The 115706-nt window shown below is 43.1% G+C and overlaps 2 protein-coding genes across 3 annotated transcripts in view; both read right to left on the reverse strand.

Annotated features, from left to right (window-relative positions):
- The window catches only part of VAPA (VAMP associated protein A), a 32715-nt gene extending 31950 nt beyond the window's left edge, over positions 1–765 (reverse strand). For both annotated transcript variants that reach the window (XM_082479198.1, XM_082479199.1), the window contains exon 1: positions 474–765. In XM_082479198.1, coding sequence (XP_082335324.1) covers positions 474–549 — 76 coding nt within the window. In that variant the 5' untranslated portion in view covers positions 550–765. The remainder of the gene's footprint in view (positions 1–473) is intronic.
- An 18408-nt stretch (positions 766–19173) lies between these two features.
- RAB31 (RAB31, member RAS oncogene family) lies at positions 19174–88183 on the reverse strand. Its single transcript, XM_082479529.1, has 7 exons — positions 88128–88183; positions 59845–59924; positions 56413–56494; positions 40396–40467; positions 38414–38520; positions 31789–31898; positions 19174–20442 (listed from the first exon to the last, which is right to left on the reverse strand). The coding sequence occupies exons 1-7, from the start codon at positions 88164–88166 to the stop codon at positions 20345–20347; spliced, it is 588 nt and encodes a 195-aa protein (XP_082335655.1). The 5' UTR covers positions 88167–88183; the 3' UTR covers positions 19174–20344.
- Between the last annotated feature and the right edge of the window lie 27523 nt (positions 88184–115706).

Below are 115706 nucleotides of genomic sequence, written 5' to 3' on the forward strand. Positions count from 1 at the left end.
GGGGGGGGGGGGGCGGGGGGGACGGACACAGGCGGGGACAGGGTCGGACTGGCGCACCGGTAGAGGCCGGAGGAGGGCGGCGGGCCGGGGGGGTGGGCGGCCCCCCCCCCCCCCAAGCGCCGCGCCCGGTAGAGCGGGCGGGCACCCGCCGGAGCCGCGGACACGCTCTCGAGTCCCCACGGGATCCCAAGATGGCGGCGGCCGAGCCCGTTCACCGGCTCGGCGGCGCCCCCCCAACCCCCACCCCACCACCCCCCGTGACGGACCCGGGCGGGCAGCAGGGCACGGCACCGCCGCCCGGGGAAGGAGGACGCTGGGGGGGGGGGGGGGGGGGGGGGGGGGGGGGAGGGGGGTTGGGTGTAGACGGGGACGACGAGGCGCTTGTAGGCGGCCCAGCACCGAGGCGAAACGGGACACCCCGCCGGGCTGGGCCGTTCCGCTGCCCCCCTCCCCCGCGCCGGGCTCCCCCTCACCTTTGAATTTGAGGTCGGTGGGCGGATCGAGTACCAGGATCTGCTCGTGCTTTGCCAGAGCCCCGGCGGCCGCCATCTCGCTCGCTCGCTCCGGCGGGAGGAGGAGTGAGGAGAGGAGGGAGGAGAAGGAGGAGGAGGGAGAAGGGAGAAGGAGGGGCGGGAGGGGGAGGCCGGGCGGCGGCAGCGGTGCTGCTCCCTCGCGACGAGCGGGCAGGCGGTGGCTGCGCGCGCTGCCAGCGGGCCGCGGGCGCTGCTGCTGCGCGCGCTGCCGCCCCCAGCCCCGTTCACCGCCCTCCCGGCGCGACTGGCTCAACGGCCGTCCGGCAACCCCGCCCCTCCGCGGGCACCAGGGCGGCGGCGGAGGCGGTGGCGGCTCCCTGTGCGCATGCGCCCGCCCGCGGCCCTCGCCCGCCCTCCCGCGCCGGCGGTTTGGAGCAGGACCCCGCGGCCCGGCCCGGTCCTCACAACTGTCCCCGGCTTGGGGCCGCCGGGGTGGGGAGAAGCGGCAGGCCCCCCCCCGCCGACACACACCGTTCGGGCAGAGGCGGCGCCGCGGATCGGCGGAAGGGGAAGGGCGCCCCTGGCTCGGGGCTTTAGGCCGCTGAGGGAACTACCGTTCTCGGCGTGCCGCGCGGCGGGCGGGCGGGCGCGCGCGGGGCGTGCTGGGAGTTGTAGTCTGCGAGTGGACGCTGAGGCGGGCGGCCTGCCCTGGGGGCTCAGGGGGCTGTGGGGAAAGCGCGGCCCTCACGGTGGTTTGGGCGGCCCTTCTTTCGAAGCTGGGTGGTGGGTCTGAGGGGCAATTGGGAAATGGAGGGGGGCAAGTTGGGCAAATAGTCTCAAACTCCCCGTAGCCGCTGTGGCAGCTCTGGCTTGGGTCTGGGCTTAAGGTGTTGGAACCAGCTCCTGACTGCTATCGGGTACCCGTGTCGGGGCAGCTGTGGCCCGGCCTAAAGGCAACTCTGCCACCCTGCCAGGCGGCGACCGGGCACCGAGGTGTATGGGCCTGGCTCTCAAACAGGCCTGGGAAATGACCAAAAATTCTCCTCAAGTAGGAGAGTTGTCCTTAGGTGAAGGCTTAGGAACATTACCGCAGAGTCAACGTTGAGAGAGATTGAACTCTTGCAAAGCCTCAGTGAGAAATAAGAGCCATTGTTTATCAGTAGGCAGGAACACAGGGTATTTGCCGTCCTTCTCGCTTGCACTTTGTATTAGACACTCTTTTCACGGTAGGTCTTTCCATGAATACCATTCTTTTAAAGCAGATACATCTTTGGATATTTGAATACACCAGTGACAACCAAACACAAAAAAAACAGATAGACACCCAAATCCATCTGAACTTTGTTGATTCCTGTGTTCTAAATCTACTTCTGAGGAATCTGGCTGTAAGATATGTAAGTTTGTATTCATGTGAGGTTGGAGTACAGGTGATGGAAATGAAGTCAGAAGGATTAACGCATTTACTTTTCCTCTCTTTTCCTCTCTTGCAATCTTAAGCATGCTAAGAACATACATAGGGAAATACTAACCCATTTGAAAAATATATCCTGATAATAAATACATTGAAATGACTTAAATGCTTTACCTTCAAAATCAGCTCATGATAGTGAGACTTGTGAATCACATGATTTCTTTGGTGAATACCTGTACCTCAGCCCCAACCACAAAGGAAGGATTTTGAGGCCACTTGGCAGGGGAGACCCTCTGAGTAATTTAGGTTCAGGCTCTGCCTTGGCTCCAGCAGAGCCTTCACCCTCCATTTCAATTGCCTGCCTCTCCTCCAGGACTGCCGCCGTCATGCCTGCCTACTTTAGCACTTTTCTCCATGCCTCTCTTGCCGACAGCAAATACCCATGTGGCTTCTAATATCACCAATAACTGAAGAAGAAATAAGTGAGAAGTGCTGTAGGAAAGTACTTCAGAGCAGTTTTGCCTGATTGGAATTGGCTTCAGTAGGTAGAGTTGTGTGGCATATATGTGAAAATGTTGCTAGAGGTCTGCAACTATACTGGCTTCGGTTTTCCTGCTACAGACTTATTTTATGATGCTCATAAAACATCATCTTCAATTACCTCCTCAATTTACAGTGGAATATTTAAAGTGACTGTCTGGTGGTCTGCTGGGCTTTGTTAGCAAAACCAGCATTCCGTTCTGTTTATGCATTCTTCTCGTTGGGATCTGGAAGATAAACTGCAAGACAGAGGGTTTTTTCTTCTGTTAACATGGACACTAAGCCTATTCCCTACACTCTTTCTCTATTTCTGTTCACGAATCCACCAAAGATTAAGCCACAGTGTACGCTTCTCAGAAATGATAATTCAGCTCCAGAGTTACCTGGTCTTTATGTACCAGAAGAACTTCTGGGTCTCAGCTCGCTAAGAATCAAGACATGGGGAACTACCGCAAAATACTAAATGCCACAAAAGGTTCTGTCTTTTATCCTTTTAATGGGGATAAAAAATAACAGTAAAGAGTACAAATTCAAAAGAAGCTTCCTCTATGCAGATTTAGAAGACAGAAGTACCTCTGTTTTCTAATCCTTTTGTACATTTCTTGTATAAGAAAATTCGAGGCAAATCAGAACTTAAGATCCTTCCTTGATATGACAACAGGTCTTATTCCTATGCACAGTTTTTGGTGCAAATACCTTGTTAGACATCGTTATAGATATGCCACATATATAGATATACCTGACATCACGGAATGTGCATGGGTTGGGGGAGGACTGGGTTAATCCTTATCACCAGCATGTGGAGAAGCAATGAATGCAGACAGGGCACAGCCTCAAGCGCTGCTGTGGCTCACAGAGGGAGCATCGCAGCATCACTGAGGCTGGAGGGGAACCCAGGAGGGCCCTAGTTCGATATCCAACTGAAAGCAGGGTCAAAGCTGAATTCAGGCCAGGTCACTCGGGCCTTTGTCCTGTGGGGTCATTGAAACCTCCGAGGACAGAGATTTCACAGCCTCCCCAGGGCAGCCCAGCTCAGTGCTTGCCTGTCCAACTTCAATCTGCTTGTTTTGTGTTATAGTAATGGCAAAGTTAGTACATAAACATTGAGTGGGTAGATTAATGATAATTATGTATGAACATGTTTTTTAATGTAGTCTTTGTTGTTGCTTGAACACATGGAGAATCTTAATAATGTATTAATCTGTTTTGTTGCGTTTAGTATAATTCCTGACCTAATGCTTTTATTTCATCCAGACTGATGTCATTTTTTATATTAAACAATACCTGTGCTGTTGATCAGCAATATCTGGCAACCTTCTCCAACATCTGATTCATTTCATTTTAACACCTCGTAGCACAGTTCAGGAATGAAATCTTTGAACTCTTGCAGTCAATAGAAATCCTCTCACTGCTTTTGGTGAGATTGTGATGTAGTTCCAGAAGTGTCTTCAGTATATTCATCACTGCTTGCAAAAGGATAATATTTGCTTAATCTGAGGTCAACATTTGTCCTGCGTGTTTGTAGACCTTAATGTTTTTCACACTGTTAGTTCAATATCTTTATTATAATACCTCAGTTTGGAGATGGACTGACATTTTTCAAAACTGTTTGCTATTAAATATTAAGTAAGCTCTCTCTATACCTGAGAAGGAGCAGAGTAGATTGAGTTTCATAATAGTGTTTTCCGGTGTTTAGTATGCAGGTAGTTTATTCCGTCCCACCAATTCTGAACTTGAAAATGTCTTGCAATAAAACAATATCATGACCTTCTTTGCCTTTTCTTGGTGTTATTAAGACTGTCAGAAAAGCAACTAAGTGCCGCATTACTTGTCATGTTAATGGGAAAATTCTAGATCTCACTCAGTGAGGTATCATCTCATGCATCCTGCACTACTAAGTCAGTGAATATTGCAAAATGCAAAGGTATAAAGGTAAAAGTATGTTTTAATTTCTCTTTAAGTAAATACCTGACCTTTTGGTGCTGCTGTTTATCTTCTGAAATACAAAACTGTCCATACGGCAGGCTCTAGTCATCATTTACTTGACTGCTAATGAGTTCCATATATAATTTTAGACCCACTTGTTATATTGTAAATCAAAGGTAAAATTGCAGTCCACACTATTATTGAAGATTTATGGCATTATTCAAATGTTCCCACAGACTGGAAAAGTAGATCTTAGTTGATTATCTTCAAGTTTGTTCAACTACAGTGTATTTCTTTACCTAGTGACATTATTATAAAACATACAATGCATGTTGAATATTCAAGTAGAGAGAAGCCAGTAACGCATAATGGCATTCTCATAAATAGCTATAGTGTAAGATTTTGCATACTTTTTGTATTTTGGACCCAGATCTGCTCTGCTGAACAAAAAAATGCCTTAGACTATTAAATTATATAGGAACAAGACAAAACTTGTATCTTGTCTTTGTGGTTTAAAGCAGCATTTAAGGAACAGAATGATTTCTGAGATAATTTCAAATGTGCTAAAAGCCATTAGTCCTTTGATAAAGGACAAAGTTATTAAGTAAATGGATTTTTGAATACTGTTTTCAATATTTGGTTCTTACAATTCATATACATTCATGAGGGATGTAATGAGACAATTCAATATACAAAATATGGAATGTGTATGTTGGTTGTTGTTTGCTGGTGTTGCATTTCTAAAAATGCACAAACACTTTGCTAAAAAGTAGCCAAAAATAAAATGTGCATAGGTAAGTAAACAAACATAAGTATGTAGTTGAAACTCACCTCCAGAAGAGAAAAACTGTCTTAAATAACAGTCTTAACCCAAGAAATAATTCTGCAGAAACAGCAGGATGGTGCCCTGTGGTCATTGCATCTCTTTTCCAATCTGATATTCTTGCAAACAGCATCACGATCTTTCTCAATCTCAGCTTGGAGAACTCATCTGACAACTGGGATTCAAATTTCACCTTTTGTTTGCTCTGTTAATACGCATAGCAGCTCTGCAATGCTAATTCTGCCCTCAGCATCTCCCGAGCAGAGGGAAAATTATATTTTCTCATTATGCCTCTGTTCAGTTCTAATGGGTCACAAGGTAAATAGTAGCAAATAATGTCGTATCGATGTGTGAAAGACAAGCATTGTAGTGGGACTGTGCATGACACATGAAGTGCTTTCCCTCAACTAAGCACTGATAAGATGTGCACTGAAGTGCTGTGTCCAGTTTTGGGCACTGTGCTTCTGGAAAGATGTGGGATAGTTGAAGGGAATCCAGAAGACAGGACCTGTAATGACTAAGGTACAGCAAACAGATTGAAGCATGAGAACACATTGAAAGACTGAGGTTGTTTAGCCTAAGGAAGACAAGATTGACTCACGCATTTGGTAATAGTCTTCAAATACATGAAAAGCTATTGCAAAGAGAAAGAAAATAGTCTGCTCTCGCTTAATTTGAATAGGACGGGAAGTAATGGGCATAGATCAGAGCAAGAACTGATTTAGAGCAGATATAAAGAACTTTTTAGGAGTAAGGGTAATTAACAAAAAAGATTGCCTGGAAGTGTAATCCATGGAGTCCCAGTCACTGACCCTTAAGAACAGGTTAGACATCTGTTGGGAGATATAAATTTAGCTGATCCTGCCTTGAGATGTGACCTCTGAAGTCCTTTCCAGCCCTATGAGTCTTTCATTGTGTAAATTCCAGCGTGCTCAAAGATTAAACTGATCATCCGCAGTGGAAATGTCCATTCCCTAAGGTCTGAGCTACAGTTCGTTAAAATCAGGGGAAATTTTTCCAGTGACTTTAGTAATCATTGGATCAGGCCCTAATTGAGTGTGTAATTTGGAGCTGCGTATGGAATTTGATCTACAACTCTGTTAATGGTATTTGCAAATGAGAAGAATCCAACTCCTTTTCCCAGGGTACGTTAGTTTGCAATGGTTAGAAGAGAAAGTAAACACATGCTGAAGAAGCAGTGCTAGATTTTTCTTAGAAAATTGAGTAGAATTGAAGACAGAGACAAGAACAAGATCTCTTGGGAAAAATTAGCAACTTTTCTCAAGGAAGAACATTTTAGACAGCTATTTTTTACATCAATAAAGCAGGGCCAGACAGAAAGAGACAGCAAAACTATGTTAACACCACTTTAAAAATAAATAGGTATCGTGAACGTGAGAATGAAATGTTTGTCTCTGCTGAAAGATCAAATTAGCTGAGAGAGCCTGAAAATGGGCAGAGCAAAAGAAGGGGAGACATGGAGAAATTCAGCCTGTCAGTGGATTCAATCGGTTGCATAGTGACTGACAAGGAAAGATCCATTCCCCTGTAGTCTGTTACCAAATAACATAAAGATTTTCCTCCACTCTGAATGATCAATTAAATCACAAGCACTTCTGCCAGCTAAAGCTCTGCCTCTGCAGTTGCACATGTCTATGCAATCCGGAGGAATACTAATAGGCATAGAGTTAAGAGTTTGCAGATTTGCAAAATCACAGCTCTTGTGGGCATCCGCAGCTGCTCTGCTTTCGTGGGTTGTGTGTATCTCCTGGAAATTCTTTCTGTTACCCTTGTGTTGTGGCAGGAAACAGGCAAGCGCTCAAAATTCTCCTCTAACAGATGCAGGAAGCTAAGGTTACAAATACCTGGCTAATACACACGTGAAAGATCTTTGCTTTTGATCAATTCATTATCCCTAGGAGTAAAGACACAAGGTTTCTGGAATCATCTCCTCACTCCAGTTTGTTTGTCGCAGACGTGTTCTGTGTCTGCACACAAGCTTGAACACTCTACCTGAGAGATCATTTATGAAATATTTATTTACTTTGCATTCGGGGAAGAAAAAAAAGAAGAAAAGACTGCATAATATTATTGATGGAATGTTTGACTGCCAACACTGAATTATTTATAGCTTAATTGTACAAATTATACTCATGAGGACCTGTTAGATTGCAATGTGCAATGGATACACTGCACAAAACCAGCAACATGGCTTTCAGGCTTCGTTCTGGTGCTTCAGTGGGTCACCTTAAAACAGGTATCAATACTTTGCAGAGGCAAAGCTGGAATACCTGACAGCGTTTTTGAAGTTGCAAGGAGTAAAAAGGCCTGCAGAAAGCCCCACGTAGCAAAAGATCCTCTATCCTGGATTACCCCATGTGGGACTTTTTGACTCACAACCCATGCCTGCCCATCAACCAGCAATCCGTCATGCTGTGCACTGTTCTCTGTCGCTCCCGTGCCCTGTGAGCAGCCCAGTCAGTCCCTTCTGCCCTTCAGCAGGTCCCACCTACGCTATGGGCACTGTGACCCCAGCATAGGTCTCCAGCTGCAACCATGAATATTCACCATTTTCCTGCCCCAACACCAAGCACTAACAAGGAAGGTTTGGAGAGGGTACCCACTCACCTGCTACTTTGGTCCTGTGCCCACCATACCTGTTGCAGGTAACTACATAAATCGATGTTTCACTGTTTAAATTCATAAAGTTAAATGCTTTTAAATATTTTGTGAGCACGCCTTTTAATACAGACTTTAACTGCGCAATCACTATTTTAATTCCACAGGTTTCCTGGCTTCAATTCTGCTTTTCAGAGGGAAACACACTACAGTGCGTTGAGACACTTCTGCTCCTACTCCATCACCCCAAAACTACTTCTCTCCTATTTTGCTGGTTTTTTTTTTTCCCTTCCCTCTCTCCTAATCCACATTGCTCCTGCCCCTTTCTTCTTGCTGGCTAGCAGACAGACAGGACAGCAAGCTTCCCATCCTTTCACCTTCAAATGAGGCAGGTGTTTCTTCTCCTCTTTTGTCCCTAGTATCAAAAAAAAAAAGCAATTTAATAGAAATTAATAGCAATTTAATAGAAAAACAGGGTCTGCCGCTGCAAACCTGGAATGTGATTTTTTCCTGTGTCTGGAATGTCCTTGCATTTTTTCCTTTCCCGAGTAAAGCAAATAATAGAAATGAGGAAAATGGGAATCTACAGTGGATCAGAGAGTAGTTTCTGTTTGTCCATCACCCTCCCTCTCTGGCCGAGCACCAGAGGCTTAGGGGAGTCCCACCGTAGACAGACAGTGGATGGTATCTCTCTTCCACATTGAGACTCATCCTACTTTTAAATACTGGCTTAAGGCTCACGATCTGAAGCACCATGTTAAATACCCTTATGTTGTTTTGTTCTCTTTCCTCATTCTTTTCCAGCAATTTTGGTGTCATTTGCAAAGTTATCAGAAAAGAGTTTATGTTTTCTTCCAGATCACTGATAAAGACATTGAACTGCTTGAACTGCGTTAGCTCCTTTTAAGCCATTAAATAACCCATTAGAAGAGAGTAGAAACATGCTGATGTAGCTGCTAATTGGTTCACAGAGCATTTCATACAGGTAAATGGATCTTGTACAGTACTGGGCTTTTTTACCAGATTGTCATGCAGGGCTACACCAAATGACTTAAAGTAATCCATGTGTATTAAGTCAATACATCTACCTTAAGCAACTGCATTTTAATCTCATCTTGTTGCTTGAATGCACCTATTTTCCATTAAAATATATTGATTAGCATTACATAAGCTACTACTTATGATTTAATTTCTATTTGTTTCCCATATCTGTCTTCATTAGTATTTTGCCCAAGGTCTATGTAATGTTTGTAATTATCCGAACCCGTCACATTTCTTCTTTACAGTGTGCCACGTTCACTTTTTACCAGTGGTCTGAAATTTCCCCTGTGCACCAATATTTGTTCAGAATGAATATGAATGGCTCCAAGAGTATCTCCACCAATTTTTGTCATACTCTTGGGAGTATTCAACCCTGAAGATTTAAATGTGTTTTGCTTTCACTGATGAATATCCTCTCACACATACAGTGAACGGGAAAGAATTTCATATCAATTTATTATTACAACAGAAAAAAAACACCAGCTTTTCAAAGTAGCTTAGTAAAAACTGTGCTTTCTTATCCAGAAACTAGTCCCCAGGTGAATTCAGTTTCACTCACATCAAAGGCAAAAAAGAAATTGTTTCTTTTTGCTCTTGTTAGCTATTCAGAGACAATACAATTGTGACAGAAACAGCTGAGCTGGATTTTGGCTTATGCATCAGTAACAAAACTTTTAACCAAGTTAAAATATTGGATGTTCAATCTTAGGACTGGCTAAGCCAAAAAGATAATTCTTTAGGCAATTTTCACATTCTAAGTTGAGTTTCCAAGTCTGGCACATAATCTGCAGCAAATTTGGGGAAGCTTGATCTGGAGAGCTTTGACAGACAGCAAAGCAAGGAACTGCATCATTACATTTTTACTCTGTCACATTTTAAATCTGTGAATTAAGCTCTTCCTTAAAAACTGCCATGCATTTAGGAAAGCTTGTGTATTCCAGTGACATGACGTGTGATATTTCTTCACATTTTTTTTTCCTTGATATTTATTGAAAAGTGAAATGAGCTTTTAAATCTGATGTTTGTTTCTTAGTGAGTGAACTGGATACAGGTTTCTGACTGACTCATTTGGGCCACTAACTCGATTTTAACAAGTTTCAGTAACAACTCATTATAAAAGGCTGGACAGGATGTGAGGGCTTCTGGACACAGTATGAGTGACCCAACTTCAGATTGTTTCAGCCTGGATAACATGGATGGATTCATTCTTAAATGCAAGCAGAAGCAATTCGCTTAATAGGATGACTGTAGCAATGTCTATCAATTATCTGACTCCTTTTCTAGAAACTAGAACAGCAGAGTTTGCCCAAGATGAGCTTAAACAGACTTTTGCACATTTTTCAGTTTCTACTGTCCTGGGTGCCTTCATGTGAGTTGAGTAGCGAATAAAATGCAACACTTTCTTTCATTGTGTCATCAGCAGATATTGGATGACATCATAAAGAAATGAAATATTTGCAGTTGCCTCACAGGAAGACTTAGAAATGCACAAACCCACCCATGAAACATACTCGTGTATGAGGCAATACGTAGGCCAATTCTGATGGAAGTGATGGAGTTGCCATGAAGGCCCGACGGAGTGCTAGTCCAACGTACACTGAGGCAACCTCAGGCCTCAAGGTCTCAAAGGCCTGACTCAAAATTGCCCTTATTCAGTGCCTTCATAGAAGGGTGGCACAGAAGGATCCGATCTCATCTGGCCTCTATCCAGAGAGGATGGATACATAAATTGGAGGCATTTACCCTGGTGGGAGAAGGCAATTTACAATTTAAAATTTACACTCTGTCATAATCAGTCAAAGTCTCACTCTCTGTAGACCAGCTCTGAGTACGAAAGATGTAGGTAAATGACAACTGTGACATTACAGGAATGGTTCTGCTTAAAATTGCAGATGACTGCAAAATTTGATAGTGAATTTTTCCATCACCCCATCACACACTTTTTAGGACATGGTTGTGTATAAAATCAGATAGGCCACGTAGCTTGAAACACAGCTTGCTTCCATTTCCAGCATGACCTGAAGATACCAAAAGAAAATCACAAGTTCCCAAACTCTAATTTCCTGCCTGTGGCTGCCTGGCTTAAAAGATACATTGGAATTATCTCACATCCAGGATTTAGTTATGCTTCCTGCTGAGTGGAAGGAAAATTTCCAGTGCTGGTTGAAAATGGCAGGGAGCACATCTTTCCCGAAACGTCTTGAGGAACAGGGACCTCTCATGGGAATTCTGGCACCTTTTCACCAAAAAAAACCCTAGCTTTCTTCAAAAGCAGAGCTGTCAGAAGGCAGCCTCAATAACTCCAGGCTCTCCTGCACTACCAGAGACATGGGCTGAGTCATCTTGCCAAATAGCTAAGTAACCACTTTCCCAGCTCTTTGAAACCCGTAGCTCCCAGACATCCTCACCTCGCTGTCGCTGATGTGATGCGAAACAGGCTTCTCAGACAGAGGCTTTCCTTCTAATCTGGTAGTTGCTTCAGGCCCTGTAATTTTTTAAACCGTGTCTATCACACAAGGAAGGGTGCAATTTTCCTGCCGTGGCATCATCTTTCACTGGTGTGTGATTTGCAGAGAGATGAGGTGAGGCGCCTGAAAGACATGCCCGCTGACAGTGATGACTTGATGACTCAAATCTTGTGGATTTTCTAAGGCACCAATTTCCTCCTGGGAAAAATAAAATAAAAATCCCTCCATTTTATCTTTCAGTGATGGATGTTGTGTTATTGTAAAGCCTTTATACTCCCAGCAGCAGGTACTTAAGTACACACTACACTCTGCGGTTAAATCAGTCAATGCAAATCTACTTGGATACATCTATCACCACCTCATCCTTTCTTCCTTAGCCTTCTCTGGAATAATTTGCCCTTTTCATGGAAAACTACCCATCATTCCAAGACATCATTCAGCCAGAAGCAAGCTTCATGAAAAGCTAAACCATGCAGGCAGGGTGGCTATGCAAGTGCACTGGAATGTATTAGCCAAAGCCCTTTGTCTGAGGCTCCAACTCAGTAACCGGTGTGTCACAGACTACGTGAATGGGTATCATCTTTTATTCAGTGGACTTTGTACTATGTAAATTGAGGCATACCCACAGGTAAAGATATGGTATCATTTTTTACAGGTGGAGTCTAGGCACCTGATGCACTCTTAATCTTGTATTTGTTTATGCTCATTTATTAGCTAGGGTTCTCAAGTAACAATGGTGTTAACGTGGCTGTGCCATGAAATCCATGTATATGCACTTTGACCATTTATAATGTGATATCCTTTTTACCCCAAATCCAAATTTTCTATTTCAGACATTGCTTTTGTTCCTTCTCTGTCACCTCGATGGGGCTGTCACCCACCACAAAGAGTATCTTCCAGGGTAGGACATCATCAGAATTTTGTAATCAATGTGACATTCTGGCCTTGTTCTCATTTCAAGAAACCTATTTCCCCTCCAGAAATTTCACCTCCTAAAAACATTAAAAAGAAAACAGACTGTGGTGAAAAACTTCCAAAAAAAAAAAAAAAGTGTTTCCAAGTGTTTCCTTTTCTGGTATCTGTCACGCGGAAACAAGTTTATCTGTTGAGACCCCTTTCCTAGATCATTCTGAGGTCATCTTTCCAGCATATCTCAAAAGCCTCCTTTGTATTCAAAACTGCCAAGAAACTGAGTCACCTCCATTAGAAACGTCAGCTGCTAATCAGACTTCTGTCCCTCCTTACTGAGACTATGGGGAGAACCATTCCGGTGTTAAAGGCTGTGCTGTAGGAGGAGAGCTGGTTAGGTGCCAGCAGGCGGTTCAGGTTGCCACCTTGAAAGCAAATTTTCCCTGAGAACCAAGAATGACCTACAGAGCGTGGTGAAACTCAGAGGACAAATGGTATGTCTAAAAGGAATGGTGCCAGGAAAGCTATTTCATTCTCATTTGGGTTCCTGACTGTCTCAGGGAACAGCACAGAAAACTTAAGTCTTTATTTTGAACGTCCTTCTTTTTGAGGGCTCTTAATAGATTACTAATACCCATTTTATGCTTTTTTGTTAAATATTTACTGTGCAAAATTGTCCCGTGTGATGAGTGATGAACAGAGACAGGAACTCGGATATTTGGTAGTGGTTCTAGGCTTGCTGACGACTTAATTTTGATTTTTTGCAGAGCTAGAATATTGGAAAGGGATTTTGAAATGCACTGTGTCATCCAGGTTGCATCCATTGCTCTTTCTTGCTAAACCTCTGTGAAAACTCCAGACACATATTTGTCAGCAAAGCAGCCAGATTCTTTGAAGATGACAGGAAGCAGGGATTTCTTTTATAAGGTGCTTAACCTACATTTCAACCCTATTAAACAAGTGAGGAGAAACTGTTACTATTCTCTCACTCATTTTTTATTTATTTTAAGTTCGTAACAGCAGTGCTATCGCTTGCCCCCCAAGTCATGTTATATTGACAAAGAGGAAGGAACGTGATGTTCATTTTCCTCAAGGGCATCTCAGACATGTAAGCTGACTTCCTTATTGATTGGTACTTGTCAATAAGTAATCAGCAGCCTACGGATTGTCTCTCTCTCAGTCCGTAACAGATCATTTCCCCAGACTAATCTACTTGCTGTAGGGGAACAGGGATGTAGTTGCTAGGTATTTATTTTCTTTTTTAAACATGTCTTTAACTGTGGTGGAGGGAGCAGGAATGACAGTGACTAGGTAAAATAAATGTGAATTAAATGGACTTCAGGGGAAATAATTTTTTGTTTTCTAAAATTCTCAGAGTGTGGCAATCGGAAGGGTTAAGTGTTTCATCATAAATAAGGTGTGTCTCAAAGAACTTTTGACAGATGATGGGAAAGATAAAGCTCAGGTTCTCAGGAAGGTTTTGTGAAAACAAGGTCAGTGCTTTTCAAAGAAAGCTTTTTTTAAAAAAAATACTTCAAGGAGTCTCAGGGATAAAAATGATTTCTGGCTGGAGTAATTTAACAGCCAGAAAAAAATAAATCCTTCCCAAGCTCACAAATGTTTAATACCTAACCAGAAGCCTCAAAATTCTCTTCCACCCTAGTGCTAGACTTTTCTGCACTGAATAATGACATCTTATTAAAAACTTGTTAATTGGTGCGACACTAAATGCAAGTTAGTACAGGTCTCTTACGCTTCAAGTTCTGCCAGTGTACTATCTTCAGTTTTCACAACTGTGTTACAAAACCATTTCAGTAACACTTCTGCACTGTATCTACTGAAAACAGAGTGATTATGAATGCTAGTATCATGAGCCTGTCCTCATATTCCTACAAAATACACAGCAGTGATAACTGATAATGCAAACTAATCTGCATCAGGACCCACTTGGTAGTATCACATATACAGACATTTTGCTAAAAGGACTCTTCTTAATCAAGAGAACGCCACCTGAAATAGATTTTTCAGACACCAAAAAGGCTGATTACGCTACATTATGCTATTATTTACTGCTTCTCATCTTAACCTGCTAAATGTGGTCAACCATTGATTTTACAGTTTCGAGTGAAGAGTCTTACTTTTGGACAGTGAGAGAGCATTTATAACAAGCACTGAATTTACCCTTTTCAGCTGTTATAAAATAGATGTAATCAAAAACAGATCTTATTAATGGTCAAGAACCCCATTACACGTGAATGCATCCATCGTTGACGCCGAGTCCTTAGGGAGTAACCTCTACCAATTAACAGAGGCATTTGTACAAATGCTTCTAGCCAGTCCATCTTCCCATGAGTGTTTTGACACTTTTAAGAAAATTACTCTGTAGCCTTGCGTAAAACAAAATTGAGGAGAAAAAAAAAAAAAGGAAAAAAAAAATCCTGCAGCTTACTGTTTTCCTTTCAGGGAAGGGAGGCATTTCAGAAAGCTGGTAGTAGGCTAAACGCTTTTACAGATTGGGTGAGGGGGTGGAGGTATGAAGTGGATACACAGACTATTTCATCAGCTTTTGCTGTCCTGATTTCAGAACAGTGCTCAGGAGATCACAGCAGGGTGTCCTATGATGCTCTTTGCAGAAAGACTGAAGCCGCCATCGTGAAGATTTTGAAGGCTGAAATGTCAAATACTTTTCCTTAAGTACCCTGAGACACGACCTTCACTCTTCAGAAGGAAAGCAGAGGAGGTTTATCTTCCAGCCAATTGTGCAGCTCCCCTCTCTTTGCTCAATTCAACTCTAAACTAACCTAAAGCACTACAAGAACATGCTTCCAAGCCATGTAAAACATCCCACTGACAATGCAAGGACTGATCCATCCAGGGGCACAACTCTTCCTGCACTGAAAGGAAACACAGAGCTCACTTCTCATTTTCCAACACACTGATAATACTTAAGAGAGGCTTTCCTTGCATAAAGTACGACACCTTTTACAGTTTATGGTTATGTAGCTGGGTACATAACCATATGTACCTGGGTTCATTTTTATTTACTCATAGCTAGAGATCAGATACGTAATTTTTCAATGTGATTACAAAAGCTTTAAAGCAGGGAACAGATCCTGCCGGGTATCTTTGAGCTGTAACTAAACTCACAACCTATGTAAATCCCCTTGGAAATACCAGTTTCTCCTTACATAGATAAATGGTATTCTGTGCTCTTATTTGAGTTACTGTGCTTCTTGTGTACAGGTGTGCATTCCATTGAATTTATCATGGCAGTTAGAAAAGCCTTACTCCAAACCCCTGTTTTTCCTTAAAAAAAAAACCAACCCAATTCATAGTCCTCATAATTGTGGTAACAACTGTGAGAATATGAACCAGACAGTGCAACAAACCTCTGGTGAGTCTAAAGACCTCTTGAAACAATAGCACTAAGAGGTATGGAATACTGCATACTTCTTAAGGGAGTGTTAATTCTTAACTCCTAAAGACAAGTTTGAGGGACATAAAGTAAGGAAAAAAAAAACAAACCTGCACCACCAAAATAAAAACATACAAAAAAGAAAGTGTCTTATGAGCCACAGTCACGGTAGTTATTCAAAGCAAGTGGTACCTGTAAGCTCACTTTTTACTGACAGCTGCAATTCTGAATTTCCAAGCTGATACTGCCCACTCAGGTACCTCTCTTCTTATGGATAAATCAACTAACTTCGCAAAGGGATTTTCAGATAATCGTTTTCTGGTTTTTAAAAGTTCATCTGCACTGCAGGATCCCCCAGGAAGGCATTCAGTTTCTGCTCAAAGACCAGCCACACACATTTCAAGCAGCACTTAAATCCCAGGTAAGCAATCCACAGACTGCAGACAGCCCTTTTTCAAGAGTAAATGATGTGAAAAATGGGACCTATTTTGTTCTGCTTTATTGAAACCAGACATCTCCAAATCAGAGGTATTTAAAACATTTATTAGCATTAATAGTTGTAGGTTAAATAAAACACAAAACCTACATTTTAGGGGAAAATATTATTAGGTATGATACAATTAATATGTAAAACAGAAGGTAAAGTATTAACAGATTGCAGCATCCCATATATGAAGCGAGTGGGTCCAGCCCAGTCAAAGCCCTTATATAAACAAAACAGAGGAAGAGTACTTAGCAGGCGATTTTAAACTTACAATTTAACACTGACTCTGGTTTAAATAATTAAGGGTAGGATAGTAAAATATATCATCATTGTACTGAAAAGGTCCGATTATAGTCAGAGTGCTCACATGTATAATCTAGTCACGTTTATTACCACGTGCCATGAAGGATTAGTGAAGACAAGGGATGATCGGTAACTTTTCTAGGTATTGATACAGACCCATGTTACACGGTAGCACTTCAGATAGACCTGCTGTACCATGAACAAAAATTATAATTTTTTTTCTTTTCTTTCTTTTTTTTTCTTTGGAGTCTAACTTGAATACTTCTGAGTCCCAATTCTTAGATAATAATGACCTTTTTTATATTTCTAAGTCTGCAAGACAAACTTGCTGTAATATGCCACTTTCATGCATAAGAATGGCAAGTCAACAACTGTACCTATGTGTATCTCCATCTTCTTGCTACCTTTGATTTGTAACTTTTACATTCTACGTTAAAGGTGAAATGACCATTAACAAAAAAAATGTACTTACAGAATACAATGTGCAGTATATGAGAACCAGACATAGTGAAAAAAACACTACACGTCAGCATAACAATATAAAACTGTACTTATATACACACACATATGCGGAGCATATATGAAAACTAGTTCCTTCATAATCTTGTTTTTAAACTAGTTCATGACAAGCCAGAAAAGCAAGTCACCCGCAACTGGACAGAGTCTTGAGTCATGGTGGAAACAAGCTCCACCAAACATCCTTGGCGCTGCAGCCTGTGCTTCGGTCCGGCTGCCAGCTCTCTTGAGAAAACCAATCTTGGACAAATCCAGCACCAGCTGGCCAACCTGGAACTGCAGCTTTATTATTATTATTTATTATTATTATTATGGCAGATCAGCTACAGAGTCAGGTGCTCCTGCACAGTAATTTAGCTTTTCACCAGCCATTAACTACCAAGAGGAATTCCGGTTGCTGCTGAAACTTTTGACTCCAAGTTTGGGGGGGGGGGGTTTATGTCATTTTTCTGGCTGTTTATGAAGGGTCATGGTACTTTCCAAGCAACGCAGGCAACAAAAGGAAGCAGAAATAATGAATTTTACATTTGAAAAATCACAATTTTTAGAATAAACCATTCCCCCATTTGAAGAGGCGGGTTAAAGCTGCCCTTTAGCTTTGACAAACAGCAGAGAGGCAACATCATTGTCGAAGGCGAGCCCTGGCTTCAAAAAAAAACCACGAGCTGCTCTGCACAGCACAGTGGCCTTTTATTTTTTTTCATCTGTGACTTCAGGGTTCCCTACTGAAGCTCACCATAACCCAAATCTCAAGAACTTATACAATCAGAATCCTTACTCATTTAAATCTTTTTCTTGACTAAAAGCAGAATAAGGTGATTTAGATTTGGCACACCAAATGCAAAAATATCTTTGAGCCTACTTAGCTAGTATTTGAATTTTAAAACCTACCAGACACCCATTGTAACAACTCCCAATTTTAAACTATTTTAACGTGTAACTCATAAATCTGTTCTAATTCACATACAGCTCAATGGCAGCTGTGAGACCTGGTTGTTCAAGACAATAACTATTCGATACAGATCAGCATCAATTGCCAGTTCTAGCATAAATCAGAGTATACAAGGTACTCGCAGAATTGTCTTACAAAACTCTCTGACATCTCAAGTAGGGTTTGATGAGTTTTCAGATGTCACATGAAAAAAAAAAAAGAAATATGCCACAAAGATTTATGAAAGCTTTAAAATCAGTTATGCCTAACTACTGTATGTTGAACTAAAATTTATGACACCTTTAAAAACGTGGGTTCAATCTCACCTTGTTTTCTTGGCAACAGGTCTAGCCTTTCCCTGGGTTTTATTTAGGAAGAACCAGATCTCTTGCAGCATTGGGTCATAGATCTCCTAAATTAATGAATCTATGATGTTGATAAGTTTGCTGTTTCTTTCGTGCTGAAGGCCAGGTTAACCTCCCCCTCCACAGCCAGCTGAAACGGCCAGGAACCCATGGCAGACCTGCTCGTACTAGGATGGGATGAAACGTTCCCGAAAGGAGCCTGTCTCCATCCTCAATTAGCAACAATAATGATTGCTGAATTTTTGCTTAAATAACCCCAGATTATTTGTAAAATAAGTTGCTGTGATGAAGCAGCAACATGGATCATATATCGGCACAGGTGACAACTGGAAGTTTATCCAAAATATCCTTTTTCATGGTAGCTGTCTTGAGTCTGTGTATTATCCAAGGGCATATTTTCAAGTACGAGTGCTTCCAAAGGAGTCCAAAATACCTGACAAAGGGTTATATGTGAAAAATCAACACAGTTTAGATTCTTAGATAAAATCCAGCGGGACATTTCCCACCTGTAACTACTCCAAGCCCTCTGAAGACAAAGAAATGTTCCCGTTGATTTCATCTGGCTCTGTTTCAAACCCTAATAATTAGTGCCACTTTATCAAAGCAATCTCACAACCAAGCAATAAGGTCTGGTTTTTATGTATAAACACGGAAACCTAGCTCTAGCCTGCCTTTTCATGATTTATTGTGGAAAGTTGTTTTTCTCTTTTGTTTGCTTTTCATCAGTCCCCCAACAAATCTGCAGCGAGGTTAATTTTTCTCATAAGAGAACAAATTAATGTTGTGGAGTGCAGGCTGGCCTTTGGATTTGAAGCCTACATTCTTAACCTAGTTCCGACTTCCAGTGAAATTGATGAAGAAGATAAATTAGTATTTTATCATCTCAGTCACACACATTCATGAAAGATGAACGTGGAGAATACATAGTTTTACATTATGTCTAGTTCGTAATCACCTATTGGATTTTTTTCTCTACACTGTATTTTGAAGCTTGATGCACTTGAAAGACCCCAGTGGGTCTTTCATACCACATCCCGATGTGGGTGAGGGAACTAATCCACAAATTCATAGAACTGCATTTCTAAAGAAACGCTCTGATTGGTTATATTAGATTCCAACCTTTAATCCCAAATTATATTGCACTCTCTTAAGATGTTTCTGCACAGAAATATCGTTCTTCCAACTTGAAGACTTCTTGGAGTACTGCAGCGAGACCATGAAGGAGTGGGGCAGAGTGGCACTCTTAGAAACAACATGGCATCTTTGAGCAGAGATGACTTTGGTCCAGGGCACAGATTTGGAGGAAACCCAGTAAGTAGTGGAGATTAAGCTGGCATTTGCATTCTTTTTACAATTTCAGTAATTAATGAAGCTTATGCCCTAGAAAGAGAATCGATTCAGGCAAAGCACAGTGGCTGCATCTTCACTTTTTTCCAGAGCAGACTGGAACTGCATGGGGTCCAGCAGCCTACTTCATGACAACTCCTTCTTTCACATACACAGCACCTCCTGACACAGATTTTGACTTCTAGCCTGTAAAAATTGCACTCACTCATCGTTTGGATCCATTTTTTCTCTAGTTAGCAAGTTCAGTCCATTTCTTGCTGATGTTTACTGAAATTATGAGATGAAGCCACAGATCTAGAAAAATACTGAAGCAGAGTCCAGCTAGAAAAACGGCAAAGAAACCGTAAGCCAAAGTTCAGGTTTTATGTTTTTTTTTCAACCTATTATTACAGAGAAAACTCTAAAAACATGTCAAGTCCACTTGCAATGTAAGAAGTTTTTGCAGCAGATCTAAAATTTATATATAAAAGGATCTTTTTATTGAAAAAAAAACCAACAGAAAACCAAAACCAGTCATTGGCTTAAACAGAGAATTGGAGTGCTTTGACATTGTAATTTTGACAGGATATTAGAGAGGATTTTCCAACTAGGTTTTGCAAAATCCCTTTGAAGTAAAGCTTTCTGCTTCTGGTCCTTGCATTATTGCTCATGGGAAGTATTGAAATTACTGCTTTCAAGATAAGGAGGCACGTCACTGACATCATGAAGTCCTTTCTCAGTGAAAAAAGCAAATGGTGCTGTTTTTCAAGTAAATCTAAAAAGATCAAGTCGGGTCAGCAGCACCGCCTACCCGTCTGTGAAGTCTGCTTTCCAAGTTTGATTGCTCCATTGTTACCGTTTTCATGAGGATCTAAGGGTGGAATTTGCCGACCTGCAACACAGGAGGAGACAGTGAATTCAATTTTCCTGAGGTAGTAACAGCACATGCAGGTAACAGTTAGGACGATTTAGCTTGCATAAGAATGACATCCGTGAAACTTTACCAGAAAACAACCGTCTCCTGCGTACCTTGATTCTTTTTCCTTGCATCCTGCTTATGAAAGAAGATGTTCACATTTTAAAAAGTATATGAAATATGGCTATTGAGAAGGCATGAAGTACAATGAAATTATGTTATCCACATATGTAAAAAATAGTTATCTCACTGAGCACCTTACAACTAAGAAAGAGAAAAATCTCATCTTTCTCCTCATTCCACTTAAATGTGAGTAGTACTGGTTTAACAAGATCTTGCCTATCCTAAATCTGCATGGCATTTAGTCCTTGTACACTAGAGTTTTACAAAGCACTGTAACTAAACACATGCTGCCTATACTTGAAAAAGAAAAAAAAAATAAATCTGTTCTTTTCATTGAATCCCTCCCTCCTCTAAGGGCTACCCATGTCTTTCTAGTTGACAGCTTTGATTACTTAACACACCACCCCTCCCCCAAAAAAAAACTCTCCTGACTTTTTAATCATCTTACGGGGCGATTATTTTAAGTGTTTGGAAGAATTACAGCCATCACAAGCGAGCTAGAGATCTCTCCCAGGGGCAGAAGGCACTGCTCCAACTCCCGCCCCCGTGTGCCCTTTCAGTACTGCTGCATCTTTTGTCTAACTGGCTTCCTACTCATGGACAACATACAACGTGCTTAATAATTAGAATTATAAATGGAAAAACAAGATCCTCCCAGGTCCAATCTATCCTCTGTCTCTGGTGTGGGCCTGTTTTTTCCATTAAACCCATTGAGTGATCTCTCCATCAGTATCTTAGAGAGCTTACAGTCGTGGCAACATACTTTCTCATTACCTTGTGGATTTGCTGGAATTTTTTTTCAGAGATTGAGTCTACTTTCTATGAATTACTCCTGGTTTTACTATTACCCATGTCAAATAACAAGAGTTAAAATATTTAACATTGGTTTGTTTTATGCCACTTTCAGAGAGCATAAAGCTCCTGCGAACAGCTCATCATAATCCAGGTGGATTTTACAGTTTAGGTTTCCCCATCCTTTGCTGCATTTATTCACAGCTCTCTCTTGCCAAATGTTCTATGAATTATGTACCTATGTTGAAGCCTGAGTCCTACAAATTACCTGGGGAGTAGTTGTGGGAGGACGAGCTAAAAGCATTCAGGTAAAATCTAATCCCAATGAAATCAAAGAGCAAAATTTCATCTGTAAAATTTGTCCCTAAATTACCTTTGGTCAAGCCCATCAAAATTTCACCTCTCTTATTCAGTCAGTTCTGAACAGGTATGTTATACAACAAAAGTGTGACTTCTGAAGCAGATAATCTTGGGTGTTTGCACAGCAGAACGAGAGGGGAAAAATTCCTCACATGACTAAAGATACTGTATTTGGTCTAACAGAGTAAGAAATGGTTATCTTGAGGGCTGAAGCACTGACATTACAATGTTGCACTCTACTTAGGTCACTAAAATATCAACTTCACACCCCGCTTACATTACTTTTGGACTCATGTTTTTAAGTGCCCTTCCAAAGTAAAATGAAAAGCAGAATGGGTGGTTACAGACACAGTTGTTAAAGGCATTAGTTCTGTTGGCTTTGTTTGGAGATAAAGAGAATCCGCTAATTCTTAAAACTTTAGAGAATATTAAGAACATAGTATCTGTGAGCGGCTTTCCAAGAAGGTAACGCTGTCATTGTAGAAACCTGGAGAGAACTTCTGCATTAGGTACCTGCTATTCCCAAAGTGTTTTCAACTCAGTCCCAGCTAAAATAAAACTCTCGCCAATCCCACTCAAGAGCACAATGTAGCTAAAAAAGTTGGAATCTACAGACACAGTTTCCATAACATACTATTAAGCAAATACTCTCTAAACATTTGGTTCTTCTAACAGCAAGTTTGGAAGAGGAGAACTTTAACATGCAAACTAGCTTAACTTTCATTTTAGAAGACCACATTAAACAACTATGTTACCTCTATTTGTTTTTCATTCAACATTTCATAGTTCTTATGAGTTTCAAATCTTTTCTACAGTACTCGATGTGCATGCAAAGAAGCAGGCAAGCTTATCTTTGGAGGAAAGCCATTGCAGGCTTCAAGGTCAGCGAGCACTTCGTTCCATTCTGACCAGGACACAATATATGCCGTTAAGAATCACCTTGATTTATTTCATTTCTCAAAATGATAAAAACCACACAGATAAAAACTACAAATAATAAAGAGGAAAAAACCCTCTAGACACAATATTTGCTAGTTAGTTATTCTGGCCTTTGAACTTAAGTACTCTTTGTCATTAACTAGCCATGTTTTCTGCTGTTTGGACACACACACACACCCACCCACACCCACACCCACCCCCACCCCAAAATTCAATACAAGGAAATAAAGCTTTGAACAATCCAAAAGGTTTTCAAGTTTGAGACTTTTTTTTTTTTAGTAGGTGAGTTCTCTTTCAATTATTATTTCTCCTATTAACAGATATATTAAACCATCAAGTTAAATCATTTTAGTTTTAGTAACAAGACTTATCCCTGCCCAAGCAGCTTTTACCATCTGATGCACATTTGACAGGAGTAAACTCTCTTGGAGCATAAAACTCAGTCTGACACCCGAGAACCCGCTCCACAGCAAATGATACAGTGGATTTTCACCAAGGGTAGGGGGAAGTGGATAAAAATAATCAGTCAGGAATCTGTTTGAGCGATTGTCTTTCCCTGGGCCTCCTTGACAGCTACTCTCACAGCAGACACTGTAACAGAGAAAGGTTTAAGCAGCAGTAGAACACTAAGGATGAGCAGTGAAATGCTGAGCCTGCATCTACGCTTCCTGCTTCTAAACCAGCTCAATCGCTACGGCTGCCTAAAAGCACCGTGATCATCTCATCTCGCCATTCATCTCTTGATAAATATGGCATCAATATTGCTGACACCAACTCAATCTAGCTGCCACGGAGTCAGGATCAACAGAGGTCATAAACTGAATTAATTTTAGAAAGTATATAATCATTTAAAAAGTGTATCTCACTGGTATACAGTCTCTGCTCTGGAGCACTAAAAATCCCCCTGTACTAGATAACTTACAGCGTTGATACTTTATGATATTTCTTTCATGCAGTTGATGTCAGAAAGGAGCAGTAGTGCCCTGACATCCAGCCCAGCAATTCTCCGGCTGAAGAAATAAATAGATTAAGACAATTCCTCTTCAAATGGATGACTGATCTGTTAAGATAGAGGCAGCTCAAAAGGTCCACGAGGGACTGGAATCTTCTGTTGCTTAACTTAAAGCCAACAAACTAGACCACAAATAAGAGTCTCTTCTCCATTCTGCAGAGCAGCACACAACTACCCAACTTCCCAAAGACCACCAACAGCATATCTTAGGATTCCAGATGAAACCGTCAATCACACAGAGAAAAACAGACGCACATATATTTATCTAAGAACTCTGCAGCTGAACTGGTGAAATGAGGAACTTCGGGACGTGCTATTACTAGGATAGTATAAAAGTTCCATATGGTCCCCATTGCTGGTATTTCTAGGGAGTGAGGCCCGCTGACTGCAATTTAAAAATTCGATTTTGCACTTGTATTAATTAAATATCTGATTATATATTTTGGTTTAATTCCACTAATGTTTAGACCATGTTTCACAGATTTTGTGCAACAAAACTGTTTATAAACATGCACCTCTACACGTTTCTGCGGAGGTCTTGGTGTCCTCCATGATCTCTTCCTAGTAAACACACCATGGTGTGTAAAATAAGTGTCACAAGAAACCGCTGAAATGTAGGGCTACAGAAATTGTCATGTTTCTGAGGTGAACCATCCAGGTTATCAGGTGGGAAGCACTAAGTCAATTGCATGTCCTCCTTTCTGGCATGTTTGAGTTGGGCTGAGGCAGTCCAGGATGAAGGTCAGAGTCTTCTCCAATGCCTGGTAGAGCTCCAACTCCTCCTATTGAATCTGAGACTTGTTAATTTAAAGAGATTAATCAGCACTCTGAGAGTTGTGGTTCTGAGAGTGCCAGAGGCAAAGAGATTGGGAAACAGGAGGGTGGGACAAGAGGTAAACAAAATGGGAAGGGAGAAAAATGAAAACTGGAGCAGGGAAGGAAGAGAGACAACAGGGACCGGGCGACAGCTCTGCAAGCAGATCTTGAAGGCAGGCAGATGGGGATTGCTCTGCTGCAGCTGGAAGCACGATGCATCATCACAGTAATAAAACCTGCTCTCTTTGTTCCTCTTTGAATGCGATGCTCCAGTTATAAGCTGTGGCATCCGTTAGCTCAGAAAAAAATCATGCCTGGAGTTGGACTTTTTTTTTTTTTAACATGAAACTAGTTTCATCATTGACCTGTACAAGACTGCCTGAAATGCTGGACACAGCTTTAAAGCTGAGCATAAGGAAAAAAAAACCACAACTGGTTACCATGCTGACACAGGGACAAACACAACAGTGCATTGAACAGATACTCGTTTAGTGTGGAAACAGATGTGATGTAATCACCCTGAGTTGGCACACTGAGATGAAGAAGTCCAAGTCCAAAAGAAGCACGGTCCTACTAGCTAACACAACTACAACAATTCCGCTTAGGGTAAGAAGAAGAAATCACGGTGCTGCACAGTGGCTTTCTGCACATTTCTCCCATCACTTGTCTTCCTGGAAATCATATACAACTTGATTATTTTTTCTTTAGGGGGCTGGAGGAAGGGGAGATTTTCGTTAGTGCAGGATGTGAAATCCACGGCTCACCTGAGAAAAGGCAGACTTATTCAAGTAGCGGTACAACAGGTATACAATGGCCAGAACCTCCTCCTAAAATTGCTAGCTGTATCACAGCAAGGTGAGCCTCTGCAAAGCATTGCTCTCTATAAACCTCATTAATAAAGCACAGCCATCTGTGAAGGCATGGCAGAAAGAAGCAGACACATCTTAGCCAACAGTTTTTGCATCTGCATACAAGACTCTTTCTGCACCTGTAGGACTTAAGACAGTCACATTTCTTATCTCCCCAAATCCTTTTAACCATTGAAATCAGTTTCACTGGCATTTTCCATGTCTCTCACATGGGTCATAAAGCTTGGCCCAATAGTCAGTCAGTCTCTAGTTTCTTTTACTGCCCCATAGTTGCATTGAAGCAGGACTTCCCCAACAGACAGGGATGACTGCTGTTTACTTCATGTTGTAAGCTTTCATGCAAGGTAGCGCATATTTACAGGAAAGGATATTGCATAACCAAACATAGTTAAGTGCAATTATTTTAATACTCCTGATAGCATATCCTAATAGCATATCCATAGCATCTCCATGGAAGAAAATAAAGCTGTTTGTTTTTTTTTTTTTTTTTCTTTTAAAGTAAAAGCATAGAATGCTGACACTGAAGTTCTTGCTAGGGGAAGAAGCAATATGACTAAATTTTGCCCATTTAATTAAAATCTGCAGAACCCTCCCCCAAGATTTAAAGCTTACATGCATCAAAGTAAACAACAGAATTCCTAATGACTTTAATTACTATGAGATCCAATTTTGATTTGAGGTCCTGCTATAATTTACTAGTTTTTGTTGAAGACCTCTGCTATGTTTGGAGAGAAATCCAGGACCTCACAAGTTTAACTTCAAGAGTAGCCCAAAGGCCAGTAAGTTTTGCTTCATTAATTAAAATTTGAAAGCAAGAGGAGAATAAATCCTAGAAATACAGGGAGCATAAACTCTAAAGAATATAATCTCAAATACTTATAAGTTAGGGCAATGTTTTCCCATCCTTTCACAGTAGGTGAACACCCCCTACAAAAATTCAGGTACGAGCCTGGGCTGCCTTAAAAATGGCATGTGTGAATTGCTTTGCAACATAAACGTACTTGCTTTTCTTAAAATGTCTTTCATAGACCTCTTCACAGTAGTTCACAGATATCCTCACATCAGCAGATAACAGGATGAAAAACACCAAACTCATCTGGCACAAAGCACAAAAATTGTCCATCTGTAACTCCACCCATCCAAGTCCATTTGAGTCAGAGCAAACATTGAATTTCTGCTGGAAAAGATCCATCCCCCTACCAGAAACAGACATTTCACACATTCCTCTCTAGTTTGTCCAGTACACAACTGGTTAAACTGTAAACTCTAGAGGTTGGGTTTGGGTTTTTTTTTAATCTCTCAGTATTTCTAGGAAACAAGTATTTGGGTTACATTAAATATTCAATATATGAGCTGCTGGCAAGGCATCAGAAAATCAATAGCTTCATACATTTATAACTGAGCATTTACCACATGAAAGGTTGTATACTGAGACAGAAACTCGCTGCTCTAATTATGAAGCCTCATCTAGGAAGAACATCCTTATCTGGATTTTTAAACATCAGCCTGTCTCTCCTTGTCTTAGTACTAGCATGAGTAAGATGAAGTGTGCTAACATCTCTTTAGACACTTTCTGTAGAGCGATTCTGATAATCTTATTCCTCACTCCCCTCTCACCCTCAACAGAAAATGCTGAAGTGCTTCAATCTTGTCCCCTTTGGTAGCACACCAATCTCCAACATTTGCCATACTTCCAAAAAAAATAATGCGTGCCCATCATTTTTTTGTTTGTTTGTTTAAGCACAAGTTTCTTTCATATTTCACTTAGGTAGGTGTTCTCCAAGCAGCTTACTCATCCCCACCACCTGTTTACCTTTGGACCTACTGATGCAGACTGGTATTAACCTGGGAGGTACAGTCTCGGCTCTGTCATTTGCGGAGGATGGCTTTTATGTAATCTCTTTCATATCTGGGGCACCTTCACACTCAGGAAACAGGCAATACACACGCCGAAGAGAAACAGCTGGGTGTGTGCTACATTTGGATAAGGTAACTACGGCTTACTGGAGTTGTTAAATGAACGGGTGTCTGAAAACTGCATGGGCGTCATTGCTACTAAATGCCAGTACACTTGGGGCGGCTTGTTTAGTCACTGAAAGCCAGCCAGTTTTAATGGGTAAGCTGCCTTCCCAGGCACAAGCAGCGGTCAGCGGACTAAAGCCCCACAACCAAGAAGGGGCAATACTGAACTGGTACGACCTCCTGCACAGGCACCACTTTATACACGTACTTATACATATACTTTATACACATATACTTTATATATATGTATTATACCGCTATCGCAGAATACATTCCTGGCATTTTTGCTGCTGCTGAAGTATAAACCAGCAACAAGGAGACGCTGTGCCTATGTTTCTTCTAAGGCTGAGAATAAAAAATTAATAACATTTGATCCTAGAGATGCTCAGCTATTAGAAAAAAAAAAAAACACAAACTACTGGAAACACATGAAAAACCACTATAATCTTAGCCCCTTTTTATGTCAAAAACCTTTTAAGACAGACATTGGGAAAAATTTAGCCCAAGTGGGAAATATACAATTGTACTAAAAATATTATTTTCTTGTTTACAGAGAAATAAAACAGCCACGTGGTATCTTACAATCACAGCAAGCCTTCAGTCGGGCGCTGCTAAATGTAACCAGGGTAAGTGTAGTGGCTTGCCATCTGAAATCACCGGGGTACAACAGACAGCCAGGAGCTGCATCCCATTAGGCAGCTCAGTGAAAACTCTCCAGCATGGAGAACACCAACTTTGCTGACTCTTGTGCTCAGCCTTATTCGCCTGTGTACACTGACTGCAGAATCCCTCTCCTGCCAGATTTGCCCCATCTTCAAAAAAATCAGAAACTGTTACTGATTCTAGTCGTTCACGCCTTGTATTTTCCTGAGAAGAATTAAGGACAATGGATTTGTCTTGAGACTGTGTTATTAAGACACCCCTCACAGCAGTCAAATCCTCAAATCCTGAGAAAAACATTTTAAAAAAATCTTTTTTAAATAGTGTAATATAACCTTAGAAATGAAGTGATCTGTCTATAATCTCTATAATGTTTCCAAGATTTATCTGGTTGTCAGCAAAACATCCCAGTTCCCCTTTTATTTTCTGCCTTCTTTATATCATTATGTTGAGTAATTTTTTCCCATTATACTATTTCACTCTGTTCACAACGTTTTCCCTGGATGAGAGACAGTTGTTAGGCATCTTATGAAGGAAAAATGATTACGTTAAAATACCCCAGGGAAATGAAAAGCATAAGCACGCAGGAGGTAATTTTTTTTTAGCTGAATTAAAATGCAGTCTACCCTTTCTGTTTGGGGTATCAATTTCAAGAAGGTTTTAATGGAGAAATTCTCCACACACGTTGGAATATATACTTCCAAATCCAGGCTGTAAAATAGGTGTATATACTGTCTACCTTCAAGATCCAAGGCAAACAGAAGTTGCCGTCTCCCTGGTCAGAGCTGCACCATGTCCTTCTACAGCAGCACAAAGCGACAGGCACGAACTCTTGGGCAGCGTGAAAGCAAAACTAAAGCTGCAGCATTACTTCTAGGGCACCACACAAACAAATTAGTCAACAGGGCAGGAGACACGGCCACAGAAGGACTTCATGCACTGAAAAGGCAGAAATGCTGCCGTGCCACTTGGGCATAGACAGACGTTTTTGGAAATTGCACAGACTGAAGTGGTATGAAACGTCAGAAAGTTATCCATGCCCTCTGCCCAGTCACAATCAGACTAATTAATTCTCCTGCTAATTAAGCATTTTTCACTTGGTTTCTACTATACTTTTATAAACACACACTACCAACTCTCTCCTTTCTTTCCGCTCGGTACTTGATAAGGTCACGAGTACATCCACCGAGACCAAATATTTCTATATATAGAAATAATTGCCTGTGGAATTAAGTGCACTTGCCTGGGTATCTAGTTCATACTAAACTTAATTTAGCTGATTTTCCTCGTCTATTATATCCATTATTAGGGACAGTGTACGCTGCCAGCTGCAGCACTGCTTATCAAGGATGGAAACTAATTATCTAATTACGTGGCAAGGATGAGCTCCTCTGCGAGAACATTCACAACCATCAGATGCAGACAATCAAGTAAACTATCACAAATAAGAACCGGTTCCTCCAGACAGCCATGTTACACACTCCTCCTTTTTTAAAGGAGGTAAAAGAAAGGTAGCGTATTCTAGGAATATGGGTTCTCATTAACCATTTCAAATACAACCCATGCAAGCAAAGCAAACACTTGAACAGGTCCCATCTCAGGCAAAGTGTGGTAGATAATATGAGCTGATTATGAACAAATAAAATAAAATAAAATCTTTAGGGAAACAAGTAGAGTTTCTGAACACGCTGTCTTCTAGGCCTCTGCACCCCAAAACAGGATTCAGTGAAAGGAGAAACCACCAGTAGTGGAAAAGGACCAAGTTACGGAGCTCTTAAGAAATTTCAACCCATACAAGCCTGAGGATGCAGAGGGAGCAAGCCAATGTCACTGCAAAGCCGTTCTTTATCATCCCTATCGTTTTTGAAAGGTTATGGAGAATGAGGAAGGGCCCCTATGGCTGAAGAAAGGTGAATGTTATATCTGTCTTCAAAAAGGGCAATAACCAGCCATGGATGTACAGACTGGTTAGCCTCACTCTGCTTCCTGGGAAAACCACAGAGCAAATCCTTTCAGAATCTGCTTCTGAGCACATGAAGGTGAAGGTGACTGGGACAAATCAGCATGGACTTACCAAGGGTAAACCGTGTCCAACCAACCTGGTTGCCCTCAATGATAGTTTGACTGGATTTGTGACTGAGGGAGAGCATTGGATGTTGTCTACCTTGACTTTAGCACAGCTTTCAATACTTTCTCCTACAGCATCCTGGTATATGTTACAGTCTAGATAGGCAGACTGTTAGCTGTGTGAAAAATTGGCTGGATCATCAGACTTAAAGGCCAGTGGTTAACAGTATGTATCTACCTGTAGGCCAATTACAAGTGCAGTACCTTGCTTATTACCTTTCATCAGTGGCCTGAAGGAGGCAAAAACATGCACCTAGTTCAACTCTCAGATGACACCCAACCCAGAGGTGCATTCAATACCCTTGAGGGCAGGGCTGCTGTTCAGAGGGCTTTAGGGTGGGGGGAGGAATGAGCCAACAGGCCTTATACGGTTCAGAAAGGTCAAGTGCCAAGCCCTGGTTGTGGGAAGGAAGAGCCCCTGCCTATGTGACAGGCTACGGACTGGCTGCCCAGGAAGCAGCTCTGCCAAAAAGGACCTGAGGGCAGCAAGCTGGGCATACCCAGCTCATACCAACAAGAGCCAAGTCAGTAGATCAGGTGAAGTTGTTATGCCCTTCTAGATACCGTCTAACACAAGCTGGGTAATGCATCCAGTTTTGGGCCCCGCGACACCAGAAAAATGTTGACAAACTGGTGCAAGTTCAGAGGAGGGCCACCAAGACAGTCAGGGGGCTGGAGCACTTGCCCTGTGAGAGGAGGCTGGGGAAATGGGGCCTGTTCAGCCTGGAGACGAGATGGCTTTGGGGGGCCGCAAAGGCACTTGTCAGTACCTACGGGGAAGGCTGCTAAGATGACAGAGCCGGGTTACTTACTGAGGTGCACCCAGGACAATGAGTGATGGCGACTGTGAATTGAATCAGGAGAGGTTCTGACTTGATATGCTGTGGGGGGATGCTTCGGTGAGGACTATTTAAACACTGGACTCAGCTACCCAGAGAGGTTGTGAAACCTCTGCTCTCGGGTTCAGCCAGACAATGGCCCGAGCAACCTGGTCTGAATTAGCTATCAATTCTGCTTTCAGTGGGAAGTTGCACTGAAGGTCTCCTGAGGTGTCTTCCAGCCTGCAAGGCCCTTCCCACTTGCAGCCAGAGACCAAAACTGGAACTCCTAAAAGGCAAACTGAACAAGACTTTTTTTTTTCTTCTCCTCATGAGGAACGTCAGTCTCATCTTGTTTAAAAGACCTGGAGAGAAAATATTTTTTTTTAAATGGATTCCACTGCAATGACTATTTTTTACTTATCATAGCCCTCCAGGCACATTTCTCAACGTTTAAGTTTTTATCAACATGGTAAGATCAACAGTATTGCTTCTACAGCAGGCTTGGTCTGAAACACATGATGTGAACCAGGTCAGGATTTATATACAGATTTAGAAGAAACAGGCTTACCCCATATCTACTATCTACTATGTTTTGATCTGGTGTATTCAAAGTCATTCTTAGTTTACATCTGCATAAACAGCAGTCATACTACTGGCCCAGTAGGCTTCTTGATGTCCTTGGGAAAAAAATTTTTAGACCCGAAACAGCTATTTTCAGAAGACATCCAAACAATCACAATTAAATAAATAAGTAAATAAATAAAAGGGGTCGTTTACTTACTTATTCCTTGAAAGAGTTCTTCAATGTTTACAGCGTTCTTTGCACTGGTTTCAACAACAATTGCACCTATAGATTCTGCATATTCTTTGGCATCCTTCATAGGAACCTCCCTACAAAAAAACCCCAACTTAATTACAAATAAAAGAAACCAAATTTACAAATAATAATTTAATTTTGGGGGGAAAAAAAGGACCTCAAACGCAGCCTAACCAGAAAAGCATTAGTATGCTTTTCCTCCCTGCAAAAGTAGTACTATCTTTCTTCTTCTTATGGCATTTAGATCATCATTTGCAAAATATCAAAATTTCACCAATGATCAATCTGCAGATTTCTTGGACTTGCTGCTGAATCCATGCCTTGAAAAAAGGAAGATAATTTAAATGACAACCCCATTTGTTTGGTTTTTTTTTTAAACTTGACCCCAATAAGAAAAGCATTCAAACACTAGAGAAAAGACATACAACTCTGCTGATCCAGGCAGCAACCAGCACTGTCCACACCAAGTGTTCAAACAAGATAGAGTACAACTGTTGTGGAAGAAAACGATAAGAGCACCCTATGTCTAAGTGTTTGCAAACGACAAGAAAACAAGAGAGATTCTGAGAGAAATACAGAAGCCACTGACTCCGAGCACATCGGCAAGAGCAACCCAGGAGTGCCAGACTCACTGAGGGAAGACCACCATTCTATGCCATGCTACCAAAGTGACACCATCTTAAAATCAGTGGTAGAACATCCTCATTTGGTAGCCATTATTTCATATGCCAAAAGCTTGTAAATGCCGTTTACAACATGCAAAAGATCTCTGCTTCAGACACAAAGCCTCACGCACGCTGACCTTGTATCTGCCTGAGCCAGGTGGCAGAGCTGAATCTGCCCGTGTCTGCTGCCATCCGTAACCACCGCTATTCCTGATTTTTGAGCAACAGCTCAGAATCAGAGAGTGAACACGCTAACAGGCACCCAAGGTACATCAGATCAGGGGAGCGCATGTTGAAACACCAAGCTGCCAGCCCTATTTTTCTTCCAGTTGTTCAATACACCACCTGGCGTGGTTTGTGTGGCTTTTAGGGCTGTCTGTTGCACATGCAGAATTTGCACCAACTCCTTCACCCCACAGCTCTGATGTACCAATCCAGAGTCTCCTAGTCTAATTTCCTCCTAGTATGAATGCCTTGGACTTTAACAGAAGGTACCTGGGTGGGAGCACAGCAATGCAATTTCACAATTAGTTTATGGAGGTATACATTTTAAAGAAATCAGATCTGCTGCTCGTGGGAACCATGTAGAGAGGCAGAATAATTGCCTGATTTATTACAAATAATTTTAAAAAAATTAGCCTGCAATTCCAGCACCTGGATTCAGAGCTTGTTTCCATTACTTGCTTCTTTGTATCACACGTATTTTACTGCGGAAGACACAGGGAAGGCAGCATTCCCTTACTATTTCTGAAATGGCACCTTGGCCTTCATTATGAAAGGTACCACCATCTGTGGATGGCCCTGGAGATAAGAAAAAAGGAACTTAACTATGTAGCAAAACATTCAAACAACAGTAAAGGAAGAAATTTGAGAGCATAGGTTTATGTAATTTAGGTAAGAAAGCAAACTTCGGGAATCAAGGAAAAGGTAAAACTGCAGCAAGTGACAATATTCCAAGGAAGCGTCACAAAAGTTCTTAGCTTTCTCTGATGACATTTCTAAAGAAAGCCTATAAACGTCCACAGCACGTGGGCAATAAGCATCATGCTATCCAGTGCTGTCAACACCGAGAAGGCTGTATACATCAAGTGGAGTAATTGTAACTTGGATATCAATGTTGCTAAGATGCTACCTTGCCAAAAAGGAAAAAACCAAAAGTTTGAACTCTAAGACGAGACATGCAAGATGGGGCAAAGAGGGAAGAAGGCAAGAACCATCAGTGGAGTGCTGAGAAAGTGTTATTCCGGAACTATGGGGAAAGTTAGAGCAATACCTATTCTGAAAGATCTCAATAATTTAATTTTATCCTTTCCAAATCATTCTATTGATTCAATCTTCCTTGAGATTTTCTGAATAACTACTGAATAAATAAATATTCTGGATGCAGAAGGAAGATCTGAGCATGAAATTCTGCTGAATTCTCTTCATCAAGGATATGGCAATTTCCAGCAAACACAATTTGTTAAGAAGGTGCACCATATTTTTAATGAAGTAAACACTTCTTAATTGCTGTTATAAATACTAACGTCTATAATGCTCACAAAATATTTTGGACTCTTAAAACATTTTAATATTGAAGTCTCAGCTCCCATCTTTGAAAATACTTTTCAATGACCTGTCAGAAGGACAGGATACATATCAGAAGGAAAAGTCTACTACTATTACTTAAAAGTATGCCAAACGCTCAACAGTACTAGAGCTAACAGTACTATAACAAAGACGAGGATTTATACTAAACAAAATTGCTCATCTACCTGTAGAAATTCCTTCAAAGTGGAGAAGAAATTTACTTAAACGGAGTGCCAAAAACTGTGGATAGCCTATTAACAACACTGAGAAAAGCAGCATGAGCCAAGTGTCCCAAATCCATCTTGGCAGCTCAACCCCAAATTTTAGATGCTAAATGAGGTGGGTAACATAGTCAATGATTGTAAGAAATAGAGCCAGTCTTTCCCCAGTGGAAAATAATCAGTTCTTATTGCTTCCATTCATTCTTCCTTACATTATCTCCTCCAGTTGCAGAGATGGTAGAATTAAATCAGCTTGGACCTGGTCAGTCTGTCCTCTTTCGCTTCTATTCATGTTGGTCTTAAAAGCAGCTGTCTCTCTAATACCCAGCAAAGCATCTGCCAGAAGTTCTACAAATCTAAAGAGAGATGCCAAAAATGCATACAAACAGCAGCTTGTTCCTGTGTGCTCATATCATCTTATTTTTAAACTCTCTGTGCCCAAAGGCATACGTGTTTTCTACTCATTGGAAACAATCTGATAAATTGGTGGCACATTTCACCTAAAATCATTTTTGCTGAAGTCAATCTGAACACATAAAGCAGCCAGAGAATACATACAGCTGCATGTATTGCATAAACAATCAGATTGCTGGCAGAACTGTGAAAACTTATCACGTACAATACAGTCGGCTCTCTATTTATCCACCAAAACCTCTTTAACTGGACATCGCAGGATGACTTTAGAAAAAGAAAAGGCTGGGGGATACAGAAAGAATAACAGCATAAAAAAATTCTCAAAACTGTTCATAATTGGGGGGGGATGGAGGAAAAAAAAAAGAATAAGAGACATTAGCTCACTGAGGACAACAAGCACCATGCAAACACCAGAATATTTTGTGCATGGAAGATCTGGACTCGTTGAACTGGAGCAAGAAACAGATGATCAGCAATCAGTAAACAACAGGTAGTGTTTTAGAAGAACGTGGTAGGAAGATCACAATCACTCGTGGTGACAGATGATGCAGAGAAGGCGGAGTTGCTAAATGCATTCTTCGCTTCTGTCTTCACTGTTCGGGCCAGTCCTCGGGAAACCCAGACTTTGCAGGTAACAGAGAAAGTCTGGAGGGAGCAAGACTTTCCTTTGGTTGATGAGGAGCAAGTTAGAGATCAGTTAGATAAACTGGATATCCACAAATCCATGGGGCCTGATGGGATGCACCCTCGAGTGCTGAGGGAGCTGGGGGAAATCATTGCTGGGCCGCTCTCCATCATCTTTGAAAGGTCCTGGAGGACAGGTGAGGTGCCTGAGGACTGGAGGATAGCTAATGTCACTCCAGTCTTCAAAAAGGGCAAGAAGGATGGCCCAGGAAACTACAGGCCGGTCAGCCTCTCCTCCATCCCCGGAAAGATGATGGAACAGCTTGTGCTGGGTATCATCTCAAAGCACCTGGATGAAAAGAAGGTTATCAGAAGTAGTCAACATGGATTCACTAAGGGGAAGTCGTGTCTGACTAATCTGATAGCATTCTATGATGAAGTGACTAGATGGGTGGATGAGGGGAGGGCAGTGGATGTTGTCTACCTTAACTTTGGCAAGGCTTTCGACACTGTCTCCCACATCATCCTCACATGCAAGCTTAGGAAGTGCGGGCTAGATGAATGGACAGTGGGGTGGATTGAGAACTGGCTGACAGATAGAGCTCAGAGGGTCGTGGTTAGTGGTGCAGATTCTAGTTGGAGGTCAGTAACAAGTGGTGTCCCTCAAGGGTCAGTACTGGGTCCAGTCCTGTTCAATATATTCATCGATGATCTGGATGAAGGGATAGAGTGTACCATCAGCAGGTTTGCTGATGACACGAAACTGGGAGGAGTGGCTGACACGCCAGAAGGCTGTGCTGCTTTACAGCGTGACCTGGACAGGCTGGAGAGTTGGGCAGGGAGGAACCTAATGAAATTCAACAAGGGTAAATGTAGGGTACTGCATCTGGGGAGGAACAACCCCACGCATCAGTACAGGTTGGGGGCTGACCTCCTGGAGAGCTGCTCTTTGGAAAGGGACCTGGAAGTCCTGGTGGACAACAGGATGACCATGAGCCAGCAATGTGCCCTGGCGGCCAAGAGGGCCAATGGCATCCTGGGGTGCATCAAAAAGAGTGTGGCCAGCAAGTCGAGGGAGGTCATCCTCCCCCTCTACTCTGCCCTGGTGAGGCCGCATCTGGAGTACTGCGTCCAGTTCTGGGCTCCCCAGTTCAAGAAAGGCAGGGATCTGCTGGAGAGGGTCCAGCAAAGGGCTATGAAGATGATTAGGGGATTAGAACATCTTTCACATGAGGAAAGGCTGAGGAACTTGGGTCTCTTTAGTCTAGAGAAAAGAAGAATGAGGGGGGATCTTATTAATGCTTTCAAATACTTAAAGGGAGGATGCCAGAGGGATGGGAGGAGTCTTTTTTCAGTGGTGCCCATTGATAGGACGAGGGGTAATGGGCACAAGCTTGAACATAGGAAGTTCCATCTTAACATGAGGAGCAACTTCTTCACTTTAAGGGTAGTGGAGCACTGGAACAGGCTGCCCAGAGAGGTTGTGGAGTCTCCCACTCTGGAGACGTTCAAAACCCACCTGGACGCTGTCCTGTGCAACCTGTTGTAGGTGACCCTGCTCTGGCAGGGGGGTTGGACTAGATGATCTCCAGAGGTCCCTTCCAACCCTGACTATTCTGTGAGGAACCCCAGTATTGTCTCAACACTTCCGCAGTGCCTGTTTTCCTTCATCTCTCCAAGTTAACCTGCCTCTGATGCAACAGCATCTAAAAGCTTGCTACCGTGGCAAATGCTACCCAAAGCAGCGGGAGGGCTGGTTATGAATTCATTTGCTATTTGTGTCATTTGTCACAATCTCTAAACTTATTACGCTTGATTTAAGCAGGCTACTGTATTGCTGGGAACGTATAAGTTAAATTTAAGGGGATTCTTGGGTCAACTGAAAACTCCGGTTTGTGCTAACTGGTTTGGGGGTTTATTTTTTATAATTATCCTTTCCTACATTTTGTTTGTTTTGGTTTCTTTTCTACTTCACATTCAGAAAACATTAGTTTCATATTATAGGTCTCAGCTTCACCATGTTGATAAGCATATCACAACATCAAATAGGAGATGCCAATATACTATCTCTGTCTCTGATTCTTAGCCCAACAGAAACCAGAAGTCTTCTAGCATCAGACCTTGTAAAAAAAAAAAAAAAAAACCTAACAAAAACCAAACCAAACCCAACACAATTTGGTTTTGGAAGCACTGCATCACTTAAGTTATACATGTGTTCCTGGGCCCTGGTGAACTTGGGCCAAAGCAATGATTCTGAAACAACAGGGGGATATATTTGAACAACCATGAGAGCCTATGAGGTCCTAGAAGGAAAGCATCAAGTACGGCCATTGAGTCTGTACTCATAGTCAAAGTGAGAAATAAGAAAGAGCTCTGGGCTGACACAGAGGATCACTACTGTATAGCAGAATGTGCTTCCACTTCCAGAAAGGATAAATGTGAATCCAAACTGAAGCTAACAAGCAGAAGAGCGACACTAGCTTCACTCTCATCCCAAATAGCACCATCTCGGCTCTTCTGCAGGAGGGCGAACTCAATCCTTCCCTCTTTTACCCAGGAGGTTCTTGGCTTCACACAGGTGACACAAGTTTTACTTGAGGTTACACTCCTAAAAACAACAAAAATACACTTTCTACATCCAGTATTATGGGACAGTTTCACAGTTGTTGCAAAGCACAAAGTACAAGTTCTCAAAGCTTCTCTTGTCAATAACATTATTCCACCTCAGGCCCACCCTTCCAGCTTTAATTTGCTGGTTTTGCTCATAGCTTAAAACATTCTGTGCCTTTTAACGTGAATAGAAGGAAAAAAAAAAAAAAAAAACTTTCCCATTCCCAATGATTCAGCACCTAAAGGGTGTAGATTGTACAAATACACAGGAAAGGCAGTAAAAGAGAGGTTAAAAAAAAAATACATAATTCAACTTGTGGTGCTGCTGGTGCAGTTGTACATTGGCAGGACCACTGTTGTTAGAAAAGACTCAATACAGCTGACAAAAATTATATACTATTATAACAATAAAAGAAATTGGTTACATGAAGATAGGAAACAATATAGTTACTACAATCAAAGCAACAACAAAAATGGATGTATTACCTGATATCAGAAAGATCACATTTGTTTCCAGCGATTGCCATTACAATGTTTTCAGGACCGTGTTCTTTTAGTTCTTTCACCCATTTCTTCAAAGTATGAAATGAATCCTAAGTCAGAGAAATAACAAATAAGCTAACAGCCTAGTCTCTGTTGAAGTATTTGCTTATTTTTCTGAAGTTAGAGGAACACAGCTTTATCAATGCAATAATAATTTTATAGGTCACGAGACCAGAAGAAAATCGCTGTTATCTATGTAATCCGCTTTTCAAACTTTAGGTCATAAGACTTCCTCAAATAATTCTTGCTTGAACTCGGACACTTCCCCCTTTGCCCCCCCTCAAAGCAGCACTGAATGGGTGTCTTAAATTTTCCACTGATGAAGAAACTACCACAGCTCTTTTAACTTTGGCTAGTAGCTGATTTCCTTCACTTTTTATGTGAGCTTCATTCATCTAATTTCAGCTTCTGCCTGGTGGATTACTATCTCAACCACTATCACATTTACGGTAACATCCAAGAGAGGTTTCAGTGACCCCCTTAGCCCTACTTTCTGAATCTGTGCCTGGTAAACCTTAATTTACTTGTTATGAAACCAAAGAGACAGGTAACAATTCACTTGAATTTTTCCCTCCAAGCACAAAATTCAAACACTTTTTGATGCTACATACCTTTCAATAGTAAATTTTCTATTTCTTTATACTAATGAACAAATAGCATTAAAATAACTTTTGTTCCTAGACATTCTAATTATAATCCATGGTTGAAATTATTACTGAAATTCAGAGTGAGCTCCCAAATACACTATAAATCATTTTTTCCCCTTTAGAAATGCACGTAAGAGTTGTGTCTAAATCAGTGATAGCTCTATCAGTATCACTGAAGGGAGAGCACTATGAGTCATTTGGGAAAAAATACCCATTCTGCTTTAATGGTCAATGCTGAATATTAAGCACTGGAAAGTGAAATACGTATTGACCTTCCTCTTCTATTTTCCCCTCTTTATTCTGTGAGCTGTTCCACATAAACTTGGAAAAAGGCTGGAAAAACAAGATTCTATTCTTACAATGCATTACGAGATCAACTGCAAGACATTTAAATTAAAAACGAGTTATCAATCCAGCAGGATTCACTCTTCCTCATATATTCTTGGTGAATTAGCAAAGGAGAACAGTACTGCTGTGCAACAGTGGCCACAGATCATTACACTAATGCACTGGAGAATCAACCCAGCCCTCCCAACCTAGTAGTAAATAATTCAATTGGCAGGAAAGGAATGAAATGCAAGTGGACTGTCATGACCATCCATCCATTAACACGGCCTCTAACTCAGCTTTATCAGCGGGGGTTTCTTTCAAAGCAGTGGAAGAGGCATTCAGCTACAACCTGCTAGCCGCCTCTGCCTGAGAAACGAGCAAGAGCAGTTCAGGATCTGAAAATACAATTTTCATTCCAAATGAATACTGTTGAGACAAAGGTCAGAGACTTATTATTTCATTACTGGTTTCAAAGTTAAGACGCGAGTCCCGCAACACAAACATGAGATGATATGCTTAGTTAAAAATAATTAGTTTTAAAATCAGAAATATGCAAACAAATGAATTTTTGTTCAGCTGATAAAGCAGCCAGCTGCTTTTTGTAGTAAAACTTCAGTTCCATACAGAGAATATAGGTGGTGGGAGGGGGTACTGCAGGATATCATCCGGTCTACTTAGCCAGAGGAAATCCAAAGAAACTTTGACAAAAGGCAGTCTCCAAACTTTTGTCTAGATGAAGTTTAAACAACACAGAAGCAGGACTTCATATTCATTTTTTAAGGCAGGTGGACACCTCCATCCAATTCTACACCAACTACCAAAGCATATAAACCCCACTGACATGAACAGGGATCAACATATAAATACTTCTGCAGCTGTGGGTTTTAACTCCAACTCTGCCCCAAGCAGAGGAGTTAACACAGGCGAAAAGTGTACAGGTGGTCTTACCTGTTTGGTGATATCATAAACTATCACGGCTGCTGCTGAACCTCGGTAGTACATTGGAGCCAAGGAATGAAACTGTTAAAACATAACCACCCCCCCCAACAAAAAATATAATTAATAAATCAGAATTATCACATGGTTTGTCAGGTCACAAAGACTTGCCATGGCAGGATCACCGACTTTCTTTCACCTCATAGAGAACAGATCTCTTCAGTGGGTGCCCATCTCTAATTTTCCTTAAATGCCAAGGAAGCAGAGCCCCCTTATCTCCTGCTGTTCTTCATCCTGCTGGATTTACACAGCCAGCACTTACTGGTTGAATGCATCTTTTCCATTACAGGGCATAGACTCTGAGGACAAGCTTTGACGTGAAGATCACCTACACGTGGAGGCCTAACCTGACGGCATATAGACCCCTTCCCCTGGCAAACCACATTTTCCTTTGTAGTTGTAACAGTCTGGGTTCAAGTTTTATAAAACATTGCAAATTACTTGGATAAAATTAACTTGTCAGAGAACTCTGAACACCTGACATGTTTACTTATCCTATACTATGACAGATATCTTGAAAAACATGAGTTCTTGAAGTTTAAGGTACTCTTCAGCTTTTTGTTTCAAGGGAAATGTCTTTTGAGAAAAAAAAAAAACAAACAAAAACCAAAACCAAGCAATAAATATGTTTATTATAACAACAGCTTGCCAATGAACAGCATAATTTTCATAATTTACCATGACTAAGCAGCTGATTTAGAATTTCAGCTGATTTAGAAGCTTATAATTACACAGAGAAAGGAAGTCAAAAAGCCTTTCTGCTGATACAACTAAACTTAGTCTTAAGCAAACCAAAAATAATCTGTCTTGGAAAATACATTTAGTCTCATAGTACTCACACAGCCATTTTACAAATGTTTATTTGCAAAGTGATCTACAGAAGCTTCATATAAAGCTGCAGCTGATAACTTTAGTCAACTTGTAAATCAAATGCATTATCAGGGCAGTGTATGAATCTCACTGCCCAGTGAACCTGCATGGATCTACATGTTGCAAACCTCTACAGATTTACTGCAGGCATCTTCTTCTCAAAACTGTACTTACGGACTGAGCACTTAGACCTAGCAGCCTCCACATTTCTGGCTGTTTCACAGGCAACGTATAAAGCGAGTTCTTTGTAATATTGGTTCATTTGCCAGTTTGTAAGCTATTTATCACAGATCACACACTCCCGCTCAAGGTCGACACTTTCTCTTATAACAGTAAGGATGCACAGCAGCAGTGACAGATGGTCAAGTGCTGAAGTGTTTTGGGGAGCGAGGCAGGTGGGATTGCTCATTAATAGGAGAAAACAGCAGGAAAGAGGATGAGAAAAGAATGAAGAAGCATGGTCTGAAGAAACGGGATCAGCCAAGACCCTGAGGGAGTTGGGTAGACACGTGCCTTCCGGGCTTTTAGTGTGTGGCTTTATTACTTGCTTGTCTAATGCAACAAATGCTTTACAGAATTTTTAGGCTTCCAGATCATAGCAGCAATTTGCAGTGGGATGGGATGGGATGGGATGGGATGGGATGGGATGGGATGGGATGGGATGGGATGGGATGGGATGGGATGGGATGGACCACACCAGACCATTTCAGTTGGAAGGGACCTACAATGATCATCTAGTCCAACTGCCTGAGCAATTCAGGGCTGAACAAAAGCTAAAGCATGTTATTAAGGGCATTGTCCAAATGTCTCTTAATCACTGACAGGCCTCAGCATTGACCACCTCTCTAGGAAGCCTGTTCCAGTGTTCAAACACCCCCTCAGTAAAGAAATGCTTCCTAACGTCCAGTCTAAACCTCCTCTGATGGACACAGCTTTGAACCATTCCCACATGTTCTATCACTGGATCCCAGGCAGAAGAGATCAGCACTTCCCTCTCCTCCTCCCCTCCTCAGGAAGGGGAGGGTCGCCCCTCAGCCTCCTTTTCTTCAAACTAGACAAGCTCTAAGTCCTCAGACACTCCTAATGGGACGTTCCTTCCAGCCCTTTCACCAGCTTTGTTGCCCTCCTCTGGATTCATTCAAGGACCTTCACATCCTTCTTAAATTGTGGGGCCCAGAACTGCACACAGTATTCAAGATGAGGCCACACCAACACTGAATACAGCGGGATAATCACCTCTTTTGACCGGCTGGTTATGCTGTGCTTGAAGCACCCCAGGATGTGGTTTGCCCTCCTGGCTGCCAGGGCACACTGCTGCCTCATACTGAGCCTGCTGCCGACCAGCACCCCCAGATCCCTTTCTATAGGGCTGCTCTCCAGCCACTCCTCTCCCAATTTATACTTGCGCCCAGCATTACTCTGTCCTAGGTGCAGAATCCAGCATTTTGACTTGCTAAATTTCATCCCATTAATCATAGCCCAATGCTTTGATCTACCTAGAACCCCCTACAAGGCTTTCTGTCCCTCAAGAGAGTCAACAGCACCTCCCAGTTTGGTCTCATTAGCAAACTTGCTAATGGTGCATCCAACACCTGCAGCCAGATCATTGATAAATGTATTGAACAGAACTGGCCCTTGAATTGAACCCTGAGGAACACCACTGGTGACTGGTCACCAGCAAGATGTAGCCCCATTCACTACAACCCTTTGAGCTCTGCTCTTCAGCTCCTTCTTCACCCAGCGTACCATGAACTCACTCATCCCACAGTTGGACAACTTGTCCAGAAGGATGCTGTGAGGGCTAGTATCAAAAGCCGTAATAAAATCCAGAAAAACTACATTCACCACCTCCCCTTCATCCACTAGGTGGGTGACCTTATCTGTCCTGGTTTGAGGTAAAACAGAATCAATTTTGTTCAGTAACTTCGCTTCTTAGCTGGGCCTTTTCTAGCTACTGGAATTAACAGCATATTGCGCAGACAGCATACGTCTCTTTTTCCCTCCTCTGCCTCTCTCTTTGAAGATGGGTAGAGGGGAGCATCTGTCGGTCCCATCTGGGGTCCCCCAGGTCCACAGTAGCCGACTTGGCCTAAACCATGACATTATCACAGAAGGATATCAAACTAGTTAAACAGGACTTTTCCTTTGTGAAGCCATGTTGATTGTGCCTGATTACTGTATTATTCTTTAAATGCCATTCAACCAGTATACCCAGTATAAACTTCTGCATAATTTTTCCAGGAACTGAGGTGACAGTAACAGGTCTATAGTTCCCTGGGTCTTCCCTCGTGCCCTCTTTGTAGACTGGAATAACATTGGCTAGCTTCCAGTCAGCAGGGATCTCCCCAGACTCCCAAGACCTTCAGTAGATGGTAGAGAGGGGTTCTGCCATAACATCTACTAGCTCCTTTAGAACTCTGGGATGAATCCCATCAGACCTTATGGACTTGTGAACATCCAGCCAATACAGTTGGCCCCTTACAATTTCAGTGTTCACAAATGGAAAGTCACTGTTCCCACACTTGTGGTCCTCTGACTCAGGGGGACCAGACAGCCCAAAGTGTATCAGTATTATTAAAGACTGAGGCAAAAACCACACTGAATTCCTCTGCTTTTTCTTCATCCTCATTAATCAGACGACTGTCTTCAACAACTATCAATCCAATGTTTTCTTTACACCTCCTCTTGCTATTAACATATTTTAAAAAGCCCTTCTTGTTATCTGAAACAACACTGGCCAGTTTCAACTCAAACTGAGCTTTTTGGCTTTTCCTGTCTTCTCCCACCATAAACAAACCACAGCTCTGTACTCTTACTGTGAAGCCTGACCTTGCTTCCAGAGATCATACAGTTCCTTTTTCCTCCTGAGCTCCACAAGCAGTTTGCTGTTCAGCCAAGCTGGTCTTCTGCCCCGCTTTCTTGACTTACAATACAGTGGAAATGCCTGCTCCTGTGCTTCTAAAAGGTGGTTCTTAAAGACTGACCAGCACTCGTGGACTCCTAAGCCCTCAAAGGCAGATTCCCAGGGCACTCTACTAAATAGCTCCCCGAATAGCTTAAGGTTTGCTCTCCTGAAGTCCAGGGTAGCAACTCTGCTGCCCTTTTTTCTCATTACACTCAACCACTTCACGATTACTCTGGGAAAGGCAGCCATCTACCACCTGTCATGGTTTAGGCCAAATCGGCTACTGGGGACCTGGGGGACCCCAGATGGGACCGACAGATGCTCCCCTCTACCCATCTTCAAAGAGAGAGGCAGAGGAGGGAAAAAGAGACTTATGAGTTTAGAAGGAACTAAACTACTTTAATGAAATATTAATAATAAAATAAAAAGAAATAATGAAATATATACAAAACCGTATCAAGCTCCCAAGATGACAATCACGACACCGGCTGGCACTGGGGCAGTCCCAGGCTCGACTCAGTGACAGATGGGAACTGGATTCCGGATCTGGATTCAGGATCGGGATCAAAGGCAGATGAACATAGTCCTCCACAAATGTCAGCCATCGAAGAAAGAGAGAGCTGACCCTTTGATCCCTCAGCTTTTATACTGAGCATGAGGCAGATGGGATGGAACACCCCGTTGGTCAATTTTGGGTCACCCGTCCTGTCTGCTCCTCCCCGCAGGTGGGACCCCACTATGCTTTTCCACTTCCAACCCTCTAATGGGGCAAATGACAAAGTTGGTTGCCTTTGGCTGTTATAGCAATAAGTATAAGCAAGAGCCTCTCTGCACACCATGCCTGGGCATCAGCTGTAAACATCTGTCTTATCACTCTGAGAGAGTGAACATTGTCGGCACAATATGCTGTTAATTTCAGTAGTTAGAAGAGGCCCAGCTAAAAAGCAAAGTTACTGAACAAAATTGGTCCTATTTTACCTCAAACCAGGACACCACCATATCCCCCACGAGTCCTTCTCTATTCACACATAGCAAGGCTAGGAGGGCATCTTCCCTAGTTGGCTCACTAATTACCCGTGACAAGAAGTTATCCCCTACAAACTATGAGAATTTGCGCTGAAGTAGCCTGAAAAATCAGGGACCTTCATTCTGGAGAGTAGAGCTGACCTTTAGCAGTGTATGCAAACTTCTCCCAGTCTGCAAACTCCTGGAAAAAAAACGACATACCCTACACACATGCTGATTTGGTTTTAATCTAGATTACATGGTATTCATGAATTTACAAAGAGCTCTCAGATAACAGTAATCACACTTCACAGGAGCCATGCAGTTAAACTCACATGCTTCAAATTCCTTCAATATTGGCCCAGAAAGCACATTGTGAAACTGTACAACATCTTGGGAATTTCTCTCCCTATTCTTTTGACCAGGTGACAACACTTTCCATAATAGCTGTTTCACTGAAGAATATTACCAGTGTTAAGGCCAAAAAGTAGTAATAATAATAATTAAAACCAATGAACAACCAAAAAAACCCAGAAAAGCAGACCTCTTTCACTGGATCCTGGACAAGTGAAACCAGATGCAAACTGGAACCAGGATGCAAACTATCATTTTTTGGGTAGGATTAATTTTTAGCTGGATTCCCAAACCAGTTATAGTGCATCAGATAAGGCTCAGTGGAAAGGAAGGGGTGGAAAGGATGGCTGAGAAAAAGAAGGAAGGACAGAATCACTAGAAGCCAGATTCATATCAGTTTAGACCACACTCAAATAGCTCTGCACTTGCAGAGCTACTTTGTGCACATCTCTGCTGGTACAGTCTACTGCCACTGGCAGTTTTACTTCCCCTCCCCCCCCCCCCCCCCCTATAATGGAAGCAATAATAATTTTAAATCAGTGCAGCTAATGTGAAGAAACAAAGAAAACTTCTTTTGAAACATTTTTGGAGATTAATTAATCACTTCAACAGTGTGTTGCATTTCAGCAACAGAAATGCCAAATGATGTCAAGCTGTGTTTGACCTGCTCCTTGTGTCCAAGAAACATAAAAAACTGCGACCAGAGGTACAGCATGCAGAAGGAATGCAGTTCCTCTGCTATTTAAGACAAAATAATCTGCTTAAATATTCCAATTCTTCACAGGCTTGGAAAGAGAGAGGGTAAGACCACAGCAAGCTAGGCTTGGAAATGGAACAGCCTTGGAAAGGCACTCAGGTTCAGTAGTTGTTGTTACCACATAAGCATGACCTCCCTACTCTACTCCACTGAATATCTACCTACTTGCTCAGCTGACAGGACAGTTATTTCCTCTTTCATGATTCTATAATAATATTTTACTTGTAAGGCCTTTTAAGAGGAGAAAACATTTCATCCATATTTGGGCACGTAGTTTCAGGATTTGGGTTTTTTTAATATCAAGTGATAGATTTCATCTGGCATGTAAGTTTATATTCTTATTTGTATAAACCTGACACTCGAGATTTCATATTTTACATTGGACACAGTGACCAAAATGGGATTACAATGCATCTTAATGCAATTTCCGATGGTCTGTGAAAGGGAAAAAAAAAAAAGTAGTACTTTGAAATGGTTTAATAACAACTGAAAGTACACTAGTAACAGCTATTATCAGTTATCACAGTACAGATTATCAAATAAAACCAAAATTAAATCCCCTTTGTCATTCTTTTGTACAGTCTAATAAACAAACATGATGATACACTATGTCCCCATCACAAGAAATCACTGTTGTCCACAAGAAAACAGGAAAAGACTCTTTGCAACACTGAATGAATCAAGAGGCATCGAAAAATTGTAACTCTGAGTAACTTTCATGATCTAATAATAGACTCTTAACAAATGTGTTTTATGAGCATGGATTTTCCAATATCAGAAACATACTAGTAAAAATATTATGCAAATAATTATGTTTATTTGATACTCCTTTTTTTCTCTTTTCTTTTTCTTTTTTTTTTTTTTCCCCCCTTTTAAATCTGTGCCTAAAAGCAAATTCCTCTTGAACCTTTTTCAGGCCTAATTACCTGAAAAAAGAGAGTCATGCAAAATTAATTAAAGGGATACAAAATACTAATGTGTGCGTTTTTCACCTGCCAAGGACAAATGTGGCACAGATGCCCAAAACAAACCACACACAAAAACCCAGCTCACAAAATTAAATCTCACAGGACTACCTTCTGCATTATAAATTACACTGTCTATAACCTCAATTTTATAGCTCAGTATTTCCGTACCCAGTAAGTCCCAAGCAAATTAGGAGAAACAGGAGCAGTTCTGAGATCTGGCATGAGAACAGCTCTGCTTCTCGAGAAGGGCCACCTAAAACGCTTGGGCAGCCACCCCCCTGCTCTGCCACACGGACCCCCAGGTCACACCCCCAGCTTGCCAGGGACTCAGCCCCGCCATAACCTGGAGTCAACTGCAGTGCTCTGGCAGATGGCATCCGTACCTGCAGCCAGCAGCAGCTCACATCACCTCAGGCAAACAGGGAAACACAGACCCGAAACAGTCATCTATCAGCTCCAACCATCACAAGTAACCACACTCCTAACCCACTGCAAAAGCTGATCAAAGTCCAACCTAAAAACTTTTGGGTTTTTTTTTCCACGATACTCATATGGGGATCATATTATTTTGATGATTAATAAAATTCTGAATTCCTAATTACTAAATTACTTGTAATTTACTTGTACCTTTACTGTTTGAATTCAAGCATCAATGCTTGAATTTGGCTGCAATATGAATATAGAGCAGTCCTGCAGTCTTAACTTTGCCAGTCTGCTAAACCAGGCTCTTCCAGTCTGAAGATAAGGTAATGGGGAGAAAACTGCCTTTCTCTGTACCTGGTACAGCTTTAGTTCATCTTTCCTGACTGCTGGTGACCAGCTTTGTATGCAGCACTCTGGACATAAAATAGCCTTAACTGCACTTCCCCTAACATATAACACATTTCTCACGGCTGCATCATACACGCGTGATCGTCCTTTCACCAGTACATACATTCACAGGTGGCTTCGCTTCTCTGTTTCCAAAAAAACACCTACAACTTTGCACACATTTTTGTTGGGAGTTAAAAGGTACAGGGACTTGCTACACATACTACTGATTTTCATCCCCACCGTTTCCTTCTTTCATCCTACCATTTTCCACTACGTCCTTCTAGGCACTGGAAAAAACTCCCATCTTTGTACAATGAGTAAATTATCCTTAGCAGCTCACCTACTGTGGAAATTGAGAAGTTCTGTGCGTCTCATTCAATATCCACACAAAGTTTGCCTACTTGCAGATATTGACCCACTTCCACCACTTATTAGCCTGTTCTGCTTTTGTAGGGGTTGATAACAACTTGTGAGGCTGAGATCACTAACCCATGGCAATGCGATACTTAAGTTGTAGGGGAACTTTTTCCAATTCAACAGCTACAGCCAAGCCAAAAGGCTCATTCAAAATATAAGTAAGAAACTTATTTTACCGATGACGTGCCAAATAACAAAGTCAATGACTTGTGTAGCTTCATGCAGACTTTTAAGACTCTCTTCCTTAGAACCACAGAATGGTCAGGGTTGGAAGGGACCTCTGAAGATCATCTAGTCCAACCTCCCTGCCAGAGCAGGGTCACCTACAGCATGTGAGCGCGCCACGCAGCACGCTATATATGTACGCAGTCGTATGAGTACTGGTGCAATGCTAACTGGCTTCAGAGCACCTTCGTACTCGTGCTCCTCTACCAACGCGTCCACTTTGCACTTGTGGTTCATCATCTCTGCTGCTAAGGAAGACGTGAGGCCACATGCGTGTTACGAAATTTCCTCTGAAAGCAGGTCCCCTTTTTCTCTCAGGATCTGACTAGAAACTGCCCAACCTCTGCAGCCGTACAGCCCGGCAGCGCAGAGGACAAATACCAGTCGTAAGCGGTGCAAATGCAAGTTCAGCATAACCAGAGTTGCTCTTGTTGATTCTAGGAGTATTTTGGGATTCTGGAACCCCCAATCTGATTGAAGTCAACAGAAGCTTTGGATTTGCAAAGGGTAGAAAAATGGAACCAACCGGCCATTAAGGAATTTACCACCGATTTGAAAGCTCTCTAACATTTTGCTTTCTGTTTCCTGTGCATCTCATCATGGAGGGGTATATTTGGCCGTAGGTAATGCTTTTCACATTTCCTCTATGCTAACAGTATAGAATGGGGATGAAGAAAAACCCATGGAGAAGCCATATCTCAATACTTAAAGAGAAAAACAAATTCAAGGGAACACAACGTAAATCACACCCGAGCTGTGGTAGTGAAAATCTCTTAACCATGCCTTACATAATGCTGGTTTAAAAGCAAAACAGAGGCCAAATAGATACAGAAATAAAAAAATACCACTCCTGCCTATTTATATGGAGGGCTGACAAATGCTGCTGAAGACAGTCTAGATCCATTCAATCTGCCAGGCACACCAGGGAACACTAATTCATGTCTGCAGCTCTCTGCACCATCCCGTAGCGCTACACCCCAGCTCTGGCTTACTGCCACAGCAGGGCTGGCTCTTCCAAACTCCACAGCCAAGAGGGAAAAAAAAACCCAAAACCAATAACAACAAAAAAAACTCCACAGCCCTTCTACCGGGTTGCTTTTACCATCCTAGACTGCAAAGAATACCACTTGTTCTTGCTGCAAAAGGATTATAATTCTGCTTTACAAGCACGGCTGGGAAAGGGTGAGGATGCACAGAGTAAGCAGAATCAGACGAGCGCTCGGAGAGTGTTACGCACCTTCTCATGTCAAGGGCTGAATTCAGCTAAGATTTTTCCACATGGTGCCTTTTCAAGCACCTGCAGGTGCCTAGCAGCACAAGATTTGCTTCCTGACAGCAGTAATCATTTGGTTAGATGTCATTCCTGTTCTTGAGAGGCTGCTCTCTGATGAGGTATGTTGCATCTGAGTGGTCAAGACCAAACCACTTGGCTCCTCCTGAGGTCAGAGATCCTTACCCTTTCTTGATCTGGGTTCTGTTAACGGTAAAGACAGCCACAGCTTTCGGCTCTCTGCTAGCCGCTTACATGTGTGGTCAGTGATGTGGCTCTGCAACTTCCTTCTCCTTCCTATTACACACACTCACCTTTCTAGACTAGGACCTTCACATCCCTTGCTCAACAGTCCATTCCCAGACCCTCTGCGGGTGATTTTGGGTGTCCTGTTTCTCCCGTCCTTGGCTGTTCCTGCCAACGCCACCCCCACAAACCCCTTCAGTTCTGTCCCCAAACCCACATGAAGCACCTTCCTCCTCACGCATTGGCCCCCGTTCCTACAACCCAAACTGCTGAGGTTATCATGGTGAAGAGCGTGGTAGACCAGTGCCAGAAACATGTTACTACCAGCCTATTTAGGAGAGCTGCCTTAACTGCCTCCATGGATCAGGTAAGTACCCATGGGAGAAGAGCCAGAAGTTGCCACCACTGTCTGTGTGTGTTGCACAGGGTCACTGAAGCAGTTTGTGCACCATGAACAGTACCTATGCCACAGCCTGGCAGCCTCTACTTGCCCAAGTCTGGGCATTTACACGCCCTGTTCCTGTCACCTTCGAGGCAGCAGCTGCCAACAAACAAAAAATCAGTGTGTGGGGAGAAGCAAAGGCAAAACCCAGAAGCGTCAAACAGATTATCGTGACACATAAGCTTCTCGCACAAGAAGCGGCACATGGAAGGATACAAAATTCCTGACATTCTCAGCTGGCAAAGAGCGAATGGAAAAATGTTATGCATGAAAGCCACTATCAGATACCATTTAGCATTTTATAACCTTGAGTAGTTTTCCCTACATGATTGAAGGCTGAGATTGCAGTTCTCAGGATTTGGAAGCCGAATAGATCAGGAAAGATCTGTCTGTCTCCAACCTACACATATTTTTTGCTAGTTAAATTGAAGAAGATATATAAGAATGGCCATTTTTCTCAAATATGTAAGAATTCTTAAAGTAAAGGGGGGAATTTTTCAACATTTTAGGATAGTGTTTTCAAGGTATTTTAAATAAGTGAAAACCAAACTTTTGCAACATCACAGAAGTGAACTGTGCTTAGCCATTCTGAAGTTTACAGTCATTAAAGAAAGGATGTAAAAGACGCTACACCTAAACGGTGGCTCACTGCCAAGCTACACATGCTACGAAAGTTTGCTGAAGCTTAAGAAAACACATATCCATGTGCATCTCTTAAATGATTTACCACACTTTACACCCACTATAAAAATAGTAAAAATAACATATTCGCTTACTAGCTCTAACACCACTTATGCCCTCACAAGCGCACATACTACCAAATCACCTGTTGACCTTTGCAGCATGCGAGCAGTAGCTGACTGCAGGGAGGTCCTTACACCACATAGAAGGAACCACCTCCACATTGACTGAGACGTGGGCTACCATCAGAGACACCGATATCAAACTGTAGAGCAAAATTCAGGCCACGTCTTGACTGCAGAAGTAATTTGAGTCGTTGATAGTTGGTGTTAACTCCTCCCAGGATATTCTGGTTTCAGAGGAAGCTTCCATAAACTCAGGGATTAGGTCGCTAAGCTTAGGGGAAATGTCCCAGTCAAGACTGTGGCAAGGACAAGTCCACCTCTCAAGGAGCTTTTTCACCCCCTATCTTGTGACACTGTCTCTGAATCACCAGGACAACTACTATCACTCAAAAAAGAGGGGGCTATAAAGTGCTGTAGACTGATCTCATCAGTCAGCCTGTTCCTGGAAATAGAGCAGTTACAAAAAAAAAAAAAAAAAAACCAAACCACCAACAAAACAAAACAAAACGAAAAAAAGCCCACAACTCAGGGTAATTCCCATCATGGTTAAAACTGGGCTCAAGTAATTGAGGCTCTTTCTATTAAACAAAATTAAAAATCCCAGAGTTCAACACAGTAAATTTGAAAAGGACAGAGATAAATTTTCCTGCCCTAGAAACATGGCCCTCAGGCTCCCTAACTATTTGCTACAATATTCCTCAGCTGGCAAAATGGAAAGCTGGCAGCCACCCAAGGTATTCAGACAAAGCATTGTAATTAGAAGCCACTTAGGGCACCATGAACCAAAATATATGCTAATAAAAACATCATTAACTAACTCGTGAAGAGACTCTTCTTAGGGGAGGGAATCATTGCTAACAATAACATAATTGTCATGCATTTAAGTCTTGAAGTCCATGGCAACAATTTAAAGCTGATGGGAAAAAAGTGACTTTTGGAAAATAGTGGGGTGGAGGGAAAGTGACTCTGAGAAACAGAATAAAGCGAGCTTGTCTGATAGCACACCGACACAAAGCAACTGGGTCTGCAGGGACCAGTTTTTAGGCACAGAAAAGTAGGGGGATTTTGTTAAGTGTGCTGCCAGTTTAAGGTTCTCCCTACCCAAAAAGGGAAAAGAAAAACCAAGATAAAAGGATTAAGACGTTCTCTCCTTTTATAATCAAGTGCAATGTGAATTTTCCACAGCGAGAGCTGCTGGAGAGCCATGTACCCCTTTCCAGGGTCTCCTCTGGGAAGCACACTGAGCATTTGCTCCCATTAAGGCTATGACAGAAACACTTCTGAACTCCATCTTCTGCTGCATTATTGTCATTCTGCAGAAGTGACATTTACTCATTATTTCCCACAAAATGGCAGTTCTGGTTCTTTCTCTGTGATGCCTACAATTCCAAGTTTCCTGACACAAAAGAAATAAAATATTGTATCTACTATCCATATGAATCAGAAATTACCTGTTCTCCACGACCAACCTCTAACTGTCTGGCCTGTATATTAATGTTCTTCAATAAACTCAGGTGTTCCTACAAGCTTTTAAACCTAACAATGACCGGCACTTCTAAAGGCTTGTAAAGTTACAAGTGGCTATCTGAAAGTTGATTTAACGCCTCAAGGGGGTGCTGAGTGCTTCCAGCTGGCTTCTCCAAGCACCGAGGACACAGCTCCTTTCCAGAAGCAGCCATATGAATTTCCAGCTTCTCCCAGCTGACAGAAGGTGGCCAGGAGGCACAACAGCTCTCACAGAGCACTGCTTAAACAAGGGCTTGTGACTAAGATATGTAAGAGCGGTTTCTATACACTCTCCAAACTGGTAGTTTCCCAATTTGTTGCCCAGAAAAACTCACGGAAAAGGAGGAGAAAACTCATTAAAAAGGAGAAACTCATGAACGAGGAGCACAGAAGTGCTGCTGCTGTTGTTTCAGCCTGCCCCCTCTACCATGGTTAAGGTCTGAGTTTAACTTTCAAGGCATAAGTAACGCATAAGAAGGACATGGACCTGTTGGAGTGGGTCCAGAGGAGGGCCACGAAGATCATCAGAGAATCTCTCCTATGAAGACAGGCTGAGAGAGTTGGGGTTGTTCAGCCTGGAGAAGAGAAGGCTCCAGGCTGACCTTATAGAGGCCTTCCAGTATCTGAAGGGGGCCTACAAGAAGGCTGGAGAGGGACTTTTTACAAGGGCACGTAGCGATAGGACGAGGGATAATAGCTTCAAACTGGAAGAGAGTAGATTTAGATTAGATATTAGGAAGAAATTTTTCACTCTGAGGATGGTGAGGCACTGGAACAGGCTGCCCAGGGAAGTTGTGGAGGCCCCATCCCTGGAAGGGTTCGAGGCCAGGCTGGATGGGGCTTTGAGCAACCCGGTCTAGTGGGAGGTGTTCCTGCCCATGGCAGGGGGGGTGGAACTAGATGATCTTTAAGGTGCCTTCCAACCTAAACCATTCCATGATTCTATGACTCGGTTAAATCTCACCTGGGGCTCTTTTGCTGTGAAGGCTCCACATCAGTACACAGACACAGCAACACCTGGCACAGCTGGGGAAGCACAGAGTGCTCCAAGTCCAGAATAAGCACATGCAAGTCCTATGCTTGGCATCGTGTTTAGGAGAATGAAGCCAAATGAAGCCAATGTTGAAAGAACAGGAAGTCCTAAACACTGCTATCAGCAGTATAGACAATAGGGGCATTGACGAAACTTCCAGACTTTAGGAGTGGAATATAAAGCCTCAACAAAAATTGCAAAGAACAAGGGAAAGACAACAACTTTCAAACCAGAAACACCCACTCGGAAGACATTCATTAGTACACTATGAAAAAAAGCAACAGGCCCAGAGGTTGGGGTAGGCTGGAAGCTTTGGGTCATCACTGTTGTTCAGAGGATAATGAAAAAAAAGTTAACAGGGGGAGGCATTTGTTCTTGAATAGCAGATCAGAAGGAGCAAAACAAGACAAAGTAACCAAAAATCCAAATTAAAGTGAATAATCTATTGAGAAGAATCACGTGTTTACCTGTAAAATGGGGATGTTCTAGGACAGAGAAAGACCTGGAACAGTATGGACCTCACCTTGGGAAACTTGCCTGCCTCGGTAGCTAGCACTCAATACCCATCAACTCAGTTTACTTTGTCACCCCCGTTTCCCAGAGTCCTAGTGAAGGATTGGGAATACATTGTACAAACACAGAAGAAAAAGATGGTCCCTAGCCTAAAGAGGTTATAATTCGTGATTACACATGAAAACCTGTAACATAACTTAACTGTAATAGATTCTGAACAATTTAGCAAGGTTGGCCACTTGCAAGGTTTAGCAAGGGTGGCCACTGCTCCTTATTGTTGGACACAAAAAAAAAACGAAAGCAGATGTTTGAAAAATGACAAGCTTAAAAAAACCTGAGAGGAAACATAAGGGACTAGATAGGAAGGATGGATTTTGTGTCCAAAAGTCAGAGCTCAGTCACAGATTTCCTGCCTCAAATGAGGCATCATTTAGTTCAGTAAATACAACTTTATTAATATTCACCTACTTTAAAAAAAAGCTTTGAGAGTCTTAAGATTGTGGGAAAATAGAATAATACTTATATCTAAATGTCAGGAACTGAGTTTTGTTTGCTGAAGAGGTAAATTAAAAAAAAAAAAGCAAGCAGAGCAGGGCAGCAGAGGAAAGACAGAGAGGATAAGCAAGGAAACTCAAACCACGGGAAAGAAAACTGAACCTTTGCCACCTCTTGCAATAATTAGCCAGTTATCAGCTCCAGACCCTGCAGAAATGGAAGAAAGAAGATTCAAGGGAAGGAATTATGCTGTGCTTCAAATATGTTTTTCAAGACCCGTTTTCCCATCATAAATAACATACTGAATTGCTAAGAGTGAACGGATTTCATCAGGGCCACTTTACAGCATGCTGCGCATTGTAAATAAAAGCACAAGCATTTCCTGCACTTAAGAGCAAAAATCTTCATTGCCTGCCATTCACATACAAGGTATGGAGAACAAAGTGGGATGTATCAGGACTGACATTACAGCCTGTAGAAACAGCTCATTTTACCCCAACCTGACATGAGCACAGCTACATTCTTCTATCAATAGCAACAGTGCAATTTCACAGACAGTTTGAAGACATTTTATAACACGTGCATGGGGTTTTCCATTTCTTTCAAACTTCTCAAGATAAATGTGGCCATATATTAAGAGAACTCTACAGTTCTACAGCCTGTTACTGCATACTACTGCCACTGAGGCTATTAAAAGAAACAAATGACCAATCAGGCTTACATACAGTCAATGTGAACTAATGCCCACAAACTCCACTGTGGCTTTTTTGAAAAGCCAAAGGAAAAGCTACTTAATCTGAGCAATTCACTTCACACACTTGAAAAATCAAGACAAAAACCCTAAGTGGTTCAGGTTGCTGGTGCTAATTTCCAAAATAGTAACAGCAGACACAACCCGTACCCATATTCAATGTCCCAACTCAGGACAACCCCAGAGTCACCGCTTAAGCTCAGACCACCCGCCAGCCTGTGTGCTGGAAGTCAAGTGCCTTCCAACGCCAACGAAAGCTGCAACACGTAAATCCGATGAAACCAGAGGGGAGCTAGAGCTGGAGCTTGCTTGGGCATTGCCTGAGCTGTCTTGAAGAAAGTGGCTGACAATTCACAGCAGGCTTTTTTTTTTTTTAGGTAAGTGGTATGGTCAGCCTGCTTCTGCATTTTCCCCACCTGTGAAATGGGAACCTGTATACTTGGTGACTGCTGACCACCTGCTTCACAGAGCCTTGCAAAGATTCAGTAGGTTAATACTTACAAGATCTTCTGAAGATGAAAGGTTTAGGACAAATATGCCAACACATTAAAAGAGACCGAGATAACACAGACGTACTGCAAAGCAACACTCACCCGTTCCTGACCAGCTGTGTCCCAGATCAGAAATTTATGAAGCTCATTCCCACAAGGTACAGTTTTAGTCATGAAGGATGCTCTAAAAAGAAGGAAGCAGCAGAAATTCATAACGTGACCAACGCTCTGAATACGCAACCTATAGACTTTAGTCAGTTCTGCTGGGTTAGACTGCATATGGGAAAACTCCAAAACCTTGATAAAACGCCTACAGTGAGTGTCTCCCTTTCCTCATATAAAATACATTATACCTATACATGTATTTTAAAAGAAGGGAAAAGCCTCTGAGGTTCAGAGGGCATTTGCACATGGGCCCAGGGACACAAATGCTCCTGCAGCTCACGTGTAGCTTCTGCTGCTGGCTAGCTCTATCTTCTTGGCGATACGGACCTGAGAAAAAGGCATCAGTCAGCATCATACCAGGCAACAAATGTGCAAGTTTTCAGTTAAACCTAGGAGACTGGGTCACCAGGGAACAGAAAAGTCACCTGCTGGAATGCACGTGGTGAACAAATGGAAAAAAGTTCTTCCCCCTTTTTTGTAGGAAATGCGATTGGCCTATCTTTTCACAGTGTGATTTTTCTTCTTTTAGGAAAGAGGGTCACAAATTTATAGGCTATTTCTCTACTACAGCATTTCAATTGAAAGCTGACTAGGAAAGACTGCCAAACTCTGGTAGACTTTTTTTTTTCCCCCTACCCTTTCCGGACACTGCTGAACAATTTCTGTTGTGGTAACTTTTTCTCCCGGCTCACAAAGATGCATTTGATATACAATGCTCTGTCATTACAAAAGCACCAAATGGCATCAAATGACATATGATTGATCAAAACATTTCCTGAGAATGATATACCAGAGATCTCTCCTCTACAGCCATCTGCAGATTGCTTGAATTTAACAATGCTGCATTGCTTATAAAAATATTAAGTAAGGCAAAAAAGCGCAGCATTTTCTTCGGTTGTTTTCAGGGTGTGTGTTTTCAGTTGTCATTCTCCTCCTCAAAGCATTAAGCAACAACTTTACAGCTTCAAAAACAGGAACTTTAGAGCCGCAGCAGCTACTGTAGGTTGCAAGGATGTATATTTAAAACATTTGATTAATTTGGAAGAAAATAAAAATAAAAACCTTATCTATATGGACAAGTAATATCAGCTGTGTGCAAGCTAACCTTCACATTTTAATGCTTAAATAGAACAATATACTGCCTCTGTTACCATAATTATGAAAATTAAAGGATTTTTTTTTCCATTTGAGCAGAAGGCATTTACTTAGCAACAGCAACTACTTGGGGAAAAAGGCTGCTGATGATTCCGAAGTAGAGAACCACTCGAGTTCCCATCAATTCCTTCACTGCAAACAAGTGTCCTGCAGTCAAGTAATGTTATTCATTACATGCTTCCTTTCTCTGTGTCCATTTTTCTCTATTCATTACATTCAGGAGTCCAAAATTGTCCTGGAACTTCGCTGTGCAACTTCCAGCTGAGACTCCTTCATGCATCGGAAGGCACAGCTTTGGAAGATATCATCTAACCCTCTGAACAACACACAGCAATCAATACCAGTCCTTTACAGACAGTTTAAAACAGCTCTAACACACAAGCCAGATCAGCCCTTCCCACCCAAATTACTCTTTTGTGACCATTACATATTCACTTCCTTTCCCATGAGACCAAGAATTTTTAAAATTTTCCAGGTAATCTTGGACTTGGCAGATTTGTGCTTAAGATGTTAAAAGAAAAAAATGTGGAATTAAAATAAACTACAGGATTAATAGGCTTCTGATGGTCGGACACATGGAAGTTTCATAGAATCATAGAATTAGTGAGGTTGGAAGGGACCTTTAAGATCATCAAGTCCAACCATTAACCTACCCTGATAAAAACACCACCACTTCTAAACCATGTCCCTAAGCACCTCATCTACCCTTTTCTTAAACACCTCCAGGGATGGTGAATCCACCACCTCTCTGGGCAGCCTATTCCAATGTTTAATAACCCTTTCAGTGAAAAAATGCTTCCTAACATCCAATCTAAACCTGCCCTGACATAACTTGAACCCGTTTCCTCTTGTCCTATCACTTGTCACCAGGGAGAAGAGGTCAGCTCCCATCTCTCTAAAACCTCCTTTCAGGTAGTTGTAGAGGGTGATAAGGTCTCCCCTCAGCCTCCTCTTCTCCAGGCTAAACAACCCCAGATCCCTCAGTCGTTCCTCATAAGGTTTGTCCTCCAGACCCTTCACCAGCTTTGTAGCCCTTCTCTGGACACGCTCCAACACCTCAATGTCCTTCTTGTAGTGAGGGGCCCAAAACTGAACACAGTACTCGAGGTGAGGCCTCACCAGTGCCGAGTACAGGGGGATGATCACTTCCCTAGTCCGGCTCACCACACTGTTCCTGATGCAGGCCAGGATGGTGTTGGCCTTCTTGGCTGCCTGGGCACACTGCTGGCTCATGCTCAGCCGGCTGTCCACCAACACCCCCAGGTCCTTTTCTGCCAGGCAGCTTTCGAGCCACTCTGCCCCCAGTCTGTAGCGCTGCATGGGGTTGTTGAAGTTTTTAAAGAAGAACAGGTATGAATTAATTATACTTAGTTTAAATCACATTGTCCTTATTTTGAGAAAGGCAGGATAATGTGACATGTCCTAAACATAGAAGAAAGCATGTCCACACCTGGGAGCAGACACTGTCCATGTTCCGGCCCAGCCTGGCAGGACATATAACGCGGGTACGTTAAGGGCTCCCCATGACTCTCCTGCCATTACTCAGCTATGGGGTGCCCTGATCATTGTGCAGATCACAGCCTCTTGGGTTGTGGGGTTCCAGTTCTTTAACCTCCAAGGGTCAGATTTGATACCTCATTGACCAGTGGGAACTAAAGTGATTTTAATCCTAAGGTCCTATGACCAAAACACAATCTAAAGTGGGAAGCTTTTGACAAGACAAAAAGAAAAGGACACCAGCTGAGTAAGAAAGACATCTAAGGATCTCTTGGTGTAAGATGGGTGAAGGAAAAAAAAACAGAACAGCTGGAAGTCATGGCCATGCACAACACAAGTCAATACAGGACGGTTCTGGACAGCCCCAGAAAAGAGGCTATTTCAAGAAACACCATTCATAGGAGGAAGATGGCAGAACTCCGTCAGCCTCTCCATAATCGACTATGCTGCAATATAGTAAGTTTAGGGCCCCTCTGTATTCCCGGAACAGGGAGAGCAGAGTAGACCTGGTTTGGGGCAGCCCCAGACTCTGAACAGGTAACATGAGCTGAAAGCGATTAAAGAAGAGTAAAGAGTTGAGTGAGATCGATGAGCTGGAGGAAAAAAAAAATATATGCAGTATTCAGAGCCTTGACAGTAAGCAAAATAAAGGAGCTCAGCAGAGGGCAGCGAGTTAAAAAAACATAGAAGAAAAAAGATATTATGCATGGTACTTACCCAATAGTAGGACTAATATTGTGATCAAAGTGGTCCTGGACAAATCGACAAACGATGCTCGATTTCCCAACCCCAGTATCCTGAAAATAAAGGAAAGCATGACAGTGAGTTCAAGACACCCCAGATACTTCAATCCTTCACCTGAAGAAATAGCCAAATAACTATTTGTGAAATTAAATCCTCTCTAGTGGCAAGTGGGGCAGGCTAAAACATTTCAAAAGACAAGCGAGCACATGGATTATGCTTTTCAAATGTCAGCATTGTGAACGGAGCTCCCTGGTCCTCTTCCCCATACCCCCTTCTCTCCAAGCCTTGTATTTTTTCAGGTGGATTTTTATATTCCTATTGCAAGGACTGCGGTACCTTAAGCATAGCCATTTACTTATGCAAGAAAATCCTGCGCTTTCAAACACATGGTGCATTAACCCAACGAAGCCAGGGAAACAGTTTTGTTTGGGCCTGTTGCAAGGGCAGCCCAAAACACCCTTCCAAAACAGATTACCGACACCAACTTTTTAGTACATGGACAGCAGTAACTTAGTGGAACTAACCTTTTCATGGCAAGACAAAAAAAGCCTGCTTGGTGGAAACTTTGCAGAGGCTTCAGGTGGTTGTGAAAAGGCAGGAACCCAAAGACTTGGATCCCCAGAGATGTGCTGCTATCCCTCTGCAGGTTGTGTTACTGGACTGCGGTGAAACAGCATTACTTTAAAGGCAACACAACTTGTTCTGTAAACTGCAATGTGGCAGGCTGCTTCCATTTGCAGGAACAGTTTGGTTTTTTTAGCCCCCCCAATCAGTAAGGAAAAATAACAGCAGTACAGCACTGGAATAAAATTCAGAATAACCTTGGTGTGGGGGGAAGCTTGACATTATGCAGAAATACTATTTCAGGCATTTAAGATACGAACAGCTTCCCCAAAACGCAACGTTTTTCGGTTTGTCTCTGTTATTCCACAAAGCCTTGGATGGTAGGTAGAAGAACTTAAATTATACAGAAAATTATCAAGGAAGAGGAATAGAAATATCGCTACGTCTCCCATAGAATTGCAAAGAGCCTCCTTAGAGACAAAAAGGATGCCAGGAAATCGATCCTGACCTTTCCAAGACATTAACAATGACAGTCCAGGGTCCAATCTAACTCATTAAAAAGTCAATGGAAAGTCTTCTATTCATTTCACTGGAAGTGATTGCAGGACTACCAGATTGCACCAGGTAGTTCCATTTGTATCCTCATTTTAAGACACTTGACTATTTTACATAAACTTCTCGAAAAGTGCCAAGACAAGAGAATACAGTTTGTTCAGAGCACTACACATATAACTACACATTAAAGAAAAAAGCCTTTGTCTTTCCTGTAATCAATTTTGCAATATTTTATCTTCTTTTTGAATATGAAGGAAAAAGACTGCCTGTAGTTAAGATTTCCTTTCACTATGTTTAAATGAAGCTGTATCGCCATCGCAAGCAAAGTCTTTATAGACAGCACTTATTAGAAAACCATCGTTTAAACTCTCATACTTAATTCAAAGCTGTCCTTAGTCAGCTTAAAAGCCATAATAAATGCTCATGCTACACAGACGGTTGTTTATCTACTGTGTTCAATCAATAGGAAAAAAAGATCAAAGAGAGGAGCAGTGTTTAAAACCAGCCCATAGCCTTTGATCAATAGCAGCAACACATCCTGTTGCTATTCCCAAATTTTGCCTTCATTATCGATTCCAGCTGACATCTCTGTATAATTACTAGACCAGGATGGCAGAACACATTAAAAAAAAAAAAAAAAGTTCCTCTGCGCTGAAACCGAGAATCTCATTATTATTCCAGATTTTAAATGTTGTGGAGAAACCAGAACTACCACCCCCTGGCCACAGGGTGCGAGGAATTACACTCCCCTCTTGCGGGGACAGAGTTTCTGCCACCGTATTCGAAACTAGACCTTGATTCCCATCACCCAGTGGCGCTTTAGTTGCACCTACTTCCTTCAGCTCCCTTGACAGGACACTCAGAAGGACAACCACAAGTACAGCTTCTCAGCAAGAGGAGCCCAGTCTCTGGCAGGGACATGACATCCACAAGCATGGATTAAAGCTCAGCTCATTCTCCTAGAAGCTCCTACCTCTTCATCTTTCAGTTCTTGGCTCTTACTAATTTTTCACACTACCGTTAAAAGAACTTTAAAAGTTTCTATTGCCCTCACACCTCTTGCAACGAGCATGGCTAAACTTAAATATGTGCCAGGCACACCAAGAGCCCTCAAGAAGCTTAAAGACATTCTTTCACTTTTCTCCTGGGGTTGCTTGGACTACTGAGAGGGCTAAATCTACCCCTGGTGCAACTCCAGTGAAACCAATGGAATTGGACCACATATGAACCCGTCTTTAGGAGGGCAGCTGTTGCAGCCAGTGGCCAGTGCTTTCCAGGATCTGGGCAATTTACTGCACCAAGGGGTTCCGTTGAAACAAGCAGTCTCAGCTTCTGTTCTGTTGCCTAGAGGATACAAACGGACGGCTACCAGAGTATAATTAGATCACAGAGGGGAAGGAAGTAAAAAAGAAAAAGTTTCCTACTTAAGACAGTGATTATCATTCCATCGCAGGATTTTAAACTACTTAGACAGTTTTGAGTCCATGTTACTATACTCGCACCCATCAAACAAAACGCTCACCTGCCTAAAAGCAAAGTGAGTGACGGCTCATGAGCATTATACAACAACTTGAAAACTTAGTAGAAATCTTTTACTGCTAATCAGACCTTATCTTTTACTGACAATAGGGAATTGCCTTTCAGGTCCATCTCACAGAAGTCAAGGAAAGCATGGTTGCTTCAAAGAAGTAGAAAAGGCATTCAGTTCTCAGCAACGCATTGAAATTAAACCTCTTTGCTGAGGCTGTACAACGCTTTCCTGCTGCCATCTGCCTTGTCCTTTGCTATACGGTCTTCCTCTACCTACATCCATTTTTCTAACACCTGATGGGGATGATCATCCTTGTTTTCCTCCTTTTTCTTCAAAGGGTTATAACAGACTTGTCAAGCCACGTGCCTGGGTAACATAAAGGCATGCAGATGACTTATTTTTTCAGTTCTCAAAGTTCTGCTTTTTGCCAGCTTTTTACAGCTGCTAATGTGTTCTTTTTTGTTTTACACCATATTGGAGTACATATAACATCAAACATACACCAAGGAATAACATTTTGGCTTATGCGAAAGGTCACAGCGGTTATTGACCTGAGTGGATTGAACAAGTTTCAGAAACTGAGAATATGTCTTCAGGAGTTATGTTGCACTTTAAGAAACAGATCCTGAAATTCTTCACAAAAACCCTTATCCATAGGAAATCCAAGGGTTTCAGCACTACACTAATTGACTCATCATGATCAAGAGCACACCACTCCATGAAAGGAGTGGCAAGAAAGGAATAAATATAAAATAATTATTCTGAATCAAGATGTTCCTGATGCATTTGATGAGTCACTCATGGGACCAACTGCATGTTTTGCTTTCCTCCTTTCTTCATAAGTCTCATAGCACACTTACAAAATATCAGTTATAAACTGCATTGTACTGAGATAAGCAAATGGGGTGGGGTGGGGAGGAAGGAAAGGAGTAGAAATGTAATACACAGTAAGCGAACCACTATTAGTTCACCAGAAGAAGTAGCTACAACTTCAGAATCTCCCACTGGTCAGCAAAATGGATACAGGAATCTGAAGCCCTATCCGATGTTTCAGATAAATACAAGGAACCAATGCAAGCATGACTAATTCTTGATTTTTACTTTAACCCTGAAACGTTCTCTGTTCTTCTAAAATCCCTTACCCATAGATTTATGATTTTAAGAGCACCAGAATGGAAAGCAGCATGCCACAAAAAAAACAGTGCTTCCACCCACACTCCTGCTCGCAGAGAACCACCCCAATTGGCTCTTTTCGTCTCACATTACTGTAGAGGAGATGAGACTGAATTTCAAGCCAGCAGAATTACAGGATGCTGACAACTGATTTGCAGGCAAACAACAACTGAGCTACTGATTTCTTCTGGCTGATGTGCAGCAGCATAGAGGAAGATTAAAAAAAAAAAAAGCAGAAGTTCAATATGAGCAATATACTGAAAAAGAAAACCATTTTCCCATTATAAACAGGCAGTTGCTATATTCCTCTGTCCATTGTTCCAGATGCAGTTATCCTGGCATAAAAACCTAATGCAGAAAAATTTAGCTCTTTAATTTAAATCTGGATGTCTCATTTATATCTTTGCAGAACCATAGGGCCCAGTCCTCCAGGCACTTTTCCAAATTGAAGGAAACTATACTACCCTGTAAACACATCCCTGATTAGGATGTTAGTCTTTAGCCTTGATATTATAATAGCTTTTATTAGATTCAGATGGGTCAAGCCCTATTGTGCTGAGCAAACAAAACTCTTCATGTAAATTCTTTTTACATCTGAAATGGAATAAATGTTGAATTCACAAAAAAATCCGCACGTATCGTGACTGATGACTAAACAGCAGCCCTATAATTATGCACACTGCTGCAAGAGCTTTTATACTCTTGACTATGCAGAATCTTTCTGTGCTATGTTAACACTTTTTAAATATATGTAAAATTAGATAAACCATGCAAAAATCCTTTTATGACTTTAGGATTTTGGAAACACAAATAAAACAAGAATACTAGACAGCACTTCACATGAGGAAATGACACACTAAGAATGAACATACTGAAGAAACTGCCTTCTGTCCTCCCACTTGCAAAGAAAGAGAAAAAAAAGAACATCTGGCTTGTAACCACCACAGATCTCATGACTAACTTCCCATTTCAGCTTTAAAAGAGAGTTGAGATACCCTGGAGACGGGTGACACAAAAATCTGCATTGAGAAGGAACGGAGAACCGATGTCTACAAAACAGGGATCCAACACAGGGCTCCTTCGGAAGGATGGAAGTTTTCCCATCAGCTTAGACAAAGCCAGGACTCAATCCAGGGTATTTCGATTTGTATAAATTTTTACACATTAAAAATGTCTGTCTCTCCAAAGCATTTCTCACAATAACCAAGATTCATTGAGACACGACCTACAGGCAGAGGTCTCATTAAAACTGACTGGGTTTAACATGCATTAGCCTTACCTATCGGAAGAACAATCATGCTCTACCAACCTGGATGGTACTAATACCAAGTGCTCAAAGAGAGCAGTTAAAGCAGATGTTATTTCAATAGTAATATGAGAAACATTTGGAAGTGACAAGTCTTTATCCTTTCCCATAAGCAAGAAACTGATCCCACGGCTCATGTGGCTTCCACCGAACTCTGCAGGACACCCCTGCACCTCACAGCGGGAACGCATCTGCCCCTCAGAGCCTGTTTGCGCTGGGGCTCCCCAAAAGCTGACCTGCTGACCACCCTAACGGCAAAGGCACCATGAGCATTTGGCAGCTCAGCCCTTCCTCTGAGGATCCCTGATTGAGAGAAAAAAAGCACAACCCATACGGCCAGGGTTGATTTAGCGTAACCCCCAGGCAGCCTCTTGTGGCATCGCTTCTTCATCAGGCATACAGTCGGAATTACAAAGCTGCTCACACCAACGAAAACCCGGGTTCCAGGCAGAAGGCAATACTGGAGCCTATCAGCAAGCTGTTTTGAAGCCTTCTCAAGACAGGTTAGCATCAAGAGGTGCAATAAGTGCACGCGCCAGTAACAACCATGGTCAAATTTGGCTCGCTAATGATCTTCTCAGTGTACCTTCCGCTGAGATAAAGCTGCCTTGTGTCATCTTTCAGACACAGAGAGGGGAGAGAAGAAAAAAAAAAAAAAAAAAAGAAAAAAAAAGCCTCAATAAAACATACAGAACAAGGGTACAGTCAAAAAGCTGTGCCACTCTCCTGGAAGAGGATCTGCTCAGAGAGGAAGCTGGCTGCTCCTGATTATTAAGAGAAGAAACAATTCCTGGCTGCCCATCACATATTCATGCCACCGGACAAACTTCTTGGCTAGTTCATTACTAACTGTAAAATGACACAGGAGCCAGTTTATGCTCAAGATTTCCCAAGCTAAATTCTCCTCTTTGTTACACCGATTTGATTCCTGCCAGCACTACAGCAGAGAGGAAGGAGAGGTCCTTGCCCAGTGCAGAACTTCCAATGTTGGAGTAATTAACATGTACAGATGAAAACATTTGAATCAGTATGAAGTTGCCAAAAAGGAGAAAACTGTCCTTTATCATCAATGCCTTTGATATTTTAAATACCAAAAGAAGGCACTCAAAATCTCTGCAACTGGCCAGGCAAATCTGAGGTAGAAAGACATGGTTTAAACTTTAGGGGAAGAAAAATAATCAATGAGTCTTACAAAAAAATGAAAATGCAGAGAGACCTTTCATTCTAGTATCTCTGTAAAGTGCAGCTGGCTTTGACTTGGCAGTTCAGCTCCTGTGCATTAAAATAGCCATTCTTTCCACTGTCAGAATTGGCCGCACTTTAGTTTCTGATTTACAGTTGAATCCCCCTGGCCCACTCCCATTATCCTCAGCAGGACTTTGATGGAATTTGAAAATTCACAGCAGCATAATCACATCACAGCGCTGCTAGACGGTTTGCATTTTATTACCTATCATCAAACAAGTCGCTAGGCTGGTGCCGTAAAGTATCACTGGGCTTTTGCAGAAACGTATGCTCAGCTCTGGTCAAGCCTGGTATCTAGGAGGAACATCACTCCTCGGGCAAGGTCTGGCATGCAGCTCCGAGATATCCGACCTGCATTTTCAATGCTTTCAGAGATGCCAGTCCTTAAGCCAAAGGTACGTGATGTGGTAAGGCTGAGTACAGGATTACGGCTGTCTTTTAAATTCCAATGGAGGTAAAAAAGAAACGAGCCAAACAACAAAATAAAGCTTTGCAATTTGCAGCCTGCTTTAGTCCTCCGTGCCCGCCATTAACATTTTAATCATTACTCAGATGATCAGATGCAGGCAGCGTTGCAATACTTTCCATGTCTTACTAATCCAGTTACAGCTGCTCTGGAAGGCTGTAGCAGGCGGCTTGAAGAGCATCTGAAACTGGCTTTGGATTTTTATCAACCATATGAACATACAAGGAAGAGTTATGCACAACAGACTCCTGATCACAGTTCCCAAGGGCAATATTTTAATCCAAGAATTACTCTACCCAATAAACTTTTTGCTAGCCTTAAACACGTCCATCGTCCTTCCCTGTATTTGGGTATCACTTACTTGTCTGAAAACACTGCTGTAACGAGAAATACCTTTCAGCAGACCTGGGTTCAGAGACACCCCTGGGACCGAGCTGAACCTGCCAAGAGGCCAAGTGTCAGGCTTGTCCCAGCGAAAATGCAGCCATGCACTGCAGAGCGGTGTCTAGGAAGAAGTGCAAATAGCTTCGTGCTGTATTCAGTTTTTCCATCTGCAAGACATATCAAGTGAGAAAATCCCACCATTCCATAAGTGCACACATGAAAATACAATAGCAGCTCTGGACACACTGGCTCTCAGCTGCTTCACCAACACAAAACTGCCTGAGGCTTCAGCATGAACCAGAGGGATGTGGGCTGAGGTGCTCTGAAGCCTCATTTCTGTGGTCAAAACAATACACGTCTTGTTCAGGACACAAATTATTTTTGTAAATTCCAATTTTCGTTACAGCCCTGTACAATGAGAAGTAGATTATTTATTATGTTTCAGAGCACTGGCACAGGCTGCCCAGGGAGGTCATGGAGTCCCCTTCTCTGGAGGTTTTCAAGCCCCGCCTGGATGCAGTCCTGAGTAATGTGCTCTGGGTAATCCTGCTTTAGCAGGGGAGTTGGACTAGATGATCTCTAGAGGTCTCTTCCAACTCTGAAACTCCGTGATTCTGTGATTTCCCCCACGAGCAACATGATTCTTGGGCAAGATCCTTTTCCTGTTGGTTTGCTGGGATCCCCCTTCCAGCTATGGAACCGGCCCAGGGGCACACCTGCTTCCCAAAAGGGCAGCATGGCTTTTCAACTTCTGGACAGGCCCTCTACCAAACGAGAGGTCTGTTGTTTTTTCCTCCCTACCTCACCACCACCACCTTTAATTGTTTGACCTTCTTCATCACCAAGCCTGGCAACATACTTCTGCAACAAGAGCTCCAAACAACATCAGACACAGTCTCATGCCACCAGTGATGTACAAGGAGTTTCTGCAAAGGCCTGAGGGACGCACAGTTGCAGAGCAAGTTTTTGAAAGGGAAGAACTAGAACCAGATCTTGTCTCCAGTAGTGTCAGTGTGCTAGCACGCACCTTCCTGAGCGAAGGGTACTTGCCGAATGAACAGCAATGCTCCCACTGAATACTGGAAGATCCCAAGCACAAACGCATGGATCTCAATGCAACTGTGTTTTTAGGGGGAGCAGCGTCCCACTTCTTCAGTAGGACCCACCACAATTCTTTTGGTCATCTGTCCACATGAACCCGACAAGAACATCCCTGTCTGTATTTCTGTATTTGTCATACACCCTTCTTTAAACTCATAATATGTGGTAACATTGGTATCTTTTAAGTCAATCAGTATACTACTCCCATAAAGTTAGGATGGTCTGTGTCAGTTCTCCCGCAGTGAAACACCCTACACACCACTTGCTAGTGTAATTTCAGGCCAATGCTGGTGTTGTGGAGCACGAATTAGCTACAAAATAAGGGGGTTTGCTCTGGTGCACATTAGAATTAGATTAACTCTAATTCCCTCTATACGTAGGACATGCACTGCTTGTTCTCAGAGACATTTTTCTACCCCCAACCAGGTCAGTCCTGTTCTGTTGGAATACAATCCTTCCTCCTGGTGCTGCAACCACTGTATTTAGCACGAGTTCTTGGCTCTATCACTCAGCTCACTAGCTGTTAAATGAAAATAATAATTACTTGATTTTACCTTGTAACAGCATTATGGGGATTTAAATCAGTGATGGTTGTAAAGTGTTCAGACAGCACAGTGACAAAGAATCATTTAAGTGCCTTAAAAGATAGTCAAGTTCTGAGTTTATTTGTTTGGTATTTATATGCATTTTCAATACCACCTGTATATTCCTAATAGCCATTTTAAAACAGAAAAATATCTGCTGGCCAAGGCTTAACGCTGTCCGGCCTCTTGTGGCGGGTTGATCCTGGTTGGACACCAGGTGCCCACCAAAGCCGCTCTATCACTCCCCTCCTCAGCTGGACAGGGGAGAGAAAATATAACGAAAGGCTCATGGGTCGAGATAAGGACAGGGAGAGGTCACTCAGCAATTACCATCACGGGCAAAAGAGACTCAACTTGGGAAAATTAATTTAATTTATTACCAATCAAACCAGAGTAGGATAATGAGAAATAAAACCAGATCTTCAAAACACCTTCCCCCACCCCTCCTTTCTTCCCAGGCTCAACTTCTCTCCCGATTTCTCTACCTCGTCCCTCCCAGCGGCACAGGGGGATGGGGAATGGGGGTTGCAGTCAGTTCATCACATTGTCTCTGTTGCTTCTTCCTCCTCAGAGGGAGGACTCCTCACACTCTTCCCCTGCTTCAGTGTGGCTCCCTTCCACAGGGTGCAGTCCTTCAGGAACAGACTGCTCCAGCGTGGGTCCCCCATGCAGTCACAAGTTCTGCCAGCAAACCTGCTCAAGCGTGGGCTCCTCTCTCCATAGGTCACAGGTCCTACCAGGAGCCTGCTTCAGCGTGGGCTTCCCACAGGGTCATAGCCCTTCAGGCATCCACCTGCTCCAGCGTGGGTCCTCCACGGGCTGCAGGTGGATATCTGCTCCACCATGGACTTCCACGGGCTGCAGGGAGACAGCCTGCCTCACCATGGTCTTCACCACAGGCTGTAGGGGGATCTCTGCTCCAGCGCCTGGAACATCTCCTCCCCCTCCTTCTTCTCTGACCTTGGTGTCTGCAGAGCTGTTTCTCTCACATGTTCTCACTCCTCTCTCCGGCTGCTGTTGCACAGGGTTTTGGTTTTCTCCCCTTCTTAAATATGTTATCCCAGAGGCGCTACCACCATTGCTGATGGGGTCGGCCTTGGCCAGCGGCAGGTCCATCTTGCAGCCAGCTGGCATTGGCTCTGTCAGACACAGGGGACGCTTCTAGCAACTTCTCACAGAAGCCACCCTTGTAGCCACCCTGCTACCAAAACCTGGCCACACAAACCCAATAACACCTCTGAATGTATAACGTATCATCTGATTCCTTCTCTTGATTTGTTTTCCTTTAGTCCACATCGGTTAGCAAAACACATACAGCGACTGCCCGTCTTCTTCAGCTCAGAGCTGGATGTGTCTGCAGCCCTTTCCACCTCTCCCATTCCCAACCAGCCGCCGAAGCCAAATGCCTGCTGCCAGGTTTGGGCTCCCTTACCAGAGTAATTATTCAGCATGTGGTTTCCTTTCACACACATCCTCCTGCAGAATTAAGCTTGGGCATGCATAGCTGCTCTGATATCTGCCATACTTGGAGCCAGGGAACACAGTCCTACTTGTCCTGCAGGCTTCTCTGGAGCCAGTAAGTTTCTCCATATTCACTGTCACAGTTCCATTGCTTTCCACCAGATCCCAGCCCACTAATCTTTTAGAGACAAAACCCCCTGATGCCCAAGGTAAAAATACGCATTCTTTAATAGTTTGCTGCATCCGTTCCTCTCTTACAGGGAAAAAAGAATATTTCCAGCCCTCCCCCATCCCCCGACCACAATATTCATTACGGTATCTCCATCTATCTACTTTTGTCAGAGATGTGCCCAGAGACCCAAATCAACGCTGTGGCCTCACCAAACCATAAAGTACAAAAGCAAGCATGGACGGCCAAAACCACTTTATCATCCTATCAAAGCTATGTGCCTGGCCAGAGATGAGACAGACTAAAGAGCAGGTAACGTCTGTTTAGTAGCTTATGCTCACAATAAATTCACTTTCCTAGAGACATTCATTTCTTTGTATATGTAATATTATATGAAACCAAAGTCTCTCCTAGAGTGTATCCAAGATATTGGAGCCCCAGTTAGGACAGCCAGATCTCAAGCTCTTCACGCTGAGTGAGAAGCATGGAGAGTCGCAGCTGCAGCCTGAAGAGCTTTGAGATGAGCAAACTGGCCATACCTTCCCTCCTCTCTCTTCCCCAAACACCTGGTTTTCAAAAGGATTTGCCCAAAGTGCTGTCGTTCCTCTGGCAGGTAGCAGGCACTCCATTAACTTCAGCTAAAGGTTTGACTCCAAGTGTGGAAAGGTTTCTCCAAATGTGGGTACTCAAGAGAAGGAACATTGTCACCTTGAAAGAAAGCAAGACGGTGCTGGAAAGATGACACAGTCAGAAAAGGATCTTTCCTTCGCACATAGTCCAGTGACTGACATGGCATTAAATCGGCAGTAAGGAACAAATCCCTGTTTTACACTGCACTAGCAGTGGGTGGCAGGATCAGCAGCCAGTTAAACTATCTGCTACTCAAGAAATCACGAAGAGGCCCACATGGCTGCTGTACATTTACTCACCCAGTGCTTACAAACCATGCTGCTCTTCCACAACCTGCCAACTCTTTTTTTGTGTGTAAAGTTGGCCTGGGAATTATAAAGCGATCTTTATTTATGAGACAGGGGACTGCGGAGGCAAAAGAACAAAGCTTCCTTCAAAGCCATTCTTTTAAAATAACTCAAATAGAATAAAAATAAATAAGTAAAACCATAAGGCAAAACAGAAATGCGACCGATGTAGAAAACATAGCCTGTGGGTCAGTACTCCAGCTACCTCAGTTCCTTTCTCTGCAATATGACTCAAGAACAGCAACGCTGTAGAATACATTAAAAAATAATAACAACAAATTAACTCTGCAGCCAACCTAGCTGCAGAACGCCCAACTTGGCAAATTTTAAAGCTCATCTACTTTGGTCACACAAAAACCCAAACCCATACTCTAATTCAAACATCTATGCTTAATCACTTCATCTTACTGTACAAAGTGCAAGCTAACCACACTGCCACGCTAGCATGAGCGTGGACGACAAAGATAACAGCCTTCAATCATTACTAATATTATTTAGAAACTGCTTCCCGACATCAAATTTCCAGCTAATTCTGTGTCTTTTCTTACACGTTTCCTTCCCCTCTCCACACAAGTTATCAAACCCAGAGCAGTGGCTGAACTGCTGAGAGAAATGGAGGATTTTAAATTGAAATCAAAGAGCAGAATCTCAATCAATCAGTTTCTTAGGCCCTTGACAGAGTGTGGTAGGGACAGTGGTGGAGGAAGAAGCGCTTTGGCTGGTGAAAAGGAAAACGGGAACTTGGTGTTTATTTGCGTTCCTTCATTTCAAATTGTGGCTTTTGGGGGCATTGGCGATTCGCTTAAGATGCTGAACTCTTCAACAGCCTTTACAGTTTCAAGTAAGAGCATGATCTCTATAAAAAGCAGCTGCAAATAAGATGGTATCAACGTAGCTGACTAATAAGACGAGAGGACGAAAGGAGAAACAAGAGGAGCACCTTTCAAGGGAGCAGTCACACAGGCAAGCCTCCTTTGGAGTAGCAGCACATGCCAAAAAACCAAGAAAAAAAAACAACCCTCCCACTGGGTCGGGGGGACCCAACAGTGGGAAGCCTGAGGATATCCTTAGTGAGACCTGATTGTGCTTTACACTACAGTAAAGCAGCTTTTGAGTACAATGGTGTGGGTCCCAAGCTGTGTAGAAGCAGTCCAGCTTTTTCGGGACCTCAATGTCGAGTAAGGCACTGGTTGATTAAGTCACAGGGAACAACTTTGCTCCAAAAAAACTGACTCAAGACTGAACGCATGGTGAGAAGCAAGACTCCTCGCTACTTGCCAGAGCTGCCCACCAAAGAAAGCTCCATCACAAAACCAAACACTGCAAAACCCTTCTCCAAGGGCTGTGCTGCAATGCAAAGGAGGGCATTTATTTGGGAAATAGCACCACCTGGTGACTCCTGGTACACTAAGGGAGACGGAAACGGTCAACTTGGCCATACGGGGACAGCAGGAAAGGAGAAAGGAGCACTGGCTAAATTGCTCAAGTGAGTTGGGAACCAAGAGCCTGGGTAAGGAGGGAAAGAGGACTGCATGATGGAGTTACAAGAACTAGACAGGTGGGACAGATGAAGATGGAAAGAAGAAGAGTGCCTGAGTACCTTCCCTTGGAAACATGGGCATCTCCCACTGCTGTTACCACCTTAGGAGCCCTGTGTGACAATGAGGGGTGTGAACGTAGCAAAGGCAGCTGCGAAGCAATGTCCATATCCCACACATAAATTAATGTACCGTGAAAGGAAAAAACCACCCAAGCATGCAAAGTATCATCAATGTTGTACGTCTCTAAGGGACTTTTTTTTTGTTGTTCATTTTTAGGAGATGTATAGCTGTGGGACTCTATATAGAGTCACTACTGCCCAAACAAGAATCATGCCACTATTTCCTCTCTACTGATCTTTGAATCATAGGATCCTCTTGACCAAGGCATAACACAGTCCAGCAAGTAAACATACCCTGCCAGATGCCCTGTAAGTTGTAAGAAAGCATATTGTCTTACGCTCCATGGTATGCTCTCCCATCTTTTCAATCCCACCACCCCAATTCACCTTAATAACCTCTCCCTGTTACTGGCTTGCTGATTTCCCAGCTGAGCACCACCATCAATACTGAAGTACCACTTCCATGCTCATCACTTTATTTTTTAGGTGAGGAGGGGAAACGAGAGCCCCAATTTACCATGGGAAAATTCCTACTGTGGTGCCACAGATGGGTGGTGGTCACCACTCATCCCCCACCCAACAAAGTAGGAACCAAGAGCAAACTTAGCAGATCTCTCCAGCATGCGAAACCTCAACAGGGAGGAGCTAAATAAAGCCAAAACAAAGCAAAAAACAAAGAAAAAATGCAAGTCCTGTGTTAATGCCTATGCAATTTTATAGAGAGCAATACCTGATTTCAGCAACTTAAATGGTCAGAGTTTTTTTTCTGCACAAACTTGGGAGACCTTTTAACATCTGCATGCTGCCATCCTTTTCCTACCCACTCTATCTCAAAATACAGTCACAAAAATCCACCCGAGATACTATTCTTCACACAGATAAATTCCTATTTAAAATACAGTAAAATCTGTGTGAATAGTATCTGCTTAGGAATCCTGATAATTGGCCCTGAACTTTAAAGATTAAGTGAGGGATAAGTGTTAAGGAAGTAACTCGCAAGTCACTGTACCTCACATTGTCAATGATAATAAGTATTGATTGCAGGGGCTGTTATCTCTATAGGCCACATGCACACATACCAGCATAACAATCTGGTTAAATATCATTCATCATCATTGTGCAATGCAGTGATGAGAGAAACTAAATTCAATTTTCAGACTAAATACATAAATAACCTGAGGCTTTCATAGTTCAGTAAACACGTTAGGCAACAGCATCCTGACAAATGTTGTTTTTGAGTACAGTTTGGCAGTGAAAAATGGAGAAACAATTCTGTGTTATTCTTTCCAAACCAAATTCTTTTCCTAAGCGAACTTTCCCCACATATATTCATAGCAGCTGAAACTCAAAATAGTGGTATGACGAGGAGATAATCTTTGACCTGAATTGCTGTTTGACACAAGTGTCTGTTCATACTCCAACACTGTCTCTTCCTTTGTCAAACCGCATAATTAGGAGCCATAACATCAAAATACAGGCTTGTTAGTGTCACGTGTTGGGGTGGGGGCAGGGAGAGGGGGGGAATTTATATACCTGTCCCCACATAGAAGATATTCAAAATCTTCCAGCCAGTCTAGAAGTGGTAATCGAATCCAAACATCATAGTTTCATATTACAGATTGCCTACAAATCCCAACAAAGTAATTTTCTTTTATTAAATGAAGGCAGTGGCTCTTATGCACCCAACTATATGCACATCAACTAGGTACAGTGTTTGAGGAAATGGCTCTTGGTGTTCAGTTTACTATTTCAGTTATATAAAAAATGTCCAGCAGTTGCCTGGAAAATTTATAAAAGGGCTGAATTACCCATCCAAGCTCAGTAAGCAACTCAATTCAATGTTCAGACATTCCTGCTGCAATTTGTAACTACCTCACCTGCAACTTATTACTGTATTTCATACGAAAGAGGAAGAAAAAAAACCCCACATAAATTATGAGTGCCAACTGAAACACCGGCTGAAAACTTCAGTCCTGGAGAAAAGAAAGCCTGATCCCTTCTCTCTTGCAGCAACAGGCGACAGAGAGGAAGGAAGCAGAGTTTCAGGGAGCAGCTATATACAGACATTTCCCCTAACAAATGGGAACCAGCTTCATGGCCCCGGATCTTTGCTCCAAATCAGCAGAGCCCTAATACAGGGTATGTCACCTACCAACCACCAGAGGCAAACAACTCTTCCTTGCCTCTCCGCTGGCCAAAGGCGGCCAGACACCAGCAACCTTGAGCGGTTCAAGAAATGCCACACGGGTGGGACAGGGGCTAATGATTTCGTTAGCGGTTTTATCGAGGAGAACCCTGCCTCTGCTTATCAGTTCCTTTTTAGTTGATACAACAACAACATGTAAAATCAGCAGTCTCTGATGACCATCGAAGGTCTGAGGCAGCCTCCTTCTATTAGCAGCCGGCTGCTAACAGCATCTTCTTTACGCGCAGGCCTGCCATTACAATTTGCCTTTGGAAACCTGCCTTCGTCACCCTTCCAGACACATACAATGTGTGCCTTCCCCCGGGGCATCAGGGGAAGGGGGCGCACTGAGATTTACTGGAATTTGCCATTATTTGTTATCTACAGTTAAATGTAGATAACACAGACGTAGATAACATACATCTACATGGACACTAAATGGCATCAAGGAGAGGTCTAAAACCCTTGAAACTGGGGGTTTTCATTTCCTGAATTGACGTGCAGGGCTGGGAATGGACAATCACAGGTTTGTGTAAACCTAAATCTGTGTTAGAAAATTTCTCACCAAACTATCATGTTTAATTAACTTAGATTAATAGTGATTTCACGTTCATTTCACCTATTGCCTGGATCTGAAGTTCTCGCTAATACAGAAAACATCATCACTTATTTTAAACAGCATCATACAAGGACCCACCTGGTGCTTTCCCCCTCTGTCACCCATGCAAGTAAACAGAAGAGATAACAGCAAGCACAGTATAATAAAACCCAGGGCTGAGGGGTTTTATCTGTGGATTTACTGTGTGCTGCTGTGATCTTACTGAGAGTAAAGCTATCTGCACCAAACAGGCTCATAAATGGAAGACATTATCAGCGCAAGACCATATCCCTTAAACAGTTGACTGCTTGGATGTTTTCACCTCCCATTGATTTCAGCAGGAATGAAACTCAGCAGGTCCTACAGCTGGTACCACTAGTGCCAGGGAATTCAACTTTTTAGGGAAACAGCCCTTTAAATGAGCAGGAGCAGGTTTTGTTGATGTTATTGTTAAGGCACCTTCCTCTCTCTACCACTAAAACAACTAGGAAATAAGTATCTCACAACTGACTGTCAGAAGGAAGTTTTGATTCACCTGGCCAATTTTCCTCATCTTCACTCCGAAACAGGGATCCAAAAACGGTCAAAAAGCATACGGACTTTGCAAATCTCAATTGAAAACACTCTGGGAGCATTTCAAATGGCAATCCTGAACCATGAAGTTTAGTACATTTAAGGACATCTCCTCAAGGTCAAGAACAGCTGGGATGGAAGAGCCGATTTGATGTTTCCCTCCAAAGCAGGAAGAGCCTGAGCCACAGAGGGTACCAAGGAGTGCCTCTCAGGACAGGATGTTTGGGTGCTAAACTCACTTTCTGTGTCACAGCCTGAGTGATTGGGACCGTGTGGGACTGAGTCCAAGGCTCCTGCAGACCCCCAGACACTGCAGAATGAGAGGCACAGGGATTCTGGACAACATCTCAAGTGGCCCATGAGATCCTACCAGACCTTTCCTTCCAGTTACCAGACCTGCAACAGAGTGTTCCTGACTGGTCAAAAGATACAGCTTCATTTAATGCAACGTAAACAACAATTCTGCAGGTTCAGCCGGACAAAACTGTTTTGAAACATAAATGAAACAATGCTAACTAAGACAAAGTTACAGCTTTAAAAGGAAAAAAACAGAGAGAAAGAAACTGAAGGCTAAAACCAAGGAAGAGGTGATGGTGTTTTTTAACCCCACCTTATTATTTTGTATGTTTGGCTCTGTGTGGTTTTCCGTTTCCTTATTCTCAGCTTCTCTTTCCCTCGCTCCTGCTCCCCCCATGTTCCTCGTTCCCTCCCACCAGCCCCCCACAACAGTCCTCTAATGTTTTCTCTCAGCCTCGGTCCTCTACTTCCTCCTCCTCCATTAGCCTCTTTCTTTATCACTGTGTTCCTCCAAATCTCCTCTACACTGACTTACATCCCTTTTTCTACTGGCCATCACTTAAGCTATTTCTGAAAAGCTTTTTAGGCTGTAGGGCTACCACTCTCCTTCAGAAAAACTTTTCTAATACGGACTTATTCTACAGGTGCCAAAGGTTCATTCTCTCTCTCTTCTTCTCCACACCAGCCTAAAGGAGAAGGCAAACCTGGCCAAGAAACTCTGGCTCAGCTTAATTACCTGGTCAAATAAAGCACCATCTCCAAAGAGCCTACCAAATGCTGAAAACCAAGCAGAGGTAAAACCGAGCTACGTTATCTGCTTTTAATGTTAACCGACAGAAATCACTCAAGAGCTGTGTTATCTCAAATACTTAATTTACATAAACTTTTGATCTTTGTCCTCCACACAGCACTGCATTCAGCTGCACATTAAAGTATACTCTGAGCTTCAAGCTTGGGATTCAGTTGAGCCCGTTCAGCAAAGGTTGTACCCTTATACACTGCTGAAGAGGGATTACCCCAGTGCTTCGAATTCAAAACGTGCTTAAAGACACTACTCAAATTAGGGCTTCAGTAACATAATCTTAAATCAGCATTTATGTTATCTGGTTTTATACCACTGCCATTTTTGTCACATAAAATGTGCTCCAACTGTCTGTCTAATACCTAGGCATGCATTTATTATTTTCAAGCACATCCTGCAGGAAAAAAAATTAAAGAAAAATACCGAACGGTGGATGGGGGAGGAATATCAAAGGACAGATAATTGACTCTGAAGGCTATTCATGCAAACTCCACTCTGCTGCTGGAGTCCTAACAGTTGAAGACATCAAATGTGGGGGACACTGTTTCACTGACATTCAAGCAAACTAAGACAAAAACAAAGTTCGAATTTCCTTGAATCTTCCACAAGAGCGTTATCATCCAAAAAAAAAAAAAAAAAAGATGACTTAAGGGATAATGTAAGAGAAAAAATTGTTTTTAGCATATTCAAAAACTGAATATCCTAAAAGTAGGATTGTCTGTATAGTATTGCAAAGGTTGAAGTCAGCATGAATTACGCACCATGAAGGACTTCTGGCCTAAATGTGGTTGGAAGCTTCCTTTTCATATCAGCTTTAAGAAGACATATTGCAAGTGTTGATTTTATGACTCAAAATAGGTCCGCTTATATTTAGTATGGTAAGGAAAAAGGGGGCGGGGGGGGGTGTTAGAAGAGATAATGGGCTTCCTATCCAATAAAGGGAATCTGTTTTTTCTCATTTCCCAAATTCCTCCAAGAATTAACCAACCACCAGATCTATCCAGCCACAAAGTGGAAGTGTGCCTTTACAGACTGGTAGCGGTGTGTGCCAGTCAGAGGTGAGTTTTTTTAATTAACAAAGTCTGTCTTAAGCAAACATAGTATTTGCTTCCACAGATGGCAGAAGTTGCTCAAGATTAAAATTGTGACTGCGCATGGACAAATACCTCATTTTTTTCAGTTGCAATATGCTTCTAACTCCTAAACTACTAACCATAGCAATAACGTACTTTCTCCCCCTTAAGTCAAGTAGTTAAAAATGAATTAAAGTCCCAAGAGCCAAATTAAGCCTTGTTGTGACTCTACACCACGTTCAGGGGAGTCCTCCCAGGGATGATTTTCACATTAGTCTTTGGGAAGCCCAGTGATCCCTACTATAGCTTCTCTGCGTTGGCACACACCAGATGTTGACCAAATACCTAAGGATTCCTCCTGTGTTGCTGATTCCCAGTATCAGCCTCACAAGCAGTAAATGGGAACGTCTGGAGGACACACGCAACGGCAATCCTGGAGGCAGGGTACCAGCTACTGATTACAAGCATAAGATAGAGAAGGTTAAAGCCACTCCAATGCCCACTGTATCTCATGGGTCACCAGTGACCAAAGGAGGACATGCAAATGGCTTCAGACACATCCCATCGGTCAGAATCACAGCTTTGCTCATGAACCGTCAGATCCTATTGACACTTACTAAGTGTTGTTTGCTGCAGAATTATATGGGCCAAAAAAAAAGTATTTTTTCAAAATTAAACCCCCACTTTAGGAACCTCTTTAACTCACTTTGGTTCTGTAGACAGGCTTTAAAGCAAAGGAAAATCTGTCTCAGAGAGTCCGTAACTGTAGGTTAATTTCTGCACGAGGATGTTACTTATCATTTTAAGAGATTTCCCTTACAGTTTTTTATAGTGCCCTGCAGTTGTGCCCGGCAGAGGCTGACGGGTCCAACCGGGACACCCAATGACGTCCGCAGCATCCTGTCCCTCTGCTGACAAAGGAGGAAACAATAACTCGGGGACACAAAGTATTTAGTAGCTGGATTTCATGCACATGTACTTCCACATGTTGCCCGAAAAAGAACATACTCTGTCCAAAACAAAAAGTGCAAAACCGTAACTGTTCTACCCTCTCCTCCAAGAAATATAAAAACCACATAATAACTAGCATTTATGTTTAAAAATAGCCAGGCGAAAATAAAAAGCATTTGTTCCACTGCCTGTTGTTCAGCTTTCAGGGGCGGCCCCGCAAGGCTGGAGACTGTAAATCAAACCACTGGCATTTGCTTACACAAGGGCTGTGCTCCGAGCCGGCCGCCCATCCACCTCCGCTGGCGGCTTTCTAAAGCTCGGATTTGTCTTTTTGCAGTGGTGTTCAAAACTGCAAGCGTTCACAGGAAGGGTGTAGAAGACGTTTCAGAAGAAAACTGAAACGTCTGCCTTTCCTGACATATTACAAGCTAAGCTGAGATGGAATTTAAGAAATTTCCAGTCACCTTGACCCTTATGCCATTACCCAGTCTGTACAAGGTAGGTAGAGAGGAAGAAAAACATCTCCATGAGAATAAAAACATCTTCTGTTCTCATTTACTTTGGGAGCACATGTCCCTGTGGAGCTCTCGTGCACCTTCTGGCAAGGGGCTGCAGAGCTGAAGTCACACGAGCTGCCCATCGCTGCGTAGGCGAGTTAGCTGGGGGCACGACAAGCCCCGACAAGGAGCAGAGCAGTGAAGGCTCTCCAGGAGAGCCAAGAAGTGGCAAGCACTCCTTCTCCTCCTCCCCCAGCAGGCAGGGCCACTGCCTGGACCGCCCAAGGAAGAGCTGTTCCCACCCATGTCCTCATGTCACCCCTGCAGAAAGGTCCCAGGACACCAGAGCGACCCACAACCGAGAGCTTCGGCCATGCCCATGGGTGGTTGCATGCTACGGTCCTCCGTGCAAGCTGCTGTGGGTCTGGCTCGCCCACAGGGCTGCAGAGCTGGTGGGGACCAGCTGAAGCCATGATGCAGAGTAAGAAGCTCTTGGCTATTAGCCTGCGTGCAGCATCCATGGCACAGGTGAGGAAACCAAGGAGCAGAAGAGGGAACAGGTACTTACTGACCTGACATGTGCTGCCAGCTCTGGAGATGGCAAACGATCGTTGTACCAAAAACGAGATCCGTGGCTCTCCCAGGATAAGCTTCATCAAAGAATGGGACCAACCCTGAGAAAGACCAAAACGCCTGACACGCTCACTACCTAATTTAGCCAGGGCAAACGCATTTGTTCCCTTCCATGTCAGGATCCAGTAAATCGAAGCAAATGAACCCTCCCAGTTTCCCACCACCTTACTTGACCCTTTTGGAGGGTAACTCCGGGTACCTCTGGGTATCCATGTGTTGGGCATTTAGCTGGCCCCCGAGGCAGCTTGAGGAAAACACAAGCAGAGGAAGCCCCAAACCTCCAGGCGGAGGTGGAGATGACGGCAAGGAAGTCAAACCACAAGTCCAAACTACAGCCCTCCATCAACGGAGGATGGGAACTGAGCACCTGAGCCACTGAAGCTGAGAAGAAAGAAGCTGCCCTGCACTCAACAGGTTTTTTTCTGAGGCAGCACCCGAACTGTGGGGGAAGGTGGGGTCAAGTTTAGCAAACCTGCCTAAAGCCAGCTCCGCTCCCTTCCAATGCACCTCTCAAAACCAAAGAGTAGGGAAGGAAGAAAATGGTACCAGCCCTGATCTCATCCAAACAGGGACCATCAAATCAACAATCCCAGTTAGGGGACTGGGCAAATGGCATTTGGAAGAAGGAGCAGAAGGGAGGCAAAAGAAAAGGTGGCAGTCTGAAAGCAACCGGAGCAGAGCTGTGGCTCCAGCCTCCCTGGAAACGCTCCACTCAGCAAGGAGTTATCTTGAGAAATTTTAGAAAGAATATGTCTTATCCGGCCTGTACACCTGCAGAGTCTGCAGCACCCACACAACAGCCAGCTCAGACACAACCCATCGCTGGCAAAATTCACCAGCACTGTAATTTGTGAACACCATCATACGCAAAAGCCCTGCGGGTTCCGAGGCCTTTGCCCACGAGCAGCTCAGCTAACGCCGCTTTTGCCTCTTCCTTAAACTGCCCTCTAGCTGCAACACACCCTATCAATAAGGCAAAATATCACCCTTGAAACAGGTTGCACCATCAACCAGAGTCTCAGAAAACATAGTTTAAATGTAAATGAAAAATGGCCTTTGAATATGGCTTGACTTGAGCCAGTTAAAAGGAATCGCCTGATGAGAATGAGAGGGTTTTTCTTTCCCCCCCACATTCCTCGCGCGGAGAGTTTCTGGTTGCTCCACACATTCTGCCTCAGCACTACTTCACTGACTGGGGCTAAAACTGCATTCATCCCAGTTAAAAGAGTTTATTATCAATTCAACTTCCTTATTTTCATAGAAAGAATTTACTTTTTTTCTCAGAATTACTGTAAAACAAGAAGTTCCACATTTTTTTCAGCCAAATCTAAGAAATCAAAAAGAGGGACCGGAGCAAGGGGCTGGGGAAACCTAAAAATAAAACAAACCAAAACCAATTAAAAACAACCCAATTGGTAACACTATAAACAAAAGAAATAAATACAATTTGAGAGACAGTGAAGCTACAGCCTGCAGGTGATATTCGGATGATAGCCACAGCAGGGTCTCATTCCATAGGCGAGTTATGAGCAGCGGACGGGAGCCGAGAGCTGGTTATCAGTGGACCGGAGTCGACCACGTGCGGTCCTCCCAGCAACTGGCACCAGCCACAGGGTATTCTTTTGCTGCCCAGCTGATTAGTAATAACGAGCTTCCCCTTCAGAGGCTTTGCAGCTACTGAAAGTAAAACCTGCTTCACGTCCTCCCTTCTGCCGCTTCAAAAATCCAGTTTGGTTGTACTGCTGGAAACGAAAGTAGAACGTGGCCCCCGTGCTCATCTTTTCCTAGCAGGATATTCAGGTCATAACCCAGTCTACTCACTTTCTTAAGCAATCCCACCCAAAACTTTTGGAATATATGAGTAAATAAAAATGTTTTGTAGATACGCCAGGAAAGCAGTAAGGCCAAGGTCATATGAAATCCCGAATTCTGTTAAATTCTGATAAATTGTTTACCTACATATTTGATGTCTACATTGAAAAAAAAATGATTTAGTCATTTAAACGTTCTATAAATTAAACAGAAAAGGGTAGATTAGGCTTCTGAACATACTTATTGACACAAAAGAAAAGGCATTTCTCGTTTGCTATGTAACTCGATTTTTATGCGCTATTTTTCAAAAAAAAAAAAACAAAATGACCACAGTCTCAGTCTTCTTCAGTATCCTGGTAGACTATTCTGGTAGACTGTTCTTTTGAATGGCAAAGCAGGGCAATGGGGTATGGAAATATGCACGTGTAAGTGCAAACTTCAGAGTATTCTCCACCAAGGAAGAATGCCATTTCCCAAGGAAATGAGGCATATGTAGTCACACTAACCGTGTGTCTGGCTGTCTGCCCTTCAGTTCCCTGTGGACTTAAAATCATTGTCCAGTTTTACACGTGATTTGATGTTTCACTACAAGGCAAAGAAATAAGCGGCTAGGAGAGAGACACAGATGAGGGCTCCTTTGATGGAAAGGCTGTGACAACAGACATTTCACACCGGTGACTCCACAAGACAGCCAGCCACGCAAAGTCATGATTCAAAAATTTCTCTCACGATAGAGCTACTTGTTTACATAATAAACCGTGAATGAATAAGTAGGTGATAATGAACCATTAACACGGAAAAAAAAAATATCACTTGTCAGTCTCTGTTCTTCTCTCAGACAGGTATTTTTCAGGCAAAATTTTAGAAGGCATACATTTACTTCATCAGTACAATTTTCTTCTTTTCGCAGCCACCTTTGTTGTCTGCACTACTTTGGTCCCTCTTGTTCTGTTTTACGCTACGGCACTGCAGCTGTGGTGGCATGCACAGCTTCCACACCCACGTAGTGTCACTGTCTTCAGTAGGATGCTCGTCTTAACATGCAGACCCCCTTGCATGTACCCAGTGAGAAGGAAGGTCCTTAACTGGTACAACCCACCCAGGGATGGGGTTTTGGTTTTAACAGCAGTGCTCCTATTTGGTTTGGGACAGCTAGGCACTAAGAGCATTAATAATGACAAACATATTGAAGTCAAAAGAGAAGTAAAATTGTTGTCTTTCATAAACACCAACACAAACGAAAAGATACTGTCATACGCGTTCAGTATAATAGCTACTTCAAGAAGAAGAGCAGGTACTTAAGCTTCGTGCTGAAAGCATACACTCTGCTACAGGAATTTGTTCTCCATCCAACAGAATCTAGATCTTTACATTATCGTGGCATGAAGACAGGAAAACCAGAGAGATTTTTCTCCTTAAGAAAACTATTATCGCATTCCCAATTACTTTAAATATCGAACAATTCTGAGCTCAGTTCCACAGCCTGCATGCGCAGACGCTGCACGCAGAGGCGCACGACATCATCGACGGTAATAAACTGTAGCCCATACCTAGCAACTGGAATCCAGTTGTGGTGAAACTCCTGAGGAAACCTCCTTCTCCTCCACAGAGGAAACGTCACCCCTTTTACAAACGTAGGCTTACCAACTTCGGACAGTATTTGCAGGCTGCATGCTAGTAGAACGCACACCAGCAAAGGACTCCTTATGAGCAAGAAAATGGAAACACAAACAGGAGGGTGAAGAAATGAAGTCTCCGGCAAGGAAAATGTAGGCACTACATTTGGGGAAAAAACTTTCTACGGTAAGAGCAGTTAAGCTCTGGGACACAACCCTGGGGAGAAGATAAACCTTCATGGTGAGTTTTTTAGGAAGGGGTGAGACAAACGTATGTCATGTTAAGTTATGAGAGGAACTTTAAGGCCAAAGGGTAACCTCTGAGTCTCTTCCAAACCTAACTCCTTTGGTCCTATAATGAACAGTCACAACACAAAAATGTAATAAACAAAAACAAAAGGAAAGGAGTAATGGAGGTCACTTTAGATGGTAGTTAGCAAGCCACCTCCCAAAGTCTCTCTGAAGGGCCATCAAAGTTTCCTCAGGAAGTGACAAAGACAAGAAACTTTTCCTTAGTCCTAAACCTGGCAATCTCTTCTGTGGTTGCCACACACGATTATGTCAGGACTTGGCAGAGAGCTGTAAATCGCTCCTCCAGCCTGCATAAAGAAAACGTTGGGAGCCAAGGCACATGGCACTCGGCAGCCACAGCCAGATTAGGAAACCTGGCAGATCTTCCCAGCCACACGCCTGGCCACATTTCAGCACCGAAGCACAGCTCAGGAACACACCAGCCCCCCTCTCCTTCACCCCCTCAAGAGGGTGCCCACTCAGGACAGAAACATCACGCAAGCCACATGGGAGCTGCAGTTCATTTCACCGCATAAACTGAGCTGCAGCTAAAACCTGCTCAGCCCCAGAAGCAGGTGGCCTCTAACAGAGGGAGAACTGCTGCAAAGAACAGACTGGACCGAGAGACCAGGAAGAGTTTGGGGTGACAAGACAGGACTTGGAGCAGATGCTCAAGCGTTTGCACTTACAAAGATGAACACCTTCCACCTGCAGATATGTCACTGCCCAACAGCGATAATTTACCAGGTGAAGCAGTTTAGGAGCAGGCTTGAGGCCATTCGCATGATGGCAACATGCTCAAGAGAGCTATTAAAATTGTAGCTCCACAGCTCTTACACCTAAGGCTGTGAGGCACTGAACAATTAGGCAGGCATCCTGTTCCTGCCAGCCCCACGGCAAGCCAGAATCATCTCTCCTCAAAGCACTGCCCTCCCAAACTCACAAGTAACAAAGCTCTGCGATCAACAAAGCCTGCCTCCCAAACTGACTCACACCTAGCCTTGAGCTGCCCCAATTTTCCTGTCATTCTCTTGCTGGTGTCTCCTTCAACTCGTATAAACCCCACGACCATCCCCTTGCTGCGCGCTACTCCAGGCTGCTCCAAATCTCCCATCACGTCTAGAGAGACTTTTAAAAACCCCGAGCTACTCTGGAGGAGGAAGTGAAAAGCAGATACCCAAACCCCAGTTATGATAGATTTATGTTGAAAATTAAAGGCCAGGTTCCCTCCTGTGCTACAGCATGACCTGGGCAATGTAGGGGTGCATCCAAGAGCTGATAATTTGATTCCCCATCTCTGCTGCGATGGCTCCTCGTCAAACAATGGCCCTGGAGTACTGTGCTAGCTTATAGGGCCTGGCAACGTGGAGCACAGCTCTGGTTTTTCTCTTCCCCTCTCCCCTCACCCTCCCATCCAGACCCTCTACAGAGACAAGCAGGGCTTCAGTGCTTGCGGAGAAGCTGGCTTTGCAAACTTTGCGCCAGCTGCGATTTTTTTTCCCCACTGGGGAATTCTGAGCTGGCACAAATAGCCCAAGCCCAGACCCTTCACACAGCTGGGGGCTGTAGGCCATCGGCGATCCTCTGGTTCGATTTACAGGTGCAAACTAGGGCTTTGTTCATAGAGAGGGATACAGGTTTACAAACCAATTTAATCCCTAATTTCTAACAAGGTTAGGAACCCATCTTGGACTTGGACATGCCAGACTTGATTGATTATCAGGGGATCTACTAGATACGATGCAGATTAACCTACCAGGTCCAGGACCTCTTGAAAAGACAACTGTTAAAATCTCTTTTGCTAGATCTGAAAATATATTTTGGGGTTATTAACATTAATGCCTGCACTTGTTCACATGGAGTGTGAGAGAGTCACATGGAGAGTCTCTGTTCTGAAAGCCTGTCTGAGCTTCCCAAGAGGCTGTGTCATATAAAAGAGTCCTCACTTTTGGGAAAACAGAGCATTAACCTCCATGGTAAATGAGATGTCTATGATCAGAAGTAGATGGTTTTCTAGGTCTACACCCTATTAAAACTCAGGAAGGAACATCTCACTAACTACTAAGCAACTATAACTATGGACACTTACGTCTCCCTAAGCATTCCCACCACCACCCTATCATTTTAATGTACCTACATAGTAATTGCATACTCCTAGTAACACAGAGCTGCTTTATAGGCTTCTTTTCCTGTCTTAAAAGTAGTAAACAATTGCCTTCCAAAACCTCCAGTACATTTTAATGTTACAGAACAGCAATAAATAATGGGCAAGAGGAATGTCATTCCACAAGACACTTCATCTCTATAAAATTACTGGATTTTCTGCTGGGGAAGAAAAATAAGGACATATCCACATATTCTACCACAGGCTCCTCAGGTTTGTATAAACCACATTTATTTTGTCTCTATGCCATTTTAAAAGCTGCAAGCAGAAGCTCTTACCGAGAAAGGAGGAATGGTCAACTGCAAAATACTTTGGGTTGAACTCTCCAGCGCCCTGGCACCATGTCCTGGCACTTACTCCAGGGCAAGGTACCCACTCCTGCCAGGGTAAGCGTCAACACAAACCAGAGAGAACTGGAGTGTCTGTATTTGGTTTTTAAATGTTTAACTCACTGGTACTGCACGAACGAGAATTCACTCTAAAACGCCTTCATTCATGCCGCTTTTCTGAATGCTTATGGAGATAAGTACCTAAAAGCAGCCTAACTCGCATCTGACAATTTGATTTTATTTTTTTATTTCGCAAATTAAGTAGCGATGCTCTACCAGCGACTGTCAGCGGAGGTGGCTCTGTCCTCCCAGCGGGGTCTGCAGCAACTCGGTGAGCGCATTTTGCCCGTGAATCTGCCGGCGTGAGAGGGGGCAGCCGGAGCCAAACTGCAGAGCTCAGCACATTGCTGCTCCAGATGTGAAAGACGCACACGCGGGTTCGCCAAAAAAGCAAAAGGGGGGGGGGGCGGGAAGGGGGAGGAAGCAGTGGCAGAAAGGGCATTCCTGTAAGGGGCCGAGCGAAGGAAGCTCTGAATAAACCCAGGCGAGTAATTAAACGAAGCACCGACCCAGCCCGTAGGTGACACGGGGACGAGGGGAACGGGAGAAGGACCCACCCGCAGGAATGTCTCGGGGATGCCGCTCCCCGCACCCCCGCCCCCGGTCTGTCGCTTCCCCCCGTTGTGGTAGGGGCTCGGCGAAGACGAACCGGACCCGAAACCCTCCCGCATCCCTTTCGGGGCTCCGGCACCGCAGGGAGACCCGACGCGGGACTGGGGCCGCCACCGCCCCCCGCGGCCCGGGGAGAGCCGCTTCTCCGCCGGCGACGGAACCGCGCTTGGGAAGCGCTGGGGGGCACAGGGACAGGCGCCCCCCAAAAGAGAAACCTTCACTCCCCCCCCCCCCCCCCCCCGCCCCGCTCCGCCCTTCTGCCTTTTAAAAAGTTCAGAAACAAGACAAAAACAAAACAAAAAACACCCCACCACAGCCTCGCTCCTTCCCCGGTGAGCGGCGGCCAAGTCTCGGCGTGGAGGAATTCACCGCGGCCGAGACCCCCCCTTTCCCCCAACTGCCCCCCCGCCCCCGGGCCGGGCCGGAGAGACGCGACACCCTCCGGGAGCGGGGTGAGGGCTGGAAGTGTCCCCCTTTCTAGCGAGCACCCCCACCTCCTTCAGCCCCCATCGGCGGGGTGGAGGCGGGGGGAGGAAGTGACCACACACACCCACACCCCCACATCCCCGCGGGTCCCCTCTACTCACTCCAAGCAGACACACTTTCAGCTCGCGTATCGCCATCATCTGCCCGGGGCCCGGCCGCTCCGCATCCCCCGCCCCGCCGCCGCCGCCGCCGCTCCGCACTGCCCCGCCGCGGCGCGGCACAGCTTCCCCCGCTCCCTCCCCCCCCCGCTCCGCCGCACCCCCTCTCACCCCTCCCCGGGGCCGCCCCCGCCGCCGCCGGTCACATGCGCGCGGCCCCGGCCCCGCCTCGCGCTGCCCGCCCCCCCCCTCCATCATCCCCCGGCTCCCGAGGGCGGTGGGTCCCGCCGGGGAGAGACCGCCGGGTCCCGCCGGGGAGAGACCCCGGTGGCGGGCACGGGTGGTTTGTGGGCTGGAGGAGGGAGGGTAAATCCGCTCGGTGCTGCGAACTCCGCGCCCGGGTCGCGGACGAGACGTCGTGATCGGGGAGATAATGGTGTAAATAGTTGCTGTTGTGGGAAAAATACCGGGTGCGAGGGCTGCGTCCCGCCTGGGACTGCACAGACGCTTAGTCCTACACCCCGTGTGCTGGTCTAGGTGCAGGGTTTTGGACTGCTTCGGTGGTTGTGAACCATCTGCATCCATCTACCATTTCTCCCCCCCCCCCCCAGTTTGACTTACTACGTTCATAAAACATTCTGGGTCACGCCGTTTTTACCCAGTCCTAGTAATGGGTAACTCCATTTTTACCCAGTCTTGGTAATACATACCCATTTTTGATTAAAACCGTCAGTGTTGGTAGGGCTGCGCCCCCATACATCAAAAAGTTCTGGTAAATGCTACGTCGCAGCTCATGTTGGGACCGGTCCACCAAAATCAATGATGGGGGGGGTCATAAACACTCTTCTCTGCTCCCGGTAGCCAATCTCCTAGAATTTATGGAGAAGAGTTGCATGCTATAACCCCCGAAATACAGAAAAGCATCACCTGTCAGGTATTTTAAGTCATAGCCTCCTCTCTACTTACAGTTTTATTTTAATTTTTTCACTAATTTGTCAGGTAGAATTGCTAAAGGGAAATGAAGAAAATCTTGATTAGTCATTGTGAGGTTACTGCCACGTCATTAAGGAGCTTCCTGGCAATAAACTGTCGTGGTGTTCATTATGTCACTAATTAGTTCCACATTGGGTCCTACGCTCACGCTGATAGGCTAGAAGAAGATGTTTGCACTCTTCCAGAGCTCCCGAATCCTAGGCCAAGGAAATGCTTGGAACAAAGCAGTTGTTATCCCCAAGGAGGAAAACACAAAGCATTTCTAGTGGAGTATCACAGCCTGTCAGGAGACTATTAAAAGAAAGATGTCAAAGGAGAGGCTCATCAGAGAGAGATGCTTGTGGTTTAATTAAGCTTTTCTCTTTTTTTAGGAGAACTAAGCAAAGAGAAACAAAACACAGCAGGTTTTTCAGACAACCAGTACGGAATATTGCTAGGATTCTCTCTGCTCATTGCCTTTCCACAAGAATGCATTATACAATAAAGTCTTCTGATAAGTAAATAGAATACACTCACTAACACAGAACAATTACAGTTTGCACTCATACCACAACTAATTTAAAGCGGCCCAACATTTCAGCCCATAATGAATTCTACAAATCAACAAGACATATGATTTTTTAATTTAAAAACCATCTCACTCCATCCTTTCTTTCAATTTTAAGTCTGAGTAAAACATTGCTCCTCTGAACTTTGATTCAGAATTTTCCACTGTTGAGGGACTGAGATTCACAGACAGTGTTATGGTTCAGGATCACCTTTCCATAAATTCTTCTCTTTTTTTGTAACATCTTTAAACATTTCCATGTCTTTCATGTATCCTATTGGTCATCTATCCCTTTTTTTGGTCCGTATTTGAAATACTCAAAGTCTTGGAATTTTTGCTTATTTTACACACGAAAGATTATACCAACTGAATTGATTTCATCAAGAAACAATTGAATTACAGTAGATTGTAGTCTAATCTACATTAGATTGTGGATTACAGAAAGAGAGTGATAAGTGGCACACTGTGTTCAAAGCTGTTCAGTGTCACAAGCACAGATTGAGGGCTTGTCTACAGGTTCGCTCAGATTAAGCTACAGTGATGTAATGAGAGCATCCATAAAGCACATTAATGCACTTTACTATGCATGCATTGACGCTGCAGCTTTAACCGAGGTGCCTTAACTTCCCAAAGCCTCTCAATGTAGGCATGCACTAGAGTACAATAAATGAAGTTCCAGTTCGGGAGAGCACTTGCTTAAGCCCGTCCATGAGACAGTAATACATCCCGCTGACTTCAAAGGCATGTCGGTACATGCCTAATTGCTGCCCTGACTCAGCACCACCGCGTCAAAAAACAGAGAAACCTGTCCAGGAAAGCAAGTCAGATTCCCATCTTTCTCCTTATCTGAGGAAACTTCTCAAATACGCAGTGGTGAAACAGGAGCCCTGACTAAAAAAGGTCAAAGCCCAGACCTCAAAGGCTTAATTCTGAAGATAGCAAGTAACTAATTAGCTACTTACAAACAAGCAAATTGTTTAGAACGGTAGCACGAAGATGGCCCAGTGGAAGCTGTTCAGGCTGAAACAGCAAGATAGAGAGTGTTAAGGAAGGGCAATTTTACATACACAGGCAAAAAGTCTGAAGAGCCAAACAAAATGAACAACCAGAGGAAAAAATAACCCATTGTACTCATTTAAACAAAGAGTCTAGGAACCAAAAAAAAAAAAAAAAAGGAAAAAATATCCCTCAAAATTGGAGAGATAAGAAGAGAGAAAAACAACAATACAAACAGACATGTGCTCCGGTATTAAAAAAAGCTAATGACGTTCGTTCTTCCAGGAACTGGCATAATCCTTGTGTTTGTCTGCATGCAAGACGCTGTGGTCAGGAAAACATTTCTGAGGAATTGGTCATGTTGCAGTGGTTTCAAATGGTTGGTTAAAAGCAAAGGAAAACAAGTCTTTGCATCCTAAAGGTGTTCTTTTTGTTCTCTCGTGTAGCGTCTTATTCAATGAATAATTATAAGTTTTGAAGCAATGATTTACCTCACTTCTTTCTACCCAACTGTATTTTGCATTTGGGAATTACGAAGCCAAGGGGGTCTCTTTTTCAGCAGCCTTCCTTGAGAGTTTCAGGTGATCCATTCTCTCCTCAGAAATCATTTGCTTCAGTGTCCAGAAACCAGAGGAGCCAGACCATCCTTCAGTTTATTCTAATTTTATAACAGTGCAATGGCACCAATGTCCAATTAGTTACTCCTCAGTGTGAGAGAGAGATTTAGGTCCTCAGAGCTGGGTGTAAGCCAGCAACATGCAATCTGGCTCAAGGTGTTTCTGAGTGCGCGATAACTGGGAGGTTTGTTCAGGTCTGTCTCTGCCTGGAAATTCAAGGTAGTCCTAGAGGCCTTGGGAGGGTAGGATTGATTCACCCTTCACTTTGTTGGTTTGGGTTGGTTTTTTTTTTTTTGCTTAGACAGCTAAAGGAGGACTATCCTGTCACTCACCTTAGTTTTTTTCGGTGTAACACCACTGATTTCATGTAATAGAGAAAGGAAGACAGCCTCCTGCTTAGAGGCGCAAGACCAGGAGTACAGAAGACTGAAGCATTGCCTTGCTGTGAGACCTGGGGCTGGGTACCTAGCAGTGCCCTGTCCCATTGTGTGGTCCCCCAGCCGGGGCTGCTGCCCCCCTCCTTTTTGCCCCTACTCACATGTTCCTGCCCCGCTGTAGCTCGTGCTGGTAGAAAATTAGTCCTACATGTAAAAGTTTTCTACAACCTCAGTCTCTTCCTCTCTAAAAGTGGTGCAGCGGTATTTATCTCGCCTGTGTAGGAAATGAGATGCTTGTGAGGTGCTGGCAATGTTCCCAGGCTTATGAAGGCATCTGCCTTCCTCCTCCTGCTTTCTGTCTCCAATGAGTGACCTATGCAGAGAAAGATCCCTCCAAGAGCCTGATGTGTACCCAGCGCCCGAAACTGCTGTTGTCTGTCCCGAGCACCTGATGAGTTACTTCCTTTCTCCCACTATTGCCTTCCCTCTCGATTTCTTGGCAAGCATCTTCCTCACACAAAAATGTTATCCCTCCTCTTCACTGGCGAGTTCAATCCAAGCCCTCCTACTATGGGCTGCCATCCCAGCTCTGATTCCCAAGGCACGGAGCAGGACGCAAGTTAACTCCACGCTGCCCAGAGAGAAATGCCGCTGCGTCCCAGGGATGACACAAACATGCAGGACAGCAATGACTGCCACCACAGAAATCTTGCCGGTGCCTGCCCAAGGAACTGCCAAAATCTCTTCAAAGGAAAGCAGCTGCTGCTGAGCAAGCAGTTCTTCGAGCAGGAGGAGCAGCTTCCAGCTCAGACCCTAGATCCCATGCAAAATCCAGTGGTTACGAAATGGCTAAAATTCTGGAAGATGCTATTTTTTGTTCGCTTGTTTACTTAATCACCACAAAAGTTAGAAAAGGGCTGCCCTGGAAAGGCGTCATGAGACTCCTGAGACATGAAAACCAGACAAGTACAGGAATAACCCGGTGGAAATTGAGGGTCTGATTCCTATTTCAGTCACATAGGTCTTAAGCCACTGCAATTTTTTAACTTCAGTAGGGTTATTCCACTTCATTTCACATGCAAAAAGTGAATTAGGTCCTTCATAGCCCAATGGTTCCAACATTAATGCCAGGAGAAGCTGCAGCTGCCTGTTACTTCATTTTATTGCAGCGTTGCTTCATGTTTTAACATCTCTTGCTCATGGCATTTATATGGTCCAGACGCTCCGTCCTGAAGAGAAAATCTGCTGGGAAAGGTTAGAGGGCAGTAAACCTCTGCAAGATCCTACTTGCAGCTTCACTGCCAAGTACTTTGAAAAGCAGCATTATTGATGTTGAAAAAAAAAACAACCCGGGGGTTGTTTGTATAAAGCTTACCGGCATGCTTCTTGATAAACCTTGTAACAAATGAGCTGTTCCTAAAGTGCTTGGGAAAGATTTTTGGCAGTATAGATGTATGTTTGCCAGGAGGGTCAAATTTACTCTCGTGGTTCGCTGTTAATCCCCAGGGCAATCTCCCATCGCAGGAGAACGGTAGTGAAAAGTAATGCAAGTTTTCTCATTCTTTGCAAGTGATGTGCCCTACCCCCAAACTGGTGATAGCGCTACATTTCCCCACTGAGACCGTTACATTGGGAAAGAATCAAAAAAAGCTTTTTTCTTACACCTGAAAACCAGAAGCTGAGGTACAACTTGAGAACACTACAAATACTATAGGCAATTAGGCACCAAGAAAGGACAAGAACTAGCTAAAGAAAAATATCGGCTCAATTAAAAAACAGACATAAATTTGCCTTAGATGGATTTGGACTGGAAGTTAGGAGTAGGGCTTTCCTAGGCTTTGGAGAATTTTTCTAATAGTAGCTGTCAAAGCAAAAAATGAAAAGCAAACTAATTTAAAGGTAGAGCTTGATATATGTAATGAGAAATTTCTGAGGTTAGCTGAAATAGGACAAGTCAGGATTTGGTGATCCAACTGATGATTTTTCTATATCGCTAAGTAAATTATGTCCAACTGTTCAGGTTGGACATCAGGCCTGATATATCACAAATGAATCAAGGTAGAGCTCTTTCTACTGAGATTGAAATCACCAGTGTATTTCATATAGTCCAGAAAAAGCCATCTAGCTGCTTCAGCCTGTATACTACTTATACAGCGTGAATTCATACAATCAATTCCTGATGAAAGCTCTGTATCTTATTATCAATCTCCTCTTCCACAATGAACCTTATGAAAATACTTATGTGAGCCCACGATGCTGGATGGGTCCTGACTCATGTAACGTTCCATACAAAAATATGCCCGAGCTTGCGTGTGCCTGCAACGTAAACAGCAATCTAAACAAAATGTTGCTGTGATTTCATGTACCGAGGCACAGCTCAAAACAGGGGGCTCATTGCCTGTGGGCATTCAAGGTTGCAATTCCGTAGTGTCCGTAGCTATTTTAACCTGTTTCTTTTTGCAGGTCCTCTCCTCAGGCTGTCAATTTTGAGCACGGTTTAAGAAGACAGCTTGATGATTATTAGGAGTGAGTCCATGGAGGTGACATGAACTTTCTCAGTTTGCTGTCGGTGATGCTGACATTGGTTCGCTCCATTCTTTTCATGCTTCTGGTGTAGCTGATACCTGTTAGTTGCTGCTTGAAAAGGGAATGTAAAGATCAGCTTCACCCAACTAGATGTTGTCTGCTTGGAGCGATAATTGGAGAGAGATCTCTACTTTAAAATGCGGGGAGACTTTTCAGCAGGACAGCAATACCTTCTTGCCTTCCAGCTCACTGCAAGAGCAGCACAGTGAGGGTCTCATTATAAATTACAACCGGATTTACTGAATAGCAATGCTGTTTCCTCCTAGCAGTATCTTCCACAGTAGACTATTCTCATACAGAATAGCATAGTATCTAGTGGCTAACTTTGCCCAGTTTACCACCATTAGCTTTGTATAGGGTGAAGGAGCCTGTGTTTACTACCAAATGAAAGGAGGGCATCCACAATTCTCCTTTTAATTAAGCTTAGCCTTGTAAACTATGAAAAGGGTATTATATTAAGGCCAGCGTTTTATTGTCAGGCAAGCAGGCTCCTATTGTGCATATTGCCAAGGAGAGATAACAGGGCTCTTATACTGTCAGAAATTTCTCCTGCCAAGGACATCAGGTTTGTCCCAAACATGCCCAGCGTGTGTGTGCTGCCAGCCAGAGAAGGTTTGAACTTCACATTGATTTTTCTCATTAAATCCTCAGGCAGCGTACACACGTTGATAGGTGCTTCCTCTGGGTACAGAAGACCCAAACAGGGATCTTCCAAACAAGCCTCAAATGAAAATTTCCAAATGAAAATGCACCTACCCATCCTGGCCTTACAGTAGTTTAGAAGGTGAGCAGGCCGTCTGTAGCCAGCTCGTGGTGTCACTCCTGTCCTTTTGTCTGCATCAGTGGAACTGGGTGTTCATTATAAACAATCATGAGGCAACTGAAAAGGAGAAATTAAAATTCAGTTGTAAGCTAGGTGGTGACTGAGGAGACTTATGTTACAGACTAGAGTTGATTCATTTGTCTAGATTTAACAGTGAGAGGGTTCTTTGCAGTCCAAACAGCAAATAGGAAAACTGAGAAAGAAATCTCAGAGGGAGAAAAATCTGATGAAGAAATTCTCATCAATCAAAAAAATCTCCTGCAGCAAGAAAGATAGAGTTCCTGTTTTTTTTTTTTCTTTTCTGCTATGTGTAAATTTTTTGTGTGTTTGAATGAGTTGAAGTCTGAGTTTGGGAGCGTGACCTCTCCTCTTCCCAGTTTCTAAACAGTTCTGAAATGCCAAGGATGTTTGATGTAAACTTCAAATCCCCTTTTGAGTCTATGTCCTTTATGAGGACAAATTAACCCTTAAAGGAACCTGCTGTTTTGCAAAGTTTTGACACACAATTTACAATTATTGCTGTTATTATGTCTGTATTTTTCTTTTCAGGACAAGTCCTTGTTTAATATTTATTTCCATTTCCATGTACATCAGTGGTAGTACTGCCTGTTTACGGACTTCAGAATTTGCCTCCAACACAGATAATCTGAGTCTGTTCAAACCTAAAAATAAAGGAGAAGTCTGTATGTTTTGTTTTGTATGTTTTTGAATATTTAGTAATAAAATACTTTACAAGGGGGAAAAGAATTCACTAATCAATCAACAGCTTTATTTTTTCCAGTGAGGAGTAATAATATAGCAATCTCTTCAAATAAGCAATAACTTGTCAGGGCCTTGAGTGTACCAACGACTGCTGATTACCTTGGCATAATTAATAGCTAAGAGACTATTTTGAAGAGCAGAAATTGGAAACCTGCACAATGCAGCGTGTTTTATCAGTCCAGATTTTTTACCCTCCCCTTCAATCATTTTTTGAGGTTTCTTTAAAGATGACTGAACGGTGATGGGTGCATCAGGTCCAAAGATCCTGCGGTACACTAGAAGGCTCTAAGTGTTATTTTTTAGGGCACTTAAATGCCAAGCAAAGTTCTATAATAAGCCTGCATTCTACAGGTATGCAGACATATCTTCACCAAGTAGCAGCTAGATCAGGAAATCACATCTCACCTTCACAGTTAGAAAAGTTTTCAGAACCGATGAGAAAAAAGATAGTAGAGCAATAGTTGGAAAGGTCAGTTGTGAAGGTATAGTTTAAAAAGAACTGGTACTAGTTATCTGCAGTAATGGAGTCAGCAAAGCAAAGATCTATCTGCAGGACAACCTTAGAAAGAAGCTGCCATGGTCATAATCTTTCTAATGATAACTCGAGGGTGATAAAATGGATTAGAAAATAATTAAATCTGATACTCTGACAGAGACAAAGTATCATTCACTTAAAACCCAGAAAGAGTCAAAAGTGTCATTTTGGTATTAGGACATATTACAAAAAAATCTCTCGGTTGAACTGCTCAACTCTTGGTTGAAGTCTGAGTTGGAGAAAGTCCTGATGAAGCCAAATAAAACATTTCAGTAAGACAGGTGGCTGGAATGGAGATGTAGTCCCCAGCCCACCGGTCCAGGCGTTCATGCAGGCATTAGCAAGGGAGGGGCTCAGCCCACGAACAGTTTGGACTTTATTCGAGCTGCTGTCATTCACTGAACTTTTGGGTATGTGTCTTGACTGTAATGCCTCTTCCAAAAAAGCTCAAATGAACTGCACCTCAGTGGGAATATCCCCTTTGGCTCCTACACAGAGAATGGGAGCACTTGGGCATCTGGGTGACCTAGGTCGTAGCGCTTGCTTGTGGCTGCAGAACAAACAACAACCTGGAAAGTAAGGAAATCAGACCTCTGGAAATAACAGAGGATTTGGGGAGCCGAGTCCCAAATGATTTGCACAGAGGATGGGGAAAAATGGAACTCCCGGCTGGCTTTATCCTGCAGGAAGGGGAGGCAAACGACACTGTGTGAGCTCAAAGATTTTGATACAAACGCAGAGCTGCTCAGCAATAGCAAGTCCATAACATCTTATTTATTGCAACACAGAAGTGAGGACAAAAGCATCCCTTTGAGGGGACACCTATTCTACACCTATTCTTGGACTGCTCACCCAAAACCCAAGCTCAAACCAAGGGCTGGTTGGTATGTTTATCTAGCCCAAGGGAAGAAGTAAAATGGGAAAGCAACCAGGCTCAATGTACATATGCTGTGTTAGTGGCATCTAAGGAGCTAAATGTGGAAGAAAAAAAAGGATGCAGAGATTTTTATGGATAAGAACACACAAAGCCTATCTTAAAGCAAGATATGCTGCTCTCAGCTCTATCTTCATGAAAGCTCTAACACTGGGTCAAAGAAACAAAATCACTCTAACAGCTTGTTCTTTCAAGATAAGCCAAATTTTCACTGCCTCTCCTCTAACTTGTGCTGGCATGCTGTACGCTGCATGCTTTTCTGTCTGCTTACCAAAAGGTATCACTAGGTGCATATAAATGCATATAAACTAGAGTTTTCCAAGAGAAAGAACTTCTTTATACGTACAGATTAACTTTTAATGGGTAGCTGAAGGACAGCACAGCAAGCACAGCCTTCTATTTCATCTGTTTCTCGCTGGGGCAAATTACAAATTAAAATCTTCCCTGTATACTTAATCTAATTTAAATCTTAACGTACATTTGAGTGAAAGGATGTAATATACTATTTAAAGCTGATCCATTAACCTATGGGTTAATAGCAGTCATACCCTTAAAAAACCACAGTTGATATAGGAAATTTTGAGGACTAAATAGCATCTGTGGAATATTAATTCTCTATACGCAGGTCTTGAGAAACAGCAGACTGCCTTTCAAAGTCAAAGGTAGAAAGCCCCCTGAAAACATTATATATGCACTGTTACCTATACCTGTTTCAGGCCAGTCAGTCTGACCTCGGTGCCTGGGAAGGTCATGGAGCAGATCATCCTCAGTGCCATTGACACGGCACATGCAGGAGAATAGGGTGATCAGGCCCAGTCAGCCTGGGTTTGTGAAAGGCAGGTCATGCCTGACAAACCTGATCTCCTTCTATGACAAGGTGACCCGCTTAGTGGATGAGGGAAAAGCTGTGGATGTTATCTACCTGGATTTTTGCAAGGCTTTTGACACCATTTCCCACAGCATTCTCCTGGAGAAACTGGCTGCTCATGGCCTGGACAGGTGTACTTTTCATTGGGTAAAAAACTGGCTGGATGGCCGTGCCCAGAGAGTGGTGGTGAATGGAGTTAAATCCAGTTGGTGTCTGGTCACAAGTGGCGTCCCCCAGGGTCAGTGCTGGGGCCAGTTCTCTTTGATATCTTTATCAATGACCTGGATGAGGGGATCGAATGCACCCTCAGTAAGTTCGCAGATGACACTAAACTAGGCGGGCGTGTTGATCTGCTTGAGGGTAGGATGGCTCTGCAGAGGGATCTGGACAGACTGGACCGATGGACCAAGGCCAATGGTATGAGGTTCAACAAGGCCAAGTGCGGGGTCCTGCACTTGGGTCACAACAACCCCATGCAGTGCTACAGGATTGGGGTGGAGTGACTTGAAAGCTGTCTGGCAGAAAAGGACCTGGGGGTGTTGGCGGACAGCTGGCTGAATATGAGCCAGCAGTGTGCCCAGGTGGCCAAGAAGGTCAACAGCATCCTGGCCTGGTGTGGTGAGCAGGACTAGGGGAGTGATCATCCCCTTGTACTTGGCACTGGTGAGGCCCCACCTCGAGTACGGCGTTCAATTTTGGGCCCCTCACTACAAGAAGGACATTGAGGTGTTGGAACATGTCCAGAGAAGGGCTACCAAGCTGGTGAGGGGTCTGGAGGACAAATCTTATGAGGAACGACTGAGGTAACTGGGGTTGTTTAGCCTGGAGAAGAGAAGGCTGAGGGGAGACCTTATCACCCTCTACAATTACCTGAAAGGAGGTTGTAGAGAGATGGGAGCTGACCTCTTCTTCCTGGTGACAAGTGATAGGACGAGAGGAAATGGGTTTAAGTTATGTCAGGGGAGGTTTAGATTGAATATTAGGAAACACTTTTTCACTGAAAGGGTTATTAAACATTGGAATAGGCTGCCCAGGGAGGTGGTGGATTCACCATCCCTGGAGGTGTTTAAGAAAAGGGTAGATGTGGTACTTAGGGACATGGTTTAGAAGTGGTTTTTGACAGGGTAGGTTAATGGTTGGACTTGATGATCTTAAAGGTCCCTTTCAACCTCACTAATTCTATGATTCTATGATTCTATGAATCCTTTCCAGCACTAGGGTCAGAGATACAGTCTCTCTTTTAGCTCCTGCTAGCAGGAGAGTTCACCTTATCCCTTTCTGCCCCTGTTTGTGGGAACGTTGAGCCTTGCAAGCTCTCTCTCCTCCATAAAACTCTTCCTTGAGAAACAGGACATCCACAGCCTTCTTTTTGCTTGTTTTCCTTTTATCCCAGTAAGCTGTCCTACGTCACAAATGCATGGACTTTGCCAAGAAAGCAGTTGGGACCACTGCAGTAACATCATTTAGCCACTGAACTGTACTGAGGCATTATAAAATGGCACTGGTACTGTTAAAGCAATGAGAAAGCCTGACTTACAGCTCACGTACACTGCGTGGTACAGCACATGCGGTGCCATCCTCTGGGTATGCGCAAAAGCAGAGGTGTTCTGCTGATCGGACCACGACATCCCTCAGCCCTGCTGTGGGGCTGTGAGGAAGCACGGCCAGGCTTCCAAGGTGGTTATGCCCTCCGAGAGCATCAAAGTGGAGAAAGCAGGGATAAGGGCAGACTACTCCATTCCCACTGTTTAGCGAGCAGTATTAAAAAAGAGAGGCATAATTCTTGATCAGGAGCCAAAGAGGAATTATGAGGAAAGGCTGAGGGACTTGGGTCTTTTTAGTCTAGAGAAAAGAAGACTGAGGGGGATCTTATCAATACTTATAAATACTTAAAGGGAGAGTGCCAGGGGGATGGGAACAGTCTTTTTTCAGTGGTGCCCAATGACAGAACAAGAGGTAACAGGCACAAACTTGAGCATAGGAAGTTCCATTTAAACATGAGGAGGAACTTCTTTACTTTGAGGGTGGCAGAGCACTGGCACAGGCTGCCCAGAGAGGTGGTGGAGTCTCCCACACCGGAGACATTCAAACCCCACCTGGACGGCGTCCTGTGCAACCTGCTGTAGGTGACCCTGCTGTGGCAGGGGGGTTAGACTCAATGATCTCCAGAGGTCCCTTCCAACCCTGACCATTCTGTGATTCTGTGATAACATATTTAAACAGATGATTTATAAATGTAACAGCTTGCTTTTTAATGATTTGACTCAGGATAACATTATCACAGCAAACCAGTATGAAACCCTCTAAGTAGGGCTCAGTTTCCCAGTGTTAGAGCTCCTTGTTCTCAGTTAGAGTGACTCCTTAGTCTCAGAAACAAAATCAACGCTGTGGTTTTCAAAATGCTGCCTGGAAAGGCATGCGTGCAGGAAGAGTGCAGAGAGAGTGAGGTATATGCATGCAAATGTACAATCACGACAAACCCAGCTCAGCAGGCTTATGGATGCTCAATTAATAGCAAAATTATATTTAAATAAATATGTTGCAGCCACCCTGTTAGAGAACAGATAGAATTTTCTTCTGCGTTGGAACTGCAGACAGTGTCCCTTTAAATCAATGCTATTTTTATTAATGTTATTTGTTTTCCTGCCCTTTACTCCCAACAAGTCTGACTGTAGTCTCATTGCCAATGGAATATCTGAGGGTGAACGATGCAGCTTTCTCATTTTACTTTGATATTTTCACTGGGGCTCACTGGAATAAATGACACTTGGAAATATACTGAGGTTCTCATGGGCTAAATCCATCTTTATTCAGAAAGAAGATTTCCTGTATGCTGTGCTTGACATATTCCACTAAATCATTACTCTGATCCCACCCACATTCCGATACCACTGTGCATACTTTGTCTGACTTTCTTTATGAATCACCCAATAAAACACACCCAGTTCAAGATATTACTGGCAATGCTACAGTCTACGTACATTAAATCTCATTTTAAACAAAAACCTTTGAACCTGAAATGTTGCCAGTGCTCGAATCCAAGAAGTAGTCCAAGAAATGCAGTAATGTAAAGCTTCTTAATATACCTGACACCCTTTAACTGTTCCCAAAGCTAAAAACTATTACAGTTTACATTTGTACCACAACCAGGCACCCAGTGGTTCAAGCCCTATATGATGGTAAAAAAAAAAAACAAACAAAAACCAAAAAACGGTCATTTATATATCGAGTGAGCAAAGTTGATTTGGAAATTATTGAGACAATGAGCCTAGCCAGAAGTTACTTTAGGACTGTAATTGCCCTTCTACATCTTAGGTAATTTAATTAAACAAAGGAACTATTTTTGGGCCAGACAGATCTTTAAACTTTTGATACTTGGTATTACAAACCATCTGGCCCTGTATATTGTCATATTTCATAACTCATACTGTATCACCACCTTCCTCAGAGATTATACATGGGTTTTTATGTTTATTTGAATCCTGTCTAGTTTTGTGTACATTTATTTCAGATAAAACACTTCATTCTTTGGATTCCCTCCCAGTTCAATAGCTGAAAAGTTCTGTGTAGAAACTGGCACATGTCAAGTACCATCATTCAGTTGTCCTCCTCATTTTGGGTAGCCTTTTGTTGGTTGTTTCCTCTGTTATACAATCCTTGCTCATAGTCTGTAGATAATTTTCTAACACTAAATAAGATAGACATTGAGCCTTTTAGAATATTCTCAGCCTCCACCTTTAGAGGAACAACAATTTTGATTTTAATTATTTCTTCAGTGAATGGACCTCTGCTATATTTTGCATGTATTTGACTGATTTCTGAATGTCGTGCCACTGTCTGTCCATGTGTCTGTCTGGGCTCAGTGCTACATAAACTCTAATTACAAGGTTGCTGATTGAGTTGGAGCACAAGCAGAATGAGTTCACATCTGCCCTCAAAAGACTGTACAAATACACACATCAAAAGACTCACTCCTCCAAAAGTCTGAAATACACATGTGTAACTGACCCTGAAATTCAGTGTGCTTCCTACAAGAGCCAGGGTTATCTAAACAAAGAGTTCCTAGGATGTAACCCCTTGACTTCTCCACCCCTCACATTTTTTAGGATTGACAGGTCCTAGCAATCACACAGAGCAGGATAACAAGCCATGCCCCAAAGCAATCATTCTCCTGACACGCATCCCACTGGCACCCACCACCCTTCAGATCAGCAAAAACAGAGCTTAGCTGCCTGCATAGGCACATACCCAATTCTCCCCAACTAAATGGATTACACTGTTGTTGCCTGAATAGGGTGGCCAAGAAGACTTCCAGCCAGACAGTATTCACGTGGGTTGAGAACCAGTGTTACTCCTGAATCTGACCTAAGCCCAGTTCAAATCTGAAAACGGTCTGCACGCAGGTTGCCAGACTCCACTTTCTGCCAGGATCTGGGTTTTATTTCTATTTTACTTTGGAAAAGTGCAATGTGACTATAAGAAAACAATAAGAAGGTTCAAAAACCGTCAATGAAAAAAGAATTAAAAGTGCTGTACACAGCAGCTTGCTGAGAGGAGTTCGGGATGGAGGAGCAAGAGGGTGGGGAGAGCTGGTGCTGGAGTAAGAAGAGAAATGATCATAGGAAGGGACAAGTTGGAAGGATGTGAAATTGATGTTGGAGGACAACTGCCCAAAGGAAAAGCAGGTTTGGTGGTAGTGGTAATTCAGTCCCATTTGTCCCTCTGAGATGTGTTTTGGGATCTGAACAACACAACTCTGATTCAGAAGAGGAGTGTGAGCTGATTGTATGCACCAATATCTAAGCAGACCTAGAGAGATGCAAATTTAAACTCTGTAGACCAGGAAATGAAGGCGTGAATAAACGCAAATATATTAATATGAAAATCAGGTTAGGTATTGCCACGTAGGGACTGGTTGGGTGGGGAGACTGTGTGGGCTGCAGAGAGGCTGGAAAGCCCAGCTGACTCAAGGGCAAGTCTAAGAGGGAGGCAGGGTCTGGGCTGGCATACAACTTACAGCTGGCACATTAGGAACCATGCATTAGATTGCTACCTGGCATATATGTAGTGGCACCAGAGAGTGAAAAATAGCACTGAATTTTTTTTGGGGGTGTGTTTTCTTCTATTTTATTCACTATTTTCCATCTTAGGCCTCAAGAAGTATCAGGATTATCACTTCGCTTCTTTTGTTCTCTGTTTCTTTGCCTGTAAGATGAGAATAATGACCTTTATTTCCTTTCACAATGATTTGGAGATGAAGGGTTGTGGGACATCAGTATTTACTAAAATAGTATCCCAGCTGCACATATATGTGGTTGCTTCTTGAAATAGCCAAAATTTGGATTTAGTGTGTCTCTGCTCAAAAAAACCCAAACAAACAAACAAAAAAAATCAACAGACAATTCAGTCAGAAAAAGATTCAGTTTCTTGTTGCCCAGTCTTGCTTCCTTCCAGTATGTCGGTGAGACACAAACCTCTGAGAACCAGGAAATCCAGGGCTAAGGTACGTCGGTACAACCTGAACTCTGCCTTGTTTGATCAGTGATTCAGTCTTCCCGTAGCATACATATGCATGACACATGATTCCTGAAGCTGAGCATCTCAGAGCTGTAGCACTGCTCTCTTAAAGGAAAACCTGTATCCAGGCGAGTGCTACCAAAGGAGGAATCCTGTACGTACGCTGCATTCAAACACCGAGACCCAGCTCCCTGAAAGAGCCTCTCATAGATTAATTAATTCTTTATCCTCTTTCACAGTGAGCTTGAGGACCTCTAGGGTCAGATACAGACAGACTTTCACTTGCTTGCTATAAAGATCACAGGCCACCTTCACAAACTGTCTACAGCTAAAGGAGTAGGGGATATCAGCACTGGTAGTGCTCTTAATCACAAAATGAGGCATCAAGAGTTGTCACCTGATTTACATGCCTCTCTTCCTACACTCTTCATGCCACTGGTGCAATAGATTTACTGGCAAATTAATGCCAAGAGCCATTACGAGCTCCAGGTGTAGCTTTAATGTTGCACCAGGATGAACCTCAGGTGGGTATTTCCTAGTTTTCCGAGGTTTGAACATCACTTCAACTTGCTACTGAACTTGTTGCTGTCCTGGAATGACATAAGGAACGCACAAGGCAAACTTACCTTTGCATTAACCAAGCTCTTTGTCAGCAAATTTAAGCATTAATTTATTCATGGTTGGCATACTAATGGGTTTATAATCCTTCTGCGAGGCCTTCACTTGGGAGCAGCAGCAACTGAACTCTGATGTTAAGGTTCGCAGGTAGTCACCAGCTCAAGCTCTTACACAGGGAACAGGGAAAATTAAATAAAACTGAGTGGAGCACAGTCAAAAACTTTCACAACTTTCACAACTACACGGATGTATCCCCCCCCCCCCCAGTATTTTTATTGGAGGGGGGAAAAAGAGCAGGAGTAGGGGAAGAGAAAAGCAAGGGAAAGGGAAAGGAGAAGAAAAGAAAGGTTTTATGACAAACACCTCTTTTTAGTAGAAATGCTTTACTATATTTTCAAATGCAAATTGACTGCATCCCAGCCTTCAGCCAACAGGTTTTTGTGTGTATCCATAGGTATTATAGGTACCCCTGTGCTTACATGTGTATATGTATCTTAATCCGTGTATTTAGTCATGGGCCAATTTTGGCTAAGCACTCTATGAATAACAGAAAGATGGTCTAAAAAGTAAAGAGTGTGTACTTCAACCATAAAGCACAACATATGCGTGCAGACAGAATCCTGGGGGTGGACATGAAAACTATGAGTCAGTATTACTCAAGAGAATAAGCAGTTGCCTTGGTGCACCAGCAGTCTAACCCTGATACGTTTTTTGGTAGGCTTTACAGGAAAAGAGAGTTTAGCAGAGGAATCCGAAGGAGGATAGCGAGATGGCTGCGCAGATATTTATGGGAAGCTCTTCCCACACACAGAGGGTAGCCTGCGGGAAATGCAAAGCTAGCTAATATGTGGACATTGAAAGCTGGCATTGTTGTCTGATCAGACTTGCTTCTTCACAGCAAACAAGAGAAAATAGATAATAATATAATAAGATAATATGGGTGAGTTCTTGGGGCTGCAGGGTTTTTGAGCCTGAGGTCCTTACACCTGGAGCAGTTTTGACTGAAGAAATGTCCATAATCCAACCACAGAATAACACGTTGCAAATATGCCTGGATGGATGTTGGGTATCTTGTATCTAACTTGGTCACTTGTGTAGGTTTGAAAGGATCTGTGTAGTACCTTATGTAAATACTATAATGTCTGGCTGATTGCTATGGACTTTTTTGACATACATCATGTAGATAGCCATCCAGGTGTCTTTTATCACATGCAAAGGATCTTGCTGAGGAATTCATAGCCTTGGCTTCCACCCTTTGTAGTGTGTTTTTCCATGAGATAGATAAACTCACGTTCACACAGTCTATTTCTTCAGGTTTTAATTTCCCACTGCCTGTAAGGGTACTCAAACTGACTATGAGAGCTCCATCACAAAATCTGCTAGAACATTTGGGCAGGTACTATATTGCTTGCTCTATAACAAGTCTCATCTAATAAAACAAGTCTGTTACGAAAATTTTCTTTCTTAATTAGGTATATATGTTATTTTAGAATGGCAATTCATCACACTGTCTGAAAGAGTCATCGTCTGTCCTACACTTACAGGGTCTCTGTCTGCCTTGCTTGTGACCAGTGGGAGGGAATCTTACCATCATCTTGAACTTTGTATCAGGCCCTTAAGGACTACCTGGGGATTCCCTGGGGCTGAGAAGTTTAGAAATATCTGCTTATTTAGTCATTAAGTGGGATTTTTGCATTGTGTGTTGGCATGAAGCCAAATAATTTTTGGGTTTTGGTTATTTTTTCCCTTTCCTGTGTGTATCACTGTATGAACCAAAAGGTTTTGCCAGAGTTGCTGCTCATAGAGGAAGACACCTTTCCTGATGGCTGCTAGCAATGGTGCTGGGACCAACTGCACCTGAGGAACGCAGTCTGATGTTCTACAGGTAACATGCAGCCAAAAAAATTGCAATTTCTGAACAATTATGATTTGTCTTGCAAGGCTAAATGACACTGATCCTTATTATCTGTGCTATTTAAATACCACACAATCCTGCCTACAGAGAAAGAACTAACCACCACTTAAGAAGATAACATGCACACAGGAAGATCCAAAATTAATTTATATGAAATTATGTTAAGTATGACCTCTTGCAATCATTATTTTACCTTGCTTTATTGCATAGATTGTACTTCCTCTCTTTAAACCCATTTGTACATAGAAATAAAAGCATCCTAAATACTCTAGAGGCCATTACATACAGGGCAATAATTAATTGACAATAATTAACACCATGAATACACTTTTAAGAGCAGTAATTCTGGTGCATTCCAAATTATAAATCCAGTTGTTGTAGATGTATCTCATTAAGTTACATTTGTTATTCTGATGCTAATAATAATAGTCAAGGTAACTTTGATGCTCTCAGACCACAGTAATCTATGGTTTGTGTGCATTAGTGCCTCTTCGTAAAGAGGTGGAAAACAGGACCAAACCCCTCGATTCTTTCAGCAAAAAATAGCACATCACATTTTAGGCTGTTGCTATTGAATTCACAGGAAGCAAAACTGGGCCTTAATTATGATGAAGGATGCAGAGAGGAGATGATCGAAAAATTCCTGGAAATAACTTGCGGTAACAGAAATAATAAAAATGGGATCTTCAAGTACACTTTATTTTTCTGTTCTAGGTCTATTGCTATTACATTCAGCACTGCCAGCTATTTGCGATGTCAAGTATTTCCCCTGAATCTCCTCTTAAATTACACTGGCAGAGAATAGCATGGTTCATATAACTTAGTCATGGTGAATTTATCTGATTTACTCAGATTTTGAGGTTATATATCTGAATAAAAGCAAGTGCTGAATAATCAGAATCCAGTAGGCCCCAGTGACTCATCTAAAGATTGAACAGGTATGAAACAGGGCAGAGCTTGTTCTATGGGATTGTAAGGAAAGGGATGTACACGTTTTAAAAGGAGGTTACATGTTTTCAGCCACTATGGCAAAGAGAATGAATGACTATAGAGATTTAATTCTTGTCCAACTTACAAAATAAAAACAACTGTATGATGCTAAAAAGCAGCTTACAAGACATGCTGGCAAACAGTTAAAAACAGAGCTACTTAAATTGCATCCTTCTTTAAAAACCTCAGCAAAAATAACTTATTTTGCTTTTCTGTGCATTATTAACTTCATCAATTATTAGCAAAATAAAAATAAGACTGTGGAAGACTCAGGTAAGACTCCCGGGTAGCACCAGTACCAGTGATGGTCCTTTCCTTTATCAAAGTGATCCGGGTATCGACTAATTAAGAGCATTTGTTTTATCCAACACTTTTAATCTTCCAATTTGCAGTGGAGGAAAAAAAAAAAAAAATCTATCAAAACAGTTAAAACGACACCAACCGCCGGCACCGACCACACGGCACAGCCAACAAAAGCAGAACACGACGGGTACCTTTGCGCGTTACGTACGGCCAAATTGCCTGTTTTCACCACAAGAGTCAGGAAACACCCCCCGTGTTTTTAACCCGCGGGTTCCCAGCAGCCGAAACGCGGCCGGTCACGGCGGTGGGGGGTGTGGGGGGTGCTCGTGGGCGGCCTGGCGGTGGCGCGGCCCGCTCTGAGGGGGGACCCTTCTCCGGCGACCCCAGGGCGCCCGTAAGCGGGGATTTCTGCGGCCCCGCTGCCTTCACCCAGACCCCTTTACCTCTGGAAGCGACCCCATTCGCCGCCAAAAGGTGAGGGGGCCCTTCTCTGCGGGGGAGCCCACGACACCCAAAACGGGGCCTGTCAAGGCCGGGCCGCGCCGGGGCCTCGCCTCAGCTCCGCTGCCCTCCCCGCCCCTCGGAGGGCGGCAGGAGGAGCCCGAGCCCCGAGATGGCGGGGGAGGAATAGGGAAGCGGGGGGGCCAGGTGAGCGGACTGTGCCCTGGCGGTCGCCGGCCTCGCCGCCCGCGGGCAGGGCCGGCCGGCTCCGGGCGTGAGTCAGAGCGAGGGGCGGGGAGGTGCGCCCGCCTGTACGAACGAGCGCGGTTCCGCCGGGCGGAGGCGGGGGCAGCGTGTCCGGCCCAGACCCCTCCTCCCGCCTTCCTCCGCCCGCCCGTTCCTCCCTACCTCCCTCCCTGCGCGACTCTCCCGGGGACGAGGGGAGACGCCGCCGGGCCCAGGGCCTGGACCGCGCAAGGCCTGCCCCCTCCTGCCGCCCAGCACCACCGCCACCCCCTTCGTCGCTTGGCCGCGGGTTAAATGTAGCCCGGCGCCCCGCGGGGGCTGCAGCAAGATGGCGGGTAGGTAGCGCCCCCTCCCCCTTTTCCGCGCACGCCGCCTCCCCGGTGAGGCGCCAGCCCTCCTCTTGCCCCCCTCCCCCCTCCCCCGCCCCGGCTTCGGAAGCGCTTCCCGCCGCTGTCCGGCTCGGAGCGCGGTGAGCTGTGGGGTCAGGTTAGGAGGGAGGTGGGGAGGCACTGAGACGCAGCCCATTAGCGGCGGCGGCGGGAGTCGGTCCCGCGGGCGGGCCGGGTCACGCGTGGTGGTGGTGGTGGTGGTGGTGGTGGTGGTGGTGGTAGTGGTGGGCGGGGGGACGGCGGGCAGGAGGCGTTGGTACATGGTGTGTCTCCCGCAGATCTGTCGCTGCTCCAGGAGGACCTGCAGGAGGAGATCGACGGATGTGAGTGGGGCCGGGGGGGCGGCGGCGTGGGGCAGCTTTCGGGCGAGGAAGTGGCTTCAGAGGGGGAGCGCCCACGGTGCATTGTGGGAGGCGGGGGAAGGAGGTGGGGAGGAGGCCATGCTCCGCGCTTCCTTGTGTACATGACACGCAGCCGGGCACGCGTGGGGCAGGCCGGGCTCCGCCGGGCTTTCCCGCGGGGGAGCGGCGGCGCCGCGCAGCGGGGTGCGTTGGCCTGAGGGAAGCGCGCGCGGGGCGGGGCGGGAGGGGTGTGGGTGTCTGTGTGCGCGCGCGGGGGTTCCGTTAACGGCCGCCCCGCCGGGAGGTGTGGTGGCCGCCGCCCGGAGGGAGTCGTCTCCTCACGGCTTGGGCATCGGCGGGGGGGACACCTCCGGGTAAGAGAAACCTGCCGGCTTGGAGGCTGCAGCGTGTGGGTTGCTCGTTCCTTTTATATCTATATATTTTTTATATATATTTTTTTTGTTCCCCTCTCCCTTTCCTTCATCTCCCTCCTCCCCTCCCCCCCCCCCCCCCCCTCTTCCTGACCCCAGGCCCCCTCTTCCTGACCCCGCTGGAGAGATGTGTGGCAAAGAGTTAATGTCAGGGTGCGAATTACAGAATGTGGCTCTGGTGCAAAATTACTAACTCAGGGGTATGAAGCCTGGCTGGGCAGACTGTAAAATGTTACTCAGGTGAGAAGGCGTCTGTTGGTGATGTGAGTACCGAGGGAGCTTCTTGGAAGCAGAGGAGGAGGATAAATTTTGGGCGGAAAGTGAAAATGGAGGCAGCTGGTAAGGCAGGCGTCTGCCTTGCAGCCTGCCGTGGGCGTGCGGACCCTTGTCGCTGTCTGAAGGTATTTTGTCTGACGTGTAGTCTGCACAGTGATCCGCTCACCAGGACTAGATTGCAGGAGAAAAAGCTTTCATTTTATGTCTTACGTTTTTAGTGGAGTGTTATTTTAACTTTTTAGAATTCATTGTGAGTATTTACATCTCTTTCAGTTTTGTGGTCTGACGTTTTATAAAGGCTTTTATTGTGCCTTGCTTTGCACAAAGAGGGAGCCTTTCTCTAAGGCTTTATGTTTTTTCAATTCTGCTTGCTTGGAATTCAGATTCATAGCCTAGCTGTTTGAAAAATGTGTGATTTCAAGAGGACTTCCGCAGAAGTAACACGCTTTTTAAAGTGTGGTCTTAAATTTCCACTTTGACTATGATTTTTCGTGACAGGAGTTGAAGTAAGATATGATCGTAGTCATTGGAGAAATGATTCTGAACCCGTGGGTTTCTGGTGATGGTTTGAATGTTACGGTCTTGTCTTTAAAGCATAGTATATGTGCGGAGATATGACTCAATCCAGATGAGAGCATCCTGAAGGCAGGAGCCATACTAAAAATTTGAAACCTCATTAAAAATTACTGAGGTTTTGATGGAAGTAGATAAAAGTGAATAGCTCAATACTTATGCATGTTATTTTAAGAGGAAAAAACAGGAATCTGTATGAATCAGTGTTTGCTCTCTGGACATAGTTCAGTCACATGATGTCTTTTATGGTTCTAAATTTTATGTGGGTTTGTTCTTGTGAGTTGGGTTTGAGCTAAAGAAAAATAATACAGACCAGGGAGACTGTACGTGTCTAGGAAAAAACGCCGTTTCTTGTGCAGTGGTATTTTCTTTGAAATAACCATGTACCCATGTACAACAGGTCCTACGCAATTTATGAAAACGTTCCCAATTGATACATTGTTTGGGATTACATTTCATGGCTGCACTTATGAAACAGACAATGTCAAAAAAAGACAAAAAGCTGCAATTTTTCCCTGGCTGTGCCAAGCCTGAACCGCACTCTACAGTAGCTCTCTATTGTAAATATTACAAATATTTACAGCTTTTTCGAGCAATAGAGTTGGACACTGCTTTAGAGGTGTATTCCTGAAGTAGTAATGTAAGTCTGAGAAAACTGGAAGTTCTGGCAGCTTTTATGTGTGATTCTGCCAGCTACGGTCTTGCTGTTAAATGCTAAGCTATAGTTAAAGACAAACAAGGAAAAAGGCATGTGGGCATACCTCTAGACCTGGTGTTGTACTTTAGGAGGAAAAATTGGGTAAATGTAAAGTAATATGAATTATAAGAAAAGACTGTGGGATCAATTATTTGGCTATTTTGCAAAGTGAACCATGTAGTTTTCAATAAATCTTTGGGCTTTTGATTGATCTGGTATCAAGCAGTAGCAAAACATCTATGAGGTACACTGGAGAAACCCGGAGAGATTAAGACTAGACGAATGTGTACAGATCTGGATTGGACATCTGAAACTTGGTCTCTGATAAGGCATATGGTTTAGGACATTTTAATAGATTAGGCATTCCTTTGTAGCTCCTCAGTGAGTCTAAGTTTGATTCTGAATCACAAAATTGTGTTTTTTTTATAATGATAGTTTACAATGTGATTCACCATTTTCTAATACAATAAAAGTACAAAAGAAAATGAAAAGCTCATTAAAGTGACTAATAGATACCTTTTATTGGTCATGCTCTAAAGCAGTAGGAGAAAATCCTGGAGTCGAGCAAACAACAATGCACAGTTGCTGCTAAAAGTAATGAACCAAGCATCTATATCTTTAGATGCACAAAGCTGTTTTATGATCATTGTCTTTAAGGTCTCTGGAATTGAATATTTTACTGGAAAGTTGGAGTTTAATCAACAACTTGTTCAACTGTATAATTTGTGACTCCCCTCGTTTATTGTGCCAACTCATTGGATGCTAATTAACCTGAAATATAAAACAGTAAATAATTATGTCTTCAGAGTACTGTTTTAACAGCCGCTTGTAAAAGAAAGTTTACCTTTTCCTAAAGAGAACTTTTGATAAATATTTAGGTTAAATGATGCATTCCTAGATTTCAACAGAGAGTAGTAAATCTGCTTTTGGAATAGTGGGAGACCTTCAGAATAAATGCTGTGGAAGGCATCTATTTAAAAATTGCCTTTTGTTTATTTGTTTAAGAGGTCAGAGATTAAACAGGAGCTTTTATAATAGAGGCTTTTAGAGAGTGGTTGATAAACCAGCTGGATTGATTTTTAAATAATTAATTTCAGCTTTGGTTTGCATTCCTATTTTGAAAGCTTCATATTATTTTCTGCTCTTGGTTGCTTGGTAACCACTGGAAAGCTCTAATTTTTATTTTTTTTTCCAGGTGAATGCATACTTTACACCTGATGGTACATTACACAGATGATTGCTTTAAGTACTTATGTAGCTTGGCACATGGTATTTCAGTACTTAAATTTTAGCTAATATTTTGCTTCTGTAGAGGTAGCTCCTGATGTCAGAAGCTATGACAATAATTAAAGAAATTCTGGCTCTCCTATATTCAGCCAGTGGCTTTTCCTTGTTTGGTAGTTTGAAGTATAAATAAATAAATAAATCAGTGAATGTATCCTGGCTGAACATACAGAAGGTTATAAAAGAAATTTAATTCCTAAATGTATGTTCTGATTGTGAAAGACAACTTTTATTCACTCTGCCCCCCTTGAATAAGGAACATATCCTTTCATTTCATCTGTGTGAAGGTGAACCAAACAAGAATCCTTGCATGATATCGATTAAGGCAAAAAATCCCCACCCTAAAGGCAGTAGAGTGAAAATTCAAAGTGGAAGCCTGTAGAAGACTCCTCATCCCATCTGGTTGCTATAAGGTAGCAAAATTAAGGTAGCAGTTCAGTGTCAGCTGGACAGTTACCCATAATGCTACTTGGACTATTGGCTTCCTTAATCTTTTGTCTAAAATCTTGCATGGTATTTGACAAGAAGTCAGGGAAAATTTGGCTTTTGTTCAAATCTTTTTGTGCATACAAAAATCAAAATAGAAGAACATAACTGTATAAGCTAAGTATAGAACATAAAAGAAAGTAAGCAACAAAAATGCTTCCAAAGCAAACACAGGGGGTTATAGAATTGTATATTTCTGATGATAAAAAAACCCATTTAATTATCACTCTTCCTCAATAGTTTGTGCTCCACACCCCCTTCCCCCCGGGATCTTTCTGAAGACTGAACTGATCAGTACAGATAGATGCAATCAAACGTACCATGATCCTGAATATTTTCAGTCTGTCCATCGATTTGTGCAGGATGTGTATTCTGAAAAATAGGGCCAGCTGTAATTAGAATTCAGGTTGTTAAAGAAGATAGCTTTATTTAACTTGGGATTTTTAAATTGTGATTTTAAATCAGGAGAGAAAAGAAATTTTGGTCTAATAAGTGGTTTTAATACTGTTTTGCATTTTTGTTTTTTAAAAAAATGTTTATTATTGTTAACTGGCAGCTGCATTTACATACAACTTTTGGACTTTTGATGGTTGCAGGTACTATATACGTGCTTTGGTGGTTGTGTAGTTTAACATTCAGACTCTGAAGCTTTTCCTTTTATCATGTTGAAAGATGGTGAGTGATAGTTACCTTTTTCTGTACACTTAGTGTTCAGATGTTTTAACTAAAAATGCAGAAAATGGTATTTTAATATCTAAGCATAGTTTAGACAAATCTAGTTTGAACTGTTAATTGAGTTTTTATAGATACATATATACACCCCTGTGTGTAAACTTGTTTTCCTTAGCAGTAAGATTAACAGAAAGATAGATTTAACATTTAACAATAAGATAGTTTTCACAATTAGCAAATCTAGTGTTACTGGTTGGATTTTACTAGTGGATTAAACAGTTTTAAAGAGTAAAAAAATATGGTAGCTATAATCTAATATACCTCTGGTTTTAGTATTGAGTTCTTTTTCATTGATTGGAAAGTGAGGACGGGTCTTTCTAGCCTCTTCCCAGTGGGCTTCTCAACTGTGAGTGAGCCAGTTATTTAGCTGAGCTGAAGAAAATGCTCTTTGTGCATCTGCAGGTGTCAAAAGCTGGTTTATCTTTGATGATATGTTCTTGTTCCAGGTGATCAGCAAATCATCTGGCATTAGCAGTGAGCTTGTGTTGGTTGAGTGCTTTTAATTAAATTATTCTACGCACACAGCTTGCGTAGCACACAAGTCTCTTCCCAAATAGAAGCTAATTGCAATTAAATTTTTCTTTTAAGTTTTTTTTTTTCCTTTTTTTTTAATACTTAAAGTCAAAAGGGGTTTGGTTGGGGTTTTGTTTGTTTGTTTGTTTGTTGCTTTTTTTTTTTTTAATAAATCAGTCTGTATTTCCCTGTGGTGTCAAATTGCAATCACAGCTTGATGCTGTGTTGTAGTTCTTATTTCTTTGCAGTGCATTATGCTGGGGTAACATGCATTCAGTATGTTAAAATTCACCTTACCTTTCCTGCAGCTGTACATAGTAATATCAGAAGCTTTTGTGTTGTGGTTCCTTTGTTCCTTTACCAGAGAACAAGAATTAACAAATTTTGTTATGCTGTTATTTGTTACCTATAAACTGCAAGTCTGGTCACTAGTATAGCTAAATTTCCAACATAATGTTCAAATGCCATGTTGCAGTACTGGCCTTTTGGTCCTGTCAGAGACTTAGCTCTGATGAAAGAGTGCTGAGACAGTTTGAGTTACTGGGATGGCATTTCAGTAGTCTGCAGTCTTTAATGTCTGTTTTGCAATAAATAATAACAGAAATTAATGTCAGACTTTCTGTTTTGGTTCTCTGGTGTGACTGAGATTCGGTTCCATTGGGAATCTAATAACCAGTTTTTAATGCTAATGAAGCATACTTGCTAAGTCTGTTGTTTTCTCTGGAGATCAGGTTTTAATTCTCCTGACTCTTCAGTTTATTTCTTTGTATTTTAATGTGGTGATTGACCCTCATAGAAACTTGGAGATTCAGGTGGATGGCTGTGTCCCCATGGAACTCCCATTTTAGTGGTCGCAGGTGGGTAATGGTTAGTATCTTTTTCTCAAGCAACCTCTTAGGATCCTAGAGAGAAGGAGGTGATGTGAAGAAGGGGGTTTGCTGGATTTGGTATGGGCTAATGAACCTTTCTCATGCAGCTGCATGTTTTCTCCATTACACCTAGGAGAGGATTGAGGACGAGCTAATTTTCTAGGCTTTCAGCTTCCTAAGGCCAGTAGCATCACTTCTGATGTGGAAATGTGCTTTTCACCAGCCACCTTTTATGTTCCTGTCTCTGGCAGGAATTGTCAATTAAGGTTGCCAGCTCTGCTTTTATCTTTTTATTTATGTATTTATTTTAATTTTTGTCTTTGTCTCCTGATTTATCTCCTAGGGCTTCAGGTATTCTCCTTCTCCCTTTCTCTTCCACTTGGAGGAAAAAAACCAAAAAGGGGAAGGCATGAATGAGTCAGGAAAAATGGAAATTTTCAAAATTTTAAGCTTAAGATAGAGTGAAGCCTTGGTGTTCGTGCAGTTGTTTCTGACTGCTGACCTATTGTGGAGGTGGCAGACCACACTGTGTTGAAGACAAAACGCCTCTTTCCTGTGTGTCTTTTGCTGCTCAGACTTTCTCTCTGTGTGGGCAGGAAGTTTTCATTGTAAGAGTAGTAGCTACAAGAGATTACTTGTAACAGTAGCAGAACTGGATGAAAGGATAGCTTCTGCTTTGAGAGCTGGAGTAACAATTCCGTCTTTGGAAGAGCAAGGCAGGGACAGCTGCCCCTGAAGGAACACAAAACATCAGGTCATCTCTGTCTGCTTTAGAAGGTATAGCATACGAAAAATAAACGTGGCTTTTTCTTGGTTTGGGTGGGACACTGCGGTTCTTTCTGCAATAGGGTTTTAAAATCCTGTCCAATGTATAGGTTAAACGAAGTGTCAAAATATGTTTGTGAAGGGTGTTCATTCGCAAC

Source organism: Vanellus vanellus (assembly GCF_965231255.1).
Source record: "Vanellus vanellus genome assembly, chromosome: 2".
NCBI classification, from domain to species: domain Eukaryota; kingdom Metazoa; phylum Chordata; class Aves; order Charadriiformes; family Charadriidae; genus Vanellus; species Vanellus vanellus.

Excerpts from the sequence above, each read along its gene's own strand:
- RAB31 (XM_082479529.1), bottom strand. The coding sequence starts at position 88,166 with ATGATGGCGATACGCGAGCTGAAAGTGTGTCTGCTTGGA. Across the intron at positions 59,925-88,127 it reads TGAAAGTGTGTCTGCTTGGA|GATACTGGGGTTGGGAAATC; the intron begins GTGAGTAGAGGG and ends CTTTATTTTCAG. Across the intron at positions 20,443-31,788 it reads AGAACTCTTTCAAGGAATAA|GTCGGCAAATTCCACCCTTA; the intron begins GTAAGTAAACGA and ends CCTGTGTTGCAG.